Consider the following 112934-nt stretch of genomic DNA (forward strand, 5'->3'; position numbering starts at 1 on the left):
TGTGATTTTCATGGGATTTATAGTGAGCCAGTGCATTGGGATGGGAAAAGTTGTCACTTGAAGGACTCTTATTGACTTCCTTGGATCGTGGCCCAAGCTGCCATCTTCACACTTCCCATCTGGGGAGAATCTGGTTTCTCTTCTTTTATGTTGTGCTGGTTTTGCTTCCCAGGTTTCACTTTAGGCTGACAGTGCCTCCAGAAAAAAAGTGTACAGAATATAAGGAGACTTTATGGAGTGCATAATCACCCACCAATTTCTAAAACATAGATGTCTATCAGTGCTCCAGTCTCTCTTGCTAGCTGACAGAAAAGGCTGAACTCCTCTTTAAAGGTTCTCAGCTGAGACACCTATTTTATAAGGAGATTAACTGCTCTTTAAGAACTTTCAGTTCCTCCTCTTGGACTAGAGAGGATTTTGAGTGTGAGCTTCGACCAGTCTCAAAGGCTCATTGTTCTCTTGAATTCAGAGGCTCCAGTGCCTGTGTGAGTGTAGCTCTGGCTTTCCATATCAAGCAGACTCTTGGAGCCATGGCAGCCCAGGGCATGGTGCTGATCCCACACCTTGCCTGAAAGGCTCCAGCTGTCATTTGCCTACCATAGTGGGTGTTTTACAATTTCTCTGTCCTTGAAGGATAAGAAAATTACCATGGTGGGTGTTGCTAGTGGCAGACAGTTCTGGTTTTCTTGCAGGAGGGATGGTTTTGGAATGACTGATGGCATGAGCTCCTGGTGTCCTGGAGCCTGTGTGTTTAACTGGCTCCTGAAATCAGGGGAGAGATAATGTAGAACCAGTGTACATCAGGGGAAGATGGGAGCAGTTCTGTGGCAGATATCAGATAAATGCTTGGGAAACCTTTTGTGTTTTGTAGGAGTTTTGTTCCAGCCCATCTCTCTGAGCTTGGATCACTAACTGAACCAGGCACGGGACTCTTTAGGTTTTGTCAAGATTTCCTCTGGAACCTTGCTCATTGAAAGCATGAGCCTACAACCTTGAGCACTTTGGCTTTTCCTGTAGTGTGTGAGCAGTATAATCAGATAAATTATAAACTGCAACTGTTTTATTGGAAGAGAAGTCATAAAGACACTGGAAAGGGTAGAGCAAGCACCAGCTTTGGCTGTCTGTGTGGGAGGACAGAGAGGAGCTCTGGAGCTCATGTCATGGCTAAAGGCACCCTGGTACCACCACCAGGGCTGTGTCTGACCATGTCCATACCTGCAGTGGCAAGGGGTGCTTGAGGACAGGAGCCAGCTGAGGCTTGAGGTGAAACCTCACATTATTCCTCATCTTCAATAAATGTTCTCTCTTTGGTGCACCTAAGGTGCCTCAGTGCCACCAGTTGGCCATCTCCTGGTGCAATCCTGCAGGGCTGTCAGGACCACGTGCCTCTATGACAAAATGTCTGAGCAGTTGCTGCCATGTGTCTTTGTGATTGGGGTAAAAAAATACTTTATTGCTGCAGGGATAGTTTCAGCAACTGAGCAGGCAGGAGCAGCATCCAAGCTGCTCTGCACATAAAGACCTTGCAGAATGGTTAGGAAACCAGACAGAATGGAATATTTCTCTTATTTTCTTTACAGCTGAAAAAACATGAAAAATCACAGGAGTGCATTTATTGCTATAATTCTATTCCAAAGTTTTTGCCTTATTTAAAAAGAAAAGAAGAAGAAGAAATAAAACTGATTTTGCCTGCCTCACTCACTTCACCCACCTCCTCTTCCTTCCCTCCAATTTCCTGGACCTGGCTGAAGTTTTTAACTGGAAAACCCTGATTCCAGCACAGAGGCTGAGAACACACAGAGGGACAATGAGGTGTTTGTTTGTAGAGATCACAGAGGAGCAGTCTGCAGGTTCACAGAGGAGAGGATAAACCACTGTTTGATTCCAAAACCTACAAGGCCATAAGTTGTGCTCTCCTGATGCCCCTGCTGGGTGGTGGGGTCTCCTCAGACCTCATCAAACCCCTGGTCTCAAGTGCTGATGCCTGAAAATAATAATGCTGAGATAAAGCTGGATGGAGGTGACCACATGTCCTAGAGAAACCAAGGTCCATCCCTGATGGGGAATAAACTGGGGGTGGAAAACCAGTTGAAGAAAGAGAATCCAAGGCTAAATAAACAGAGCTGAGCTTAACTCCTGCTCAAGAGCCTCTTTATAGTCATAATTTTAGAGGAAATATTGGTTTTGGACATGCCTTTATGTCCAAGCATATCTTCTAGGTAATGAGTGACATTTTTTTTTAGCTGCCAGAAGCAAAATGGAAGTGTACTAAAGGCTTTCCAAAACTGAGAAAGGAAGCTTAAAATGACACCTCTGCCCCTACCAAAAAAATAAAAAAAAATTAAAAAAAAAAAACCACAGAGAGAGAAAAACAATTGCAACAAAGGTGATTAACATGGTCTGGAGCAAGCAAAGGCCACAGGAAAAACTGCAGATGGGACTCAGTTAAAATAGACTAGAACAGAAAATACTTTCCAGCAAGCAAACATCTTTGACTGTGCTGTGAATGGGCCATCTGGCTATTTTCCACTGTACAGTCTGACTGTGTAGGTACTTTGTTGAACCACCACTGTAGTGACTTTTCCTTTTCTTGCTCCCTCTACATTCTTCAGCCCTTTGAAAAGCTGGGAATGTGGTTGGAAGAGCAAGGGATTAAACCTGTCTGCACATAGATACATACTTCCCCCCACACACACTTGGATTCTCAAATAAACATATTTATATGCAGCCAATTTAGGACACTGCACACAACCTGACACAGAAGCACAGTCTTAGGAGGAAAATAGAGGGGCAATAAACTTCAGTGAAAGGGACAGTTGTGCTCTGGGATGGGGAGATCTTGAGCAGAGCAGCAATTCCCAACCCTGTCCTTCTCAGAAAGTCAAGGGTTCTTTCCTGAATTCTTTCTGGCCCAGGGTGGATTGGAGAGGGCCTTGTTTCTGTCTTGGGCACTGGTTAGAGCTGGTAGGATGGCTGGAATTTTTGTGGCAGTTTGGTTGGATTCTTGTTGCTCCAGACTGCTCCGTACCCCACACAGGGACAGAGGCACAGCCGTGACCTTGTGTAACTCCTCCTGCCTCCTCCTCTCTTCTCACCACAAAACCTGCCTGCCCCAGCTGCTCTCTCAGAAAGTGCAAATGGAGTTTTGCAGGAGAGCAGTCTGCAGGGATGGGAGGTGTTTCTGTAGCATGGACCTGGCAGAAAGCATGGTGTGATCATTGCTGCTGTGATCATTGCTGCCTGTCTGGAAGGCTCTGTGCTGCAAGAATTACCCCTCACAGTGCTCCCCACCAGAGCCTGGACAAACTTCTCCCTTCAGCTCCATCAAAGTGTGTGCAGAACAACTTCTCTTCAGGGTGAATTCTGCCAGAAGAGAAGACCCTGCAGCTGAGTTGGAGTCTGCCAGCAGTGACCTAGCAGTTCCTGTGGGTGTAGGAGCTTGCTTTATTGTAGTAGCCAGAATACCTCAATGACTTTCAAAGTAATCAAAGGAGGATATATCCAGAGGCCTGTGTTATTTATGACACATATGGCAGGGGCATTGACTGTATTCCCAGCATGTTTCCAAGGCTTCTCTCCTTAGCCATTCAGCTGCAGCTGGGGCCAACCAGTAAGATCCTGAGCAGGGGATGTTCCTGCCACTGCTTAGCCTGCTCCAGATCTGTGGCATTTGCAGGGGTCCCCAGGACGAAGTGAGAGATGAGTGAATCTGACTCCATCTTCTTAGAAGGCTAATTTATGATTTTATGTACTTGTATGATCATAAAGAATGCTGTGCTAAAACTATATTAAAGAGTAGAGAAAGGATACATCAGAAAGCCTAACAAGAATGATCATGAAAAACTCGTGACTGACTCCTCAGTGTCCGACACAGCTGATGGTGATTGGTCATTAAGTAAAATAATTCACATGAAAGCAATCAAACATGCACCTGTTGGTAAACAATCTCCAGCCACATTCCAAAGCAGCAAAACAGAGAGAAGCAAATGAGATAATATTGTTTTTTCTCTGAGGCTTCTCATCTTCCCGGGAGAAGAAATCCTGGTGAAGGGATTTTTCAGAAAATCTGACAGTGACACAGAGCCTTTACTTGTCCTTGAGCACTGTTCCTCTGTGCCAGATCCCATCTGAGTGAGCACACACTGACACTCCCACACACTGACCTGCACCCTCCTGTGCCCTGGGCACAGCCCACCCAGCCTGAACCTACACCTCAGTAAGAGACAGCTTCCACATTTGAGCTACTCACCCTGCTCTGCCCCAGCAGCCAGTCTGTTTAGATGCTGCTTTAGCATGACAGGAACAACCTCCCCATTTCCCTTGTCGAGGCAGAGCAGGTCTCCATCACCCATGCTATCCACATCTGCTCACACAGACCTCCCTCTTTACTCACTTGCTCCCAGAGCTGCTTCTTCAAGAAGCTGTTTACCCATTAGCCTGTGCCTGGACATCCCCCTGGAGACACCAGGGAGCAGAGGCATTGCACATGGAACCACTGCTCTAACAACAGGACATTGATCAAAGGCATTCCCAGAGCACTGAATCCCAACCAGAGCTGCCTGCAGACTCAGGGCTGGATCTCCTTGGCATGCTGCAGGGGAATGAAAAATGAAGATCAACATTGCAAACAGCACCCTGAGGAGTAGGTTGGGTTTCTCGCTGGCAGGGACTCAACACTTTCGCAGAATACACCCAAAACATTGTTATTCTGATTTGTTAACCACTGCTCACAAGGAAAATCCATTTCCTCTGGGCTTCTGTGGGATAGGAAGAGGCTGGGTTTTTTCCTCCATAGCTAAACCAAACTGCAAAGATACCACTGGTCTCAGCTGTTGTCACATGAGGCTGTTTTCCCTTGTGGAAGATCGGCATAAAGTCTGAATAAGACCAAGAGTACATGAGCTTGTCTTACCTTTTGGGACAAAGGAAATTTCTTCTGGTTAGGGCATTCTGTTGTGTGATGCCTACCTGATGGGCAGATGAACCTGCTCTCCTCCTATCCACTGCCAGTGTACACAGAAATATCAACTCAGAACAATACCTGTTTCCTGTTGCCACAAACCCTAGAAGTCTTTTCAGCAGCCAGCTCCTGATATATTTAAAAATCTCTGTCTCCTTGAATCTAGGATACTTCTATTCTTTAGAAGGTAACCCAGGCCAAAAGCTGCTTCCCTCTCTTGGCTGAGTTTATCTCATGACACTCAGAACTATTCAGCCTACTTTGATTCTGGAAAATTGCAAGTCAGTGAAAGGCACCTCATCTAGGCAGTCTGGAGAAGTAAGAGCTTTTATTTAATGCTCAAACAGGTATTTTACTAGTGATTAGGAGGTGTCCTCTACCCAAATCCCTTTTGCCCTGCAGGATCCACCCTGACAGAAACTCCATCACTTCCTTGGTACCAGTTTCAGTGATCCATACCCACCATGCAGAATGTGGGCTTTGTTTCCCGTTTGATTTTACTCAACATATGTCTCCAAGCTATTAGTTCTGGTCATGAATTTCTGCTAGATTAAAGAGCCCTTTAGCACCAGCAGTCTCTTCTTGAAACTATTTGTGCACAGTTGTCAACTTCTCAGTTTTTCTTTTTTTATTTGTTACAATAATTAGGTTCAAGCTTCCTGCTTTTTAGTCTTCCCCCATATAGCATTCTGCCCAGCCCTCAGATCCTTGCTAGTGGATATTTCTCCACCACCTTTTTGTGATATCTTCATGACAGCCCAGGGGCATGCAAAGTATTCCCATTGTTCACCTCTAATGCACAGAGAGGAATTCCTGTTTGGCTTACCCTTGGATAATAGCAGTAGCTCTCCTGAGTGACTTCTTTCTAGGACTCAACATCCCATTGTCAGACATTTATTTCTTGTACAATTTTATATTTGATTCTATTAAAATACAGTCTGTGTGGAAACCCATTGGATCTAATATTAACCCCTGTAGATGCCCATTAGAAATATTTCCCTCAAGGCCTCTCAGATGGATCCCATTAGGGACCCACCAGCTTGGCTTCTGCTAAGCCATTTTAATGGATGTACTACTGGCATTACACATCTTCATATCACAGAACCCTGAAAAATTCAAACCTTATCAAAATCTAATTACATTGTGTTGCAGCCATGCAGGCAGCTTTATCAAACAAGCTTAGAATCATGCCAAATAATAAAAGGCTGGAAGCACCTGTTTTATACACAAGTGCCTTAACTAAGATTACTATTACATCCATTCTTCAGTGCTTAATGAACTAAACTCTGTATCAGATTTTCCATTATTTTGCCTGGAATTTATGTCAATCAAACTAGCACGTATTTGTGAGGCTCATCATTGTGTATCTTGGCTGGATGTGGACTCAGAGCTTCAGTGCTTGGGACCTGCCCCAGCAGAGATTATGAACGAGCATCAGAGGGCCAGCAGCTCACTCAGCTCTTTAAGGACTCCTGGGTCCTGCTTGGCCAAGCTGATTCCAGGCTGTTTGTCAGTAGCAGATGGTGTTTCCAATTCCCCTTGCTTTACTGAGGAGGTCCTTCATTGCCCCCAGAGCCCATCCTGTGGGCACAGCCCACAGCCCAGGGTTGACTCTTTGACCTCCTCTGCACAGGGCAGTGGCTCTGCACTGCCCATCCCTGCAGGGAAATGTGAAGTCAGCTGTCATCTGCAGAAGAGGTTTGTAATACATTGTTTGTGCAGACATCACCCCTCACCAGAGAGACACCCAAACACATGTATGGCTCCCAGAGCTCTCCCTGAGGTTAGCACTTACCTGGAATTTTATTCCCATGCACAGGAGAAAATGGGATATCTACATTTGATCTTGTTCAGCCCTACAGCTGCAAACTGAAGTCTCCACACTCCTTTGCCAATGTGTTCCCTGTTCTCTCCTATTTTCTGCCAGCAGAGCTGTCTCTGTTCACTAAAGATAAGGTTTTGTGGTGTGTCAGATTAAAATGAATGAGAGCATGGAGGTCAGCTTTTTCATAGGTGAAATATTAATGCTGAACTGTACAGGATGGGGTTTATTTTTGACCTTTCCTTGTGCCAGTGAGAATATGTAATGGAGTTTTCTACAAGTCCAGAAGGCATACACCTGGAATGTTACCTGTCAGCTGAAGTCATCTGGAATCTTTCTAGATCACAGGAGTGAAACAGCCAATAATCAGACCTCAAAGGAAACACCAGTGATTCAGTAGGTGTGGTCCTTCCTTCTGAGTCAGGGCTGAAAAGTGATGCCAAATTGTGCTGGGTTGCCATAGGACCTGTTTTTTATTTGAAATATTGAAACCAACTTGAGTCCTTGTGGTGATTTAACACAGCATGATATTACACTGCATGGTAATCCAGTTAGGATTAAATTAGCTGGCCTCCCTATATTGCTTCTGTCACTCAATGTCAGCAGGACAATCCTTTCTTTTCCTGAAGCCTTCAGAAGGAGCAGGTTGCTCTGATGAATTGAGGGATCCCAAGAAGATATTTTTAGGGCAGATTTAAGATGCCCAGAACTGTATCCTGTGGATTTCTTGTATTAGCTCTGGATCAATTTGCACTTGAGAATATGCTGGCTGTCTGTGTAAAAAGAGTTGTAACATTTTACTTTTCCCCCATGCAGAGGGCAATTTTCCCTTCAGAGCATTTTAAGGAATAGAAAATTCTCCCAACCATCTGGTCTGAAAGCCAGTGCTGCCTTCATTTGGGATGCCCAGTGAGGAACAGCTCCTGTTCTGAGACAAGGCTTAGTGGATGTAATGGTCCCTAATGAGTAAATACTTAACAGGTGTGTGAAGGCCTGTTGTAAAACTGTCTTTCTGCTCCATAGGCAAGGCTGAAGCACAAGAGAGGGAGTGGGAAAGCAGTATATTAAGTGGTGTATAGTAGCACTTCAGATAGTTGTACATAGCAGAGCATCTTATTTATTTATCCCATGGACCGATGTGCTGCACTTTGGGGCAGAATATTCCCCAAGGACAGGCTTTCCCTGCTGGTGTGAGGAGTGTAGGAGGCTTTAGGGACAGCATTGCACTGCCTTGCAGCAGCATGCACAGCACCCAGCTCCTGTGGACATACACAAATCCTTTCTCCCTGTGTTGTTTCTTGCAGGTAAATTATGACCACTCTGCTATTAGTGTTTGTGTGTTTGCAAGTCATCACTGCAGCCGACTCTGTGGAGCTCTCAGGTAGGTGTCCAGGGAGTGGCAAAGCAGGTCTGAGCCACATGCTGAACTCTGGTCCCATCCCCAAGGACAGGCAGCCCCCAGCAATAAATGTACCTGAGATCTGTGCTGTGCACACACGAGGATCCTCTGTTTGGATGGCTGCTGTGACACAGCCTCACTGCTCTGGTGCTTGGAAAGCCAGGGAGATAGCTGCAGATTTGTGGGGAAATGAAGAGAATTTCAGCATTTCCCTTTTAAAACATGACCAGGTGTGAACTCATAGTGTGGGCAGCAGCTAGGCTGCAGCAGAGCCCTTTGTTCCCTTCATTCCCAAATCCAGCACTGGTCCAGATCACAAAAGCAGCCATGGTGCAATGGTCATTGCCACAACTTCCCTTTGTAGACTAGACAAAAAGATCACGTCTGAACATGTGGGTACAGGTTTGCACAGCAGATATAGGCCCTGGATCATATGGAAACATGGCATATTTTGTATTACACGTGTCACTGATGTAACCATTGCTCTGTTTGGGAACTGGCAGACAGTAGTGATGGCCTGGAAGTCAAGATACCTGAGCAGTCTCCCCTGCGTGTTATCCTGGGAAGCTCCCTGAACATCCCGTGTTACTTCAACATCCCAGAGGAGCAGGACACCAGCGTCATGCTGACCCCACGCATCAAGTGGAGCAAGCTCTCCAACGGCACCGAGGTTGTCTTGCTGGTGGCCACAGGCGGCAAGATCCGGCTCAACAGCGAGTACAGGGAGGTGATCTCCTTGCCCAACTACCCCGCCATCCCCACGGACGCCACGCTGGAGATCAAGGCGCTGAGGTCCAACCACACCGGGATCTACCGCTGCGAAGTGATGTATGGCATCGAGGACAGACAGGACACGATAGAGGTCCTGGTGAAAGGTGGGATGCTGACCTTGCTCTTTTTTCTCAGTGTCTTGCTGCTTGGCCCGGGCAGAAGGGAGGAAGAGGCACTCTCCTTGTTCAGGGCAAATTTTGGAGAGAATGCCCAAAGGGGCTCCTCTAGAAAAGCACATTCAATTGGCCCCTTGCCCCAACCGATCCAGGAGAAAAAAACCTCCTCAGAGAAAAGTGGGAAAAACCTGTTCATTAAACAATAAAACCTAAACAATATTAATCAATAAAACCCCTTGCTGCACCAAAAGAGATGACAAACTCAGAAAGTCCCCTCCCTGGGCTGTAGCTCAGCTCACTCAGTCTCTTATCAGTCTCTTATCAGTCCCTCGAGTGCTGGAAATGCTGCAGCCCAGGCCCGGCCCAGTGGGTCACAGGTGCAAGCTGCTGGTGCACTTCTGGGTGTTCAGTCCACAGCAGGTTAAACAAGCCCAAAGAAAAGAAAAAAAAAAAACACAGTCCAGGGAACTTCTTTGCCTCAGCTAGCTAAAACTAACTAAAACAAAGGAGAGCTCTGTCCTGCTGTCTGTCCATCCACAGACAGCACAGTCCAGGAGCAGGAATGTGGAGGAGTGAGTGCAGTGTCTGAAAACAAACTGCATGCTTCTCCTCTCCACCCTTCACTCTCTGGAACAAGTCTTAAAGGTGCAAAACTTATTATTCAGCATGAACAGAATAAGAAAATTGAGGATAAAAGCATAATATAGTCAGCCCAGGAAAGGCACACAGGCAGAGAATGCAGTGTTTTCCTTGTAGGAATAAGCCCTTTCTCCCAGGTCACAGATAAGGTGATGAGTGGAGAAGCCACGGTCCAAGCATTTATTTCAGCAGGCTAGGACCAGACTAAACAAACCAGTAAAATGACTCATGGCAGAATATGGCAAGAAAATGTCTCTTCTGGCATAAAGTGAATTACAGAGGCAGCAAGATGACATCCTTGGCAGGAGGTGGCACTGGATACACTGGGCTATTACTCAAGTGGGTAAAGCTGGAACAGGGCCCTTATCAGACCTTTAATTTTTTCCAAACATTTTAGGAGATGGGATGCCCTCATCTGGAGAATTAGGCTGTTCTGGAAAAACTTCCATTGCCATATTGCAAAGCCTGTCCTAGTAATAGGTGGATAAAATAATGAAAGTTTTGTACAATCCCTCCTTTTTTTGTGGTTGTTGCTTTCTGTATAAGACAGAGAGACAGCTTCCACTGCAGGACTCTACAGGATGAGGTTTAATTTTGCCTTTTTCTTGTGCTTTTTCTGGGAGGCAGGGGGCTGGTGACTGTAAGTGATGTCCATTGTCTTTTCCAGGCATCGTATTCCACTACAGAGCAATCTCCACAAGGTACACTCTGAACTTTGAGAAGGCAAAGCAGGCCTGTATCCAGAACAGTGCTGTCATTGCTACCCCCGAGCAGCTGCAGGCTGCCTACGAGGATGGGTACGAGCAGTGTGATGCTGGCTGGCTGGCTGATCAGACTGTCAGGTGAGAAGCCATGCAGGGGAAGGGAAAGCCACAGCAGCATTGTTAGGGAAGGACTCCTCTAATGAAGCCACCAACTGAAAATGGTTGCTAAATCTCAGCTGTTGTAGCTGCTGGTGTGCAGAGAGGGGTGGTCAATTGCAAGTCATTCTCTGCTAGAGAGGAACCTCCAGTAGGGAAGCAGAGTGACCGCTGTCCTCCTGGGCTGGTGGTGACAGCTGAGTGGACAGCGGCTTCATCCTGATCCTCCATCTTCCCTGAACAAAACCAATGCTGTGCCAAGATGCACAAATTTGGCTCAACCAGACTGAGCTGTGCATCCCTCGCTGGGGAGGCACCTTGTCCTGATGTCTTTGGTCAGGGTTCCAAGGACCATCAGAGAGAGGGCAGGACAGCAGATCATCCTTTCCCTTTCCCATAACCTGGGAAAAGCCACAAATCACCACACTGGGCAGTGCTCTGCAGCTCCCTCCCAGCCTTCTGTGACTGCCAGGGTCCTGCCTCCCCTCCTTATCCACAATCTCTCCCTCAGGTACCCCATCCACTGGCCCCGGGAGCGCTGCTATGGCGACAAGGATGAATTTCCAGGAGTGAGGACCTACGGTGTCCGTGAGCCAGATGAAACCTATGATGTTTACTGCTATGCAGAGCAAATGCAAGGTGATTTGGGGCTTTTATTGTTACTAGACACAGAAGCAGCCAAAGCCCTGACCATGCCTAGACCGGACAACAGCAAATAGAGAAAAGACAGGTTAAATCTGGAAAAGCACATACCCTAGCCAGCCCAGATGTTCTCTACAGTCTTTTTATTAGACCTTGGACAATTTTAATGTCAAATGACTAATGCAGCACAGAGGGTGGAGTCCATCTAACCTCCACCAGAGTCCACGCCATCCTGCCTGGTCAGCCATTTGAGTGTGTGACATCCAGATGCACCAATCATTCCTGCTTATGACATTGAAATACTCAGCACAACAGAACTGCAATTGTCCTTTATCCCCCCCTTACCCTGTGGCTCCAGCTGGCGTGGTGTGTTTTGCTCAAATCTGCATTTGGTCTGTAAGACTCACTTTCTTCTGGTCTTTACAAAATCACCCACACGTGGTTGCATTTCAGCCCTAATACACAGGAGTCTTCATCTTATCCTAAGTCTTATGAGTGGGAGGGAGACAGAAAGGGAATTGGGATAAGAATAATTATACGTAATAATACAAAAATACAGGTAATTCCTGCGCTAATGGATGATGTGATTACAGGCAAAGTCTTCTACGCCACTGCCCCGGAGAAGTTCACCTTCCAAGAAGCTTTTGACAAATGCCGCAGTTTGGGAGCGCGCTTGGCCACCACGGGGGAGCTGTACCTGGCCTGGAAGGACGGCATGGACATGTGCAGCGCGGGCTGGCTGGCCGACCGCAGCGTGCGCTACCCCATCTCCCGAGCGCGCCCCAACTGCGGGGGCAACCTGGTGGGCGTGAGGACAGTGTACCTGTACGTCAATCAGACGGGCTACCCGCACCCCGACTCGCGCTACGACGCCATCTGCTACAGCGGTGAGTCTCTGGATCTCTGCTGCTCAGGGTGACTCTGAGATGCGTACGAGCTTCTTTTTCCCAGCCAGGCAGTCGGAGCAGAAGTCAGGACTTTTCTGCTCTCGTTCTGATCTATAACGTTCTTTCTCCAACCCGCCGAGATCTGTCTGGCAGATTGGGTTGTGGCACACTGCCCGCCTCAGAGGTGGTGTTATCTTTTCATACCAAAAACTACATGTACATTATTTACCATAACTTCCCAATACCTATCATCTATGTTAGACAGTGAGCTTCTACTCTAAACCTATCTAAAAATGACAACATCACCCAGAAGATGGAGGCTAGGAAGCAGAAAGAAGAAGGACAGGGCACACCCTAATTCCTCCATCTTGCCGTGGGCTGTGGCACCAAGCAGTGCCTCTGCAACCAGCACCCAGGTGTGGCATTCACACCCTCTGAACCTGAGGGGAGCAGTGAGAGAAGCAGAGAAAAGAATGATCAAAACAATTCTTACCTCATTGGCTGCTCCCATGTTGTGCCAAAGTAGAATGCAATGTAGAGATTGCATTCTAAAGTTTTATTTTTTTGTGTTTAAATGTGTTAGGTTAATGAATAACCTAACACATCTAGGTTAGGTTATTCTGTATTATTCTATTCTATTCCATTCTATTCTATTCTATTCAACTATACAAGCAGGTTTGGCAAAGCACTAAGTCCTCTGCTTGTGTTGAGGTAGAAAGCAGATCCAGAGAGGCTGCTTGACCTGTACATGGGGGGCTCTGCAGAGGTGGGGGTAGCACAGTTCACATCTCTCCAGTCCTCCCACACCCTCCTGCTTTCAAAGCTCTCCTGGAGACACGAAGCAGAGCTCAGGTGCTTCATATAAAAGACTTTGAATGCTGGAGAAGGAAGTGAAGGAGAAACAGAACAGGTCTGACCCTGAAGATGTGTGTAGTGATGAGATGTGGTGTGGTACAGATGAGTGACTGAGTTCCCATGCTGGGATAAATCTGAGACTGATGCAGTCTCTGGGAATCGTGGGTTGAAATTGCACCCAGGAAGTGAAGAGCATCCTACCTGCTCCCCCTTTCTTCTAACTGCACACTTCTCCCTGAAGCAAGAAGAGGGGAAAGCACAGTGATATTTTGTCTATTCAGGGCAACCAGAGGCCAACATTCAAGTAGGATTGCCACAGTTGAAAAAATAACATTATTTTAAAGTATGTGTTGAAACACTTACGATCAGATCTGTTGTGCCCAGATACATCTCCCAGATCCATAGAGGTACCCAGTTATGTGGACGAGCTAAAGACTGGTCCACCAAGCCGCAGCCTCCTGGTTATCTCAGGGTTTGCCTCTGAAACTGCTGCATATGGTCAGTCCTTTTCTGAGCATCTTTATAGAAATCTCTGAAACCCTTGAGATCTGAAAGGTACTGCCTAAAATGAACCAGCAGTACAATGGAATTGGAAATAGAGCAGGGAAAGCATTATTAGAGGAAAATCCAGGCATTGTCTCATCCTTTTTCCCTCCCCAGCCAAGACCAGCCTTGATCCAAGATGTGATCCATCCCTCCCTTTCCTGCCCTCACAGTTCTGTTTCATGCTGCTCTACCAATCAATGTCCTTGTCAGCTGCTCAGTGCGATGTTAAGCACGTTGTCCTAGACCCAAGGGGTGTGACTTGAGCAGGAAAGTGATTTGGAAGGGGAAAGGTGGGAGCTGTTTCAGTGTATTTGGTACAGCAAGTGGCCTTGGCTATCCTGGCAGAGGTTAGGATGTTTATACGGGATGAGCTCTCAAGTCACCGCCGGGGCAGAGCAGAAGGTGATCGTGATCCTGCTGTGGTCTCACGCACCGAGTGTGAGGATCCAGTTGTCTTTCTCCCACGGCTAAGACAGATCTGCCATGGAAGTTGCCCAAGCTCCTCGACTTCCCCCGTCCAACCTAATTTCCTTGCAGCAGGCACTAGGGGTCAGTGCAGACTTGGATATGGGCAAGGTGTTCCCGGGAAGGGGAACTGGCAGGAGGGAGTGCAGTGTCCCTGCTGATTGACCAGATTTGGAGCATGAGGTGGCTCAGTGCCTCGTCACATGCCCTCCGTGCCGAGGCGTTGTTCGGAGCCACAGTGGAGAAAGGAAAACCATTTCTTTTATCAAACTGTCACGATTTCCCTAATCCTCTCATACCAGAGATACCCAGCTGCTCCTTGGAGGCAGCACCAGCGCAGCTCACCTCACCAGACTGACATTATCCTCTCTGATTGCTGCTTTGTGTCCTGATGCAGGGGACGACATTGAGAGCCTGGTCCCGGGGCAGTTCATCGACGAGATAGGGAGCGAGCTGGGCAGCGCCTTCACTGTCCAGACTGTCACCCAGACCGAGGTGGAGCTGCCCCTGTCACGCAATGCCACGGAGGAGGAGGCCCGTGGCAGCATCGCCACCCTGGAGCCCATTGAGATCACTCCCACGGCCACCAGGCTGGGCGAGGGCTTCACTGCCCTGCCCGATCTCTTCACCACTGCTCTCACACCAGAGACAGCTGCCACAGAGGAGGAAAATGTAACCAGGGAGGATGGCACAGTGGCGTGGACTGTCCCTGAAGAGGCCACCACCATAGATTTAGGCACTGCCATCACCACCTTAGCCTTTGGCACTGCTAGCCCCACCGAAACAACAGAGGTGAGCTCGGTGGAAGAGGTCCTGGGGGTGACTGCCACACCAGGACTGGAGTCTCCCTCGGCATTCACAGAGGAAGATCAGCTTGTGCGAGTGACAGCTGCCCCCGGTGCCGGCCACCTTCCCGAGCAGCCCATCTCCCCCACAGGTAAGGCACCAGGAATCCCAGAAGCCTGAAAGACAGTTCATTCTAGAGGTAACCATTCACCTGAAAACAGCCTGAGTTTCTGCCATCTCAGAAGGCATCCAGGTCCCTGGAGGTGCACAGGCCTGCTAGGGGTCAGGGACGGGCTGAGCGCCTCCATCACAGTAGGGCAGGAGGGAGAGAAGGCTGTGGGCCACCCCATCGTGTGCTGACCAGGGCTCTGCTGGCTGATGCTTTGGCTGCAGTGGTCACTCTCTGCTCTCCCATATCCACCTGACTCCAGGGAAGGCGAAAGTCAAGGGAAGAAGACCTTAGAGGAGGGCTAAAGAGATCTCCAGAACATCATCCTAAATGGCATCAGGGCTCCATGAATTTCCATCAAAAGGGGTGTGAGAGGGCCTGGTCCTTGCACTGGTTTTTGGAAGACCATTTCTGGTTACACATCTCAGTGCAGGGGAGTCTGTACCCGCTGTCTTACCACAGCTTCTCTTCCCACAGGCGTGGTGTTTCACTACCGTGCAGCCAGCAGCAGATACGCCTTCTCCTTTGTCCAAGCCCAGAAGGCCTGCCTGGAGAACAGCGCTGTGATCGCCACCCCCCAGCAGCTCCAGGCTGCCTACGAGGCTGGCTTCGACCAGTGTGATGCTGGCTGGCTGCGGGACCAGACAGTCAGGTAAAGTTACAAGGACCTGGGGAAGACACCCTCCAAAATGGCCATTTAGCCCTTGAGGCTTTACTCTGGTGTGTCCTGCTGCTCTCCTCATCAAAATCAAAATTTTCTCCAGGCCATGATATTCAGTGGCCATAAGATGTGTTTTTGCCCACTTCTTTTCCTCATTTCCTAGCCTATGTATACATCTTGCACCAGTGAGCCTGGTGTGTAGGAAGAGAAGCAGGAAATTTGTATTTACTGTCACAAACTGTAAGTGGACTCATCTCCAAGTCACACTGCGGGCTCTGAGCACCTCAGACAGTGAAGAGTCATGTCCCTCTCCCAAGCACACTGAGGTTCTTCAGTGCTGGCTACCTAAGGTTACCTTGGATTATCTCTTCTCTTCCTTTTTTTGGTAGGTATCCCATTGTGAATCCCCGAAATAACTGCATAGGAGACAAAGAGAACACTCCAGGCGTGCGGTCATACGGCATGCGCCCAGCCTCGGAGACCTACGACGTGTACTGCTACATCGACAGGCTCAAGGGTACATCCTCCCCTGCCCCTGGGCAATGCTGTGGAGCAAAACTGTGCCCCACATCTCACCTCTGCCTGTAGATGGCCGGGATGCAGGGATTCACCCGTGTTTTCCCTCCCATCCCTCAGGCGATGTGTTTTTCGCAACCCAGCCCGAGCAGTTCACCTTCCCCGAAGCCCAGCGGTACTGCGAGGGCCAGAACGCCACGCTGGCCTCTGTCGGCCAGCTGCACGCCGCCTGGAAGCAGGGCCTGGACAGGTGCTACGCGGGCTGGCTGGCCGACGGCAGCCTGCGCTACCCCATCGTCAGCCCCCGGCCCGCCTGCGGGGGCGACGCGCCGGGCGTCAGGACCGTGTACCAGCACCACAACCAGACGGGCTTCCCCGACCCGCTGTCCCGGCACCACGCCTTCTGCTTCAGAGGTACCTCCCGCCCCTGCAGGGCAAAGGAACCTGTCTCCTCGGGGAAAGGGATGTCAAAAGGGAGGCTGAGCATGTTTGGGGTGCTGGTTTGAGCAAGGCAATTCACCGGCATCTTGAATTGTGAATTTTTGAAAACTCCTTCCTATGTCTTTTTGTTCCAGCTCTGCCTCCTGTGGAGGAGGAGGGGGTCACCCCGTTCTTTGAAGATGTGCTGGCAACACAAGTGATTCCTGGAGTGGAAGGGGTGCCCTCGGGGGAGGAAGTGACCATGGAGACAGAGTCTGCCACTCAACCTGAGAATCAGACAGTCTGGGGCACAGAGGTCTTTCCAACCGATGTGTCACTGCTCTCAGGTGCGTTCAGAGCTTCCTTGTAGCCTGTGTCATGCTGGGCTCGTGGTGTAGGGTTGGGACTCTCACAAAGTATAAATAATTTTCCCAACTCCTTCTCTTTGTCTGTTCTTTCTTTTCCAGTGCCTCCATCTGCCTTTCCTCCAGCTACCATAGTACCAGAGGAAACAAGTACCAATGCTTCCGTCAGTGAAGTGTCAGGGGAGGTGACTGAACCTGGAGAGCATCCAGTCAGTGGTGAATCTTTGGCATCTGGGTGGGTTCCTGGAGTTCCAGATACAAGTGGAGAACCAGCTTCTGGAGGTTTTGAACTTAGTGGAGACCACTCGGGCATTGGAGAGAGCGGATTACCGTCGGTAGACTTGCATGCCAGTGGCTTCCCACCTGGAGCAACTGGGCTGCCCTCAGGAGATCTGAGTGGTGCGTCTTCTGGTGTTGGTGATATCAGTGGCCTGCCTTCTGCAGAGGAGGAGACAACTGTGTCTATTTCAAGGATACCAGAAATTAGTGGGATGCCATCTGAAGTGGAAAGCAGTGGGCTGCCTTTTGGAGCGAGCGGAGAAATCTCTGGCACCGAGCTAGTCAGTGGCGTGTCATCTGGAGAGGAAAGTGGAGTCACCTCTGGTTTTCCTACCGTCTCTCTCGTGGATACCACTTTAGTGGAAGTTGTAACAGCAGTGACAGAACGGCAAGAGGAGGGAAAAGGGTCCATTGGAGTCAGCGGTGAAGGAGATCTGTCAGGGTTGCCATCCTCTGAGTGGGATAGCAGTGGTACAACCCAAGGCTTGCCCTCAGGAGCTGAGCCCAGCGGGGAGTCCTCTGGGGTACCCGAGCTCAGCGGGCTGTCCTCGGGAGGGTCTGAACTTAGTGGCTTTCCCTCAGGACTGGATGGCAGTGGAGAAACATCTGGAACACATGAGACTAGTGGCCTGGTGGACCAAAGTGGGCTTACCTCTGGTATTGAGGGAAGCAGCGAGGCCTCCGGCGTTACCTTCGTAGATGCCACTCTGCAGGAAGTGACAACAACCTCACCAGTTACAGGAGCAGAAGCAAAAGATACTTTGGAAACCAGTGGATTGCCTTCAGGTGATGAAGATGGATCAGGCATGGCATCTGGGAGTTTAGACATCAGTGGTGAGCCTTCTGGGCATGTAGACTTTGGTGGGAGTGTTTCTGGAGTGCTGGAGATGAGCGGATACCCGAGTGGAGTGACGGACAGCAGCGGAGACATCCCTGGAGTTGATGTCACCAGTGGTCTGCTGTCTGGAGAGGAAAGTGGACTCACCTCTGGCTTTCCCACGGTGTCTCTTGTGGATACCACTTTGGTAGAAGTTGTAACACAGACATCAGTGGCACAAGAAGTGGGAGAAGGACCATCTGGGATGACAGAAATCAGTGGATTTACTTCCGGAGACAGAGGACTATCTGGAGAAGGGTCTGGAGCTGTGGACACCAGTGGTTTTCCTTCAGGAGATTTGAGTGGAGAGCCATCTGGAATCCCATACATCAGCGGAGACTTTTCTGGAGCCACAGATCTAAGTGGACAGACTTCAACAGTGGCTGATATCAGTGGGGAGGCCTCAGGGCTTCCAGGAATCACTTTAGTCACTTCTGATTTAGTAGAAGTGGTGACAAGACCAACGGTGTCACAGGAACTAGGTGGGGAAACTGTCACCTTTCCCTACAGTTTGGGGACAAGTGGTGAAGGCTCTGGATCTGGTGAACTAAGTGGGGAAACATCTGCACTGCCAGAAAGTGCTCTAGAAACATCAACAGCTTACGAAATCAGTGGTGAAACATCTGCATTTCCTGAAACTGGTACAGAAACATCCACAATTCATGAAATCAGTGGGGAGACATCTGCATTTCCCGAATTTAACACAGAAACGTCAACAATTCAAGAAATTAGTGGGGAAACCTCTGCATTTCCTGAAATTTTCACAGAAACATCCACAAGTCAGGAAGCCAGGGGTGAAACATCAGGGTATCCTGAAATTATCATAGAAGCATCCACTGGTCAAGAAGCAAGTGGGGAAACGTCTGCGTTTCCTGAAAGTAGCACAGAAACGTCCACAATACAAGAAATCAGTGGGGAAACATCTGCATTTCCTGAAATTAGAATAGAAACATCCACAAGTCAAGACATCAGTGGGGAAACGTCTGCGTTTCCTGAAATTAGAATAGAAACATTCACAAGCCAAGAGGCCAGGGGTGAAATATCTGGCTATCCTGAAATTAGCATAGAAACTTCGACGGTCCACGAAACCAGTGGAGAAACATCTGCCTTTCCTGAAATCAGCATAGAAACTTCAACAGTGCATGAAATTAGTGGAGAAAGTTCTGCGTTTCCTGAAATTAGAATAGAAACATACACAAATCAAGAAGCCAGGGGTGAAACATCTGCCTACCCAGAAATTAGCATAGAAACTTCGACGGTCCATGAAACCAGTGGGGAAACGTCTGCGTTTCCTGAAATCAGCATAGAAACTTCAACGGTCCATGAAATCAGTGGAGATTTGTCCTCTTTTCCTGAAATTAGCATAGAAACTTCAACAATCCATGAAACCAGTGGTGAAATACCTGCATTTCCTGAAATTAGAATAGAAACATCCACAGGTGAAGAAGCTCGAGGTGAAACATCTACATTTCCTGAGATTAGCATAGAAACCTCTACAGTCCATGATATCAGTGGGGAGACATCTGCATTCCCTGAGTTCAGCATAGAAACACCAACAAGTCAAGAAGCCAGGAGTGAAACATCTGCCTATCCTGACATTTTCATAGAAACATCCACAGTTCAAGAAGTCAGTGGGGAAACTTCTGCATTTCCTGAAATTAGAGCAGGAACATCCACAAGTCAAGAAGCCCGTGGAGAGACATTTCCTGAGATCAGCATAGAAGCATCCACAGCCCATGAAACCAGTGGGGAAGCATCTGCATTGCCTGCTGCTAACATCAAAACAGCTGCCACATCTTTGGCCAGCGGGGAGCTCTTTGGTACTCCTGAGGAGAGGGAGATTCCTGACACAACATCTGGAGCTGTGACACACTCTGTCACAGGCATTTCAGGGGAAACCTCTGTCCCAGACATTGTAATTAGTACCAGGACTCCAGATGTTGAGCCAACACAGGGACTCAGGAACCCTGAAGAGGCTCAGCTTGAAATGGAGCCTTCCCCTCCTGTGGTGTCAGAACAAGAGACGGAGACAGCTGTTGCTCCAGACAATCCCCATCTGCTGGCCACCACCACTGCTGCCCTGCCCCAAGTCTCACAAGAAGCAATTGACGCATTAGGACCCACTACAGAAGGTAATGTGTCTCATATGGAAGGGAAAGCTTTGTGGATGGGAAGGAGGGGGCATAACTGTCACTTTTTTTGGGTTTTATACAGCACACAACATTGACACGGAAGAAGGCTTGCGCAGAACATTGTTCTGATGGAAAGCCATAATCATGGGGTTTTCCACAGGTCATGATCACAGAATCATAGAATTGTTTAAGTTGAAAAATACATTTATGATCACAGAGTCCAACCGTTAACCCAGCACTGCCAAGTCCATCACTAACCCATGTCCCTCAGTGCCACCTCTACAGGTCCAGAGTTCTCTACCCTGCAGGCAGCTGAGAATTTGGAGAAGATGGGCTGCTAGTCTCAGTCCTGTTCTGTTTCTCTTTCCATGGTGAGCTGACTTGCTGCCTAGCCCCAGGTATTGCTCAGCATGTGGTCACCCTCTGGTCTGTGTCTTATGCTGCTCTCTGCACCTACAACGGGATAAATGTGTGAGATAATGCTCAGAGCATCACTAGCTTTTGTCAGCTCTGTTGATAAATTCCCCTTCCTCTACCCTGCCTCTTTAGTGTTTTAGTGCTCTGTCTTTGGTTGGGGCCCCATGTTGCCAAGAACAAACAGACAGAATATTTAAGCCTGATTAACCATTTATGGTGAAAACACTCTCCTGGCATTCTGGGAGCATTTCCTGAGAAGAGTTCTCATGCTGTGAAAGCATCAGTGAACTGCAGTGAGAAAAAAAACAAAACTCAAAACATTGTGCCTCTTGGCCAAGGGAGATGCCCAGTCCTGGTAACACAGGATGTCCTGCAGCATCCCTGGACACAGCTTGGTTTCCCTTTGCTGCCATCAGGAGCTGGCACCTGGGGACAAGACTCATTGGAAGCCATCAGCCAACAGCTTTATGCTGTTGTATGAATGTCCTGCATGTCCTCAGTTCTCAAAGGGTCACACGTTCTTGTAGGGCCACACATTGCTTAAGTGTGGTACAAAATGGATGTACAAAGAGATTTCCTCACTTCCTTCTGGCAGAAGTGTCATCAGTTCTATCCCTTCCCACGTTACCTCCTTATCTGCTGCTTTTGGGTCAATTTGCACAGTTCAGCGTGGCTAGCTCTGGACTCAGTAAGTGCAGGGCTTTATGAAGCTCAGCCTGGTTTCTAACGTCATTTCCATCCCCTAGGTGTTCCCAATGAGTCACTGCATTTCCCTCTGCTCTGTCCCTCTGCAAGCACAGGTAATCACAAACCTTTGTTCAGCCCTGCCCACAGCACACCTGCAATCCCTTCTGTCTGTGCTGAGCAGCTGCCCTGGGCATGCTGCAGGAGTGGCTGAGGGCAGATCAGCAGGGTCATTCCCACAGCACTGGAACAGCCTGGCACAGCACAGGGTGGTACAGGAGTTATGGGCACAAAAACCCTTCTTGCAAAAGCAGGCTCTGCTTTTGGGCCATGTCCACTGCCACGTCCAAACCCAGAGACAAAAATAAGCCAGAAAAGGCAGCATTGAGGGGAAGGAAGGAAGAGAGCTAGGCTTAGTAAAAATATAAAAAAAAATTTAAAAAAAAAATTGGCCCCAAAATATGGATTTTATTCCACTGCTTTTTCTTTTTAAAAATTAACCACAAGGCGATTGCCAGATTCCTCAGACCATTTGTTAGCCAACATTTTTGTGAAGTATTTTGAAAGAAAACCATGTGTTCAGCAGCTCATGTGTGAAGAATCTTGAAAAATGTTCTGAAATTGGAATATGTGTATTTGCAAGTCACAGAGAGGACAATGTAGCAGCTGGGGTTTCTTAGCAGGAGACAGCAAGAGGTAAGCAGCCACCACATGAAGTTTAATTGTACACTTTCTAAATTAGAAATGGGCTTGAACACATGTGTATGGCTGGTAGTCCCACCAGGGAAGATGTTCTAGGGTAAAACTTATGGGTTTTTTGGTAAACTTTACTACAATGTCTCTGCAAAGCTAAATGCAGTCCTGGTCAGGGTATGAAGGAAGCTCATCCAGGTGGCAAAAAAGTTTGTTGACCGTGAACTCAGAACACTCCCAAAACAAGGCAAACCTCTTCTAGAGAATTAAAGCAAAGAGATTGCAAAAGAGAAGAAAAATACAAAAAAAGAAAGAAAAGGAATCCTAGGTTTCCTTTTTTTGGGTTGTTACTTTTTACAGAGCTCTGGGGATTGTGAACATGGGAAGTCTACACGGAAGAACTGTAGGCTGGATCCCAAAATGCTGTTTCCCATGTTGTGGCTGCCTTTTCACTTGAAGTTTCCCAGTCTTGAAATTTAGCTCTTGCAAAAACTATCAGCTGCCATCTGCAGGCTTTGTGCAGTGCTCAGGGTTTGTAGGGTGCAATGGGTGCCCACGCAGAGCAGTGGATTTTCACTGACATTAAAGCACTGGTGAAGCTGGTTCAGCTTTACAGGAGCTTAGAGTGAGGAACAGGAAGAAATGTGGATTTTGCCCTCTGGCCCTGTTGTTGGAGGGTTCCAGTTAGATCCAGCAGTCTATTTAGTGGGATGATTTAAGAAGAATGATATTATTCTGCTCTGCTGGAGCCTAAAAGTATCTCTAAAAGCCAGAGCCAGAAGGCCAAAGATTAACACTTGGAGTGCCAGTATGTTTTGGTGTTTAACCAAATTGAAGGCTGTGCATGTACATGTCTTTAGTCAGCATTTGGTTCCTCCATGAAGACAGGAACCCCACAAGCTGAAAGAATTGTCCATAGGCTTGGCTTCCTCACCCAGGGTTTTGCCAACTCAGCGGGTCTTTTTGCTTCTGGTAGCATTTGAAGACAAATAATTATTAGCTGAAAAAACATGCTGGCACTTCAGTGAAAGGCTGCGGTTTGGAGCTCTCAGACCATCCAGTGACTTAGAAACTTCACTCCAGTTGTGGGGGGAAAGAGAAATGTGCTGAACTGGCATCTTTTTATGTGAAATTTTGCTTGTCTCTGGTGAAACAAGTCCTTGAAGTCCGTTGCCTATGGCCCCACACAGCAGAAGGTTAGAATACAAATGAGGAAGGGTCTTAATGGGTTTTCCTCATTCTTCACCACCTGGAAGTCCAAGGGATTGAGTTTTGTTGGTCCAGAGAAAATCATCCAGAAAAAAAGTCAAGAAACTATCCCCCTGATTCAGAATGTTTCACCCAATGTGGAATGCAAATGCTCTCTTGCTCTCAAGAAAAAGATGGAGGTCCCAGTCCTGGCTGAGAGGCTCAGACCCTTTGTGGCTGAGCAGGTGATTTGGTGTCTCCTGAACACACTGTCTGCTTTGCATCAGAAGTCTATTTGCTTAAACAAAACCTAGCCTAGTCTTGGACTAGTGTTATTTCCATGTCCATTTACTTTTACACATTATATTTTGGAGACAAAAATATCCAAATTTCCTGAGCTCTTCTTCCATGAGAGTGTTGGACAAATTGAAAGTTCCAGCAGATCAACAAGTCCTCCTGGAAACTCCTGGTCTCTAGTAAAATGGGTTTTTTAAGGCTACAGCTATGCCTGCCCCCTCTGCTGCACAGAGGCTTTGATTCAATTATTCTAGTTAATTATTTTAATTACTTAAGTGCTCATTGTAAGTCAGTAGCTGGCTACGTGATGTTCAATACCAGCATTTAACTTAAAATGTGAGAGAACTGGTTTCCCCAACTCATCCTATTATTTTCTTCCAGGATTCACCCTCCAATTGCTCCAATGTTTTTCTTTGATATTTGAGTTACCAGATCAGTAGTTCAAACTTCACAGCAGACTCTGAAAAGCAAATTTAATTTGTACTTGGATTTTTTTTCACCCAATCTCTAGGAGATAATTATCTAGTTGGTCTCTGATTCCCTGTTTGGATAACTGCACTTACAAGGAGGCCTATGAAGAAAGGGTGAGGGGCACAACAGGCACTGTTGGGCATCCTGAAAATGCCTCTCCCTTCTCTCTGACCTTTCCTGCTCTGTAGAACAAAAAAGGAGGATATAGAAATATCATATCCAATATCATAGAATATATTACTGAATCTGTTACTCACAGCTTCAAGGAAGCTACAGTTTGTTCAGGGTTTGGGTGATAGCATCCTCTGCTCACCAGCTGCTTCTCCTTGGTAGATGTTTTAAGCACAAAGATGACTTTGTTTAATGGATATTCTTGCTCATCTTCCACATAGGCAGCCATGGAGAGAAGTGCACAGACTGCACTGTTTTAGGAAACGGTAGCATTGTTTCTGGTATTGTTGTCTCAGCTTGAGATGAAGAATTTCAAAAGCATTTCCTTCTCACCACTGACACTACATGTTCACTTTTACATTGCCTTCTGAGCAAAACCAGGGCCAAAATGTTTTTCTTTCCTTTCTTCCAGGTTTCTCTTTCCAATTTCCATGATCTAGTACAAAAAATTTTTTCAAAGGCATTAGGAGAATCACAGAATCATAAAATGGTCAGGGTTGGAAAGGACCTTAAAGATGATCTAGCTCGAACCTCCCCCTACCATGGGCAGTTATGACAAGAATACTTCTCTTGCTTTTAGTTGCACAAAAAGAAAATTATTCTGACTAAATATAGTGTATATCTGGCAATGGAGAAGAAGTCCTAGAAAGAAAATGGTGGAACAAACTCAAACTCTGTGTTGCAGCTGTGTAACTCCCCTTGCTTTCTCCAGCCAACAGTTTACATCTTCCAGATGCAAGACCTGGTTTACATTGTCCATTTTGTTGTAATTGGTTTATTAAAAAAGAAAAGGCATCTAAAAGCTAGACCTTGGGTCCTGTTAGTAGCAAAAAATAGAAACTGTTGAGACAGTAAAATTGAGGAATTTTTGCAGCTTCTGGGCAATATTAAGTGCGGTATGAATCCTCTTTAGAGGAATTGCTAATTCTGCATTATCCTCAAGAAGTGAGTTAATAACACGTTCTAACTGGGTTTCCTATTCTTGGCACCGCGAGGCATTTTCTCCCGTCTTTGTTTTACAGCTGCAGCTCTTGAAAGCGAGGGCTGCCTCCCTTCTGCATTCCTCGACTATCGACTATCGCTGTCCTTTGTTAGCTCGGGGTAATAATAGCAGTGGTCTTGTCTCCTTGTCAGCTGATAAGCACTTGAGCTGCATCGCAAAGCAGAGCTGACTTTTTGGATGACTGCTCAGCCAAGCAAATAAATAGCTCGTGTCTAAATCCTTGAGTGTCAAGGTACCTGGCAGCCAGCGCTGTGAGGTGGGGGCTCCGAGCTGTCCTAGCGTGCTGCAGGCTCTGCAGCTGCCTGAAGAGGTGTGCAGTGATTTGCCAACTTCATCTGGCTCTGAACAGTGTGGAAGTAGACACATTTATAGCATGTAAAAGGCTATGGAAAAAAAAAAAACCAAACAAACACTAGGTGTTGTGTGATAAATGGATTTTTTTAATGGAGTTCTCACCTCCTATAAATCATATTTGTGGCTTACATGCCTTATCTTAGAAACACCCACAAACCAATTTGCCAGGATTTCCAGAGGCGACGTCACAGCCAAATTTACCATTTAGAACTTTCTTGAATACCTCTGAGATCCAGATTTTCTGGGAGGATCAGAATCAGCAACACTTTCTCCAGCCTGACAGATATATTTGAGTTTTTCAATATCAGCTTGGTGAGGTGATTCTACATCTAGATGGAGAGAGGGTCACTGCCTCAGCAGCCCAACAGGCTGAAGGGCAGTTTGGTGTTTATGATCATCATGTGTTTAAAACACCTTCTCTCTCACCATTTGAAGCACAATTTTGGGAAAAAGCAACCTGTCTATGTCTCACTTGTATTTGATGTTTGTTTCTCCAACATTACCTACAAGTACACACCCTTTCTCTATATGTTATATACAAAAATATATATGTATATGTATGGAGAGATATGTAACATATATATTTTAATCAGAGATTTGTTTTTGCTGCATATATAATATGTTCAACCATATTATATGCAATATCTGTAAAAAGAAACTCTGTTCCAGACTTATTTCCCAGCTGGAAATCTGTGGCAATGACTTTGCACATGTGTGCCTGCTCCCCCCTCCTCCAAGACCAGGGAAGCACACACCAGGTCTCCTGCATCTCAGAAGAGATCTTGGACACGCCAAGTTTTATTCCACATGGCCGAAGACAGCTGAAGGCTCATTATCCACTGCTAAACATTCAGCTTTAGCTCTTGTGAGTGCTTCCCTCCCTCCTCTGCAGTGTTCTTTCCACTTCATGGAGCCTGACGAATGAAGGAAAGCCTTTCCTTACGTGTTCAGCTGGAGCCCCCTGGAATCAAACATGAACTTCTGCTGCCACTGCTGTTGAAGAAGCCCAAAGGGCCTCTTGAGTTGCAATCACCCCTCAGAATACCTCGTTTTTCTCTGTGCTCTCTATCTTCTAGGAACTCCAAGTGTGACTAATAAGCAACACTCAGCCAAGTTCAGCTCCTCTATTCTTCCTCTAGGCTTGTGACTCCCATTTTGTTCTGGAAAGTCTCAAAGTATTTACTAGTATCATGGAAACAGGGATTATCTTCATTTTTCAGTGAACAAAGAAATCCAAAAAGCATCCGTGAGATTTAGAAGGGCAATCCAGAGTGAAAAATCCTTCTCTCAGAGAAGAACTGCAAAACTGGGGTAAGAGGCTCATCAGCCATCTGAGGAATGATTTCACTGCTCAAGGTGATACAGCCTAGAGTAAAGATGACAATCTCCTTGCTCCAAAGCACACACAGATTTACCATCCAAGGTCAGAAAGGATTTTTTCCATCACTTAGGCACGTTACAGAACATGTCAGCTTTTAGATGACGTATCAGACCTTGGCCACTGAGTCACTAGACAGCCACAGGGAGTATAACGCCCATGTGTTCTCTTGTGCCTGGGGACACTGAGCAGCTGAGCCTCAGCTCCAAGAAAACAATATCCAACCAAATACACCCCAGTCAGAAGATGAACACAGATCATGGGGAGTCGCTGCTCTGCTCTGCTATTTCCACAGCCAGCATGTTTATCATCTTTGAATCTTTGCTTGCTACCCTGTCATCCACAAGAAGAGCATGGAGTCATCACTTTGAAAGCCTTACATTTCTCCTGAGTGTGAAAGAAACACTGTCTCACACGAGGATCTAACCAGCCATCATTTAATCCAGCCTGCGTGGATGTGTTCCCATTTCCTTCCTTAGTCTTCCTCCTTGCTTCTGAGTTGAATGTATCTGAAATCTTTTTGTTCTGAATGACTCTTCTTCTGATTCCAAAGCTCTCCCCACCAAGATGAAGTCCATAGCTAGAAAAGATGTACCAGCTTCTTCCATCCTCATCAAAACCAGAAGAGCACCTAGTGGGGACAGATCTCAAGAAAATGTCATTGCACTCCAGTATCCCTCACCAAGGAATAAGCACCCATAGCCAGATCTAAGATCCTCACAGAGAAAAAGCTGAGGGGCTCTGAACCACCTTTGAACCCCCTTTTTTTCTTCTCTGCACTTTCTTCATCTTCACTGAGAAGAGATTTCTTGACCCAGAACTTCATCTAAATTATGGTTAGGAAGAAACTGCTAGTGAGGACAGACAACCAGGAATGCTGCTTAGGAGAGATCTATTTGAGGATGTTTCTGACTTATGGAAGAATTCCACATTCTTTCTCATAGACCTTTAGCTGGAGGAGACACAGACACAAGTTTACATGTTTGATGCATCAGGCAGAGGCAGCAGACAAGGAAGAATTACCACAGCCAGTGCTGTGTGTTGGATACATCCTGCTGAGCTTTGTTCTGATATCTTCAGAGTGGTGTTCAACCATCAGAAAACCAATGTTCTCCTTGTAGGGTGGGTTGGGTCTCTTGCCTTCATTCTTCCAGCAGCAGCAGTGGCAGTATGTTATGAAACACAGCCCTCCCAAGCCCCCCCAAAACAGCTCATATTCCCTTCTACACAAGCAAGGAAACAAGTTCTCCTGTTGGTGGAGTTGCCTCCCAGAGCCCTAATGGAAGCCCTTGATTTCTTGCAGACACTGATGTGTGCCACTCAAGCCCCTGTGTGAATGGAGCCACCTGCGTCGATGGCATCGACTCTTTCAAATGCTTTTGCCTTCCCAGCTACGGAGGGGACCTGTGTGAGATCGGTACGGCCTCCCTGGCTTCAGCTAATCCTACTAACTGCTGCACCTCCTTGTTCCCACACTACCCCCCAAAAAAAGCTGATCCCCGGTGCTCCCATCAGTGCTGCCCTCATCTCAGTGAGCTAACCTCTAACAGCAGCTTAAAACACACCAGGGAGTGTGTTTTGAGTATCCAATTTGATAAGTTTGCTCCTCACAGCACCATGATTCCTCTAAGATTCCTAAGCAGGAGCTTCTGGTGTCTTCTTCAGCCTTCTCTTTTTTGAGTGTCTCTGGTGAGCTCCACACAGATCATACCAATGTTGATCATGGAAGTTGCTGTCTCTTTGGGTCAAGGGTCATTCTGGTCATCTGTAACAGTAGGGAACTTTCTGAGTACATCTTCACCCCAGGCAAACTTTCTCTGCTAAACTGGAACTTCGTGGAGGGATGCTTCAACTGAGCCATGAAAAATTATTGTGTTTCTCTCAGGGAAGATGCAGCTGAGAGAAGCATCATTCACTCCAGGAATCTCCACTGATTTGACAGAGCATGACATTTTTGTCATCTCCACAACATAGCTTCCTGTGGTAAAATCAGCAGGGAATGTATCTTTGAGAAAAAGGGAAGCAACCTGAACTTCCATCAAAATTAGTGCACTAATACTTCTTTTTGTTTCTACTAGGAAAGAAAAAGAGTTTTCTCCTTAAAGCTGATGTAAATCCAAACTTTTACCAGCTTAGCTGAGGGGAAGCTCTCCTGCCTTGATCAAACAAAAAAGAAATAAGGTTACAGTATCTTCATCACCTTGGCATGAGAAATGCTAACAGATATTGGATTTTCTCCTTCCCTTTCTCCGCATCTCTTTCTGCTTCCAATATCAACATATGGAGTACACCATAAGGAGAAGGCTCAGGGTCATTGAAACTTCTGGGCAGGAATTGTGCTGTCAATTTTCCAATGCAACTTCACCAGCTCTCGATTTAACCACCCATGATACTTGTTGTTGAAGATCCTTGTAATCCAGCCAGAGACTCTCCACCCTGTAACTGCTTATGACCTTGTTTCATCCAAGCCGGTCTTAATTTTGTCTTTTCTCTGAATTATGGGCTCTGGTGCCTGGGAGATGCAAGAGGAAGTCAGTGCCCCAAAACGTTTTGGAAAAGTAAATCTTCATATTCCATGAGACTGACCACCCTTGCTGTTGGTGTCCAAGAACAATAGGACACTGTAGGTGAATAATGCACACAGACCATGAAAGTGTCCTTACCAGGGAACAAGATTTTCATCATTCTTTTCCAAGAAAATTGCGTCATATTTACCTGTAAGAAAAAATTATGTAAGAAAACCTAGAAAATGGCTGCTGAGATTTTTTATCATGTGCTGTCCCATCCCCAGTCTGTGATGACAACGGATTAAACATTAAAGATAATGGGAAAAAGTCTTAATCTCAAAAGACAGACTGAGTTCCCCGTTAACTTTCTACAAGAGATCTGCCTGCAAAACCCAAGAATCCTCTGAGCTTTACCTACTTCCTGATAACCCATCTGATCTGTTGAAGGAGACAAGACATGCTTTTAATGTCTCAAATAACTACCAACCACTCCAACATCTATGGAGTGCCTGCAATCTCCAGCTGGAAGAACACCAGAAAGGTGCATTAGGAGGAATTGGTGTTACTGAAAGTGACAAGTGCTTTAACCTACCAAGTCTAACAAAGAAGAAAGAAACTGAGTACAGGAAAACTTACTGAAAAGGGAGGGAGGCATGAGGGCTCATGGAAGCCCACCACTCTCAGAGCAGCAAGGGCCTGGGAAAGGATGGTAGATCAGGCATCTGTAAGGCTGAGATTAAACACATTTCATTTTCTGTTTCGTTCAGTCACATGTAGCAGACAGATGTGTGGTGTTGCATTGTGTGGGAACTGCTGAAGGTCTTTTCTGGTGGTTTGTCCATTTGTCTCTACTTTTCCCCATCTGTAGTTTTATTTTTCTTAATAAGTGTGTTCAGTTCCTCAATATTTCTCAGATGGTAAAAGATCTTCTGAAAAGCTGAGAAATGCTTGTACTTCTTTAGCAGCTTCCAAGCTTTTTCATTGAGACTTACTTCTCTCTCTCCACTGTGGTAAGTTTCTGTCCCCATTTCTTTTCACCCATCTTGGTTGGTTTGTTTCTCCTCCAGAGCTCCAGAATCACACCAAGTGATGGAACCACCTCTGATGGTCCCTTCTTTCACTTTCAAGACAAAAGTGATTCTGGGGATCTGGGTATAGGGTTTGGAGGGTTTTTTTTCAAAGCAAGAAAACTCTGCAGGCCAGCACAAATGGGAAGAGAGGTGTTCTTGCTTGGTCAGTTCCTCAGAAACAGACCAGGAACATTACACAGGGATTGAATTTCTCAGGAATGTCTGTATCATTCAAGCTTTCCAGTAGCACTGGTTGTGTCACTGCAGACTCAGGGGCTTCCACACAGGCTGCCCTCTCTTCATGTCTTGGATGCCTTCTGATAACTTCCCCAGGGAATTCCTGCAGGCAAAGGTGTCAGGGTGTGCTTTCTAGTGAAAGTGACCATGCTGTCCCATGCCATGGGAGCATGAGCTGCTAAGAGGTGAGTTGAAAGCTTTCAGACATATGCACCAACTCCTTTTCATCCTTCCTCTGTGTTTCAGACTTGGAAAACTGTGAGGAAGGCTGGACCAAGTTCCAGGGCCACTGCTACAGGCACTTTGAAGAGAGGGAGACTTGGATGGATGCAGAGACCAGATGCCGACAACATCAAGCCCACCTGAGCAGTATCATCACTCCAGAGGAACAAGAATTTGTGAACAGTGAGTGCCGAGGGCAGCCTAAGACTGGGCATGGGTCCAACCACTGGACTCTGACTCTACATGCAGATTTATCCAAAGTGGTGTAAAAACCACGACTTGCCCCACTGGTGCTCATATGAATCCTAGCAAAGCCTCATCTTTGTATGGGTGCACGCATGCTCATGGCAGTTGAGTGGGGAGGGAGCTGGACAAATATGATGTGAGGGAAAAGGGCATCAGGGAATATTGACTGGGAGGCAGCTGAATGACCCAGAGGCTCCAGAGCCAGGGACAGCTGAGATGGCAAAGAAATGCTTCCAGGAATGTGCAGGACAGCCATGACTCTTTTCTCCCCCTCTTGCTCTTCCAGGTCATGCACAGGACTACCAGTGGATCGGCCTCAGTGACAGAGCTGTGGAGAACGACTTCCGCTGGTCTGACGGACACTCCCTGGTGAGCCTGGAGCCCACAGCACGAGCAGGCACCAGCTTTTCAGGGTGGTGGGAAGGGCCCCATGGCTTACATGGGTTGGGCATTGAGTGGAGGCAACCCTAAACTTTGTAGGGCTCATGGTTTTTCCAAGCCTCTAGAAATTCTGGTCGGGTCCCAGGCAGCATCACAACAGAAATAACTGGTGTAGGGGCAGTGCTGGCAACCACGGGGTCTGCTGGAGAGAGGTGTGGGAGAGGTAGGGTGAGGATGAGGGAGGTAGCAGGAGAGACCAGGGCCCAACCTTAGCTGAAGGACTGTTCTCTCTCGGCAGCAATACGAGAACTGGCGGCCCAACCAACCTGATAACTTCTTTTCGGCGGGCGAGGACTGCGTTGTGATGATCTGGCACGAGAAAGGCGAATGGAATGATGTTCCCTGCAACTATCACCTCCCTTTCACCTGCAAGAAAGGAACAGGTCAGAACCCTGCGCCGTACTGGCAAGGATGGGGGACTTAGTAGGTGGCTGTGGGTCTGGAGCAGAGAACCCAGTGCCCAGGAATGGGGGTTTTGTTACTGCAAAGAGTGATCAAAGAGATAGAAGGAATTAGAAACAGAAGTTGGCCAAGGCTTGAGGAGAAAATTTCACAAGGACTTGAAACTAAATAGGACAAGCCATTCAGATTCAACATCCTCAGGCAGAGTCATACCCTGGCTGCAGCATCACTCCCACACACCAGCTCTGTGCCCTCCCACAGACACAGGCAGCTGTTGCGATGCTCAGCTCTCACAGCTTCTCCAGGAGGCAGGAGTGGAGCACTGAGGCAGACCCCTGCCTAATTCCAAATCACAGAATTTCCGTATCCCCCTGCCCCTAAGCCTTGTGGACAGAGGCAATCTCAAAGGGAGCCAAGGATTTATTTGTGGAAGAGTGACGAGGCTCTGCCTGCCCAGCCTGCCCTGGGTGTGAGCTGCCTGCTCAGCCAGGCTGGTGCTCTCTCACTCACCCTCCAGCCTCTGCCTGCAAGAATCGTGTCTGGACAGGCTGTTGGGTCCAATCCAGACAGCTATGGACCCCAGCCCACACGATCTTACATAGATGAAAGCAAAAGACAAGAGGTGCTTTTCTCCACGTGGGGACGAATGTCCTCTGTTTATTGACTTGAGCACCTCCAGATGGAAAAACCCGCATGGGAAGAGACCTCATGGCCCATGGCAGGAGACTTTTATCCCAGGGGGAATGGGGGGCGGAGGAAGAGGACCACGGCCAATGGGATACCAGTAAGGAGGGGCGAGGAGAGGGAGTGACCAGGGAATAGATCACCAGGTGGTATTGGGGACAGGGGTGGGTGAGGGAGAAACCGTGTGATAGGAGAGGGGGAAGAACAAACCATGTAATATAAACTATTCAGTGCAATATAGAGACTACTCAGTGCAAATCTCTAATAACCCAGTGCAAAACAACAACTAAATAAACTATTTACTGCAATACGACATCTGCCCACCTCCCACAGTGGCCTGCGGGGACCCCCCTGCCGTGGAGAACGCCAGGACCTTCGGTCGGAAGAAGGAGCGCTACGAGATCAACGCCATGGTGCGGTACCAGTGTGAGCCAGGCTACATCCAGCGGCACGTGCCCACCATCCGCTGCCAGCCCGACGGGCAGTGGGAGCAGCCACGGATATCCTGCCTAAACCGTACGTCTGGGCTAGGGCTGGCGCCTCCCTGCAGCTGGAAGGAGCTGGGAATGCAGGGCATCATCGCGGTGCAGGATAGCTCTGAGCCAGGCAGAGGGGGACACCGTGGTTGCCTTGACTTCTTGGGAGTTTCCTCTGGGATGGGGACATGGGAGCTGATGTCTTCTGGGGCAGGTGGGGACCATGGAGCTTGGCTTGCAGGACTGCCCTGGAGACCCACCAACAGTAGGGGCAGCTCCAGAGTCAGGAAAGGGCAACTAGGAGCTTACCAATGGCCCAGGCTACTCAGAGAAGGAAAAATAAATGGCTTCTGAAAGGGTGAGTTTTAACACAACCTGCATCAACAGAGAGAACAGGATGGGAGAGCTATGGTGCCCCCAAGCCCTTCCCTGGTGTCCCCCTGAGCTGGGAGCAGACAGGAGTCCTGCAGCAGATAGAAGCCAAGGCACAGGGCTGGGTTCCTGACTCTCCTTCTGTCAGGCCTCCAGATGATGGCAGTCTGCCTTCTTCCACTGGTGTCCCAGCCCACGCCCAGGCCTGCCTACACCCCTGTCCTATCCCTGATTGCCTGCAGCTTCCCAAGAATCTCGTTGGCCCCAGACAAATCACATCTGTCCAGTGGCCTCCTTGCCAGGTCCTGCTGGGCAATTCCAGATAAGGCAGATTAAGCAATGGTCCCACAGCCAGGGAAAGTCGATACAGGCTTAAGGGACAAACCTCTGCCCAGGAGGAGATGAAAGGAGGAGGGATGGAGGAGGTGTCCAAGGGCGGCTGCCTGGTGCAGACCAAGATGCTGATTCCTTTGGCTCTGCTTTGGGTCTGGAGAGCTGCAGGCTGTTCCCAGCATGGACTGCCAGCAATCAAGAGACCTGGTCTGCTCCCAACCAGCTTTTGCTGCTTCCACCAAAACCATCCTGCAATTATCACACCAGAGCACGCCAGCTTCGAGGGAGACTGGCAGCAAAGACCAGGCAGAAACCTTGTCCCTGCCAGCCAGGCCGGGCTGTTTCCTCTCCTGTGCCCTGAGTACATCCCACTACAAATGCATATTGGGCTTGGGGATTTAGGGATTCATGGGGCAGTGGGTGAGATGGGTACGAGCTGCCCTCCTGGCCAGGCACAGGGAAGGTATGGGACAAGCAGCCGTGGAGATGATGTTCCTGCCCAGGCTCTCTCTGAGCCACAGGCGCTTTCTCCCGAGGGTGAAGCAGAGCCGGGGCAGGGCGAGAGAAGGGCCGATTGTGCGTGTGCGGGCGGGCTGGCGCCGGGACACACGCTGCCGCCCCCGGGCAGCGCTGCCTGCGGCTTGCCCGTGTTTTTCCAGGAGCCAGGGGCCGGGGCGGCCAGCGTGGGACAAGCAGCTTCTCTGTCCCGGCTCCTACCAACAAGGTGCCTTTTCTTCTCCTCCACAGCCTCCAGCTACCAGCGCAGGCTATACAAGAGGAGCCCCAGGAGCCGGTCGAAACCCAGCGGCAGCGCCGTGCACAGACGCACCCATTAGAGCGGGGCGAGAGACCGAGGGGGAAAGCGAGAAAGAGAGATTTTTAACGGAACAGTTATATTAACAGAGTCGATTTCTTCTTCTTCTTGTTGCTTTTTCGTCATATAAGGAAAAAAAATTATATTAAAGACAAACCCACCTTTGTGTATATATATAAAAAAAAAAAAATTGTTTTTCCAAGCACCAAAGCAAAACGAATTAGATCTCAGCATTTTTACTAACCGTCCGGTTCCAATTATCTTCGTGCCTTTGGGGACAGGGAGGGGGGTGGGTTTGCAAAGGGCAGGGGGTTAAGTTAAATAATAAAGATGATTATTTTTTCCTGATTTTATCCACGAACAATGTAATTATTTCTGTTATTTAATCTCCAGGGTGAACAGCACCTTTTGGGGTTTTATTTTATTTTTTTTTTTCCAGAATCCTTCTACTGCTGCAGCACATCAGGATGGGTGGGGAGGGCCGGGGGCTGTGGTGAAAGGAGCTGTGGGAGGAGGGAGCAAGGTGATGCTGATGACCAGGACCCGGGTGCTGGGGGCTGTGGCCCCTCTCTGCTTCCCCACTGCCCCCTCTGCAGCACAGCACTCGTCCTGGGACAACGTGCTCTTTCCAGGGGACCGTGCGGGGCACCAGCGTTCCCTGCACCTATTTATATTTTTGAACATATCCTATTTTGAAAGAATGATAAATAATAAAGAAAGCGAAATCGGAACAGGCACTTCGTCGGTGTTGGTTTTTTTATAGGGAAGAGGGATGTCTGGTGGGCTGGGAAGAGAGGGGTCTCCCATGGCAAGGCAAAAAGGAAGGAAGGGGAACCCAAAGAGGGTTCTCCAAGCTACACAGGAATGGCGCAGCACCTAAGGGACCATGAAGGTGGGAGAGGTGTCCCCAGACCTCACTGAAGAAGACCCTGGAGTAGGATACTGCCCTCCCTGTTCAGCTCTCAGTTTGGGAGGGGGTTAACCCACAAGCCTAAAACCCATGACCAGTAGGAACTGCTTCACCTTGCAGCTTTCAGTCCTGACACCCAGGGGGTTAATTAACACTCCTTAATGAGGGAACATGAGGCCCTTGCAGGAGCTGAGCTGAGCCAGCACTAATGAGATGATGTTCAGCCAAGGATGAGACAGCCAGGGATCCCCAAATCCTTTCTCCACAGCAGACCTTTCTCTTGTGTTGGGACAGAGATGGGGACACAGCCATGTCACTCCAGGGCTTTCTCCACCATTTTATTAGAAGATGTCCAGAAAAATACATCTTTCCATAGCCAATGCTCAGAGAAGAAGGCACCAGAGTTCAAATGGAGATCAGGCAAGGGGCACATAGAGATAAGGCACTTGTGCTCTGGCAGGGACAGGCACAATGGCATCCTTCATCAGGACATGGATGGGGCTGGAAGAGGGGCCAGGATGCAGTGAGATACCTGCTCTCTGCTCTGGCCAAATCCAGCCTTGTCTCACTCCCTCAAGGCCTTGCCTCATGAACTGGGAGGCAGGACCAGCCTGGAAGGGCAGGTGGGTGTCAGTGACAACCTGCCACTGCAGGAAGGGGTCACCACCCATGGGGTGGCACAGCCAAGTGAGGTGGCAGCAGTAGCCCATGGGGATCATCCTTGTGCACATCCCATGACTGGGACTGTCCCACACTGCCCAGCTGGCAGCCACCCCAAGCAGCTGCAAGTGCCAGCTGCTGAGCAAAATGTGGAAAATATAAAGGAAGGAAACAAAATAAAATAAACAAAAAGAAACCTCCCCCCATCCCACCTCCCCCCAGTCACCCCCAGAACAGCCCTTGGAAATGCCCAACACTGGGCACTGACAGGATGGAAACGTCCTTCATCCAAGAAGGATCCCTCCCGGCTCCTTATCTCTCTCTGTAGCAGAAGACTCCAAACCTGCCCTTTCTGGGGAAGCCGAAGCTGCGGACACCGGGCTCAGCGGGGCCGCAGTTGGCCCGGGGTGTGACAATGGGGTAGCGGACACTGCCATCTGCCAGCCAGCCGGCATTGCAGCGGTCCAGCCCCGCGAACTTCCAGGCGGAGTAGAGCTGCCCCACCCGGGCGATCTCGGCCCCTGCATCCTGGCAGCTCTGCTTGGCCTCCTCCAGCGTCATCCCAGCCAGGCGGTCCAGGTAGAAAACCTCTCCTAGGAGGGAGAGAGGAGCGTGAGAGGGGAGCAATATCCAGAGCATCCCCATCTGGACTACCGGGAACAACCCCACCCAGGCCCTAAGAGTGAGGGACACAGCACCTTCCGAGCATCCCAGCCCCACCCCTGGCCCAGAACGCACCTTTGAGAGCGGAGGAGAAGCAGAAGGCATCAAAGCGGTGCAGGTGCCGGTGCCGCGGGCCATAGCTGCGGATGCCCGGGGCGAGGTGCACGCCCCCGCAGGGCTTGCGGGGCAGGCGGATGGGGTACTGCACCGTGCCATCAGCCAGCCAGCCCGCGTTGCACCAGTCCAGCCCCTCGCTCCACGCCTGGAAGAGCTGGTTAAAGTTGGCGAGGATGGCACCTTGGTCCTGGCACACTTGCTCGGCTTCGTGGAAATTGAGCCTGTACTGCCCGCGGGGAGGCTGGTAGGGGAACACGATGCCTGGAGGCAGATGGGACACTCAGCTGGCTCCGCGGGCAGCCCACCCAACCAGAGCCCAGCCCCAGCAGGAGTCACAGGGGTCCCTGACCCGTGTCAGATTCAGGCTCTGGGACAGGGACCACCTCCGTGTGGCGGAGACAAGGCTCAGGCATGCAGGGATGGGGCAGCTCTGGACATGCAGGCGCCAGCAGCGAGTTGCCAGCGACATCTGGTGGCACAGGGACACACGGGCTTGGTCCTGTGGACACAAGGACCCCCTCACGGGGACAGCACCTGCATATATGGGGATGCATAGACTATAATATATATATCACGGGGATGCACAGCCTGTAATCGGGATGCAGGGACCACCACCACGGGTTGTATAGACCACGGTCCTGGGAACACACAGACAGTGGTCCCAGGGAGGCATGGACCACCCCTGTTGGGATAGAGAGATCGTTGTCATGGAGATGCACAGGCTTCAGGAACAGGGATACAAGGGTCAGCATCCCCATGGTCCCAGGGGACACATGGACCACCATCATGGGCATGAATGAACCTCTGTTGTGGGGATGAATGGGCAACAGAACCACGGGCATCACCACTTTGGACACAGTCACAAGGACTGGTAGGGACGAGTCACTGTGGGAGACAGGGCCAGGGACCAAGGGGGTGGGGCAGGGACAAGCAGTGGGGACATTTCCACAGCTCTGAGCTCCAAAGCAGTGTCAGGGCTGAGTCAGGTCCCTCATGACAAGTGAGCAAGAGAGGCTGGACCAGTCACCAAGGATCAGCACAAGTGCATCAGGATATCCAGAGCTGGGAGGGGAGGGGACCACTCCACGTAATGCAGCACAGTGGGAAGATGGGCGGGTAAAGGCAGGAACTGCTGCAGCCGCGGGGTCACTCCCAACTCTGACTCCAACAGCACCCTTAGTGTCCCAGCTGGGCAGACACCTCTGGGCTCACTCACTCCTGAGGCCAGAGCCACACAGCCCCAAGCCACTGTCCCATCACACCAAGCATCCCAGCCCCTTTCTGCCATGATCAAGCTCTCCAACCCCCCTGCCTTGCTCTGTCCCCAAAGGAGAAGGTACCACAGGAAGCCCAGGCTCACTGGCTTGGCACAGAGGCTCGTGTGGTCCCCAGCATGTCCCCACCTTGCAGCCGGAGGTCCACAACGTCGCTCTCATCCTCCAGCCCATCAATGACCTCGCAGCGGTATTTGCCATCGTCCTTCAAGCGCACATCACTGATGAGCAGCGAGGCCTCATGCCAGCTGGCCTCACCAGCCTTGCGGATGTGGGCACGGCCCTTGAAGTCCCCAAATGCCACATAGGTCTTGCCAACGGCCACCATCACATCCTGCTCTTTGGTGTAGTCGTCCCGCAGCTTGGACCACTTGATGCGGATTTTGCGCTTAGGTCCCAGGTCGGGCTCGTAGCGGTAGCGGCAGGGCAGGGTGACATTGGCACCATTGTAGCTGTAGACAGGATCTCTGGAGGCTTCCACCACGAGTTTGGATCCACTGAAGTAATCCACTGAGGGGAAGTAGGAAGGTGTGGTGGGAAGGTCAGGATCTAGGGCTGGGCATACCAAAACCTTCCCTCCAACCACCACCTCTTCCACCATGAGCATCCTTCAAGTATTCCTGAAGCATTCCCACCTGCTCCTCTGGGCCCTACATCCCATCAAGTGATAGGTCTCTACCCCACCCAGAGGCAGGGGGGTACTTCAGCCTCCTGTGACAACCTGCCAGCCCCCAGTGTCCCCAATGTACCTTTGTCCTGCTCGTCGCCATTGTCATTCATGATGTGGTTGTAGTAGAAGCCGTTGTAGAAGGGGTGGTAGGAGCCACTGGCCAGGCGCAGCAGGGTGGCCTTCAGGAGGAGTGGGAGCAGCAGCATGGCTGGGAAGCAAGCCCAGGCTGCAGAGGGGAAAAGACTGCTGTGACACCCCCAAATAGCCAGGAGAAAGCCAGCACTGCCTGGCAGTTCTGCTAATCATACCAGGAGTGCAAGGAGAGGGTGGGAAGAGCCAGCAGAGCAGCTTGTCTCCCCGCAGGGAAGAGTGCAGGCAGCCTGAGCCGTGCCCCCAGACCCACCCTCCTGCCTGTGCTCCCAGTCCCCTCCATCCTCATCCTCCTGCCTGGCTCACACCGGACACCTCCACATTCCCCACTGCTGCTCCATTGTGGAGGTGCCCATTGTGGGGAGCACCTGGCCTGAGAGCAAGTCGGGGACAGGGCAGCTGGAGAGATGGGGTCCCAGGGTGTCCTTTGGACAGGGAGTACTGGGAAAAGGTCATGTAGGGGTGTAGGGAGAGAGAAGTGGCTGAGCCCCACTGTAAAGCAGCAAGCTCGGTTTACAGAGGCAGCCGAGCGTGCAACTCGACCAAGGAGTGGGGGAGAGAGCTCGGGCTGCCTGCTCTGCCCCGGCTCCGGACAAAGCCCAGCTGCACTTACCATCCCGGCCAAGGACCCCTAGTCCAACTCAGGGCTGCTGCTCTGCATCACAGACATGGCTGGCACCGACCCCATGCAACACATTTGGCTGCCAAAGCACGTTCCATCGGTGGGGAGTTGCCTGGCTACCCCACGACACCAGAAATGTGCACTGTCCCGAGTTCGGGTGGCCAGGACACTCAAGGGTGCCCTGCACGGGGCTCACCCAGGGTGCTACCAGCAGAATTGGCTACTTGTGAGCATTCCTGGAGCCGGCAGAGGGGGCCCGGCACCCGGCAAGCCTCCGGCAGACTCCTTCCAACACCGGGGGCGAGGGGGGGTCTGGCCTCTGTGCCCTGCTTAGAAAAGGCTACCAGTGCCTGCAAACGTACCCCGGGCCAGGGGGCTGTGGGAGAGCAGATGCTCAACCCGGAAGGGTCCAATACAGGGTTCGGTGGTGCTCTCCAGTGTTCGGGACGTGAAACCAGCTGCTCCCACCGCAGGTTGCTCAATCCCACACTCTCCCCTGAAGTCAGTGCCTCTGCTCACCATGGGGTGCAGCCACACTTGTCACCCAGTGGGGCCAGCAGAGCCGATGCCCGAGGGCGCGGGGTGCACCCGCTGGAGGGCAGGCACAGCCCCGGGAGCTGCGGCGCTGCTGGCACCGGAGCCGCGGGGACACCGCCGGGACACGTGCAGCCCACGCGACACAGGGTGGGCTCGAGGCACGGCAGCCTCACACCTCGGTGTGCTGGGCACCAGCACTGCTCCCCCTGCACCCCAGTACCTGGTGACAGCCCCCCCCCCCCCAGAACCCAGCGTTGCAGTGAGGTGCAGTGTGCCCCGGGTTCCCGGCTGCAGCACTGTGAGCATCGTGCGATGCCCAGCACAGCGATGCCTGGCACCTATAGCAGTGATGCCCGGCTCCTTCCATGGCAATGCCATTCCCCCCTGCCCTTCGCGGCAAGCAGGGTGCCCAACGCCCCGGGGTGCCAGCCCTCCCCCGTCCCGGCACTGGGACCAAGCCCTACTCACGCTGGTTGCGGGCAGGCGTGCAGGCAGGCTGCAGGCAGATGCACTGTGTTTAGGGCTCTTGCAAGGCTGAGAGGAAGCAGCTCCAGGGCCTGCCTCTTAAAGGGAAACACACGCCTTTCCCAACCCCCTGCTCGCAGCCCGGAGCTGGGGTGGGTGCCCCCAGACCCCGCCTGCCCACCATGCCTGGGTGATGGCCTCACCGTGTGTCCTCACACTGCCCACATGTTGTTCACACACCTTATCTGGGGTGTGCCAGCTTCCTGCACTGCCCTCGACTTGGAAGGGGCAGCACTGGGGACAAACATGCCCTGTTGGGGCTGGTGGGATCCTGTGATGTCCCAAGCAAAGCCCCGGTGAAGCCACAGTGCCAGGGAAGAAGAGATATCCCTTGTGCCACATGCCACTGGAGGGGACTGGCCACAGTCTCCAAACAAAGGAGGTGCAAACACACATGTGGCAGGAGCAGTGCAGGCACAAGCAGCTCAGGACAGGTGGGCTGTGGCACAGAGTAATCTGTGCCCAGTGCCTGCCTGCTCTGGAATTCAGGAGAGACAGCTGAGCTGCAGGGTTCAACCTCTTCAGGGTCTCCTTGATGCTGTGGGGACAAAGCAGAGGTACAGAAACCAGGGCACAAACTCCGAGGTGCCCAGTTGCACCCATCTGGGAGGGCATCATCCCTAAACTTGGGCGATGCCCTCCACGCCAGCTCCCACTGGCACACAGGCAGGCAGATACAGCTCCAGGAGGATCGAGTCCTCAGGAAGGGCAGCACGGCGGCGGCACCGCCAGGGGATGCCGGTCAGGGGATAGACAGAAGGGACAAACAGAGGAACCACGATGCGGCGTGTGCCCTGACCCATCGACCCGCCGTCCCACTTCAGTGCGCCGCTTCACCCCCCACTTTGTTGTTTTACGGCAAGGAAATGAGGCGTGGGGGCCCCGGTCCAGCTCTTGCCGCCGTGCAGGATGGCTTCAAGCCGGAAAGAAAACAACCCGTGTAAAAATAAACGGCCCGAGGCTGGCTGCGGGGTGAAGGGGGCCGGGAGCCCTTCCCGACAGCGCCCAGCACGGAGCGCTCGGGGTGCGATCCTGCCTGCCCGCCGCCGCCACGCTGATAGCGAGCAGCCAGCAAGGAAACGGCGTTATCAGCCGCCAGCGCCGGCACGACAGCCCGCGCTCCCCGTGGGAAGCCCTGACCAGGGATGGCTGCGGGACCCAGGGACTGGAGGCACTGCTCTTCCTTGTTCTCCTTTTGCCCGCACACCCCCAGCCCTGCCAGCCCTCGCCGAGGCGGGACGCGGCGGAGCCGGGCTGCCCCGGGACGCGGAGTGTGACGGCCGGGCGCGCCGCCTGCTCGCCTGCCCGGAGCAGCCTGTCCCGCAGCCCACAATGCAGGGACAATTACATCTTCCGGCATGGGGCCACTGCACTGCCTGCATCCTGGCCGAGGGTCGCTGCTACCCCCAGCCCTGCCACTTAGCCGGAGGAGGTGATGGGATGGTGTCCCAGCTGCATCCTGGCCGTCAGTGCCCCGCTGCAGCTGCTTGCCCAAGTTGTTCTGGTGATCCAGCAGTCGGGATGGTTCCCTCCACCCCCGGGCTGTGCAGAAAACAGACAGCCCTGTTGGGGCACGCTGCTCCCTGGCATGGCTCTCCTATTGTTCCAGAACCGAGGAACAAGCCCCACAGTGTCCTGCACTGCCTGTGCCACAGCACCTGCCAGCAGCCATCCTCTCTCTGCCCGGCCTGAGCAGCGGAGCAGCAGCAGGCAAGGGGACAGGGATGCTTTCTGGCACCTCTTTTCAGCAACAGTTCCTGCCTCACCTTAGGCCCCTCTTGTCTGGTTGTGGCCAGCAATTTCTCCATCTCCTCCTAGGGGGCAGAGGCATGAGGAAGGATCTGGCCACCAGCAGACTCTGAGGAAGAAGGGATTTTCTTCATTCCTTCCCACCTCTCATTCCCTTTGTTTTTTATTCCCAGAGATGTACCTGGGTGTGACCACAGGTTTCAGGTTGAGCAAAGCTGTGCAGGGTCAGGGAAGCTCTGACCCGGGAGCACATGTTTAGGGCATGTGTCTAGGGCTGGCTGAGCATTTGGCTGAATGGGAGCCATAAGTGTCATCCCATCCTCCCCACCTCAAAGCCAGCACCTGACAGCTCTGCTGTGGCCTCACCAGAGAATTGTCCATGAAATGCTGCTTGCACAGGATGATTCTAGCAGGAACACTCACATTCCTGGTGGGATGGAGGATCTTGTGATCTGTGCTGGGCTTTCCGGGCAGTGGTGAGAGGATGCTCTCCCCGACGGCTGCTTCCTGAGGAACCAGCTGCCAGCAGCTGGCAGCAGTCAGCAGGGTGCCACAGCCTGCCGGCCATCCCGGCCTTCCTGCTGTCCCTGCAACCCAGCCATGTCCGGGAAGAGCATCCGAGGGATAGGGACAAGCCCTGAGGGGCTGTGCATGGCGGGGAGGGCACTATGGCTCTCCCAATCCCCCCATCCTGGGGCTCTGGGGGATGAAGGAAATGTCACAAGGCTGGGAAGGTGCTCAGAATCCATCAGAGGGGCTTGCTTGGGGGGTAGCAGTGGGCAGGGGGAGCAGCAGCAGGGGGTTGAGGATGCTTCTCCCACTCTGATGTGCAGCATCTGCTCCCATCACCCTCCTCATGGAGCCTCTGCCATATCCCCGGCTCATGGCTGTCTTGGCTGGACTCAAAGCGAACCGCTCTTATCTCTGCCTCAGCTTCCCGATGATAAGGGTGGCATGTCTGGAGGTGAACTGGGCAGACTGTCCCCCCTGTCCCTGTCTCTGTCTGTGGCTGCTATTTGTCACCAAGCAGCTGCAGCCACAGACACAATGAATTCAGCCCAGTCTTCCCAAGCAGATCCCCAGCTCCTCTGATGCCCACATCTGGCACTCCCAGGGCAAGGCAAGAGCCCACCTCCCATAGGCAAGGCCCAAGGAGGAGATGCCTGGCTGAGCAGGGCACTGCTGGCCACAGGGAGGTGCAGGAAGATTGTCCAGAGCTGCAGGGACAGAGAGCTATGGTAAGACATAGATGACGCTTGGCTATTCATGCCAACTTCAGGGGTCCCTGCCCAGTGTGGCAGATCCTGGACACAAGCAAAGCTCCTCTGTCCTGTTTACCACAATGCCCCCTCCCTACATGGGATCACACCCTCAGGGCAAGCAGATCCTGCTCCAGCAGCATCCATGCCCCAGCCCTCCCCAAGAGGGCTCTGTTGGGAACATCCCCACAGGCAGCTCTTGCAAAGTTCACAGCTCCCTCCAGCCCTGGGAGCATGCTTGGGTGTAAGAGCTGATCTAGCTCCAAGCTGGGGGATTTGCTCCAGGATCAAAGCCAAAGGAGGAGACACAGGGTGTGGGTGCTGATAGAGGCTTCCCCTCCCCAAGTCCCATCCTGCCACGCCTGGCCAGCTGCGAGCAGTCTCCAGCAGCTGCGACAGGGTGGGGACGGTGGGAAAGATGCACACAAAGCCCTGAGATACCCTGTTTTTCAGGCAGGGAAGGGAGCTAGGAGGGTCTGTGAAGGCAGGAGAGGTGCAGGGCCAGCACAGCAGCTGGCCACCCCAGGGTGGAGGAGTAAACGGCCTCAGAGGGAATCCTGGAGGATCACCAGACCATCCAAGCTTTGGAAGATGGCCTTGGGGAGGCACAGATCAGACAAGCCAACACCCCCAAAAGTTTCAGCTGGTTTTAATACTGTCAGAGACACCCCAGAGTGGGGCCATCGCTGCCATCCCACTCGGGCTCCCTCAGCCCTTGCCAAAGCAAACCCACTGCCAGCCCAGCCCCACGGCTGCTTCACATCCCAGCAGGCAGGGGAAGCACTGCTGCCAGCCCAGGACAGCCTGCCCGTGCTCCCACCTGGGACTCACTCATCTCCTACTGCAAATCCCAAGGGCTCGAGCATTGCAAGAGGCTCCCCTCCACCCCATGTAAAGGGAAAAAAGTCAGGTTACAAAAAGGGTCATGGCACGGCTCTCTGCCCCCTGCATTTGGGTGGTTTAATTACCACCTTTCCCATCTTTTCTTCACATCCTTCTGGCTACAAACCAACTCTCTCCACTACCAGATTGTAGTCCCACTGGTCACCACCGGGCTCTGAGGACAAGGGACAGCCAGGCACACCAAACTGCAGTAAACTGGGGATGATGGCAATGCTGAGACTGGGACGCTGCTGGAGCTGGCATCCCAGGAAGGGGAATGGGCAGTGCCTGCCAGAGTACCCAGCAGGTAGAGCCACCATCAGTGGGGACCTGGTGCCTCTTGACAGGAGCTGTCTCATCACTCCACTCGCACTATGTGGCGCTGACATCGCAGGCAAGGAGACTCAGGGCCTGGCAAAATGGGCAGGGGACAACAGCTGAGATTTATCAGAGGATTTTCACAGCCCCTGCTTGCAGACAAGCAGGGAGCAGGAGGGACATTGGAGGCTGCAAACCAGAGGAGCCTGCCCTAAGACCCTGAAAATGGCTGAGCCCCAAGACACAGCTCAGGCAAGGGATTGCCACAGGCTGTAGTCTCTCTGCTGGAAGCAGAAGCAGGAAGGAGAACATTTGTCCCCAGGCTTAGCTGAGAAGAAAAAGCCAAGCCCTGGTTGCAGGACAGGGTCCCCCAGCAAGGCCTCATTTGCAGGATGGTGTCCCCAAGAAAGCCCCAGTTGCAGAGGGGGTGTCAGCCCTGGCTGGAGCAGCAAGAGGGCAGGAGCCATCCCCACATCCCACCTGCAAGGGCCCCGTAAAGCGCAGTGCTGCAGCCCCAGCACCACCGCGGGGCAGGGGAGCCCTCTTGGCCGCCTCCTGAGTGTGGGGACATGGAGAGGGGGGTGTGAGGTCAGAGCAGGAGTGGGCAGGGGCAGGCAGGGTGCAGGCTGGGCAGCGGGGAAGAGCAGCCCCGTCCTTCTTCCCCGTGCCTACTCATCGCAGCCCAGCAGCTCCACGCGCAGGGTGATGCGGTTGTTCCAGGCCACGGGCAGGATGCGCACATAGCGGGCGTAGAAGGGCACGTCGAAAACGTTCTTCTTGTGTGAGTAGTTGTCACTGTTGCCATGGAAGATCTAGAGGAGAAAGGTGGGCAATCAGTGCTGCCAGTACCCCAGGGCAGCAGTCACAGCACCACCTGACAGAGTTCAAGGAGCCTTTGCACAACACTCTCAGGCACAGGGTGTGACTCTTGGGACTCCTGTGCAGGGCCAGGAGTTGGACTCAATGACCCTTGTGGTTCCCTTCCAACTCAGCATATTTTTGTGACTCTGTGACCTCATTCCCCCCTGGGAAATCGCCTTGCCCTCTCCACACCCACCTTGGTGCTGTTTGTCTGGGCATCCCGGTACAGGGTCCAGGACGTGCCGTTGTCACTGTAGGCCACCTTGTAAGCTGCCACATACTGGATGTGCCCAAAGTCACGGGCTCCTTGTGTGATGATGCCTGTCACCTTCTTCTGGTCCCGAAGGTCAATCTGGCAGAGACAAGGCTCGTCACAGCTCCTTGCAGGAGCAATTCTCCCACCCTATAGCACCCTTCATGCTCCAGAGGCAGCCAGGAAGAGCTGGCCCCTGGGGTCAAGAATGGAGAAAACACCACTTGACCCCCATGCCAAACAAATCATAAAACATGACTGTGAAATATTTGACCCTTCAACACTCACAGCATCACTCAAAGCAACCAAAAGTGGGCGCAGACTCATCTCAGCTCCCTTGCCCACCCCTGCCACCTCCACATTTTTTGCCAGAAACACCAGTGTGGGAAGGACAGTAAAAACTCTCAACTCAAAAAAATACAAGATTCACAGAGGAAATGGATTTCCACTGGAAAGTAATTCTGGCTGAGAAAATATGCAGTTCAACACAATCTGACATTTGGGTTCTAAGTGAGACAGTTTCTATTCTCTTTACTCTGCCACACTGTGTTTACTGCTGCTGGCACATTACAGGGTAAACCACCAAAGGAGCTGAAAGCCTCATTAATTTAGCTCTGTTTTCATGCTCATAGAGGGCAATTCCAGCGATACAATACACATAAATCCTGAGTGTACATGTAAATCTATACACATATATACAAACAAGCAGCCTGTGGTGCAATAGCCCAGCTCAGCGTGTCATCCTGACCCTGTCATCAGGCAATGTCTCGATAAGCTGGTTTATTTAGAGTTGTGAGACAGCTGCTTTTAATCATTTCCCAAATAAAAAGCGGGATGAATATCTAAACTGCTTTGTCCTATTATGTCATGGAATCATGTGAAAAGTACAAAAACAGGGGAGCAAGGGAAACTGAGAAGGAAATTTCAAAACTATTTGTTTCTATTCCAGACTGAGAAGAGAAAAGCAAGCCTGATTTTTTCCTGCAAAACAGAAACATGGTGTTCTGGGCAGCCAAAGTGTTGGGATGGTCACTCCAGGCTGGGATGGCACTTCCTCAGGGGGCGAGACAGAACTGGGGTGCTGCAGACTTGATGCACCCCTCAGGAAGGTGCAGATACGACACCACCATGTTCCTATGGGCTGATTCTAACCCAGAGCTCCAGGACTGCTGTTAAAACTGGTGGCTGTGGTCCCATCCTGACCTGCCCCTGTGATCCCCGCTGGGGGAGAGCATTGCTGAACTTTGTGACCCACAACAAGGCTCTGGTCACACGAACCCAGCTGCTCCAGCTACCCTGAAACAGGAGATGGCCCTAGGCACAGCTGAGGAGCTGGTGAGGAGACATGAGGTTACAGAGACCAGAGACCCACCTGCAGCCACTCGGACTGGTCGTTGTTCAGGGCTGTCCAGGCGTTGGTTTTGCCCGTCAAGTCCAGGCGAGCGTAATGAGGGTGCCAGGTAAAGGCATCGATGCCCCAGGTCTTGAAGACGCTGGAGGCTGTGATCTGCTGGTCGGAGATGAGGCGGGATTTCATGCCCAGAGGCTCCGAGCAACCTGCCAGTGTTGAAATACACTGTAACACAACAGTTGACACAGGCAGTGAAAAGGAAAGAGACAACAGCACCGCTGCAAGCAAAACCCCTCAGACCTGTCAGAAGCCATCCCCACAATCTCATTCCACTGCCCAGAGCGGCACCAGGGCCAGGCAGGGAAATGCTCAGCAGATCAGCAGGGCGGTCTTTTCCCGGGATTTTTAGCTCCCAGATATTCCCTGGTTTACAGTGCCTCCTGCTGCAAGGATGAGTAGATGTCCCCACAGCACAGCACAGCACAGCCCAGCCCAGCCCTGGAATACAGAAAGCTTTGGCAGGAAGCAGAGGATGTGGAAAGAGCAATGCAAAGATATCCCCAGCCAAAAGCACGGATAGCACCACACCCACGCAGCAGCAAGACAGGACCCAAGCCCCCACAACATCCCACTCCCACACTGACACGCAAGTCCCACTCAATTCCCAGGGATGTGCTGCAGAGCAGGAATGCAGGAGGCACAGGGAAAGGGCTCAGGCTGATGATCCCTTACATTTCCCAGAGGACTTTGATCCTCTGCTGCTTTTCAAGCTCTCCAGCAGGAAAAGCAGAGGGTTCACAGCTCAGAACCACGGGGTGGGGGGGCACAGTAAAAACTCCTGCCTTGGGAAGGTGTTAGCAGCGTGAGAATGCAGCTCGAGCTGGCTGAGCCGATGGGATTAACGGCTTGTGCTCCCCAAACACACCCCTGGGTATTCCCAGGCATCAGCGTGAGGAAAAGCAAGCACTGACAAATCCCCTGTCCTGAGGGATCAGAAGCAGGCCAAGGGGTGATGCCCTGCCCCATGTCACCCCCTGCCCTGCAGCCCCTTGAGGGGGCAGCACTGGCATTTACCGTTCATCTCACAGCCGATGAGCTCGAAGCGCAGCGTGCAGGCACGGCGGCACATCACGGGGTAGATGCGGATGAACTGGGCCGTGATAGGAGGGTTGAACATGTTGGTCCTCATGGTGCCATAGTCCACGTTCCCCTCAAAAACCTGCAATAGGGACCAGGGCTCAGTGCCCCAGCTCTCCCACAGTCTCCTGCAGCAAACCCCTTGCAGAGCAGACAGAGAGATCTTGGCACTGCCAATGGCAAAAGAGCACAGAGGGGGAAGCTGGGCTCTGGTTTTGTGCCCTGGAACAGTGCAGGACCTTGGAGGAGCTCCAACACTCCCAAGAGAGCTTTGCAATATTCCTTGCTTCATCCTCACCCCCACAGAGCCACACATGCAGCAACACCCACTCCCACTACTACAATGCTCATCAAATCATGACAAGCAGAGAGGTGGCTCACTCGTTCCTTTTTAACATAATAAATAGAATCAAATTGCCTTTCACACACTTTTTCCACTGCTGCAGAAAGAAGAGGAATTTTTCTATTTTTTTTAAAGCAAAGCAGATACTCCCAACCACTCCCTTGATGCTCAGAAAGCCAGCAGGAGATGCTTGCCGTGAAGAACTGCAAGTGGAGAGCATGGCAATCTACAAGTATTCCCACTTTGAGAGACACACTGTCAGCTGGTGCTTGCTGCAGATACAACACCGAGCTACCCAAGCTGCTCAGTAGCACTCCCAGACCAAGCCCAGTTCCCACAGGGTGTCAGTGATAAAGATACTATCTGAATGACCTAAATCAGGCAGTGCTGCTTCTTTGGTTATGCTTATTATGGTCAATTAAACAGAGGCAGGGAGTATTGCTTGGCACTGGAACCGCCTGTGCCATCTCACTGCTAGGAGAGTTCCCATCGGTTCCCAACACAGCTGTGCCCCAGGTCAAAATCACTTTCCCACACACAGGGATGCAGCTCACAGCCACTTCAGCACCCACGGCACCACTGGATGGGGGGAGCTGGGACATCCCCTACACAGAGCATCACAGCCCACCTTGTCTACATCCTTCTTCTCATCCTTGAAGAAGGTGAATTCCCTCCCATCGAGGCTGTAGGCGACTTTGTAGGCGCGGACAAACTCCTGCTGCCCTACGCGGCGCGCGCCCTGCGTGATGATCCCGCTCAGCCGCATCTTCCGCAGCAGGTTGGCCTGTGGGGGGGAGAAGAGGATGAGTGGGGTGCAGTGAGAATGGGGTGCACAGCCCTTGCACCCACCAGGACCACCAAGTCTGGGTGGGAGGGTGCGCACTGGGACAAGGAAAGGGGCTGCCCAGGGATGGAAGCCCTCCATCCCTCCAGCCTTGCCTCCCAAGGTGGGCAGAGCATAGAGGATCAACAACCCATGTCCCACCTTCCTCCAATGGACTTCCCTCCTCCAGGCATATCCCAAGATACCCCTGGGTGGCAGCTTGATGCAGCAATTTAGTCCCACACTTGCCACCAGGAGCAGTGAAATCCCGTGACAGCAGCACTGCAAGACCAGCCATGTCTGCTGGGCTGCTCTCTGTGCTGGCATTCCAGTCCTGCTGCAGGTACCTGGATCCAGGGGCTCTTGTCGTAGTTGCTGGAGGTCCAGGCATTGACAATGCCATGGTTGTTGAGGCGGGCGAGCTCTGGGCCCCAGCGCTGGAGGCCAAGGAAGCCATAATAGACAGAGGATGCTGAGAGCTGGGCATCAGAGATGGCTCCTCCTTCCATGCCCAGGAGAACAGCACAGCCTGGGGGCAGAGGGGAGATCAGGATCAAAGACAGACAGTAACCAGGGAGCAGAACTAGGGGTCATTTGTTTCTTGTCTGGGGGCAGAACAGGAGGGGGAGGCCAGCCCTAAGGTCTGGCTGTCCCCAAGGTGTTCTCTCCTCATCATCCCTCAGACAAAACCACACCACCCATCAGTCCCCCTCACAGCACAGAGGTCTGGAGAAGAAAGGACTTTCCTGGGGCACTCCAGAGAGGAGACAGCACCTTCCTGAGGATGTTCCCTCCATTAGGACCAGTCCTGCTGGCATCAAGGATCGATTCCCTAAACCAGCTGGTGAGATCCCTCCTGGCAATGAGGGACAGACAGTAGGGAACAGGAGGGAAAGGGAATTCAGTACAGCTGATGCCAAAGACTTACGGCTGTGGCAGGTCTTCCCCAAGAATGGAGAAGGACACTTGCAGGTGTAGTCACCATCCAGGTCCAGGCAGGTGCCTCCATTTTTGCAAGGCTGGGAGGAGCACTCGTTCTTGTCTGGGAGAGAGAGAGGAGGAGCTCAGGAAGCAATCCCAAAACCAGTCGCAGAGAGGAGACCCCTCATTCAGAGCAACAAGAACAGGGGGAGGCATCCCCTGAACAAGGGCCATGGCAGGGTCCCTGAAGAGAGGGTGCCACAGGTTGAAGCTCTAACCAAGGATCCATCTATGCTGTGTCCCCACAGAGTTCCCATGCAGGTGCACCAGGACACAGAGTCACATCAAGGCTGGGAACCTGCATGGAGCAGGCTGAGCCTTGAAGCACCCCTTGTGTTATTACTTGAGATACCAAGTCCCTCCAGAGATGCAGAGCAAGATTCAGACATAACCTGTGCACACACCGTGGTCCTTCCCTCCACCCTGCAAGCCCCAAAACAGCCCATGATCCCTGTAAGCCTGGTGTCCCACAGTCACAGCTGCTCACAGCCCCTAGCTGTCACCCAAAGGGTCCCCAAGCTGCCAGGGGACAGCCTTCCCCCACCTGCTCCCCTGCTGTACTCACTGTTCTGGCAGTGCACCCCATCGTACCCCGCAGGGCACTTGCAGATGTAGTCAGTGAAGACATCGCCCCGGTTTGGGACCAGCTGGCACTCACCATTGTTGTGGCAAGGATTGGGGTGGCAGGGCCCTGGGGAAAGGGAAAAGCAACTGTAATATAGGCACAGGTGGAAAATAAGAGCATCCAGTGGGCTTCCACTCCTCACAGACATTGCATTGCCCCCAAGTTCATCCCATCACCATATCCCTACTCAGATCTGTGCTCTATGTGTCCATCAGCCATCAGAAGGGCTGAACACCAGGGCCAGTGGTGCACGGCCAGGACAAGGGGAGCACCTGGGAAAGGGTCAGCTCCTCACCTTTCTCTGTCTCATTGCAGTCAATCCCAACATAGCCCTCAGGGCAGATGCAGAAGAAGGGGGCCTCATTAATCCCAGTCAGGCAGGTGCCCCCATTCTGACAGTGGTTCACGTCACAGAAGTCACCTGGAAGTAAAGCCAGGTGTCACTGCAGGCCTTCCCTAAGGCAGCCATCCACCAGAGCCCCATGCACACAAAGGCATCCCAGCCCAACTGCAGGAACTGGTCTGCTGCAAATCCCACAGGGAAGGGAGCACCTGGCAGGGACAGGCTACTGGACTTTGCACAGGGCTGCTGGCATTCAAAAGCAATGGTTGAGACTGGGAGCATAACCAGCAGCAAGGACCTGCTTGACAGAGTGAAGACAGGGGAAACCCGGGTTTTGGTGCATTAAATATTTCTGACACTTGGCTGGGAAATGTGAGTGGCCAGGCTGGGGCCTGCTCAGGCACAAGAAGGACAGAATGATTCAAGGGAATGGGGCTGGTGCTGTTGCTGGGTTTTGCAAATGTAAGTTTGTACTTGTAAGAACACCAAAAAGAAAAATCATTGTAGGGGGAGCTCGCATTCCTCAATTCCCAGATGCTGGAGTCAGGCAAGGAGGAAGCACAAGGTCCATCTCTGCAGGATGCCTGCCAGACCTCCATCATTCTCTGAGCAGCTCCCACAGGGCAGCCCTGGCTCACAGGAAGGTTCCCCCATGGAGCTGGTGGGGCTGCACCATCTTCCCTGCCTGTTCATCCACCTCCAGCATCTGCCACGGTGTAGGGTTTATTTGGCAAGGTGGTGGTGGCAGTGGGCTGCAAAGGTGGCTCAGCAAGAAGACAACAGGAGCTGCTCTCACGCTGGAGACAGCCAGTCCCAGCCAATGCCAAAAGAGACCCTCTGCTGCTCAAAGCTGGTGCCCATCACCAGCACGGCTTGTGTGATAATGTATCCAAGATAAAGTAAAAAATACTGCGCAGCAGCTGTAGAAGAGGAGTGAGAAAAATGTGAGAGAAACAGCCCTGCAAACACCCCCGGCACAGAGTAAGGAGGGAAAGGAAGTGATCCAGGTGCAGGAGCAGGGATTCTACTGCAGCCCATGGAGAAGACCTGTCTCCTTGAAACCTGTGCAGGACCACAGGAGAGCAGATATCCGTACTGCAGCCCACAGACAACTCCAGGCTGGAGCTGTCTCTTCCTCATGGGCTGTATCTCATGGAAAGGACCCACACCAGAGCAGTTAATGAATAACTGCAGCCCATGGGAAGGACCCTCTCTGGATCTTTTCCTTCTTTTCCCCATCCTGTCCTGTTGAGGAGGGAAGTGAATGATGTCAACCCACTGCACCCTCCAACCTTCTACGCTCCATTGCTGGGCTGAATCAGATTGCAAAAGCTGGGCTGAAATTCCTCCCACCCTCAATTTATTCTGCCTAAAAGCTGCAAGGCAGCAACATTCCATAAACCTAGACCAGATTTCCTCAAGACTGGTTGAAAGCCTCAGTAACTCCTTGTCAAACAGGACAGCACATCCCTTGATGCCAGGCATTTCTCTGCTACCCTGCAGAAGCCAGAACAAGGGCTGAACCCAGGTTGAGACCTAGGAATAACCCTTCACTGCCTGCATGACCTGGAGAAGGTGGAAGTTGATGAGCTGTGGGCTCACTGCCCAGATGAACACCAAACAACACAGTTCTCATTTGCCTAAGCTACTACTCAGTGAGCTCCTACTCATTAGTCCTTTAATAGCAGGACTCTTTCGACTTAATCCTACTCTTCCTGACACTCCACATGTGTAGGGTACACACTGGTGGCAGGCAGGCCAGCATCAGGTGGAGGTTTCCATAAGGATGCTGTAGCTCCCTTAGCCCAGCCTCAGGAGGCAGAAAAGCTTGGGCACCAGTTCAAATCACTGCCTGTGCTGCCCTGCCTGTTCTGCATGACCTCATGCTCCATCAATGCGCTGCCATGAGCTACAGCATGGGAGGAGTGATAGTGGGGATAGTGGGGATGCCTTTGCTCCACACCCCTCCACCGCTCCGCAGGTCTTCGGCACATCAATCCACCCCATCCCACGGATCTCTTCCAGCAGCCAGTCAAGGCCACACAGACTGAGCTACTTCTGTCCAATAGTGGGACATGGCTGCTTCACCAGGCACAGAGTGTCAAGGAACACTGATGCTCCCCAGCATCAGTGCTGCCTCCAGCACAGGAGTCTCTGGGGTGTGACATGGCAGGAAAGCACCAAGGTCTCCTCCCAGGGTTAGGGCAGGAAGGGTCCAAGTTTTATACTTCAGTTATTGCAAGTAACTGGACTCCCTTTTATCCCCTCCCAGGAATAATCCCTTACATAGTGGGTGTTGGTAGCCAGCCCCCTGCCTAGCAGTGAGGCACACAGGTCACTTTTTCCACTGTAGCAAGCAGTTTTGGATGCTCCTGTTTCTGGGCTGTTTCAGGCCTGGTTTCAGAGCTGTTCAGCATCTCCATCCTCCACACACACATTTTTCTCCAGTCAAGGACAGAGCTGTCACAGGCTGAACACTCAGGAACCAAGGCAACAAAGATCAACCACCGCTTTTGGAAATGTTTGCTTATATGAACCCACAGCCTGGCTGGGAGGCAAAAATAACATCCTCCGAATACTGGGACAGCTCATCCCAGCGGGGCTGGGGGAAGTCAGGTCTTGGGAGGGCAAAAAGGGCACCTCAGCCATCCAGGGAGAGCAAACATAAACAAGGCCTTTCTCACCCCCTCCTGCTGCCCTTTGTCCCTGACCTGGAGCCTGCACTTAGGCTTTGCTCCCCTTTTCCCTGGTCTCATCCATCCCTTTCGGAGCCAAGCGCCCCAGGCATGACCCACGGGGTTATGATGAAGCTGCTGCTCCCCGGGGTTGCCCTGGCCAGGCCAGCTGGGCGCGTACCAGGCGGTCCCAGGGACGCTGTTTACATTGCCAGCACGGTTATCTGAGCCTGAAAGCACAGGACAGCCCGGCTGAGAGACTCCCGCCTTGGAAGAAGGGACGGGGCCGTGGACCCGAGATCCTCCGCTCCGGCAGCAGCAGCCCTGGGTCTGCACGCTGTCCCACTCGCACTGCGTGCCCTGCAACCCGCACCGCAGCCTGGACCCACTCACCCTGCACCCCCAGCTCCTCTCGCAACACGTCCCGGGTCCCCGGCCCCGCAGATCCCTGGCATCTCGGGTTTCCCTACACACCAGACAACCCCTACACACACCCCCTACACCCCGGACAACCCCTGCGCCCTGGATCCCCTGCACTCCACATTCCCGGCATTCCGGGCTCCCCAGTATTCTGTATCCCCTGAAACTCACCCTCTCCTGCACCGCGGATCCCCTGCACACCAAGCAACCCTGCACTCCAGATTCTCTGCACTCTGGCTGCTCTGCACCCCGGAATCCCTGCACAACGGACAACCCTGCACTCCAAATCCCCACCGCTCCGGATCCACAGCATTCCAGCCTGCTTGGCACCCAGGTTTTCCCTCACCCCGCATCCCCTGAGCCCTGGTTCCCCGGCACTCCTGATCCCCGGTTCTCCGGCAGCCCTGCTGCCCAGCACTCCGTCCCCCCGGCACTCACCGGACACGACGAGAAACAGCAAGAACGCCACCGCCACGGCGAGCAGCGCCCGAAACAACCTCGCCGCGCTCATGTTGCGTCCCGAGCCGCGCCGTGCGCTCCCCCCGAGCCGCTCCGCTGCGCTCGGCTCCGCTCGGCTCGGCTCCGCCGCGGGGCTCGGGGCGGGCAGTGATTCAGCCCGGCCCGGCGCTGCCCCACGTGCTCCGCCGCCCGCCCCCGGGGCGGGACCGGCCCGAACCAGCCCGGCCGAGGGTCCGCGCCCCCGGGGTGCAGGCGGCACGGCGGGTACAGCAAGGCGGCAGCGAAGGTGTCTCTGGAAGTGAGAGCCACCACGGCCACGCTGATGATGCTTCAGTGAGGGGACCGCTGGCTCGCCCCATGCCAGATCTTGACCCTCGGGTGGCCGGTAGGGACTTCGGAGCCTGGCAGTGCCCATGGCTCCTGGCCCTGGCTGGCAGGCAGAGGATGCAGAGTTGGACCGGAATGTACTGGGGGCTGCCAGCACTTGGCAAAGGGAGAGCTGTTTTGCAGCACAAACCCCACTTTTCTCTCCCTGGGTGGGATGAAAGCTGGAGAGGGCTTCCCCTCCGAGGGACAGTGAACACAAGTGCCCTGTGCCATCCTTGTCATCCAGCATGCCAGTGGCATGAGGTTTTCCCAAGTTCCTCCTGACTAGCATCAAGGAAATCAGCTTGCAGCCAGGTCCTGCAAATATGTGAAAGGGATTGGGAGTGACATAACAGCCTTCTGCCCAAAGCACTGTGCCACAGCTCCACTGGTTTGGCCACAAACTAGCTCCTTTTTGAGCTGTGCCTGGCCACCAAGAGCTGGAAAAGCCCAGCCACACTCTTCAGAGGAACTCTGCCCTGTGGGGAGCTCTGGCCTGGAAGGCAAAAACATATTTAGTCCTGGAAGACTAAAGCATATTCAGGCTAAATCCATATTCAGCAGCAAATTCTTTGGAAAAGAGCACTGCACAGCACAGGAATGCTGGATCATTTGACCCTGTCATGGAAATCCACTCCAAACCCTCCTCCTCCTAAAGGTGAAGCTGATTTTATCTCTTCTTGCAAAACCCTCCTTTTCAGCATTAACTAACCCACCTCAGACACTTGGTCTGCTCATATTTATGTGTTGACTCTGGCAGAGTGCTGCTACATTTCTGCCTTTGGCAATGCAGCCACGCAGCCATCCATGAGCTGGACAGTCCAGCTGCATGCCATGCACTTTGACCAGTCTTCCCACCTCCACTCCAGTGCCCAGCTAATGCTTTTGTCAGATGCAGTGCCTATGAGAGCACCCAGAGCACGAGCAGCACCCTAGGGAGAGACCCAGTGGCAGATCCAGCTGCCCTGCTGCGCTGGTGACTTCTCAGGGCACCAGAGAATGAGAAACACATGGAACTGGACACGTATTCCCACCCACACCCACCACCCTCGCTGCTGGTGTTTTCCTAAATTAGTAACAACACAAAGAAAACTCCAGGTAGAGTTTAACTCCAGTGTAGGGAGAAACAACAGCTGGAAAGGAGGGAGCACACAAGACACAGGACTTGCTTTCGAATAACCCTTCAACCTCAGGGTAATTACTGCTGTGGTGTTCTGAGGAAAACAAGGTCAGGAGGAGGAGAGCTCAGGGCAAGATTCCCAGGGCTGTGCACAAGCAACTAGGACAAGGGTGTTTGTTCGGCCTTTTGAGGGGCTACTGCCTGGATTAGTCTCAGAGAGAATGCAAGACCCAGAGGGAGCTGCACAAAAAGCATCAGCCTCTCTAAAAACAGAAAGCAAAATGTTTTCTTTCTGTCCCCAGAGGCATGAATGCCAATGTCCTAGGAGCGTGCATGGGAAAGGATATTAAAAAGCGAGTTGCGGAGGCCAGATGGAGCAATGGTCTCCACAGGGACGGTGCTGCTTGCAAGTTCTAGTGGCTCTTTGAATGATGCTATGGAGAGGGGCATCCCACGAGAAACTACACTTGGGAAGTGTCTCTGCTGTCCCAGCGGGCAGAGGGAAGCTCTGGACATGGGCACCAGAGAAGAGAGAGGAGCAACCTGTCAAGGCCAGGGAACAAACGAGGAGCAGAGACAGCTCCCACAGGCAAACACCACACCCGGGCTCCTACAGCCGCCAAGTTTTTGCAAGGGATGGCTCTACTTGAAAGAGCTGGGTAGGTCGAAGGTCAGGCGTAATTTCACTCCCTTCTGCAGGGACTACTTAGGCCTTGCTGTTGCAGTATTTACCACTGGGTTTGGTTTCTTCTGTGCAGAGATCTGCCAGATTCTGCTGTGCGTAACCCTTTCCAAGCTGTGCTGATAGCAGACAGCCTGGTTCCCGTAGCTGGGGTAATAAAGAGGAAAATAGGTGAAGATGGGGGCCATGGATTTCTCTGATGCAATCCTATTTATTTTCCAGCTTATACAACGGTGTTTTCCTGTGAACAAGAGAGGTGAACAATGCACAGGCCTTGCCCAAGAATAAAGCCCCCATCTGCCATAAAACTGACCAGGGCGGGTCTCATGGCTGATGAATGTGCAGTGACAGCTTTGGTATCAGCACATTTTCATGTTCCTTCCCTCCACTCCCTCTCAGAAACTCACAGGACCTCTCCCCACCACACTCAGGTAGCAAAGACGCCCCTCCACCCCCCTGCTCAGCCCTTGAATGGATCTTGTTTTGGGTAGCAGCTCCTATTGTTTCAACTATCTGTTCTGTAAAGGAGTTCACTGGCTTAGGTCTATCTCAGAAGTCAGTTGTTACACCCCAGAGGGATTCCCCACCCAAAATGCTCCCACAACACTCCTTGAAAGTGGTTTTCCTCTCCCGCCCGAGTTTTGAGAGCCCCCAGAAAAATCCCTGAATGAGGTAGCCCTCATCCTTCACAAGCATGACTCTTTTTTAGAGTTCAAAGTTGTGGTTCAGGCCACAACACAGGTCCTGGGTAAGTTTCCTGCCCCGTGGGACCAAGCCTCCCATCCAGCCACACGTGTTAGCCACTCTGAGTGGGAAGGAGAAATGATCTGTGGCATCACAGCAGTAGATTAAGCCCCAGCCTGCTCTTAATCCCTCTAACAGGATAACCAAGGGCTTGTGCCAGCACCTCTAACCTCCTGCAGCCCCAGCCAGCATCACTGCTCGCTGGCCTACCAGCACAAGGTTTCCAACAGCTGCCCAAGACATCCACTGGCTGGGACAACCCTTGCATGTAGCCAGACTTCTCTGTTTAGTTTCTTGAGGAACAAAAGTCTTCCACACTCTCTGACCTTTCCAGCAAAAGGGTAATAGCATCTTCAAACACAGGCTGTACGCTTAGGGATGCTACTGTTTAGGAATTGGGAACTTCAGGACTAATAAAAAACCTATATGCTGAATATCCTTGGGGCATGGAAAGCTCCATAAGGCTACTGAGAGCCCTTCAGGATATCTAAAACTTTCTGATTTGAAAGGAAGAAGGCAAAGGGCAGCACCATCCCCTGGTTTCACTTTGCTGCTCACTGCTGATCTTGTCGGAGCTCAGATGAGATTCCAGCCAGTTTAACTTCAAGTCCTTTGCTCTAACCTAAATAAACAAGATTATACCCAGCTTAGAGCTGGTGTGTCTGTGTAAGGTACTTAATATAAGCACCTTTATATAACCCCCCCTCTCTGAATCCTTTGCAGTCTTTAAGGATTTATCCATGCTTATCTCCAGCAGAAAAGGTGTTGCCTTCATCTTCATTTGGCAGATGGGAAACCAAGGGCTGGAACGGGTGAGGGAAGGTCATATCTTCCTTTATTTTGTCCATCCAAAAGCTAGACATGCAGGATTGGCCTCTTAACACACATGGCCTCATCAGCCAGTGGCAACCGCACCACTTCCTAAGGTCATTTTTAAATGCTACTGCAGGAATTATCCTGGGAAATACCTGTCTTCTCATTGATGATGGATTAGCACCGACCTCAGGCCAGGATTAAAGCCCTTTGTGGTGGTGGCTCCCTGTGGTGCTCATCTCAGAGCACTGCCCAGGCCAGATGGGGCACAGTCCACATCCCGGATTTGCCTTGCCCTCTGTAGCCTGTTGCTTGGGAGTAACACGAGCCCACATTCTGTGGTGCACCAGGATGCTTAATCCCTGATGGATTAGGAACTTCAAGCAGCCTGACCCTGCCTGAGCACTGAGCAGATACCACAGGAAGATAAACCATGGCTCTTTTGTTCTTTTTCAGGAAGATCTTTGCAAGCTCCTGCCCTGACACAAAGCACTAAATTGTGTACTTGATAGCTTTATTATCCAGGTCCCTCTGATAACCCGGGTTTCTGTGGCAGGTTTCTGATCCTCACCCTGTTACCATGCTCACAAGACCCTTCCTTACCCAAGCCACCAATTTGGTGCACGTGCTTCTGGCACATGCTTCATCGAAGGTCCTCCAATGCCTGCAGGGTTTAAGGCAAGCTCAGAGTCTGATTAAACACAGGCCTGATGGCGCTAATGCTGTATGAATATGGAACAACACTAATGAACTCTAACGAGCCACAGGGTTTGTTTGCAAGAGCCCAGAACCTGTCCTACCGGCTGGTGGAGAAGAGGCAGTTTGCTCATTACTGCACACTCCCCTCCCGCCCATCCACACCGAGAGAGGCTCTGCCCAGGTGGAGGCCTTATTAATTTGTAAAGTTGTCTTTTGATCTCTGTATCTTGAAGCATAATGAGAAGGTTTGAACTCTGTCTGTCCCACCCTCTCCATACCTCCCACTTGCTCTGATCCCCCAGAACCTGGCAGGCAAGGGGAGAACTGCCACAGCTCTAGGATTCTCTTCTTCCTGGAGAGAAGCATATTTGTGGCCTTCTAAAACACACTTCAGTAACCACAACCATGGCTGATGTAGCAGGAAAGCATCAGTCCCTGCACACCTTCCTCTCTCTCACACACATACCTGACCCTGTGAGAGAGAGGGAATCCAGGGTGACCACACCTCAAAAGCAGCTCCTTATTCCCTTGGTTCCCCCAGGCCAAAGCAGCTCTTGGAGGCCACCTGGAGCCACTTGTGCCCTTAGATGGAGGGGCTGGTGACCACTGATGCAGGATGTTGGCTGCTGTAGGACCTCTGCTCTGGAAGTTCCTGGTGATCAGTGCCTTCCGCTGGAGCTGCTGCAGGAGCTCCTGTGCTGGCAAAGAGCCAAACATCCCACTCATCCCGTGACCCATCAGAGCCTTGCCCTCATGATTCTGTCTCTCTCCCATCCGGGATTGATCCTGCACTGCTGGCACACCAGTTGAAGCTCCTTCTCAACCACTTCCTGCCCCTTGGGCTGCAGCCTCCAGAGCCGCAGCAGAAACCGCAGCAAGAGCTCGTTTGGCACTGTGCTCTGTGTCCAGGAGAGCCAGCTCAGCCGCTCAGTTACTCCTCTCCCATGGCTCCTCCTCCCCTCAAAAGGAAATAAAAACAAGCTCCAAGGCAGCCATGCATCCTCAGTGAAAGCCATCTGTCAGAGCCATCGCCACAGTCTCACCGGGCTCTTGCCCAGTCAGGGTGTCCAGCCCCGCCATGGAGAAATGCACGTAGCCAGTCCCAGGGGCAGCACGCACCCAAGGGGACACGAGGCTGGAGCAAGGGATGCCACGGGATGGCCAGGCAGCTGTGTCCTCTCTGAGCACTCTGCCTGGGGCTGTGCTACCTCCTTTCTCAGCAGTGACAACAACTTCCAGGCAAGGAGCCAGCTGATAGCTCTGCACATCCACAGATGTCTCCATACAGTTCCCATACACACTGTTTGGAGTGGTGAAGAGCTTCCTAGAAGGAACAAGAGTGAGCTGATGGGCAGGGGTATCCACCCATCTCCCCTACCTGCTTCAGAAATTTCCTCCGAGGGATCTTTCCTAGTGCTTGGTTGTGTGACCCTTGTAAAGACTCCCAAGTGTTTCTCCCTCCTGCCAGGAGGTTTATACCAACATGTTTTTACAACAGGCAGTGTTAGTCATACTCCATATGTCCTTTGCAATCACCCCTCCTTCTCAGTGGGATCTCCCATCACACCAACTACTTTGTCCAGCCTCCAACAGAGCCTTTATTAGAGCGTGAACCCATTTGCCTTCTGCCATCAACTCCCCCTCTAGGCATTTTCACATTTCACTGTTCCCTCTCACCTCCTTGTTCTGCCCCACAGATCAGTTAATAATAATAGATCCCACCTATTCTGCATTCATCCAGCATTCTTGGAGAGTTAAGCAGCTGCAGCTCCAATGCTGAGTCCCTCTACATCCCCAGCTGGCAGTGGGCTGCTGCCCTGAGAGCCCCAGCAATAAAACCAGTGACTCTCACTGCAGACATCTAGAGTAGACACAGAGTGAAAACATGTGGGTTCAACAGCCCCTCAGCTCCTAACAGGGCTTTGCAGCTTACCACAACATTCCCCTTAGTCCATGCTCTGGGCCAGGTTTATTTGTACCTCTTTAAGATTTCCCGCAGGACCTACGGATGCAGCCCCAACACCTCCTTTAGCACATGTGGTGGGGCCAGAGTAGTTATTAGGGGCTTGTGTGGTAATCTGTGTTGTCCAGTTTAGGAAGCTCTCTTCCACTCCTTGCTAACCCACCTCAGGACTGAGGTAGGAAATAGAATGGAGGTCATTGGCATCAGGATCTGATGTGGCTTATTTCTGTGAGCAGGGCTGGCTTCTTGACACTGTGCTGTACACACCACTCACCTGAAAGAACCCCAGAACCTCCCCATGGCCCAGAGGGAAGTGCAGTCCCTTTAGCTGTGAATGGGGCTTATTTGCAGTCTTCCTCCTCTATTGTCTGCCTGCATCTTCTCACTTTTGCTAGGTTGCTTTCTGCAAGACCTGAGAACATAAGAACATATCTACCTGTGCTTCCTCCTGCTCCAGCTACACCTGCACATCTGCCCCGCCTGCTGCAGGCAGGGAGAGGAGAGCAGCTCTGCCAGCTGTGAGGACAGTGACCCCTGACCGCAGGCCTGGCAGGGCTGTGTTTTGCAGCGCGCGTGCAGCCCCACGCAGGAGGCACGTTTGCTCCTGCTGCCTGTGGTTCCTGGCAGGCTTTCCAGGGAGCAGCCCTCTGCTCACAGAGCTGCTTGTTCAGGAGCATGTCGTGTTTTTGCCTGGGCTTGCAGCTGCCTGTCAGCTGCTGTACAAACACAGCCCTGTCTCCCATCTCTCCCCGGCCTCCTCTCACTCCTCAGCTCTGCTCTTTGTGGTGCTCAGGATTAGCCACACCTCAGCTGGGTAAACAGGAGCTGATCCTGCCCCATCAGCCAGGGGCTTTGCAGCCTCAGCTGCCACAAGCAAGAAGTGCTCCTTTATTTTTCTCCCAAGTAAATCTCCCTTTCATCATTCAGCAGATCTGAAGCCCTTAATTAGACACAACAGTGGATGTGATCCTCTGCATTGGCTTCATCTTCTATTTTCTTTCTTTATCCTTTTATTTTCTTTCTTCATCCTCCTATTCTTTGCTTTTATTCCACTCAGCTTCCTTATCTTCTGAGCTGTTCTTCATTTTCTCACTCCTTTTACCAACTTTTTGTTTTTACACCCATCTGAGAAAAGCCACCCTTCCTTTCTGTATGTCACCTTATGGGTGCTAAATAATGAACTAATGAACTATTCTGGTCTTTAAAAAAGCCCTGGAAGTTGTTCCTAACACCAGCCAGCACCTTAGTCTTCATTCCAGCTCGGAGGCAGCGTTTCCTGCTAATTTCTACCTGGCTCTGAAGGGATGCTGAGCAGGGAAGGAGGAGGACACCCATTCCCTGCAGCACAGCACCCTCTAGCCTCCATCGGGGCGGTAGCTCTTTCCTGAGCTGGAAAGAAAGAAGGAAGGACCTTCACCATCATCACTCAGCCACGCATCCTCCCATCCTGCCACACTCCCCATACGTCCAGCTCTGCATAACTCCGACAAAATCCTCCTGCAGCATTACTGCCAAATCCCAGGATGGATTTCATGGGAACTCCGGAGGTCAGGATCTTAAAGCTGGTCCACTCTGAGGAGACATGTGGCAAATCAGACGTCATTTCCCAAAAGTTGAGACATCAGTTTTGCAAGGTGGAGCCCGCAATGAGCCAAGGTGGAGTCAGCCTGGAGATGGGGTCATTACAAAGCATCAGCAGACTGTTTATTTCCTCCAGCCCATGCAATACTTTAACTCAGAGATGGTAGAAAGGGAAGTGCTGCTCCTGCAAAGCCAGGTAAGGTCAGTAAGAGGAATGGAGTGCAGTAGCTCTGCAGCTGCTTTGTTTCCTTGGGACACTGATCTGCAGCCTTCCAGGTGCCTGTGCATGGAAAAGGGTGGTCACCCCCAGCTCACCCCTGGCCATGGTGCCAGATCTTCACTGCTTGGCATTGAATGCCAGTGCATCTCCAGGAAGTCATCAGGCAGATGGAGATGCTCTGGATTAGCCCTTCATCCCAGCCACCCCACTGCTCTTTGCAGCTTCCTGCTCACCTACCCACCTTGCCAAACTATGGCTCCCATGGACCTCACCAGCCTCACCCACAACCCTCCTCCCTGCACAGCATCAAGCCTGTTTCCTCTCACCCCTGCTTTCCTTCTCCACCTCCAGGAAACAGAGTTCTGGCTCTCTGCTCCCAAACTCATCATCATTCTCCCAAATCACAACTGTAGCCATTTCTTTTGTACTCACCATCATCCAAACACTGTTGTGTTCTCCCTCCCTCCCTTCCTCCCAGATCTATCCCAATTCTCACTATTTTGGCACAAAATCAATCTTCCGCCTCCACTCAATTTATTTCCATGAATATTGCTCTCTAGGAAAAGGCCCTTCCCCATTCCTCAGGCAATAATAAAGTTTGGATTTTTACAAGGGGCTGCTAATCCCATTGTTCAGTTCACTGAGCATTTCAGATTGCAGGATTGCAACCCTGCATTCTCCTCAGGCACCACTACTTCTATGGAAACTTTCCACAGAAAGCATTTTGCAAGCAGCCACTGAAAAAAAAAACCCCATAAAACTGTGGCCTTAGCAGACTCCTTTGCCAGCTTTCTGAGGTGGGACAATCACAGCCTTTCCAGACTCCAACCTCAGCAACACACTGAGGCAATAGTGGCAAATGTCAGACAGACCACTTGGGATTAAACAGAAGACCAGTGGTTTCCTTTATTCAGCAAGACATCTTGGAAACTCTCCAGGAGAAGCTCATACATCCTTCTGGCTCTAGTACATCCATTTATCTGAATCCACCCTGCTTTCCCTCAGAGATGCCTCCTCTCCCTGCTCTCACTGCCTGCTAAACACCTGCTGCTCTGATGCCATCATCCCTGCACAAAACTCCCCTGCTTCTGCAGGTGGCTCTAGGGACAGGTGCCACACCAAAGCTCTGCCTTGCTTCTGCAGCTGTATCTTAAGTTACCAAACTGCGTGAAAGGGGCAGAAACAGCTCTAACAAGAGGTGGCATTAGAGGTGGCTGCAGAGAACAAGTCTGCTCAGCTTGGCAGCTTTTGGTGCAGAAGGTATCCTGTAAGTAGGAATTTCACCTAACCAGACTCCCTGGAAAATTCAGTAGAGTGTTGTGGTACAGGTTCCTTTCAGGGAGATACAGATGGATCCTCCTCCCAGACCACTGAGTTTGTTTGTGGAGCCAGGTTCAAGTGTCATGGAGCAACCAAAAGCAGGACCAGCAGCACTGCTGATGCCAGGGAGTGGTTTTCAAAACCTCTTCCTCTGGGCAGCAGCTGTGGCTGGATGTGGGATAAAAGCAGTGAGCTGGCTGCTGGGAAATTGTGGACAGAAGCAGCAGAACACAGCCTGGTAAAGTGCTCAGCTCAGTGGCATTTCTCTTTTGGCCTAAAGAATTTGGGAATGCAATAGCCCATCTGCTCTGAAATGACCAGTGATGCTCTCTATACAAGCAATCTGAGCCCTCTGGGGTTTGGGAGGAAAAAAAAAAAAAAAAAAGAGTCATAAAGTCTCTAGCAATGGCTTTCAGCCATTAGAGTCTATGGTGTAGAGGGGACAAAAAGGTGGACAGCAGTACCCAGAAAGGCTGAGGTCAGTCACTTCAGTTCTATAATTAGGAAATAAATAGCATGCTAAATAAACCCAGAGTAGAAGCTTCTGAGAAGTGTGACAGAGCTGGAAGTTGGCAAGGAGCTGCTGAATGAGAATGTGATGGAAAAATACAGATCAGGTGGGCCACATGCCACCTCCCCAGCTGGTTTGTACGATGCAGCCGTTCTCCCATCCCTGGCACTTACCTCTGTACATTGCCAACTCCTCAGGACAGAAGCTGGTCTATTTAGAGCTCTGCAAAGTGCCCATTACTCTTTTAGACACCATTTTCAGAAAATATGTAAGAGTCCAAAGAGCACTGTGCCTCCAGATCCAACAGGCTCAGGAACAGCATGGCTCTGCAGCCCACAAGCCAAAGCCTCACTGGCGCTGCAGGGAAGGCAGAGCAGGAGAAGAGGAAAAAGCATTGCCTTTATTTCCATCTGCAAAGCTGTTTTTGTGCTCACATGTCACTGAGAGGCACTTTGCTTATTTTCAGCTGGCAATCAAACCCTGCCTAAGAGGTGTTTTCCTTTTTGCTCCTGCTACACACTGCCATAAATGAACACCCTGATGTTTCCTCTGGCAAAAAGGTTTCCTCAGGGGTGCAAAGTCCGCAGGAGTCCTTCAGTGCACAGCACGTTTGCTGAGCAGGAGAAAAGCTGGGCATGGGGAAATGAAGCAGAATAACAGTTCAGAGTTGCGGCAGCAACAGCCAAAGGAGAGAGGGATGTGAAGAACAAAAGGTGATTGTCACCACGGTGTTGCACGGGGGTGTCTCGGGCTGGTTCAGCAGCACGTGGAGTTCTCTGTGCCTGGTACCTTTCCAATTGCTGCATTTAAAAAGGTGGGATTTTCATTAGTCTTTATTTGGCCTCTCTGTACAGAGGTAATTGCCTGCCCAAAGCACAAGGCAAAGCTGCATTCTTCCTGTGCTTGCAGTTTCCAGCATGTACAGTTGTCCACACAGCTCAGAGAGAGATCCTCCTGCCTCCAAAGCATTAGGGTGTTCCTGGACACTCCCACCCCACCTCTCAGCAATACCAGCAGGCAGAAATACCTGCTGGGCTGAAGCAGCTAAATCCCTCCCTAGAAGGCTGGAAATAAAGCTCAGCTCTTTCCAGCACTGTTCCTTTGGGGATGGCTCAGGTTCAGAGGGCATTTTCTGGGTATGACCTGTTTACTCTGAGTGGCACAGCCTTGCCCCTGGGCCAGAGTGCTCCACCCACGGCACAGGCCCACAGGGCTGCTGCAGCACCAACCCTGCAGAGCCCACCAGCACATCGGCCACAGCAACTCCCCACACACTTAGAGGGAAGGCAGCTTCCTTCACAAGCCCCAGCTCACCAGGTCTTTTAACAGCCCAAAGTCGGATTTGCATTGCCAAAATGTGCTTGCTTCCCCCCAGACATCCCTGCTCCCACACTACAAGGCGCAGCTGGAACCCCTCAACACTGCCCAGAGTAAAACACCAACGACCTGCACTGGTTCTTCTCTCCCTTTCTGGAGACACAGCACCTCTTCCATCACTTCCCTCCTTGCAATAAACGCAGCTCAGGACTCTGGCTATTGCTGCCACAGCCACCTGTAAATTTATGCTGCCACCTCTTCAATGTTCACCTCTCCTCAGCAAGAAGTGAGCAGCAAGTTTGGTTTGCTTTGTTTTGTGACAGGTCCGTAACAAGGCTCTCCTCTAACAGCTGAGCCTCTCTCAGGTCAGAGAAATCTCCAACAGTCTCAAGGACTTAAAATAAAAGCCTTGCCTGGAGGCTCAGCTGAGGTTTGAGGCGTATTTTCCTGCCCGGATCTGTTTTTTCCTGCCTGGATCAGATGGTGAAAGAGCTAAGGTACACCTGGAATCAATTGGACTGCAATTTTCTGCAATCAAACTCAAACACATTCCTCAAATACCTAAAGCTGAGTCTGATACCGGATGTTTATCTGCTGAGCCTATCTGTTAACTTGATCACAAGCATAGCTGCCTTGAGACACACCAAACCTCAGCTGAGCCATGGACAAATTTAGCAACCATCAACCCCTGGGTATTTTCACAAGGTTAATTAAAAGATAAGGAATACAACTCTGTTTGACTGAGTGGTGTGGGATCACACCTGTAGCAAGTGTGGAGAGAGGAGGATGCTGTTTGCTCTGCCACCTTCATTCCAGAATTTCCCTCTCTGCCCTTACCCAGAGCTCCCTCCTTGCCTGTGACTCAGGCTACAGCAGTTACTCATCTCTCCACGTACACAGCGCCCTGGAAAATGTGACTTGCTCCTTGAGAGCTTTCTCCACGTAGGAAGCTCCAACACCCAGTAAACAGAGGAAACATTTTAAATATCTGAAATGGGAGGAAGAATTTTTCCATCCAGTTATATAAAGCAACCATTAACACAGCTCAGAACAGTTGATGTTACCAACAACGTAACACAGGGCTCTTTTGGAAGAATACAAAAAAAAAAAGGTTTATAAACATCACATCAGGAACAGTTTTTTATCCAATTTATTTTCCTCCCAGTGACTTTCAGATGGGCCAGGGACCATTTACCTCTGAGTAGATTTCACTGTTCCCATCACACACCCCACTTGGGGGGACAGTGCTGAGCACTCTGAGGGACCAGGGCAGACCCTTCACTGCTGCCAGCACAGCCAGGGCTGGTCCCAGCGTTCGCCACCCAGAGCTGAGCCCACGATAAACAAACCCAGCGTGCTGAGGGCCCAGCCACCATTTCTAAGGCTCGAAGGTACTGTTTCTAAAAGACGCAGTATTATGTAACCAGCACCGGGTACACCACACGGCTTATGGGCAGCCTGGAGGGATCTTTGGTCCTCGTGGCCACCGAGCTCTATGTCACTGAGGAGCAACCGTGTCCTGCAGCTGGAGCCGCTCCCCCGGCTGCGTCCCTCACGCTACGGGCGGTTGCAGAAAGCGGCGGACTGAAAATGCAGCTGAGGCGAAGGCTGAAGCTGTCTCCACCCCTCGCAGCCCGCCGTACCCTCAGGCCCCGCTCTATCATGGCCGCGACACCGCCCTCACCGCCGCCGCCGAGAGCCCCGCCCCCAGCCCGCCGCCGCCAATCACCGTCCTCAATCTGACTGACAGGTGTCCAAGCCATTGAATCCGCGGCATCCCGCCCCTCGCTCCTCCTCTAGCCAATGGCACCCATGCGTCAGTGATGGAGCGCCCGTTCCCAGCTCACTATCTGTCCAATCGACGGGCGGATCTGGGCGGAAGCGGCTCGGCGGTGGCCAATGGGAGGACGAGGGCGGCCGCTAAAGGGCAGCGGGCGGCGGGCCCGGGGCAGACGGGCGGGAGCGGCAGCAGGAGCGGCTGTAGCAGGAGCTGTTGGGGCCTTCGCGCCCGGCCGGGGCTGCAGGTGAGGAGGAGGCGCCCGGGAGCGCCTTCCTGCAGGGCTCGGGCACGGCCGGGCCTCCTTCCCGTTCCTCTTGGCAGGCCTGGGGGGCTGCCCCGCGTCCGGGTCTGTCCCTACCCAGCTGCCGCCCCGCCGTGCACGGTCTGTACGCCCGGCCCCACGTGTTTATTACCCGGGGGAAGATGGGGATGCCCCTCGGTGGGGCTGTGGCGGTCAGTGTCCAGGCCCCTCGCGGTTCTCCCCGACGCTGGAAGCTCTGGGGGGTGGCGGTGCGGGGACAGCTTCCCCCTTCGCTGCCTGGGGTGCGGGGCAGGGGCTGCGCTGGGAGCAGCGCATCCCTGTGCTCGCAGGGAGGGAAGGGATGCGATCGGAGCTGGGTGCGGAGCGGAGAATGACCCTGCGTGAATGAGAGCCGCGGGGATCGTGCCCCTGTCAGGTCATTCTGCTCCTGATAAACGATGCTCTTCCCTGGTGCTCCCGCTCCAAGGTCCTGACCCTGCTTCGAGCATTTTATATCAGCCTCCGACTCCCTTTTGTTGCCTGCTGTTTTTTGTTCTCTGTGTGATGGGACTCTGCCCTATTCCGCACCTTCAGGTGTAACTTGTGCATCTCCTCCAGCACAGGAAATGTCGATGTGTCTGTCACAATTGATGAGTTACAGCTGCTGAGATGTCTCACCTGATGCTATCTTGCTTGCAGAGGTATGTCAGGAGCAGCTTTATTCACACAGTTGTGGCTGGAGGGATTGCATTCTGTACTTTCAGTCTCATGTAAGTTCTCTCAGAGAATTCCTAGCAGCTTCCTCTTATTGTTGGTGAATAATTGTCTCTGGTCTGGCAAGTATAAAGATTCCTGTCAGCCTCTTAGTTTGGTTTTTAGCTTTCACAGCACTGGTGTGTCCTTCTGAAACAAGTGTTCCTGGCTAATTAGTCAGCTAACTGGTACATTGTGTTCATCTTCCATGCCTCATTTATCAATTATTATCATGCTCAGCCATGTTCATGATATTGCTTAGGTTGACATGTTCTAGTCCCTGCTGATGTGGTGTCCATAGAGCACTCAGTTCAGTTGTTTGCATTTGTGATATCTCATTTTTAGACTTTCTTTGATAATGTGTATTTCCTGTGCAGGGAGTTTTGTCTTGGGTTGCTGTCTTATCTTTCGTGAGTCACCATCTCTCTGAGGAGTTTGCTTAGTTCTCATATCACAAGAGAAGTTTCAATAGCTTCTTGTGCCTCTTCTTAGATCAGTGGACATTCAGCCATTCTTCTTATTCTAGACATCACTTATTTTGGTCTCAAAGTCAAGAGTAAGAGCAGGAAGGGTATGAAAAGAGAAGTAAAAGCTACTGTTTAAGTTCTTCCATTCTCCTGTCATAGTCTTAAAAACAGTTGCTTTTGCATGGGAGGTCCTCTGTGTTACTGAGTGAATTAGCTGCACAAAAGATGAGGCTGACCTAAGATTGTGCCAGACTGTCTCTTATAGGTGTGGAAAAGATGTGGAGGTTGTGGATAGAACTTTCTATCTTGCAGAACTGTTTCTGAAGAAACTTAAAAATTAGCTTGTTCTATTCTTCCTGTAAAAGCTGTATTTCTCTAATCAGAGAGTGAATAGCAGCCTAAACTATTAGTGTTTCATAAAGCTGCTTTATTAAACCTGTCATGTGAAAATTCAGAGATTAGCTCTTTCAAAGAGTTGTACTGGGAAGGGAAGATGGCAAAATAACACCCATTGACCTTGACACAGGCATATGAAGATGTTTCGGAGTTCCAGCTATACTCCAGATGGGATTTGGTGTAGGATAGGAAATGGTTGCTTTAGAGCAGTGAAATGTCTGGGTGCTACTGGATTTACAGTGTCCTGTTACCTTTCTTCATCCTTCTGTCTTGCCTCTTCATCCAGACTGTCACACTGCCAACTCTGGCAGTACCAGAACTTGGATTAAGCTAACCAAGAACAGGATTTTTCAGTCTCTGGTAGGAGTGTAAGTGCTGGGTTCTTGGCTGCTTGTAATTCCTTACTGAAAGGTACAAAGACCAGCCTGAAACTGGTCACTTGGCCTTTTTCAGCAAAAGCCTAAACAATCGTGGTTTGTTAGTACTTTGGAGTCTTTGTGTACACTTCTGAGTTTCTCTGGAAGAGTGTTTCATGATGTGTTACAGTTCCGAATTGCTCTTCTTAATGTGCTGTAGATCAATTGATCTTCTGTGCAAGTATTTACCCTTCTACCTATATGCCTTGCTAAGTTTAAGCTTATATGCAGTTAAACATCTGATCAAACTCAGCTGATTGATTGAATTTCAATTGATTTAATTTCAGTGTGCAAGGGCACACTGTCCTTGCGGGGAAGCAAAGTCCCACTTGCTCAGCATACATGGGTGGCAGTGATGGTGCCCTGTGGGGCAGCTGTCTTAGCCTTTTCTGGCTCTAGGAAAGCTACACCCAAGGGTTTATCTTTTCTTCAGCTCCCTCAGCTGACTTAATAATAAAGATTGTCTCTGATTGCCAGCCTTACTCTGCCAGTATCAGGCAGCAGTAATTGAAAATGCTTTGCAAAGCAGTTCAGTACAAACCAGGTGCTTGAAATGTCATTGAGTTCTTAGAGGTAATGGCAGTGGAAGGCAGTGCCAGCCTTGGCAGAGAACAGATTTTTATCTGTATCTCTTAGACTCACCAGCCAGTACAGTTGACTATTACTCTCTCTGCTGTTGAGAAATGTTTTCATTTCTCCCTATCATGGATTCAGTCTGACTAAAACAAATGACATTGACAACTTCCTCTGCTAATATGGGTTGAGCTCCTGGAAACACTGAACTTTTCAGAAAAGTCTCATTTGCAGGTAACTGTGCTACAGCCCTATTCAGGGCATCAAGTACTCAAAAAGCATAGTACAGGCTCCTCATAGGAAGGGCCAAGTCTGCTGCTGAGAGTAGCTTGTCCTGCTTCTAAACTTACCTCAAAGCATCCTCAAAGATGCTTTTGTATAGAGCTGCCGGTTCCAAATAGCTTGTGCAGAGGGGATTCAAGCCTGGCTCTCTTATCTGGAACACCCAGTGCTGTGAAGTGTTGGTTGAGCATATGTGAATATGAAGGGTTGTACTAAGTGAAATAAGCACATGCACAGTCATTTACAGTGAACCTCCTTGTAAGAGGTAAGGACAAAATGTCCTAAAACATGAGCCTGTAATACCCCTAGCCTGTCACTCTCATTCAGCAGGAGAGAGGGCAATGAATCTCTTTGCACGTTGAATTGCTGGTGACTGCTGTGGTGCTCCAAAACCTCTCTTTTAGTTGCAGTCTGGGAGAACCTGAGTATTCAGCAGTGTTGGTTCTTCTGTTCTGAAATGTTTTTGCTTCAATTTCAATGTTACTTGTTTGAATTATGTTACTCCTCTAGTGCGAGCCTTCTATCTGTCATGGGCAGGCTGTGAGAGAATGACTCTGCAAATCTTCTGCTCCCCTGTGGAGAGGAACTGCTCTTCAGGGGAACAAAGTAAGCAAGGTGTTTGTTATTAAAGACCTCAGTGAAATGGCACCTCAGCTTTTCATCCTGTTCAATATAGGTGTTTTCAGGCTGCTTGAACTGGACTGTTCTCAAATAAAGTTCTCTTACCTGTGTTGTGATTTGGTATAAGTGGGCTTTCCCTGTTGTGTTTGGAGCATGTTCCCCACTTACTGAGCCCTCTGGCTGAGCAAACAGCTGTGATGCATTTGGACTTTGAGCTGTTCCTCCAGTATGTTCAGCTGAGCCCTGTGGCAGTGTGGGAATGGAGGGGTAGCAGTTAGAGGATAAATGAGGCTTTAACAATGTGATGCTTCAAAATACAATGAAGGAATAGAGCAGACTTCCTTGAGGAGAGTTGGTCTATAATGCAGTTTTTATTAGCTCACTTAGCTCTCTGTGGCTTGATTCCAGCAGCATTCCCTCAGCTACTGAGCATGGTTTGTTGGGTTCTCTACAGTCTGTTTACTCCATTTCTTCCCTGGAGCTTAATGCTGCTCCCTGGCACAGTTATGTGGTAGGCAAGGGACACCTGCTAATGCTGTAAGATTGTAGAAAGGTGTTGCCCAGCATTTCTCTCTACCTAAAAGTTATCTTGACTTCTTCTACAAGGACCTGTAGTTACATAAGGTAGTAGTTAGAGAGACAGTCCCAAGTCTCTACACCTTATCTTAAAGGAAAGGTTCATGTTATTTGAGCAAACATAATTATTTGTCTACTGCAATTAATTGATTTCTGTGGAGTCAGCGTCTGCTCCTGTCTTGGTTTAATCATGTTCATGAGGTGTGTGCAATAAAAACTAATGCAGAGGTTTTCAATCCATTTGACATAAACAGGAACCAGGATAAGGTGATGTAACAAGGACTCTACACAGCAGCCTTAGCTAATGTACAAAAGCTGCCTGTCCCGAAACAGAACTTTTTCTGATTAGATAAGATGATATTGTGGGGAAACAAAGGCAGTTCCTGTAGGTAGAAGGAAGTGAATATCAAGTCTCATTTGACTGTAAACTAACATTCTTGGAGAAGTGAGAGTGCTGAAGAGCCTTTGGCCCTCTTGGCTGTAGATCTATTCTTGGGTGCATTCTTAAGTAACCTGCCTTGGGCTGTACACCCAGCCCACTGAGATACTTGATTTCTGCTCTGAAAGTGTAGAACTCCTCAAAGGCAAGGTAAAAAGCTCTAGTTCAAGGCACTTGTCTTTCTGACTGTGCTGATGGTTCCTTGTGCTATGAACTTTATCCCTGTAACCTCACAGTACCTCTGAATTTAGTGTGAGCCAAGTTTGTAACTGATGAAAAGGTCAAGTTCCAGTGAAAGCACCAGCCAGGAATTTTTTTGGAGCAGGGTGTAAACAATACTTGTTGGTTTCTGTACTTGCCAACCAGCCAAATCCTGGCCTGTGTATGGCCCTGGCCCAGGGAGGGATTTGCGCTGAGGACTTCAAAAGGCTGTCCAAATAGTTGTCTTTTAAACATCCTTGTGATGGGGCATGTCAGTGTGCCCTCTTTGTTTTGGAGATAAAATCTGTCCCATGTTGGACAACAAACCTGTGGTGGGCTTTGCCAAACTCCTGAGGACTGCACTTTATCTCTCATGGCTACATCTAACCCTAAACTTAAGTGCCTTATGTGCTCAGCTAATTCTTAATTATACCCTGTGTGCTCTGAGGTCTGAGACTTAGCTGGCTCTTTTGAATGGCCAGAAGTACTGAGTGATGCATCAAGGTCTCAGCATTTGCTTCTGACGTGTTCTCTGAGCCACACTGAAGGTAATGGGAGGCTGCACTCAGTGAGCTTGGGCTGGGTAGATGCCAGTCTCAAGATAAGTATTGTTATGACTTGGTTTTTGTGCATAAGCTGATGAGGCATAGTATTGGTGTGGCCCTAAAATACTTGTGCCTGCGTAATTTTCAGGGAACAAAGCTGTTTAAACTTAACATTTTGCCATGAAAACAAAGGCATTTTTATACAGGTGCTGGGTAAAGGGATATGGAACTGCAATAAAGCTTGAGGCTTTCCTCATGAGTCTTCTTACACAGGTTCTGTACTTGTGTAACTTGTTTTCCAGTGCTTAGTCTGGCAACCTTCCCCATCAGGACACATGCTTCAGAGCCTTTCTCAAGTGTATTCATCTTCATGAGGATGGTCTCTAAACATCACCCTCTGCATTTAAACTGCTGAAAGCTCAGCAGTGTGGCACTTCTGTGCACTTCCTGGAGTGACATTTGAGTAATATGCTGGCATGAAACTTGTCTTTGTTTAAAAAACTATGCAGGGCTCTACTTTTTACCCTTTCCTTAATGATGTTCCTTTCCCCATAATGTGGTTCTAAATATCTCACCTGGTAGTGACAAGCCTGTACTTTCTGGCTCTGCAGTGTATCGTTTGGAAAGTTATTAGCTTTGGCTGATGTTAAAGATGTTAATTTCCTGGAAACATTCCATAAAGAGGTAACTTCAGCCTTCCTCCTTAAAAAGGTGGGGAGAAACCCCACCTTATTTCTGATCCCAGTCTGCCTAGGCACAACTCTTTAAAGTAGGGTGGGCCTTCCTCTTGTCTGATATACTTGTTTTCAGAGTTTTATTTCCAAACTGAAATGTATGAAACCAGTCCAAGAAATGTCTGATATGTTAGTTAACAAAGTCTGCCTGCTTAAATCTGTCAGAAATGGCCTCTCTGGCTCTTCTGAGTCCTAGTGGGTAATAGTATTACTCTGCTTGGTAAGCTGTAACTGAATAGGAAAGGGAATTGTTAAAGACTCACTGCTGGCCAGGCATGTTTCCAGTGTTGTGGTGTCCAGCTGAGCTCTGAGAGCATCAGTCAGCCAGGATGCTGAGGGGTGGGGAGGCATCCATGAGGCTTTTGTACCAAGCTGCCCTTCCTGGAAATGGCATTTCTTCAAGATTCTTCAGGCCATGTAATGGAGAATAGCACATCTTGTTAGTGCAGCCCCTTTCAAAGAAGCCTTTGCTCTTTGTGTTCCATAAAGCTGCATCCTTGCATTAGCCCAAAGCATTTCTAATGCTTCAGTGAAATAAATGAGTCTGCCAGGCTTTCAATGGCTTGTTAAAAGGAGGGAGGATCCTGTGGGAATGGCTCCCTTTAATATCTTTGCTTTTTTAGTGTTGCCTTTCCAGTATGAAGAGTCAGACTCTGCTTTTGTGGGTGGAGGAGCTGTAAAGCTTGGTAGCTACCAAATCCTGTGTGTGCCCTGTTGAGTCACAGTGACTTCTCCCTCTGGAAATTTCCTCTCCACAGGAAACCTGAAACTGAAATGTGTATGGGTCTTGGATTTGTTGATAGTTATGAATTCACTTACTGAACAAGTAAATATTTTGATGATGGATTTCCCAAAAGCTCAGTGTTTTTAAAAGGCTACATAAAGAATTTGCTGTAGCTCTACTGGCTTTTGTTGTACTTGTTTGTTTCTCTCTGGAAAGGGTGAGACTTGGGATTTTTTTCTCATTATACTTGTACAGATAAAGTGCACTCTGTTAACAGTAATGCTGAAGTGTTTCCTGTAACATGATTTTCAGCTTTTTCTGATAAAAGAGCAAGTGAAAAGACCACAAATCCAGCACTTGCTGTCTAGTGATTGATTTTAAAGTTATCCCTCAGTTAAAATTGGGATTAAACAACATTGCTTGAGAGGCCTGCAGGTCTTTGGGGCTGTCATGCCTATAAGTGATTTAAAAAAAAAAGAATTGTGCAATTAAGAGGCTTCAAAATAACATGCTTGGGGCCAAGAGCTTCAACTTCTTTGGGTTCCTCAATGTGGGTCTCAAATGCTTTGATGGATGGAAAGGCTGGATTGGTTCCAGTGGAATGCTAGCCTGCCAGCAGTGAATCCAATGTTTTGTATATGGAAAAAACCAAATGTTTGTCCATTTAGATTAATGCTGACCCAGTTAGAGGAGATTCTAGATTAAAATTTGTCTGACTCAACCCTGTGGTTATCTTTTTTTTGTTTAAACAGACAAATTTATTGGTTCATGCAAAAAGGGTTTAACAAAACAGAAGCAAGGTGACCTCATCCCAGCAGGTTAAAGAGGGAGACATTTGTCCTAGGTGATTAGAGGCAAAGCTCAAATCCATTTTAGTAAGCTAAACCCTTAAAATTTTAGAGCTGAGTGCCTTGACTTAGCCCTTGCACATCTGCCCTGGTCGAGACAGGTCTGTTTAGGTCTCCAGAAATACCAGGCTTTATAGCAAGTGCCTCAAGTGACACAGCTGAATCCACAGAGCGTGGAGTCTTCATGGACTGCATCCACTGCTTAAATAATCACTGCAGAAAGCTGTGCAATTGAAGCAGTGCCAGCTTTTGTTACATCTACAGGCTGATCTGAGCTTTTGGGTAAAGATTTTGACAAATACATAAACCTCTAGCACATGTTTGTGGTGTAAGTTCTGTGAATGTGTGTTTTAGACTGTCTAAAATGGAAAATACTAGTTCATAAGTGTCAAACATAATCCTGCCTACCAACAGCTGATTTTTTCCGAAAGTAATGGGAAGCTTGTATGCTGTTTTAAGGAAGTGACAGGCTAACGTGATATAAAAGTATCAGAAAAGATGTGGGTTGTTTGTTCTCTCCCATATAATCTTCAGATTACATTCTCAGGAAGAAATGGTTTAGTTGGATTAATTAGACTGAGTCACTAGTACAAAATCCTAATGACTAATTGTGCTCAGTTTTATTTTTAAAAGTTCACTAAGGTGAAAGTTGTAAACAGCAAACTAGCTTAAAATCAGGTGTCAGGATGGTCTCAGGTATTAGTGCCTCTTAATTTTCTGAATAAAACAATGATAGGAAGATGTCAAAAGAACTTCTGGGAGTTTGATATGAGGGAGATTTGCTTGAGCACCTGGTTGTCCTTGAGCTCAGGAACCTGGTCTGCTCTTCAGCCAGTTGTACCTTCCCTGGTGAAGCCATTTCTGTAGTTTGCCTGTTGTCTCCTATAGAATTGATGGTAGTGTTGGTGAAATTTCACCAAGTATAGATGTGAGATAACATCCTGTAGCTAAACATTGTACTGGATCTCCTCTCATGATGCCCAGGCAATCTTCTGAGCAGAAGAGTAGAAGGGTTTTTGTGGTCCATCTTCTCACTTCTGCTGTGCTGCTCAGAACTGGAGAACAAAAGCTGAAGAGTTGTCCAAGATTAAATGTCTCTGCTTCCCTCACTCTGTTCTGCTGTGCAGATGGTTGTGATGGCAGAAACTTGCAGCTTTCCAGCATGCTGTAAGTCAATAGCTTTTCTTCCAAGGGGTTTTGGTGTAGCTACACTGAGTACAGAAAGTACTTCTGAGGCTCTTTACTCCTGCTATGAAGGAGGGTTAGGCTTTGGTATGGTCTGTCCTGATAGTGTGTTTTTCCATTTGGAAGCAGCAGCTGTGGTAGAGAGCAGACAGTTCTGGAGCTTTTCCTGGAAGCTCTGAGTCCCCATCGATTTGTTGTGCCTGTGGGAAGGCAGTTCTAATGGCAAGTATTGCTTACACTTGTATGGGCACAGGCTGAGAGCCTTCTCTTTTAGTGCCTCATCAAATTCTTGTAATGAGCCTTCTTGCATGTGCACTGGTGTTAATTAGGTGGCTGTGTCTGAGCCTCCTGTGGCTCCCGCCGTGTTGAAGTGTGATATAGTGTAACATCTCAAAAAGCAAGTGTGGGAACAGGCGGAGACTGTTTACAAGCTTCCATCTGTAGGAGTGAGCTGCCTTGCTAAGCCTGAATAAAAGTAGCAGAAACTTTTCAGACTGGCTTCACACTTCAGTAACATTGTAGGTATTGCAAAGTTGAGAAGAGTATCCTGCTAATCCTAGTCCTTTATATAGGAAGAGATTTGGGTCGATTTTCTGAGTACAATGTCTCACTGTCTTGCGGAAGATGAAGTCTCTGCTCATGAAGCTGCATTTGCACACTTTAGATGAGTTAGTACATTGTAGGCAAGTGATCTGGTCTGGATGGATCTGGCAATGGATTTCAGATGCAGATGGATCAGAGTTGGTTATAACTGACTGCACAAATAGCTTGCCACGTCTGCAATGGGATCTTTGTATAAATTTGTGTTCATCCTTTCCAGCTGAGAAATGCAGCTTGATCAGTAATAATCAATTTGCTTTGTCCCCCACAGGGTAGCTCAGGCAGCACGTGGATTGGTGACAAATTTGCTGAGGACGAGCAATTTTTTCTAGCTTGAAGAAAATTGAAATTGGTAAGATTTGGCTTGTCACTTATTTTACTTGGGTTACCCATGTTACTTAGGAAAGACCCAGGGAAAAACCTGTCCTTTCAACAGTAAATGCAGCCAGCTGTTTGAACTGTATGTTCAAAATAAGCTGGATCAGTTTAAGAATTTGATTTCAAGCTGGAAGGATATATTTCTTATACTTCTTTCCTTCTGTTCCTTTACACTGAAGCCCTTGAAAGACTGGATATTCATCTAGTCCTCCAGCTGCAGAGCCGCAGTGAATAAAAAATGCTGAAAATGCCAGTACATAAAATGGCCATCTAAGTGCAGGCAGGATTTAGTACCAGTGTTCTCAGGGAGCTGCAAGACTCATGCTGAGGAGCTAACACAGTAGTTCTTTCAGGTGCTCCTTTTCAAGTCTGGCTTGGACACCTGTGAAGGAACACATGTCCAGAGCTGCCAAGGTGCCTTTATAGCCTGTCTTTTCACCCAGCTTCTGTTTGACCTGGGTAGTCTTGGCCAAGATCCTGCATGTATTGACTGGCTGCTGATACCTGAGACACTGGTGCAGTTCTAGGGCAGCACTGATTAGGAGTAAATCTCCTTCACAGCTGATCATCCAGTTTTTTCTTCTGTTAGTCTGGGTGTTTAGAATAATACTAACTGAATTTTCTTCCAACTTAAAAGTTGGTATGCTAGGATTTCCTGGCAGTGTTGACTGACAAATTTAGTTGTATGTTTAACATGACAGTTGATATTCATATCCAACACTATTTCTAGAAGCTTTAATGTTGTTTTTTATCTGCAGGCTGAAAATGAGTACAATATTGGAAACCTCTGAGCTGCCAGCAGTGTTTGATGGGGTGAAGCTAGCTGCAGTTGCTGCTGTTCTGTATGTTATTGTTCGCTGCTTGAATTTAAAAAGCCCGACTGCCCCTCCTGAACTCATTTACCAGGACTCTGCTTTGGCTCGCTTTCTACTCAAATCCTGCCCACTTCTGACCAAAGAGTAAGTGGTATATTTTTTCCATGCTGACCTGTATTATAGGAAGAAGACCTGCACTTATCCATTCATCGTATGTTTCATAGACTTGGGTTCAAATGCATGTCAGGGTATAATGTTACTAAGATAAATCTTTTTTAGCGTTTGTCTCAGGTACCTGGATTTGATGAAGCCTTGTTGTGTGAAGTCTTCCACAGATGCATAGAAAAAGTCATCACTGTCCATCTTTATAGAAGAAGATACAGAATATCATCTGTATGCTGATGTGATACTATACCAGCACCAACAGCTCACTGTGGAAATGGGGGAGGGATGGATGCAGTTAGCACTTGTTCATGATCTTGTACTCCTTTTTATTAGGGAAGGAGTCTTTTGGGGCTCACAGGAAGGAAACATTTTTATGGTGTGTCAGTGCCCTTATAATGAACACAGGGTTGGCTATTAGTTTTAAAGTGCCTGCTCTTATCAGAAGTACTTCAAGTTGATTGAAAACTAATGAAATTTATTACTGGTAGAGCACATCCTAACTAGTTTAATAAAGTAATGACATAGAGGCCACCTCTAAGCCTGTTGAATGCACTTTCAAATTGACCTTGTGTCAGCTGTGTATTTGAGCAGGCTGATCCCTGATCTTCCATTCCAAGACCTCCAGAATCAGTGCAGCTGCCCTTAGCTTCACCAAGAACATTCTCCAGTAATAGCAAGCATTTAGTACAATTTCGTGATGCTTTGGAGGGACAAGGACTTTGATTACAGTATTTCTCTTCTGCAATCACTTTGAAAACTTGCAAGTCCTATTTAGAAGCTCTAAGTACATCAATTATATTGTAAGTGCTGAGTGCAGCTGCATGAACTTTCCTTTTGGATCTGAAAAGTCAAGCTGACTTAAGGATAGTCATTTTAGGGGAGATGAGAGGCTTTTAGCAGTGCTGTGTTCAGTGCCTTGATTACATAAGGTATAAGATGTTAGGCCATGGGGTCTGTAAACTTTTAGAGGAAACAAAGCATTATCTGTTGAAATTGGAACCCAGAGAGGGTTCTGTGACGTACTCCAGGTTAGTGATAACATAAATGCGTTTGGATTCTTGATTATGTCTACTGCCTTAGCTGCAAAGCAATTCTTTTCCTAAAAAATACCTTGAGGAGGTTTGAGTAACTTGGTACTTCAGGTAGTTGCCATCCCAGTGTTTTACTCCAGTATGACATGTCCCTAGTCACTGAAGGAGCAAGCATGAAGCTGATTACCTGCCTTGAAGGCATATTAATATCAGGCTAGCCTTTGGAAATGGATTGTAAGCTAATTTAGAGTCCATTTCCCTGCTATTTCAGCTCTGTTCTCGAAGCACAGGCTCCTAGCACTGCTGTATTATTGACTTTCAGTTGGAGAACAAAGCATTCCCAAAAGAGTGAAAATGCTAAACGTGTCCATCAGTATTTAGGCATCTGTTGTGCATTAATTGCAGGAGTGATGAGCTGCTTGCAGAACCCTGGTGTTGTGTTGGTTGTGTGCAAGTTTGATTTGTTTGCTTTCTCTGGATCAGCTGAGCTCAGGCTTGCCAGCTTCTCTGAAAACTGTAGCAGTCATCTCCAATACCTGGTTCTTGGGCAAAATATTGGCTGAAAGACTTCTATGACAAAAGGAAGCAAACTCACCTGAAACAAATGAGAACAAAATGTGTCAATAGGTAGCTGTTCAGTCCTCTTACCTCTGTATCTCTGTTATGGAAGACAGGACTGTTAGGAATATAATTGCTGTTGGGAATTGAAAGGGTTTGCAGGAAAGACAGCTCTAAGATGTATATGTGATTATTTCCTTTTGCTATTCTAGTGATGTTATCGCAAACTTTTTTTTTTCCAATATAGAAATTTTTTAAAAATCAAAGAAATCCTGTCTTTAGGCATAAAAATCACCTGGAGACTACAGGGGAACAAATGTATTTAAATTCCTGCAATTATGCATGAAACTGTTTGTAGGATAATTAGAAAAAAGCTATGTGAAAACAGCTTGTGCAGTACTCCACCGAAAAATCTTGCAAGGCTTTGATTACTTGCTAATTATTCAGAGTGTTAGGAAAGCTGATTTAGCAGCTCTTTTCAGATTCTACCATGAAAGCAAAATACGTAGCCCAGCAATCCCTTCTGTTATATTAGTACTGAGTTTGTTGTCAAATCTGTTTTAAGACCAATTCTTCTGTGCAGAGGAATGTTCATAGCTGTGAACTGACTTTGGGACCTGTTTTGTTCAGCTCCTGCTTAAGGGAGGAAGGGGTGAGGACGCTGCTATGAAAAACAGGCTGGCAGGGAGGAAGAGTAACTTTATTTCTGCTATCTGTGCAGGTGTTTAAAAATTCTTAGAGTAAACACTTCTAGACTTTATTTTCCCTTTATGGCACAATCTTCACCTCTGGTCTAATTCAGTGCATTGTAACTGTGGTGTCATTCAGTAAGCCAACTGGTGGTGGATGAATAATTTAAGAACTTTGAATTGTAAAACTGCCTGAGATGGCTGTGTGCCAGGTACCTTGTAGATGTTAGTACTGGTTTTTACAGTTCTGTAAACTGCCAGAAACCTTCTACATATCTGCCAAACACTGGGAAGCAAGATAATCTTCCTAGAGCTCATGTTGTCTTACCCCTTTTTCCATTGCTCTGACCCTGTCCAGCTCTGTACTTTGGCTTACCAAGTGGAGTAGCATAATCAGACCCTTTTCCATTCAAATTGCTATTTCTTATATAGAAGCTCTTGTAATTCAGCACAGCTATTGGTGCCCTTGCGCACTTGGGCCTAACTGCTGGTGGCAGCTGTGTCCTTTTCCTGCCTTTCAAAAGGGTACAGAAAGTCCTTCATCTGCTCTTATTCCTGTAGAAATGCAGTGCTAGCTCTTTGATTCATGAGGGTAAATTTGGCCAGTGCTTGCTGTACTAGGCTAGACGTTTTTGGCTGTTTACAGTTTATTCTAACAAAGTGTGGGTATCTTTATTTCTGTAGAGATGTGGCACGTGGCATCCGTATCGAAAATAATTATCCTTGCTGTCTGCACACTTTTATCATCAGTAAAGGCAAGCTCCTCAAAGATTGAGGCAAATGACTGTCAAGCCTGTTAGTAAACACTGTCAAAGATCCAGCCTAGATCCTTCTTATCCTTTGTTTGCACACCAACCTGTGCTGGGTGAGCAGGCTGCCTGGTACCAGAAGACTCTTTTACACTGTCACTGCTTTTCTCTTAGATGCAAGGAGATGAGTAGTCAGGAAAGCTGTCTTCAAGCTTTTCAGTGTTCTTTTCTTCCTCTAATAGCAAGCAGTGTTTGATCCCTGTCAACTCCTAGGTGTTTTACTCTGGGAGGAACACTTCCAGGAGAATAATAAACTAGAAGAACAGTGTAACCCCTGAAGCTTTGGCAAGTGAACATGCTGAGAGGTAGAGGAGAGTGGCAGCTCCCTGGTGGTAAGTTGAAGCTTTGACCTTGCAGAGGAAGCAGCCTCGGGGGTCTGAGTTTTTGCTGGGTGCTGTGGCATTGGCAGCAGCCTTGTGTTCTCCAGCTCTAATCAGCAAGGGAGATTCTAAGTGCTGTAAATCTTCATGCCTTGTTTTGACTAAAATACTTCTTGTAGTCACTGGTGGGGGAGGAGGGGTGTGATGGGCACTTTGCTAAATAAAAGCTTCTTAAATGGTGAAGGAGGTGGTTTAGCCAAGGGGCCAGTCAGTACTTTTAAATAGTTCTGACTTCACACAGGTACTGTGGGCAGCAAACAAACACTTCTACTCCATTTGTTTATTTTTTGAGACTTGGGGAATGTGGAAGCTCCATAACTTGCTTAAATTTTTTCGTTGCAATTTTTTTTGTTGTGTCCTCATCACATTGAGCAGTCTAGCTGAGGCTGATGCAGAAAAAGCTGCTTTTTATGTATTTGGGGTCGAGGTCTGATCCCTGCAGATTTTATGAGTTTCCTTGATTGGAATTCAATTTGCATTCCCTAGCATCAAATAAAGGACAAGGCTCAAAGTTTGATTTTTGTAAAGCATTCTTTAAATACCTCCAAACTGCTCTGTAAAGGGGAAAATAATCTCTTACCTGTTGTAACGCAAGCAAAAATTCTTAGAATATCCTGTCATTGACAAGTTGTAGGCAGTTTCCTCACCATCAGTATCTAGTGTGCACATCAAGGCCATGTAAGAGTTAATGTTTAAAGTGTTAATCTCCTCAGATGAAATGAAGCAATGCACCAGAAATAAGCCTGTTGCTGAACTTCCACTTCACATCTTTGAGGACCTGAATGCTGATGCCTGCTAATAAAAATAGCACAGTTTTTATGTGCTTTGTGTGAGCTGCTTATACAGCTGCTGCTTTCCTAAATTCCTGCATACTGGATTATGTATGTTCTTTAAAATGATAATCTACTGCCTGAGAGCCACTAAACTAAATCTACAATCACATGCTGGAATTGTTTTAAATATTAATACACCAGGAGAAATTTTTTTGGAAAACCTAGGAGTTGTCTTGTTCTCAAATACTGTGGGCAGCCACCTATCAAGATGTGAGGCTGTGCTGCACAGCTGGAATGCAGGTTTGGAACTCAAACACTAACACTGGTGCAGATTTATGTAACTGGCTGTGAATTCACTTAGCCACTTAGGAGTGGTGAACTCTGTGCTTGTTGGGCCATGTAAGTGACCTTCCATAATGAGTAAATGCCATCCCTAGGCCTGTTCTCTCTGCCTTCTGTTGCAGAGTCCTGTTGCTGGAAGCTGCAGGGCTGGTTACTGGAAGACATAACTGCTTCAAATACTTGTCTTTATTCAGAGTGCCTGCTATCTATTGCAACTGACCAAAACAGGGAGATGAATCAGTTAAAAAGCCTTTGTGGCTGGAGAAAGCTCAGAAGCCATTTTTGGTTCACAGAAATAAAAATCTCCATTTTTGGTAGAACACAACTTTTCCCTTGGAATTTTTTTTATCAGTACATGCTTGTCTGGGTTGTTGTGTTATGCTGTCCTTGTCCTCATGTGGAGGCCTTGGCAAGAGGTCCTCCTGGCTTGTGTTCACTGCTCAGCTCCTGTCACCATAAGCCACTATTGCACAACAGTGGAAATGCTGCTTATGGACACAGTGTTTGTTCCTGGGTTTTTGTACATTTGGGAGCAGCTTCCCTGGAACAGGACACTGAGGAATGTGTACTGAACCATCTCCATGCTGTGCTGGGCTAATCTCTGCAGTATGCTGCTTTTCAGAACCATTTCAGTTTATAGCAGACAAAGAGGAAGGAGTTGAGAATCTGCTGTGTCCTTGAATGCTTTCCTTGTTTCTACTTGTTATCAATGCTGGAGGAAAGCTACCTGCTTTTGAGTGAAGGGCCCTTGTTTGGAAGACATGGTTAAATTTAGCAGTAATTATAGTTTTAGCATAAAATGTGAAGGGCAGTACTCAAATGCCCCTTAGACTGAATACTACTTAGTTGCTCAGTCTGCATGGTTGTGTTTCCCTGCGTTGCATCCTGCTGAGCTTGTTTTCTTAAGGTAAACCACAGGAAGAATGCCCTGAGTACATGCTCTTCTGTCTGCAGGATAGTTGTTTTGGAGAAGCATCTTTTTTCAGCTGTTTGCCAGGAGGAATGTTGATTTCACTACAAAACAATCTGTTCTAGCTCTTGCTATCAGCACTGGGTAGTTAGGTTTTTTCAGCTGGGTTGAGAATAGAAATGTCTCTGGAATTGCTTTTCACATACTAGGCTTAAATAAAATTTATCTGATCTGTCCTTTCAGAGGGTAAAGGGCTTTGCACAATTCCTGGCAAGTTTTCTCCCTTACCAGTGTGATATCATGCACCTTCAGGACTGTAGAGTGCTTTCCATGCTCTCTTCTTTGAGTGAGTTTAGTAAAAGCAAGCAGAAAGTCCACACAAACCCTATATAAAAAGATGAGCCATCCTTCAGCCTTGTTCAGTCTTGCACCATTAGGCTCAGTACTTGCTCTTGGAAGTTCTTGTAGACTTTGTCTCAGCAAGAGACATAAGTCACATGAAGGTTTCAGAAATAGATTTGCCCATTGGCAAAATGGAGGGTCAACAGAAATAGTGTGACAGGCAGATCATATATCTGATTCTGCTATAGATTATAAGGATACCTTGTCCTCAGCTGAGAACAGATTTTACCTGCATTCAGTAAAAGGGAGGAATCACTTACTGTAAGGCTTTACAAGGTTTTGTAGTAGGTTAGATTGGCAACCTGTCGTGGTAAACAGAAGTAATGTTTTTATTAGTTGCTTGGTTTTGCATCAGTCTGGTAAGGTAAATTCTAATCTGTCTTAGTTTTTCCAGTGATGATACAAGATCTGTACTATCTGGGCAGCTTTCTTCCTTTTCCCTGTTGAAGTGTTGTGGTGCTCAGTCTCCTGAGCCTGGATACTTAAGGGATGTATTTTGCCTCACACGGCTGCTTAAAGGCTGATGGACCTAAACAAAAAGACTGGCAAGATAACAAGCTTCTGCCTGAACACTTGCATGTATTTCAGAGCTTCAGCTGCTTTAAAACTTATGTGCAAACTAGAAATACACATAATGCTCGTGGAAGTTACAAATCTCTGCATCAGAGGACTATGCACATTACTCATGCTGAAGCTTGGCCTTTGAATGTTTATCTAAGAATGCAGCTACATGCAGAGTGACTAACACAAGCCATCCTTGCTGCAGGCAGTGATGCTTAAGTAGCTGACTGGAGTTAGCATCATAAAAGATGAGCTGAGCATTTTACTGGATCCATAGGATGCTCAAACACTTGTGCCTTCTGCAGGGAGCAGCAGTGAATGCTCCCTTGTCCATAGGGTTTCAGTTTCAGCTTTGAAGGAAATGTGGAAACTGTACTTGTCACTTGACCATCGCTATGGGTGGAGCAAAGGGGATTCCTGCCTTAAATAGAAAACATGTCAAGGAAATTGCATGTGCTGTTTGCTTGTAAAAGCAGTGTAAAGGTTTGATTTATTGCAGAGCAGTACTTAGGTAACCTCCAGCTGGGCTATGCAAAGATGGGTCTGGGGCTTTCTTTCCCAGAGAAGCCATCAGTGACCCAAAGAGGCAGGCTGTGGGAAGCAGCGTGCTTGAAACCATTTGCCTTCATCTAAACTCTGCTTTGACTGTAAGAAGTCCCCCTCATAGATGAGGGGAAAGAATGGGGAGAAAGAGGGCATACTGCTGCTGCTCTTGGCTTTCTAAACAACTCCAAGTAGTTTTTATTGGATAGGAAGCATTTTTAAGGAGTGTGTGGGGGAGGAGGGAGTTGAGGATATGACACATAAGCACTGGCATGGGGAAAGGTCCAGCTGTATGAAGAGGTGGTGTCAGAGCACAAAGGTAGGGTTTCTGACACATTCTAGTGGATTATGGGCTTAAGTAGTAAACTTGTGTGCTGAGCTGCCTAGTTTTTTGTGAACAGGGAAGAACATGCTTTCTGCTTCATATGCTCTTTCAAAGTCAAAAGGAATAATTGCAGGAAGCCCTAAACACAAAGGGAGGGCGTTGCTAATCCCTGAGGATCCAAGGTGAAGTCAGAAGCTCTCAAGCTTCTTCTGGGTACCCTGGTCTGTGCACCAGAGACCGCAGTTTTTTAATTGCAAATGTGTTCCTTGGGACTGCTGTTCTCCTCAACAATAAATCATTCATGTTTTCCTGCTCAGAGCTGATGTAACTCTCTTTTTCAAGGCAGTGGCTCAGTCTCCTTTGCTGAGTGACCAGGTGACTTGCCCACATGGTACTGGTGCTAAGGCACAGTATGTTTCCTGTTAAACCACTTGCAGTTCTGCTTGTGCTAAAAAAATCTGATAACTAAGCCTTTAATGCTTTCCAGCTCATAGCTGTGTTTCTCACATCTTTTTGAGGGCCCTGTAAGCCAGGAAAAGAGACAATCTGCTTTGTCACATTGCTTTAAATATACCCTTGATAAGCATAAGTAATTGGTAGACTCACCCCTCTTACTGAAAGGGATTTGTTATTCAGTGAAGTTTGGTCAGTTCTGACTGATTCTCTTAACACTGTCCCAACTTTTACCTAATTCTGAAAGGCAAAATCAACCTGTACTGTGCTCTTTGCTTAACTTAGTAAAACAATTCTGTGTAAAATGGTCCCAACTAGCAAGTCTAGGGGCTTTTCCATTTTCTGGAACTTGGTGTGAATCCTGTTGTTTCTGTCACTGGCTTGTAAAGTCAAGTGCTTACACAAGTTCATGTGGCTCAACCCAGGAGGCTTCAGTGTTTCAATTAAAACAGATTTATAGCACTGTACAGTTCTGGAGGTCACTTTGGTTGGTTGGCAACATGCACTTCCCATGTCACTGAGGCACAAGGCTTCTGTGTATTTAGTGAGAAGCATTTGTTCCTCTAACATCTCAATATAGGGAATGTCTGGGTTTTGGCTTCTGCTGCTGCTATCAGTGCTGATTTTTCAGCTTTGAGAGTGTTTTGGTCTCTCCTCTTGTGTAAGGCTGCAAAGATCACTGCTGCCAGTTCAGTCAGAACAAAAACAATTCCATATTTGTTGCTCTGTTTGGGAGCTGGTGAGATTTGTTATGGGAGTGCTGATGTGTTCTCAAGGGCTCGTTAACACAGCAGGGGTAAGCAATTAAATTACTGCCTTTCAGGTACATTCCACCCCTCATCTGGGGAAAGAGTGGACATATCCAGACAGCTCTTTATGGAAAAATGGGGAGAGTGAGATCACCACATCCAAATGGACATCGCAAGTACCTGACTATGCCAGATGGAGCAACAGCCACCTTTGATCTCTTTGAGCCACGCTCTGAGCACTGCACTGGAGGTCAGTCCAACAGCTGCTGGCTGCATCTAGCTGCTAACCTTGGGGCACAGATGAGGGTAGAGCCCATGGCCCTCAGAAAAAGCAGATTTCTTTTTTAAAACTGTCGGTGTTGACATTTTCATGGTACAATGCTGCTCTAGGACAGTTACTGTTATCTTTATTGCTGTGAGCAGTGCTTTTCTAATGAGATAAAAATTCAGTGGCTAGAGCTGGTAATGTTGGAGCTTTGCACAAGAGAGTTACAGTTAATTTGAAGTGCATATGATAATCCTGAATGTAATTTATTGTGCTTACTTGAATTACAGCAATTACTTTCTTGGTTGATGAAATGATATCTTGTTAAACTAGTGAACAGTGTCAGCAGATCAAATATCATTAGATTAGCCCTAAAGTAGATGATGGTTAATGTCAGCTGATCAGAATGTCTGTGCTTGGCAGAGCTGAATTTGGAAGATCTGCATTACACCCAGCTCTAGAGGGGAAATGAGGGGGAAATAGCATAACCAGTCTCCTTGGAGTGCTGGGCTCCACAGCTTCCACACGTGTCGCAGTCACAACAGGCTGTCAGGAGGCAGAACATGTGTAACATCAAAAACGTCCTTCACACAGAAGAATGTACTCTGGGTCTCTAGGCAGTGCCTGGAGAACTGTTTGCACAGCTTTCCCTGAAGTTAAAAACTGTTCATCTCCCATAGCATGAATTACTTTTTCACATCTGAAGCATTAGAGCTGCTGGTCTCCTATCCCATACGGGATTTTTGGCAGACTAGTAGGAATTCTAGCTTGCTTGTGGTGGGTGGTTTCCCACGGATCTGAAATGGAAACCTTCTGACTCTCTTAATTTGCATGAAGTTACATTTACTTAACTTCCCTCTCTCTCTGAGCACAGAGGATGTCACGATGGTGATCTGCCCGGGGATTGCTAACCACAGTGAGAAGCAGTACATCCGCACCTTTGTTGACTATGCCCAGAAAAATGGGTACAGGTGTGCTGTCCTCAATCACCTGGGAGCCCTGCCAAACATTGAGCTCACATCACCACGGATGTTCACCTATGGTAGGTACTTCCTGGCACCTAGGGAATTTATTTTCAAGCTCATGGAACTTCTAGGGATTGATCAGCATCCTCCAGAATAACAGAACTGCTGTACCCTAGTGGGGGTTAAAGAGTTTTGTACTGTTTCCTAAGAACTAAACTGGACTTAATGGGAGGAAGAGAGGAGGCTAATACTAAATTCACTTTTGTCTCTTCTGCCAGCTCTTACACGTGTATTCTCATCAAGAAGGCAGTTTTTTGTAAGAAAACTTTTGGGGGAAAAAGCCCTTTTGTGCCTACCAGAGCCTAATGATCGCTAAATGATTTTAGTGATACTGAATTTGCCAGTTTGATGGAATGTGAAACAAACATGTCTCTGAAGGATAAATGCCACTTCTGAGGCTTTGTAAAATACAAAGGAGAGAGGAGCTTGTACCAGCCTATCTAAAAAGTACATTTATATCTTAGGGGGTTCATGTGAGGATTTGCTGTTGGATGTAACAAGTCAACAATGGGAACAGTTCAGGAGTGTGACAGTAAAGCTACAGGAGTGGGTAGTGCTTAACTGCCATGATTATGGCTCTCACCATGAGTATAAGGAAGTCTTTCTTAACCTAGAAATTAAAAGGAATAAATGATTTGAAACTGTGTGAAGGGTGACTCCAGCCTTAATTGCCCTTTTGGTGAGTAATGTGATCCTTGTAGAATAGGGCCTTCTTTGCCTGTGACCTCATCTGCTTGTTCCTGAGCCCTCTTTACTGTAAGTATCTATAGGTACCCTGTCAATTCTGTGTTTAGCAGACTTTAGGCTTTATTTTTTAGTATTAGGCTTTATTTCTTAAAGTTAGCTGAACTACTGCTTAGATTTTGCATTAACAGAATAGTTATCTTGAACAGTTAAACTGTCAAAACAGAAATACTGTGCTTTGAGATGCCAAAGTCTGGCAGGCAAATAATAATGCTTTGTTTTAGAATTATTAAGTATACTGCTCTTTGGGAAACACTTCAGGAATACCAATACCCTCATTTGTAGTGAGGCCCTGGGCTGTTATGGCTGCAAGACTACCATGTCTTGAAAACTAAATTTTAATGTTAAAGTATTTGCTGTTTTGATAGAAGCTAAGAGTATGCTTTTATGAAGCTTTGCTTTAGGCCTTAGGATGTTGTTCTGTAGTGCATCTCTTGAGAATACCTTTCTGAGTCTTTTATAGCCTTGGAAAGGGCAAAGAATGCCTAGCACTTCCTTTGAGTAACACAGTAAATCACTTGGCAGAGTTGCTTCTTAAGTGCCAGCAAGTCCAGTAGACTTTACTCTGCCTCCTACCCAAATAACTCAGTGCCCTTTCAGCTTTGCTGTATTCCAGGCATACTTGCTGAGGAGCAAGTAGCCTAAATTTGGGATTTGCTGAATCCCAGCCTCTCTATCAAGCTTGACCTGTTGCTTTTCTAATTTTGGATTTCTTAGCTGCCCTGAAATCATGAAGGTCAAACGCTAAAGTATTTTGACCACTGACTTCTTCCAGAGGAAACCAGAGCAGTGCAGAATTTCTTGTCTTGAATTAAGAATGTTCACAAGGAAGTGCCCCAACCCTGCTGAAACACTCAGGAGCTTGCTGTTCCACTGAAGCAAACAAGCTCTGGTGCTCAGGGTTTACTCCAGAGCTAGTTAAATTTGGAGTCTGATGTCTGCTGAGGATGCTACAGCTGGGGTGGAGATACAGTGCAGCAATGTTAGCTTAGTACAGGGTGGAATGCTGGAATCCTAGGATTTATCTCTCTGGACAAGTTCCACAGAATAGAGCTGAGTTTCTGACTCTGGACAAGAAGAAACATCTGGAGTTCTATTTCTGTTGTTCATGTGATGCCTTCTGTGGTTTGCAGCCTTAAATCCAAAGGGAAGGTTAACAAGCTGCATAAACACTTGAAACCAGTGTACTAATGCCATCACTATTGCAGCTGCTTCTCCATATCTCCTTTTCCCATACTCACAAGCAGGATAAATAGTTGTAGGTATTTAGATTGTTGTATGTGTGGAGGCCTTCAAGTCTGTCAAACAGTTGGAGGATGCCAGCACTGCCAGAAATTGGATCCGTCAGTGCCTGCAGCCTGTGGGATGCAAGTGGGTGTTTGCTGACAGTGGAACAGATCTCTATAGAGACACTTAACTATTCTCTTCATGTGGGGGTACCCATGTGTCTTTCAGGGAGCTGCAGTATCTTTACCTTTTCACTAGCTACAAAGGGTTGAATATTTCTGCTTAAACCCTTCTCCCTGATTCCAGAGATCACCTGCTTAGTCAGGCTCCGCAGCAGTCTGCTGGGAGCTCTTCCTGACAAGCCCTTCCTTTCACCTCCCCACAGCAGCATGGATTTAGGGATCCATATCAGTCTTAAAAACAAAGAAGCGAACTGCATTCCAAATACCTCACTTCACTTTGGAAGTGGCAAACTGCCTTAGGAAAGCAATGATGTGTGCTGCTCTTGCATGGTAATGTCAAGCCCAGAGTTGCTGGACTCTGCTTTTTAAAGCTGTTTTAGAAACAAAGCATTTTGATTGTCACATTAACTGTCACCATGATTTTTAAGCAACTAAATTTCATCTTGCTTTGGCATTCTGTCAGAACTAAGCATGAGCTAAACTCCACAGGACTCACAGATGTATGAACACATGTGAATCAGAGCTGTTAAAACCTTAAGGCTATTGAAAAGTCAGAAAGGGTAAGAAGCTGAATTTAAAGCACACAACTGAAGCTTCAAATGAGAATTTAAATAGATGGTTTTTAACTTTGTTCTTCTTTTTAGGATGCACCTGGGAATTTGGTGCCATGGTGAATTACATCAAGAAGACCTACCCTCAGACCCAGCTGATTGTTGTGGGCTTCAGCCTGGGTGGAAACATAGTGTGCAAATACCTGGGAGAGAACCAGGCCAACCAGGAGCGAGTGCTGTGCTGTGTCAGCTTGTGCCAGGGGTACAGTGCACTGAGGTGGGTCTGGAGCCTTTTCTGGGAGTGCAGGAGGGAGCAGATCTTTGGAAGGGCAAGGTGAAGATGGGTATTTCTCTTGCACTGAACTGGTCTGACAGACTGAGTATTTAGGATGGCACCCTCCCAAAGGAGCACCTGAAGCTTTGTTGATTTGCAAGCACAAATAAACTTTGTCAGCAGTGCAAACAGGTTTTGTGTACCTGGCCAGGTACATGCTGGTAGCTTCTGGACTGTGCATGTGATGCTGTCTCATGGCTGGAGTGTCTGAAGAGGCAGCATCCCCTGTGCAGTCCTGTTGTAATTAACCAGGCAGGCTGGGCAGCCTGACCAGCTGCTGAGCTGATGCCAGGTCTGCAAGCAATAGTTTACACTGTCTCATCACTCTGAGAAATATCCCATGGTTTGTAATAGCTTGTTTGGCTTCAGTGTGCAGTTTCATCTGCCAGCAGCTCTTACCCAGGGAGACTGGAAAGACATTGCACAGTCTGTCAGTCTGTGCTCCCCTCTTGGTGTGTGTCACTAAGACAGTACTGTAGGTGATCAAGGGATGGAGAGGTGTTCACAGCTGTTTCATAGGAGTGGGGAAGGTGGGGTGGAAAAGTGTTACAGCCCTTAAGTCTGAAAATATTAATGTTTCCCCATCTTGAAGACAAAGTTGTGGCATTTTAGGGGCTGTGATGGCTTCACTTGCATGTCCTGATGGAGGGTCCAGAAACAGCAGTGCTGCTTGAAAACTGGACTCAACTAATGTACTTTACCCTTTCCATATATGCACAGGTAATAGAGATTAAAACACTGTAGCTGGCTAAGCTGCTGTTTTCAGTTTTCACTGTCTGTACATATAGACAATTACTAAGGTGCAGCTGACTCTGCAGTAATTTACCTGCAGTTTTGAACTGTGAGACTACTTAAAAGCCAAAAGGGACTGTTGAGATTCAGGTATTTGGGTCAAGATCCTTTGGGTTGATATGAATGGTGAAATTGCAGCAGGTCTGTGAGGGGCTTGCTATGGAATTCAGCCTCATAGCCTGGTCAGGGTAGCTGGAACTCTTGATGATGATGCTGCCCTGCCCGTGTAGGGACCAGTTTGTTATTCAGCAATCTGAAGACACCTTTTATGAATCAGACTCTTACAGGTAAAAGCAAAAAGCTTTTCTGGAAGCACTAAGATGTGAGTAAAAGCTTGATATGTTTGTAATATCCCAGCTATCTAATCCCTTTTGAGGTCAGATGTGACTACTGCTAAAAAAGTGTATAATCTGCTGCTAGTTCACACCCTTAAAATCTGAACAGATGCTGCAGGAACAGCTGTTCTGTTTTGTTTCAAGTAAAATGTTCTTAGCTGTCCTGGGATTCTGGCATAGAGCACAGAGCCTCCTTTTGAAGCCAGCTCCTTAATTGCAACCATCAGAGAGGGTTTGCAAGGATAATATCTGGCTGAGGTCCACTTGGTTCATCTTCTACAATTATGCAATATTGTATTCCTGATCTCCAAAATGCTGTTGTGAGTAATGCTATTATGCTTGCATGGCAAGGACAACCTGATTAACAATTCTCCACTTGGATATTTGTGTGGAAAAACAAATCACTGTTTTTTTTTATCCCTGAGTTTAATGTACCCCATGGTGTGGGCTCTGTGGATTATTGAGCTCTTGCCTCCACCTGCTGGGTAAACATCTCCTAGCAAAGCTCCTGCCATAAAACATCTGCTCTGTATTACTGGACAGCCAGCAGGACTTCAGGTCTTGTGTCTCCCTTCCTAATACCCCCATCTGCTGTAAGTGCTAATTAGCTGAAGAACTAAGGGAAACCAACATCTACTGAGCAAAAGGCTGGAGGAGGGAGGGCCTTGTGCCCTGGTTATAGAAGTGGGAGGGAGGAGGTCTAAAGCACTCCAGGTAGAATGGTGAAACCACTGCCTTCCTGGGCTTGCTCTGGTACATGAAATAGCTGCTGGCTTCAGCCTTCAGGGCCTCATAGAAGTGGATTACTAACAGGACCAGTTAGTTTACAGTTCCTTTTTTTTTTTATTAGCTTGATCAGCATTTATTCCCCAAATAACTTTCATAAGCAAAGGAAAAAGTTTTATGAGCGAGGTGAACCAAGGATCTCAAATGTGAAAGCCTTTCCAGAGCAGCAGCAATACTAGGATCTGCCAGAAGAATGAGACTCTTTAATGAATTAACACAGTCTAGGGAATGTGTTCCCTGAGGCTAAACAGGGACAGGTCTCCTTATTCTTTAATCTTTGCCTGCTTAGGCTTGATTCTGCTTCTTGATCTTGTGGAATGCATCTTCACCATAGCTCCAGGCTGTGGGGAGAGACCTCAGCTCTGAAACCTGGGCAGTCCCAAAAATACTGGAAGCTGCCTGTGTTGGTTTTTTTTTAATGCTTGCAGCTCTTCATGTTAGGAGTACTGCTGTACGCCAGAGGAACTGCAGGGAAATGTAGCTTTAATTTCAAACATCTTGTGATAACTTAATAGGCTTGCTTGGAAAACCTTTTGTGAAGAAAGAAATGTGCATTTTCCTATCTTCTTTCATTCCCCTGCCCTGGCATAAATGTGGTAGGTTTAGCCTGGCTAGACAAAAAGATAATGGATTTTTCTTTTTTTTTTTAAATCCATACTCTCCAGCATGGTTAATTACAAGAAAACAGTTTGTTCCTGCCTGCTAGGGGACTTGCAGGCTGTAGCTTGGAAGGTCATGCTAAATCTACAGTAGTGCTCATGGTATGTTAATGTTTAAGTGGTAGGAGAGCTTCAGTAGCTGAAGCTGCTCCCAGCATTCTTCAGTCTCTCAGTAAATGATGGTGTGTTCCTCAGCAACAGCAAACCCTGCTAGGAGTAAAGCTCTAACCTGCCCATGACCCTGCATAGCAAAGGAGTGCTGGTATCTGGCAGAGCTCACACAACTCTGGATGGCTTAAATTCTGTTTTAACAACAGATAAGCTGTGGAGTGCTCTTCTGCTTTGAGAATAGGTAAAGACTTCAACTCAGATGCCACTTGCAGCTGCAACTAGTATTTATTCCTACAGTTCCTGCCAATGAACTGAAACAATAATAGTATCTGTACATATTGGAAACATCTGCACCAATTGTTTCCTCTTCAGAGCTGTATTACACAATAGACAACACTGTTGAGCAACAGGTTTTAGCCCTTTCCTTGAAAGTCCCATTATGTAAATTGCATTCAACTTCTGCAAAGGGATACTAAAATCCGCTTGTCAGTGTTATGGATCTTGATTGATGGCTCTTAAATGCTCTGATCAAAACTGCTAATTGCATTGTGCAAGATGAGACTGCAGATCTGTTTTGTGATAGTAACAAACTTCATCAGAGTGGAAGTCATTTCCTGGAAAAGGTTAAGCTGTGGCAGAGAAGGCCTGGAGGTTTGTTTACACAGCCCCCAGGCTGCCATAAGATGTTAACAGTGTATTAATCTGATCTTTCAAGGGCTCCATTAACAGCTTTGTTTGTTCTGCTGTGTTTTTTCTAGGGCACAGGAAACCTTCATGCAGTGGGATCATTGTAGAAGATTTTATAACTTCCTCATGGCTGACAACATGAAGAAGATCATCCTTTCTCACAGGTACTGCAGTACATCACTCACACTGTCAGTATTGATTGGGCCAATTGCTATATTGGATTTGTCTGCCTGGTCCTTTAAAATAGGACTCCTGAAAGGTTTAGCACAAGTTCCTTGGTAGATCTTTAGATGAATCAACAGAGAAGGTGAGCCCATGTCAATCTCATTATACTGTAAAATAGACAAAAAAGCTTTGGCCATTTTGTTAGAAGAAAGACATTGTTGTCTTCTTGTGTTCTGTGGAAACTTGCTTAATGAATAAACAAGACATGCACAGGAAAACATTGCAATTAGACTTCAAAGTGGAGTATTCTGCATCTGTTTCACTTCTAGCCAAAGAATTCCCTATTGAAGGAGCCTCTTGTTCTGCCACCTACCTGAGGTAGGACTAATCTTCCAGATCTGCTGTATGGAGTTGCTGCATAGCAAATAAGCAAATAGTCAAACCTGTAGCTCTGGCTTCTAGCTGTTCCTCTAGAAAGAGCATGTAGCCAGCAAAACACTTAACATTGCTGTTCCTGGAGTGCTGTAGGATCCTTGTGCTGCTGTTGCTGATCCGTGGCTCTTGCATAACAAAAGAAATTTGTGTGCTAAACAGGTGATAGTCTCGATGTTGGTGTTTTCCCCATCAAAAGTTCTCTGGGTAATACTTTGTAGGCAAGAAAATACCTCATCTGTGTGTATTGGAAGTTGCCTGACTGAGGGGAAAGGAGGGCAATATCTTAAGACCTATTTCATTGAAGGAGCATCTCGAAATTCAGACTTCTGGTTCTTTGTTTACACTCCTGTGCAGTACTTGTGGAAGGAGGGTAGCCAATGTAGGATGATCCACGTAATTCATTCCAGGTTTACAAATATTTAGACAACTTGAACAAATTGGACAAGTGAAGTTAGGTAAGCTCCCATTAAAGGGTACTTAAATTCTTAACCCAGAAAAAGCTGGTGCTGATTTGAAAGGAAGTGTGTTAAGCAAACTTTTTCCATAATCACTTGTGCTCTACCTTGCCCAAATCAAACCTTGCCTCCTGCTCTGCCATGCAGCTGCCTCTCAAAGGGAATAAAAATCCCTTTCCAACATGTGGCCTTTTTTCTGTTTGTTTGGGAAGAAGTTTGTTCTGGTAAAGAAACACATCCTCCCCTGAGGGCAATAACCAGCTATGACAAGTGTCCATAGTAAAAACTTTCTGCTAAGGGAATACCCTGAGTAATTTCTGTGTGTGGGGTAGCCTGAAGTCTGTGCTGGGGGCTTTAGAACCAGATGGTGCAGGAGATGCTATGCCCAGCATTGCTGGTGCTCTCAAACCACCCACAGGCTTGGTCTGAAGTCAAAGAACCCTCCCTCTAACCTGTAGCCTCCAGTCCAAATACCCTTAGTGCCCTCTGCTCTGGGAAGTCTCTTTTAGAGAGGGCCCCCTCATGAAGTTTTTCAGTAGATAAGGAAAACATTTTTTCCTACGAGGAGGCTGCTGGGGTTTGTTATGGCTTGCTGCAAAGGTAAGTGGACAAATGAGCTGTTCTTGCTCCCAAGGAAGCCTCATGTTTATGTAACCTACTTCTAATCTTATCTTGTCAGATTTGGTAAACTCAGTTGTCCTTGAGCAGGTCATGGTTTTGCTGCCCTTGTGTTATTTGGATGTAATTCTTGATGTCACTCTTGCAGGCAAGTTCTTTTTGGAGATAACAACATGAAGAAGCCACACAGCCTGTCAGATGCTGATCTGGGCAAGCTCTATACAGCAACATCACTTATGCAGATCGATGATAATGTTATGAGGTATGAAGGGCAATTCTCTGCTCCCCTATAGAACTCCAAGCACCTTCCCTTCCCAGTGTTGCTCTTGCATGCCCCTTGCTGCTGTGCCTGTGGGAGTCTGCTGAAATACAGTGAACACAACTTCAAATTCTTACTTGCCTCCACATTAAAGAAAACTTAGAGGAAAAAGACAATCTTAGAGTCACAATGTTTAGAGTCACAGCTTCTTAAAAATCATCCAGGAGGCATTTATTTATTGGTAACACCTGAACCTGCAGCCTTCACTAAGGGGGGGAATAGGCCAAGCTCTAGCAACAAAAAAAGGGGAATGTGGAAAGAAGCTCAGAACTGCTCATGGATTTCCTTAACTCTATTTGAAAAGTCTTCTCCCCATAAAACACTTCTGCTTTCTCAATACACAATAGGGCTGGCTGAGATAATGCAACCTTTCTTATTTGTCATACTAACACCTAATTAAGTGCTCTGCTTTAATAAGCAGTAGCCTGTTACTGCCTGTGTCCTTGACAACAACATAGCACTTTAAGTGGCAGTGTTCATACCATGGCATGTTCTGTATCAGGCACTGACCCCTTCCCAAAATAAAGCTGTGAAGTGTTAGCTAAAAAGCTATGACACTTTTGGCAAACTGGGAGTATGGTTGGCTGCTTATAAAAAACCATTCCTTGGGAAATCTCCCTGCTTGTCCCCCATCACTGAGACCTTTCTAGTTTGGACCAACAGCTATGTTGTCCCTTATATTAAAAAAAAAAAAAAAAAAAGGGCACTTGAATATAGGCTTACTGAATTCTTGGTTTGGGGTGGTGTGAAAGGATTTTGCGAAGTAGAACCACAGCGAATTCTGGGGAACTTGTCCCGTAAATTTGAGGTTATAAGCTGTGCTGGGGTTGTATTTGAAAAAACTTTTAGGGAAATATGAACAAGATCCTAACTTTATTTCATCCACATGTACAATTAAGTGAAGTGGGGTGTTTTAAAAGAAACACCCTGAGTGCTGCTTGTCTTGAGTTTGCATGTTTGGCTTGCCCATGCCCTCAAAATCTTTGAGAAGGCACAGAAACCATCAAGCCATGTGCTTCCAAAGGTTGTCTATGGAAATTGAGGCATCATTTCTGTTTCTGCATATGTGTCCTTACTTAAACATGATAGTGACATGGCTGAAGCAGGTGATATTAATGACAGTCTGTCTATTTCAGGAAATTCCATGGTTACAGCTCACTGAAGGAGTACTATGAAGAGGAAAGTTGCCTGCATTACTTGCACAGGGTAAGCTCTTGCAGCAGGCTGCTCTTGCACTTCAGGGAAAATACTCTGTGGTTTCTTTTGTTGATACCTGCAGATGCCTTGGCTGGGATTTTCAAAAATAATCAGGCACAGTATATTGGAGTGGGATTTCAGATCTTGCTGCCTCTAACACTGGGGCTAAATTCTCTGGGCTCTTAAGTGCATATAACTCTGGCAGGTGACAGCACCCAAGAGATGAAGACAAAGTCACACATTCAGCTGAACTGCTCTCAGTGTGTGAGGATAAAGTGAGAAATGGGTGCCTGCATCTTCAGGGAAGAAAGACTTACTGGATTCTATGGAGAAGACTCAGGACACTGACAGGCAGATGCTTGAGCAAAGTTTTGCCAAAGTGTAACTGAGATCAGTTCCTCCATTTTCTACTGAACCAGAGAATGGAGATGTTCCAAGGGAGTTTCCTGGACTTTAACCAAGGTGTCCATAACAGAGCTGGCAATAGCTGCCTGATGTGCAAAGCAATGCAGAGTGAAAAAAGGGTGTAGTTATTTTAATTCTAAGAATGGGGACTCAGTCTGTTTGCTCTCTGCCTCTTTCTTACAGTTGGGTTAGAGGAAAAAATTAACTCTGAAATAAGAGCTCTTAATTGAATTATGCTAAGATACTTTTACATTTGGTAGATTGAGGTTCAAATACTAACCCCTTTCTGTTTTGGTTTTTTCATGTCATGTCATGTTTCCTGATGCAGATCAGTGTTCCTCTTCTGTTGGTTAATGCTGCTGATGACCCTCTTATTCATGAGAGTCTTCTATCAATTCCAAGAGCTCTTTCAGGTATGCTGAAACAGTCTTCTCTAGCTGGGCATATTTGTGTACCTACAGCTTGCTTACCACATCACTGATTTCAAAGCAGCTTGACTTGCCTTCTTACATCTGTGGTGCTGTGGGAGGTGTGCTAAGCCTCTTTAAGCCACCAATTGCTAGAACTAACAAGGCTAGCCCTGAGCAGGAGGAACTTCAGTCCTTTTGGGCACCTGTTGCTTGTGTTGATAGCAGCAGGTTCCAGTCTTTGAAAAAGTTTCCTCACATCTCCATTGCTCACTGGGATTTAGTAGGCAGATGGGTGGTGGTGACAGTCTGGATGAAGCACAGATAAACTTCCCCTTTGCTGATGAAATGGGGACAGTGCATGGATGGCTCTGTCACTTGGCACTGAGCTGGGATCTCTCACTTGGAAGGAGTTGAGTTGACTGTCTTCAAACAAGGAAAAAGGTAAATTATCCTTAGAAGCTCAGAAGAGGGAGCTGCTGCTGCTTCATCACACAAAGACTGGGTTCACAGTGAGGGAAGCAGGGTTCAGTCTTTTCCTGGTCAGAGGCTGTGAGCAGAGAATTTATCCCCAGCTGCTTTCAGACAGAAGCAAGCACAGAGAGTTTTTCACTGTCCATGCAACAAGATGGCTGATGCACTGTCAGAGCTTAGTGCAGCTTGACATGATGCAAACAGTCCTAGTTCCAGGGAATGTGAGTTAAAGGTGCTCATTGTTAAAGAATGACCATTCTTACAGCAGTACAGGGATTGCTGTTAGGGCCCAGTCAGCAGTATCTCTTGGGCAGCCTTTGTCCTGGCAACTCAAGATGCTTTCATTGTCATCTTGAAGGTGTTATCCTGGAACTTTCTGTCTCTTTTTCTTTTACAGAGAAGAAAGAGAATGTCATGCATGTGCTGCCCCTTCACGGAGGCCACCTGGGATTTTTTGAGGGGTCTGTGCTGTTCCCAGAACCTCTTACCTGGATGGATAAGCTCGTGGTGCAGTATGCCAATGCCATCTGCCAGTGGGAGAAGACAAAGCCTCACTGCTCAGATGCTGAGCAGGCTGTGTCTGGCCAGGAGTAATTGACCCAAAGACTCTGGATCACTTCAGTATATCTGTTTGGGAACATCTTGTTCCCTCACCTGCTGCTTCAGGTTTCCATTCTCCTTGATATCCTATGGCTGGGGTTTGATCACCATGTGTTTTTTCCAAAATTGAGTTAAAGCAGAGGTTAACATCTGGTCAGAGCCTCTTTGGATATCCAGTCACGTGGATTTGTAATTTACTGCTCTGCTTGAAGAATTGGGTTGCTGTCTGTAGCTTGTTCCAGGGCTACTGAGCTAAAGACTGCTTGCTTTAATATAGCAGAAGTTTCACATGTCAAAATCTCTTTACCTGCTGGTCAAAAACTTGATCTGCAGCATTTGTTTAGGTGTAGCTGATGGGATAACTGTGGCTCTCTTCTCTCTCTGGGTGCTGGAAAAATCCCTGTACCAAGCCACAAGCCAGTGAGTGGTTCAGTCTGTAAGCCACTACAGTGTGGCTTGGAAAAGCAGATGCTTGACTGCAAGTGTAGTGTCAGCTTTGCACCACCTCAAGGGAAACCTTTTAGAACCTAGGAATGCACTTGCACAAGTGAATCACTTTAAAGTTATTCAACTTTTCCATGCTTGAGCTGTGAGTGGATTGGGGTGGCTTTATGCTGCATCTCCAACTAGAGAAAAGCTGCAGCCTGGTAATGCCAGTTAATGTTTCTATGTAAACATGTTCTCACTTCAGGACCTGATCAGTCACCTTCTTGTCACCTTTGCCTCTTTTTAAATACTGTTATCTTTTCAGTACTGGATTCTTTGTTTGACCTGGGTCTTTTTAAAGCTGGCTCTGGCTTCCAAATGGAAACCCATGATTAAGAATCTGCAGGATTTTTTCTATGAGCTCAATTTGCTTGAAAGAATATTTAATGGAGAGCTACTGTACTTGCTTAGGGATTAATTGGTGGGGGGTAGAGTGTATCTATTTAGATTTACTCCCTTTATGTCAGGGTAAATAATACCAAACTTCTTCCCATTAGCTTTCAGAGCATCAGGTGGGTTTGAGACATGTGACTTGCCTTACAGTTGATGTGGAACTGGTGTCCCCAGCCCTGTGCAACTGAAATGACATCTTTGCATAGCTGACTACTTCCAGATCTGTGTAATGCTGTAGGATTGCTGGCTCCAGTAAGACACTGTGCTCTTTTTCACTAGAATTTTTTTTCCACAACCAGATATCCTCTTCTAGTTTTAACGTGCAAAGTGAAGTGTGAAAGCTGTTTGCAGGAAAGCTGGCTACTCACCTGTGCTTTTCCCTCAAGTGGCAGCTATGGTCTGTGCCAAAATAGTTATTAAAGGAAAGTTGTCCCATGACAATCTGGAGACTGAAACTAGTGGTGAAAATCTTTTTTTTTTTTTTTCTTCCCTTACTGTTTGTTCTCTCAATAATGTAGGGTCATTAATCCATCCATAGGGTTTCTTTATCACAGTGTCAGTAAAGTTCTTTTCCTGTCACAATTTCCCTCATCAGCACTTTATTGCTTCAGCCTTGGTCTGTGTTCCAGCACTTTAATTTATAGCTTAAGGGTGAAACAAGCTGCAAGTCTTCAGTCTGGTAACAGCAAACCTGGGGAACAAGCCTCCTGGACTGCCCTGTCCCTGAACTTTAGTAGGTTGAGTAGGTGGGGTTTCATTTTAATAAAGCAATAATTAACTATTGTAGCAGAGATGCATTGTCATATCAGGAAATTCCTTTCATTTGCCTTAGGCCAAATACCTTGGCCTGTGATCCATGGTGAACTGTGGATGTCTGCACATTCTCCTAGTCAGTAAATCTGGGCTTCTTTTTTTCTTCAAAGAGAAGATGAAACTAAGTAGAGCTACAGCAAGATTTGGCTGTGCTTGTGGCTGTTCCTTAAGAACTATTTTAGGGCATCAGTTAGCAAGGATATTCTTAGCTGATGGATATCTTGTCTCTGTGTTGTTATGTTCTTATTCATACTGCATCACTAAAGTATGTCACAAAAGACATTTCAGGTTTTTTTGCTTAAGTGTTCATGTAATATTCATTGGGTATGACTTAAATATCTCCTCGCTTCAGCAGAAGTGGAGTGTAAACAACACATGTACACATCAAATAGCTACAGTATAAATTTAAGTGTCTAAGTCTCCCAAAATGAGGTGAGCAACTGGACAGGTCTCAAAACAGCAAGAACTGTAGCTTTGTGTAATTGAGTAGTGATTTTTCTTTAAACTTGGACAGCCTTTCTGAGTACTCCTTCCTACCCCACAATCCAAGCCTTCATACTTCAGAAGTGCCAGTGCTGTGGACTTTCTGAAACTCTCCACTACAGAAGGTCTGTGGGTCTCTGTCCTCTGTCCTTTGCCCTGGTGTTGCACTTGAATCTAAAACTGTTCAAATCACTTGTGACTTGACTGAGTCTGGCTTATCTGGGGAAGGACAGCTTTTGTTGGCTTCTTTGTGCAAGGTTTCTGGAGCTTGAGCTTCAGTTTAAGCCTGTAGGTGGAAGCAGTGGAAAAAAAAAAAACCTGTTCTCTCCATCTCCACAAATTTGATGTTTCTTTCAAAGCAAGACTTGTAGTCAGACTTGCAGCAATAGTCAGACTTTGTCCAGTCCTAATCTGAAATACTCTTATCTCCCAAAATAAGGCAATACTACTCTTGTTATGTGGCAGGTGTTCTTTATTTGCCCAGTGAACCCAGCCTAAAATGCAGTCTGAATTTTTCAGTCTTAGAGGTGAAGTCTTTCATCTCTTGTCAAAACACATGAGGCTGCTGAAGTGTGCACTTGTAGATCATTGCAGTGTGGTCTGATAGAGCAGTTCAAGATTACAGCTTGCTGAATCTGATATGTGCTCTGCTTAGTTTCAAACTGGGATTAGAAAAATCATTAGGAGAGCTCTTCCATGGGTAGTCTCATGGTAAACACACCTTCCCCATCACTGAATGTAAGTAGCACTTGAACATGAACCCTGAGGACCCTCTCAATCAGACAGCAAGTTGCAGAACAATTACTCTTTGATGGTTAGGCTGGTCCAACCATCACCTTTACCATTTTTCTGGAGATATCTGAAGATGGTAAATAAGAGCTCAGACTTGCTCTGACTGAGCACAAGGAACTTCAGCTTCCACTACATGAGCTCTGCCAGCATTTTTAATTGTCCCTTTGTTTTAAATCAAGGTTTTCAGGTGGGTCTGGCAGTGTTGTAGTTGCACTGTAAAGGCAAACAGTGAACTTCCTTGCAATCCTTTTCCTGTTTTTCTGCAGTTCCTGTTTATGAAGGTATGGGTTACAAAGACAGGGCATTAAGTAAAAATGTTGGGAACTATTAACTCCAGTACTGAATTTAGCCAAGCTACCTGTGTGTCATCTGTCCTGGGTCTGTCGCAGGTTCCTAGACCACAGCCCTTTGACACGTGGTGCCTTGCCCTTTTCCTCCTCCTCCCCTGACATCAGCATATCTAGAGACTTCAGTAACAGCTCTGTCAGAGCTTTTGGGGCTTTGCTTTTTGGTAAATGAATTTTCAAACACTGGGGCACACCAGTGATGCACATGGCACAATTGAGTGCTGACTTAAAGGACCTTTGTGGGCAGCCTACAACTGGCTGCAGTCAGTTTCAAGGCTGGAAATAACAATGTATATAAGCAGTGGATCACTTTCAACTCTCTGCTCCTTTAGCAGTAGGAATTGAGTCATAGGTGCAGGGTTTGCTTTGCTTAATGTGTGCCTCGTTATCCTGCAATCCCAAAGTTTTTGTCTATTAACACTCCAGCAGTGTAGCTGGAGGTAGGTTGTTCAAGTGGCTACATCTCAAAGGAAAGAGCAGAGAGTACCATCTTCAGGACTTAATTGCCAGTTTAGTCACCTGGATTGCTTCCAAGTTTTTCTGGAAATGCTATGCTTGTCTGGAGCTTAATGAAATTCCTCAGTCTTTCTTTGTGAGACCAGAGAAGGCCTGAGCCTTGTGCTGCCTGTGTAAGTCACTTGTTGTAAAGAACATCTTGTTTCTGGCTTGAGTCATACTCCATGTCTGTATCCCTTCTGTGGGTTGGTTCATTTGGGAAGGTGCTGGAGCCACAGTGACTCAAAGCAGTGTCTCTTCCATGGCTTCTAAATGAAAAGCAAACAGCCCTTCCTGGTGTGTGAGGACTTTGATTTTCTCCAAGCTTGGAATGCCTCAGAGCAGCACCAGCCCAAGGGAGGGTGCCCTGTTCCTGTACCCTCTTCTCACTGGCAGTGGCAGTGACACTTGCCTGGACTTCCTCAGCTGTCAGGGGAGCTTAGGCACAAGTGCCATCAATGAGTCAAAGCAGTTGTCAGCTTTCCATGCTGTGCTGGAAAGGTTTCTGGAGTTACCCTGTTGATCTGTACAAGGTGGCACAAAGCCCCTTTGCTTTGGTCTGACTGACAAGCTCCCATTGTAATCAAAGTTCTTGCATGACCAGAGAGGAGATGCAGAATTTTCTTCTTGGATCTCCACTATAGTTCTGCTGGGATGTTGACCCATCTCATGGTCCCTGCTAACTAGAAAGTCTCTAAAATAAAAAAAAAAAAGCCAAACAAAACCCATTTGTATTTGTTGTAACCAAATCCTACTGCTCTGGCCCAAGTCAACAGCTTTCCAAAGGGGCATATTGTCTCATTGTTATATGATAGCTTGACTGTAATTCCCAGTGACAGATCTCTAGCCATTCTTCTTGAGAAAGCATAACCTCTTTCTCTGAGAGTTCCTAGCCAAAAAGGTGTGTAAAGAGCTTGGGAAGAGGAGACCTGTGCCCTTGTTTTTCTCATGCAGCTGTGTTAGAACAGGTAGAGTGACTTTCAGTGGTCTTGATGAGCAGTTGACTATGAAAATATTCTCAATTTGACAAAATTTTATCCTGTAACTATCTCTAAATGCTGCCCTGAAGAAGCCTGTATATTGAGACACCCTCCCTGCTGCCATGTTCTGAGTCAGATTCTCTGGAGCTGAGAGCTGCAGGGGAGATGATTTGCAACTAGCAATGCAATTTTTCTATATCTGCTGATGTTTACCTTTAAAATTATATATAAATATATATAAACTGTCTTTGATTTTTTTCTTTAATTTTTGTTCTTGTGTGGTGTAAAATGGAAGTCATTGCAAAACAAAATGTAATTTTGTTATCCTTGATTCAGTGGGGTTTCTTTATTTAAAAATAAAGGACTTATTGAAGTCAGTGCTACAGCTAGTGCCTGTGTGTGAAGTTCCATATGTTGGCAGAGGCTCTCAGTCTTCCCTGAGGCCCAGCTTGGGGAGCCGACTGGGGGGAAGGTGATACAAGCACTCATGGTGCTCAAGCCTTTCCAGGTTGCTTTTTGTCTTCTGGCCAAGATGAGGTCTGATGCCACTCTGGTGGAGAATGGGTATAGCATCAGCTTAAAAAACACATCTGCCATGAAACTGAAAAAGAGTTATTTCTGCCACTAGAATAGAACAGCTGCTATTTTTCCCTATGTGAGAGCAAGTGCATTGCCTGATCTTTCAGCTGCTGGCAGAAGAAACACAAACAGCACCTGTGGCCAGGACAGTGACATCTGTGGGCCTAGGCTATACAAAAGCACTGCTCACCTGATCAACAACTCTCCACTGTGTGATTTATTACCTACGGCCCAAGGGAGGGAGTTGTGGAGGGGAACTGGGACTGGTGACCTGCTGGGGTGGCTGGACTGGGTGCTCTGTGGGACACAATGGCCTTCATCTGTAATTTATTGGCCATTGTGAATTAGCTGTTAGATCCATTTCAGAACTCCTTCCTGCCTTGCTCAGTCACTCTGCTTCCAGCTCTGCTGTGCTGCTCTGTCTCCCCATCAAAGCAAGCTCCTGGCTGACAATTTGTCACAGGAGTGATGAGCAGCCACAGGTACCTCCCAAGAGCTGTGACTATCCCAGTCCAAACCCCAGAGGCAGCAATGTGATACTCCTGTCTCTGTGGATGAGTTTTTTTCCCCTTGTTCTGTTTCCACAAGCTGCAATTGCTCTGCCTCCCAGGCAAGCTGTGCTGTTGTGTTTGCACTGGCCTGATGCTTGCAGGGTTGTCACACGTGGTTTCCTTGGGATGGCTCCAGGTACAGAAAGGAGCCAGAGGAGCTGGAGAAGTGCCTTTTGCTCTGTCTCTGGACTCTTGCACAAGGTTGGCACAGCCTCAGGCTTTGGGACTCTCCATGCATGGACTCACCAAGTGGCTGAGGCTGGAGCAACACCTAACCCCAGACAGGCCCTGTCCTCCCTGTGGCTTCAGAGCCTCTCTCCTGTTTGGTTTGAGCCTGAGCCAGTGCCCTGCTGAATGTGGCTCTTGTCAGCACCCTCCACCTCAGCCAGCTTTTGGGGGGGGGGGGGGCTGATCTGGCTAATGAAAAGTACTCATGTGGAGCTGGGAGGGGGGACAGGACCCACTGTGGGACCAGGCTCTCAGGGGGAAGGTAACCTGGGTAGAGACCAGGAACTTGTTCCTCTCTGAGCCCTGCTGCTGGCTGAGGGAGGAGATGGTCTGGGAATGGGTGTTCAATTGGCTCTCTGGAGGAGATGCCTGGTTCATGAACCAGAACAGACTCTTTAGCATGGGACAGCTACTTATGCCTCCTTCCTCCCCACCTGAGCAAGGTACAGCTTGTTTGCTGCACAGGTACCATCTTTTGCCCTCCATGATGAATTTTGGTAGGGCTTCCCTGGATGAGCTCCCTTTCACAGTGCAGTGCTAGGAGAAACTACTGAGGCTTTTGAAGGATTTAGAAGGGTACATTCTGTTTGTCTTTCAATTGTTCTGTGATTGATAATCCATCTCCTAGTCCCAATGGCTCCTGCACCTTCTGTTCTCTTCCCTGCCCAAGCAGGAATTGGGCAGAGACAGCTCCACTTGGGACCCTGGTTGGGGTTTTGTTTGCATCTCTTTTCCCTGGCTAGAGCAGATAATGAGGAACTGGGGGCCCTTTCTCAGGCAAGAAAAGGACTTGATCTGGAATGCAGGGAGGATGGAGATGGGCAGTTCCTTGGTCCTGGTGCCAAAGTGCAGTCAGTGATGAGAGGACAGGAGTCTCCTGTCAAACACTGGCACTGATCTCCTTAGAACCACCAACACAGCCAGCACCCAAAAAGCTGTGCCCCTGTTCCTCACCATGAGGCACCAGAGCTCTGCTTTAAACACTTTATTTCTCCCTCACTATAGCCCTCCCTTCCCAGAGCAGACACTCTCCTGTCCTCCCCTTGCAGACCAGGAAATGCTGTGGGAGAGGGCTGGTGGCCTCCTTTCTCCACTGACTCCAGAGGGAAGGATGCTGTACCTGGGAGGAACAGCCCTCTGCCTGGAGTGGGGACAGGAGGGACAGGCATGGAGCAACACACCGAGGGTGCTTCAGCACGAGCAGTCACTCAACCAATGCTACAGGAGGGAGGTGGCTGGGGTTAGAGGGCCACCTCTGGTGCTGTGGTACAGGGGAGAGCAGCAGGCTCCTGCTTTAGAGAGCCGTGTCCTCAGACTCGATGCGAGGCCCAAAGAGCTTCTCTGCAGTTGCTTTGCCATCGTACTTGGGCAGGTTGCCACCAAAGTCTGCTGGCAAGATGTCAGCATCGATCTCCTGGTAGAAGGATTCCAGCTCCTCACCGTGCACAAAGACCTGGGGGGAGATGGGAGTGACCCTCGGCAGAGGACCAGGGCAGCTCTTGCCAACTGCTCTGTTTCACCCAAGGAGATGCCTTTGCCTGCAGGTCCCTTTCCCACACTCACCCTCTCCAGCAGTTTGCTCTTCAGGAACGGTTTGACCACGTTGTAGGTGGTGGTGAAGTACCAAGGCTGGTGGATGAAGTGGACGGCCTTGAACCGTGCTGGGAAAGAGTCCTGGGATCCCAAACCCAGACACAGATGGTTACAGATTTTGCCTTTGCTCAGATCTTACCCAGATCTGAGCAGGCAGCAATGGATACACCAACACTGCCACAGCTCTCCTTGCTCCATGTCCCCTTCCCTGTTCTGACCCAGAGGATCAATCATCCCCACCTCAGGAGTACCAGGGAGCTGAAGAACCTCCCAGACAGCTCACTGCTCCCACCCACGTGAAGGACCTTCCCTGGGAAGAGCCGAGTCCAGGGAATTTGGTCCAAGGGCAGAAATCCTGGAGTGCCTGTGAGTTTCCATCCAGCCTGGACCAGGCTGGGCTGAGAGGCTCATGAGGAAAGCCCTCCAGGCCATGCCCTAGGATAGTGCAAGGAGCAGTAGCACTGCTTCTGGTCAGCCATCAGGCAATTTTGCAGGGTTAAGCCAATTAGCTGGCAAGGCAGGGAGAGGGTGATGGGGAACAGCCTCTCCACAATGCTTTCTCATTTTTCCAGCATAGTGGCAATCCCAAACTCTGCTAGCCCTGCCTCTGAGCTCCCTGCTTCCCCAGGGTCCCCTCTGCCACTGCTGGGTGCAGATTTTGCCACCTCACCTGCAGCATGTCCACCATCTTCTTGAGCTCGGAGGGTTTGATCCCTGATGCCTGCTGCATGGTGAAGCCCTTGAAGTTCTCAATGATGCAGAACCCATTGATCTGGGTCTCCTCGTTCTCCAGCAGCTTCTCCAAGATAATACAATAGGCACGAAGGATCTAATGGAGAGGAGAGACAGCAGGGTCTTGTATGAGGTCTCTCCTCCCATAGACCCTAGGGGGTACTCAGGAAGAGTCCCATGTAGTGTTATCCAGGGTCTGTTGGACTCCAGCCTGCTTGTCACAGCCAGTCCCAGATTTCAGAGCAGGGAGAGCTCTGAAATCAGACCACATTCTTTTAAAGTCATGAGCTTAAGATTTGTATCAGTGATACACTGAGACCAGATTCAGAGCTGAGCAGAAAGGGAAACTGTGAGAAGCTGTGAGTTTCATGCTTGGAACCTCTTTGCCAAGAAGCCCTTTCCATGCCCTATGCCTCAGTTTCCTCCTCTGCCCTTGATTTAATGGTGTGGTGCCTTTCCTCAGCCCATGTTACACGGGCTGGGGGATGCACACCCTGGATTTGGCATGCATCTTGCACTGCATCATTTGGGGTGGACCATGCTCTCCCTGACTCCCTCAAAGGATAAATTCAAAGGGCTACAGATTTACTCCCACCTGTATGGCTGGACAGATGTGTGTGAGAGTGTGTGTGTGTGTGTGTGTGTGTGTGTGTGTGTGTGTGTGTGTGTGTGTGTGTGTAAGGATGCTGTGCTCAGAGTGTGTGTGTGTAAGGATGCTGTGCTCAGACTGCCTAGCAGGACAAGCCCAAAAGCAGGACCACTGCTGTGGGAGCAGCCTCTGAGCTGGCCTCACCTCATCGAAGGTGATCTCCTCGTAATCCCAGTTCTCGATGTTGAAGAGCATCACCACGCGGCCGTACTTGTCCCTGCTGGCCAGGATGCCGGGGTAGCCGGCCTCGATGGTGCTGCGCACGGCCTCGGGGCTCAGGTTGTCAAACAGCTCGGGGTACTGCTGCCGGAAGTTCACATAGCCTGCAGAGAGGCAAACGTGGCTGCTTGCCCAGCCTCAGGAAGCTGGGGGAGCTGCCAGAGACAGGATGGGCTGGTGATGGTGAGATGTCAGAGCCCAAGAGCTGTGGAAAGCTCTGCTTGTGGCACACATGGATCAGGTCTCCTCCAGCAAAGGGTGAAGGAGAAGCTCAGCAGCAGACCAGCCCCAGCATGCTTGGTGTTATCCCTCCCCTTGCCAGGAGCTTCCCACACCTCCTTTCTCTCCAGCACCTTAACAAGTAGATAAAGTAATTTCCCCCCTCATTTCCCTTCTCCCCTTCCTCCCTGTTTGGGTGAAAACCCCCATCCACCCTCTCTTGGCACCCTGCAGGCACAAAATAAGGAATTTCATCCTGGGAAAATGCAGGCAAACAAAACAGCTCGTGTGAGAGCCAGCACTGATAATTACAACTCATTATCCCAGAAGCTGACACAAAGAAGAGCAGAGCTGGAGCCAGGCAGATTCCAGTCAGCAGCCACCATCCCTCCGTGTCACTGTCAGTGTGAGAAGAGGGTGCCACAAGCACCCCAACCTGTCCCCAGACCTAGGGGTGCCCCAGGGGTGCAAAGATCCCCAGGCACCGTGCACAGAAGCATCAGGAGGGTGCAGAACTGGCTCCTTACAGAGGTACAGAGAGGGGAGTGTAGGACATGTGGGTCTCCAGGGGATGCAGCCCAAGCCAGCTGGGTTGGCTGCACAAATTAAACCATCACCAAACGTGAGTGTTTTTTCCATTTTGTTTGGGTAAACTTGTAAGGAATGGGACTGTCCTGGTGCTGCAGGATGCCTGGTGTCACCCTCATTTATTTCCTTCCCCATCCCAGCTCCTTTCAAGCCCCTCAACCCTATATTTCTATTTTTCCCCTCTATTCAAACCCTGACTTACTCTGTTTACCCCCTCTCTTCATTCCCTTCCTATGTCAGGGTTCTGCCCTGCCAGCACAACCCAGTCTGGACTAGGAAGTACCAGCACAGGACAGGGAGCTGCAGGGGGATGTGTACCCTCACCCTCACCCAGCATCACAGCCCAGGAGCCCTCCCCACCTTTCAGCAGGTCATAGGCTCTGTGGACATCGAACTTGCGAGCGCGGATGAAGCGGAGCAAGAAGGAGTCATCCCTCTCCTGCACCTTCTCGGCCACCTTCTGGCAAACGTCCTCGCCGCCCGCCCGCTCCTGCACCAGCTCCCGCAGCGCCTTCACCGCCACCTCCCTCTTCTCCTCCGTCTCGTTCAGCTCGTCCTTTGCCTGGGGGGAGCAGAGAGGGCACCCAGTGATGGGCACACCTGCTAAAACACTCCGGGGGTCGTGGAGGCCCCCAAAAACTGGGGGAGAAGAGTAAAGCTCCTTGCAGCATCCCAGCATAGGGAGGGCAGGGTCACTCAATCCCCAGCTTGGAGACATTTCAGTAAGTGCATCACCCCAGTGCAAGAGACAGCAGAGAGTCTCCTCTGGCCCTGAGGAGCAGAAGCCTCAGGCTGCTCCTTCCCCCCTTTCCCCACAGCTGCCTCACCTTCTGCAGGGTGTGTGGGGGGATCTTCTCGCACCTCCCAAAGACAGGGCCGTGGTCCTTGGTGGTGAGGCGCTCCAGCTTGGAGCGCAGTGCCTGCTCCTCCTCCGACACGATCCGGAACGTGCCCGTCTGGGGGGAGGAGAGCATGTGGGGGCTCCCCAGACAGCTCCCCAGCTCCCTGCCCCACTGCAAGTCTCCTTGGGAGCTATGGGGAAGGGGAGAGGCCCCACACATGCACCCAAGGGGTGCAGAGGGATAGGGACAGACTGTGTGCTGCTTGGACCAAGGTGCACCATGTGCACTCCATCCCAGCACTGCAGGGAGGGCATGGTCAGAGCCCAGGGGATGGGGCAGCATGGGGACAGTACTCACAACTGCAGACATGCTGTCCTCTGTCTTCTGTCGGCAGCAGGACGCTGGCAGAGGGAAGGAGGAATCAGCATGGATCCAGATTGTCTCCACAGCCCCCCTTAGGCCCCATTCCCTGACATCTTGCACAGATGGCGGCAGAAGTGGGTGTCCAGAGGACACCCTCAACCCTCCTCAGCTGCATCATCTACTGTCTGCATCTCTGCCTGCCCGAGGAGTCTGAGCACCCTGGAGAAACACCAGGAATGTTTGCAAAAGCAGCTTAAAAATCTGTGTATTGATCATCTGATACCTTCACATGCTTTTCTCCCTCTGCCTTTCCTCTTTGGGCTGGGGGCATCTCAGGCTGTGCTCGCCCAGGTGGACTCAGACCACCTTCACAGTGGCAGAGGTGAGCAGTCCAACTTTGGCCAGGCAGCCAGCTCATCCTTTTATTTCTACTATCGAAATAAATAACATTACCAAAATAAATACTCATCCCCAAAGTATTTCCCAAACTCTCAAGTCTCACTGCTCCACCAACTGCAAGGCTGGACTATAAACCTCACAGCATCTTTCCAATGCAGTCTGTGTGAAACACCTTGTTCCCATCCACGAGGAGGAGGGCTGCCTTCATCCTGCCTTCAGCATCTACCCCTGCCTGGCTGTAGCACCAGCTCCAAGCCCAGGCTGTGTGAGGGATGCTTGGCTCCAGCTCACCCATTTCCCAGGGGCACCCTCTGGGGAAGGGATAGGCATCAAAAGCAATTCAAGCTCTGGAGGTGCCAGGTTGAGTGAGGGCTGGATGATGATCTTCAATGCAGTTCTTTCAGTAGAAAAATGTCCTGGATACTCACCAGGGAGAGCTGAAGTGTCCTGAGCAGGTCAGTGCACAGCGCTGAGATGGGAGCAGGGATGGCGAGGCCGGAGTGGAGCAGTGAGGGAGCCGGGCGAAAGCTTTGTAGAGTCACCGGGTTGGGATTAGACCGTCACAAGGCATCAACT

General features: G+C 48.9%; 5 protein-coding genes across 12 annotated transcripts; 2 read left to right on the forward strand and 3 right to left on the reverse strand.

Moving 5' to 3' along the window:
* Positions 1 to 8093: 8093 nt before the first annotated feature.
* ACAN (aggrecan) lies at positions 8094 to 35089 on the forward strand. Of its 2 annotated transcripts, XM_018914083.3 has the most exons (17): positions 8094 to 8163; positions 8685 to 9056; positions 10375 to 10549; positions 11079 to 11206; positions 11803 to 12096; positions 14360 to 14899; positions 15395 to 15569; positions 15968 to 16095; positions 16215 to 16508; positions 16670 to 16861; positions 16982 to 20167; positions 28127 to 28240; positions 30884 to 31042; positions 31392 to 31474; positions 31785 to 31929; positions 32966 to 33148; positions 34561 to 35089. In XM_018914083.3, the coding sequence occupies exons 1-17, from the start codon at positions 8094 to 8096 to the stop codon at positions 34647 to 34649; spliced, it is 6327 nt and encodes a 2108-aa protein (XP_018769628.3). In that variant the 3' UTR covers positions 34650 to 35089. The 2 variants fall into 2 exon arrangements, with proteins under 2 accessions (XP_018769628.3, XP_030084504.2); XM_030228644.2 differs by lacking the exon at positions 28127 to 28240.
* A 765-nt stretch (positions 35090 to 35854) lies between these two features.
* On the reverse strand, positions 35855 to 40777 carry HAPLN3 (hyaluronan and proteoglycan link protein 3). Of its 2 annotated transcripts, none has more exons than XM_009090009.4 (5): positions 40699 to 40777; positions 39001 to 39147; positions 38381 to 38761; positions 36936 to 37238; positions 35855 to 36790 (listed from the first exon to the last, which is right to left on the reverse strand). In XM_009090009.4, the coding sequence occupies exons 2-5, from the start codon at positions 39125 to 39127 to the stop codon at positions 36510 to 36512; spliced, it is 1092 nt and encodes a 363-aa protein (XP_009088257.3). In that variant the 5' UTR covers positions 39128 to 39147; positions 40699 to 40777; the 3' UTR covers positions 35855 to 36509. The 2 variants fall into 2 exon arrangements, with proteins under 2 accessions (XP_009088257.3, XP_050834629.1); XM_050978672.1 differs by lacking the exon at positions 40699 to 40777 and adding an exon at positions 40056 to 40145.
* A 3619-nt stretch (positions 40778 to 44396) lies between these two features.
* On the reverse strand, positions 44397 to 55368 carry MFGE8 (milk fat globule EGF and factor V/VIII domain containing). 2 transcript variants are annotated; one of them, XM_009090008.4, is made up of 10 exons: positions 55214 to 55368; positions 51633 to 51758; positions 51278 to 51403; positions 50660 to 50773; positions 50079 to 50260; positions 49537 to 49692; positions 48503 to 48647; positions 47450 to 47634; positions 46021 to 46176; positions 44397 to 45775 (listed from the first exon to the last, which is right to left on the reverse strand). In XM_009090008.4, the coding sequence occupies exons 1-10, from the start codon at positions 55284 to 55286 to the stop codon at positions 45632 to 45634; spliced, it is 1407 nt and encodes a 468-aa protein (XP_009088256.1). In that variant the 5' UTR covers positions 55287 to 55368; the 3' UTR covers positions 44397 to 45631. The 2 variants fall into 2 exon arrangements, with proteins under 2 accessions (XP_009088256.1, XP_050834511.1); XM_050978554.1 differs by lacking the exon at positions 51633 to 51758.
* A 13107-nt stretch (positions 55369 to 68475) lies between these two features.
* Positions 68476 to 105781, forward strand: ABHD2 (abhydrolase domain containing 2, acylglycerol lipase). 4 transcript variants are annotated; one of them, XM_030228383.2, is made up of 12 exons: positions 68486 to 68594; positions 69210 to 69292; positions 78223 to 78303; positions 79088 to 79288; positions 87909 to 88084; positions 88974 to 89141; positions 91922 to 92105; positions 95604 to 95696; positions 97354 to 97467; positions 98661 to 98730; positions 99455 to 99539; positions 100405 to 105781. In XM_030228383.2, exons 4-12 carry the CDS (start codon positions 79095 to 79097, stop codon positions 100599 to 100601), a joined length of 1281 nt encoding a protein of 426 aa, XP_030084243.1. In that variant the 5' UTR covers positions 68486 to 68594; positions 69210 to 69292; positions 78223 to 78303; positions 79088 to 79094; the 3' UTR covers positions 100602 to 105781. The 4 variants fall into 4 exon arrangements, with proteins under 4 accessions (XP_030084242.1, XP_030084243.1, XP_030084245.1 ...); XM_030228382.2 differs by lacking the exon at positions 69210 to 69292 and having other exon boundaries at positions 68476 to 68594; XM_030228385.2 differs by lacking the exons at positions 69210 to 69292; positions 78223 to 78303; positions 79088 to 79288 and having other exon boundaries at positions 68513 to 68594.
* Positions 105782 to 108048: 2267 nt separating this feature from the next.
* Positions 108049 to 111965, reverse strand: RLBP1 (retinaldehyde binding protein 1). Of its 2 annotated transcripts, XM_030228572.2 has the most exons (7): positions 111954 to 111965; positions 111582 to 111710; positions 111115 to 111316; positions 109873 to 110051; positions 109018 to 109176; positions 108318 to 108428; positions 108049 to 108207 (listed from the first exon to the last, which is right to left on the reverse strand). In XM_030228572.2, exons 1-7 carry the CDS (start codon positions 111963 to 111965, stop codon positions 108049 to 108051), a joined length of 951 nt encoding a protein of 316 aa, XP_030084432.1. The 2 variants fall into 2 exon arrangements, with proteins under 2 accessions (XP_030084432.1, XP_030084431.1); XM_030228571.2 differs by lacking the exon at positions 111954 to 111965 and having other exon boundaries at positions 111582 to 111728.
* Between the last annotated feature and the right edge of the window lie 969 nt (positions 111966 to 112934).

This window comes from Serinus canaria, chromosome 10 (genome assembly GCF_022539315.1).
Source record: "Serinus canaria isolate serCan28SL12 chromosome 10, serCan2020, whole genome shotgun sequence".
NCBI lineage: Eukaryota > Metazoa > Chordata > Aves > Passeriformes > Fringillidae > Serinus > Serinus canaria.

What these genes read in the sequence shown, in the direction of transcription:
- ABHD2 (XM_030228382.2), top strand. Translation starts at nt 79,095, where the DNA reads ATGAGTACAATATTGGAAACCTCTGAGCTGCCAGCAGTGTTTGATGGG. An exon ending in ATCGATGATAATGTTATGAG is followed by an intron (nt 97,468 to 98,660) that starts GTATGAAGGGCA and finishes TGTCTATTTCAG; the next exon opens with GAAATTCCATGGTTACAGCT. An exon ending in GCCTGCATTACTTGCACAGG is followed by an intron (nt 98,731 to 99,454) that starts GTAAGCTCTTGC and finishes TTCCTGATGCAG; the next exon opens with ATCAGTGTTCCTCTTCTGTT.
- HAPLN3 (XM_009090009.4), bottom strand. Translation starts at nt 39,127, where the DNA reads ATGCTGCTGCTCCCACTCCTCCTGAAGGCCACCCTGCTGCGCCTGGCC. An exon ending in TGGCGACGAGCAGGACAAAG is followed by an intron (nt 38,762 to 39,000) that starts GTACATTGGGGA and finishes ACTTCCCCTCAG; the next exon opens with TGGATTACTTCAGTGGATCC. An exon ending in TGTGGACCTCCGGCTGCAAG is followed by an intron (nt 37,239 to 38,380) that starts GTGGGGACATGC and finishes ATCTGCCTCCAG; the next exon opens with GCATCGTGTTCCCCTACCAG.
- ACAN (XM_018914083.3), top strand. Translation starts at nt 8,094, where the DNA reads ATGACCACTCTGCTATTAGTGTTTGTGTGTTTGCAAGTCATCACTGCA. An exon ending in CCACGCCTTCTGCTTCAGAG is followed by an intron (nt 16,509 to 16,669) that starts GTACCTCCCGCC and finishes TTTTTGTTCCAG; the next exon opens with CTCTGCCTCCTGTGGAGGAG. An exon ending in CGATGTGTCACTGCTCTCAG is followed by an intron (nt 16,862 to 16,981) that starts GTGCGTTCAGAG and finishes TTTCTTTTCCAG; the next exon opens with TGCCTCCATCTGCCTTTCCT.
- MFGE8 (XM_009090008.4), bottom strand. Translation starts at nt 55,286, where the DNA reads ATGAGCGCGGCGAGGTTGTTTCGGGCGCTGCTCGCCGTGGCGGTGGCG. An exon ending in GGGGAAGACCTGCCACAGCC is followed by an intron (nt 50,261 to 50,659) that starts GTAAGTCTTTGG and finishes CTCTGCCCCCAG; the next exon opens with GCTGTGCTGTTCTCCTGGGC. An exon ending in CCCAGACAAACAGCACCAAG is followed by an intron (nt 45,776 to 46,020) that starts GTGGGTGTGGAG and finishes TTTCTCCTCTAG; the next exon opens with ATCTTCCATGGCAACAGTGA.
- RLBP1 (XM_030228571.2), bottom strand. Translation starts at nt 111,728, where the DNA reads ATGCTCTCCTCCCCCCAGACGGGCACGTTCCGGATCGTGTCGGAGGAG. An exon ending in CCCCACACACCCTGCAGAAG is followed by an intron (nt 111,317 to 111,581) that starts GTGAGGCAGCTG and finishes TGCTCCCCCCAG; the next exon opens with GCAAAGGACGAGCTGAACGA. An exon ending in AGGAGATCACCTTCGATGAG is followed by an intron (nt 109,177 to 109,872) that starts GTGAGGCCAGCT and finishes CCTCTCCATTAG; the next exon opens with ATCCTTCGTGCCTATTGTAT.